This window comes from Somniosus microcephalus, unplaced genomic scaffold (genome assembly GCF_052327205.1).
Source record: "Somniosus microcephalus isolate GS21.2 unplaced genomic scaffold, FLI_Smic_1.0 unresolved_chr9, whole genome shotgun sequence".
In the NCBI taxonomy this organism is placed as follows: Eukaryota; Metazoa; Chordata; class Chondrichthyes; order Squaliformes; family Somniosidae; genus Somniosus; species Somniosus microcephalus.
The window spans coordinates 24,685,862-24,830,040 of NW_028225187.1; the positions used below are offsets into that span (position 1 = coordinate 24,685,862).

Below are 144,179 nucleotides of genomic sequence, written 5' to 3' on the forward strand. Positions count from 1 at the left end.
TGGACAAGGGTGTTTCCGGGGGAGCAGTCCCTGTGGAATGCTGAAAGCAGAGGGCAGGGGAAGATACCTTTGGTGGTGGGATCATGCTGGAGGTGGAGGAAATGGCAGGGGATGTTCAATTGACTGTGGAGTTGTGGGGTGAAAGGTGAGGTCATGAGGAACCCTATTATGGATTCGGGAGGGAGGGGAAGTGGTGAGATCAGAACTGCGGGAGATAGAAAGGACACAGTCCAGGGCCGTGTCAACCACACTGAAGGGGAATCCTTAACTGAGATAAAAGGAAGACATATCAGAAGCACTTGTATAGAAGGTGGCATCGTCAGAGCAGATGTGGCGGAGAAACTGGGAGAATGGAATATAGTCCTTGCAGGAAGCGGTGTGGGAGGAAGTGTCGTCCAGGTAGCTGTGGGAGTCAGTGGGCTTATAGTGGTTGCTGGTCGATAAATTTTCCCCAGAAATGGAGACAGAGAAGTCGAGGAAAGGATGGGAAGAGTCGGAAATGGACCATGTGAAGGTGAGGGAAGGGTAGAAATTGAAAGCTAAGTGAATAAAATTTTCAAGTCCAGGGCGAGAACAGGAAACGGCACCAATGTAATCATCAATGTACCAGAATAATAGGTGAGGGAGGGGGCCTGATTAGGATTGGAACAAAGAATGTTCCATAATCCCACGGAAAGGCAGGCATAGCTCAGACCCATCGGGTTCCCATATGAACAGCTTTAATTTGGAGGAAATGAGTCGAGTCAAAGGAAAAGTTGTTCAATGTGAGAGCAAGTTCACCCAGGCGGAGTAGGGTGGTGATGGATGGGAACTGGTTGGACCTCTGTTCAATGAAGAAACATAGCGCCCTAAGGCAGTCCAGGTGTGGGATGGAGTTGTAGAGGGATTGTACGTAAAGTCTGATTCAAAGTGCTGCTTCAAATGTCGCTTGGCCAAATTGAGGCAATTCGACACCACGGACAGAATTCAAATCGGCTTTTCTCTTGTGTCCTGCTTTTTTTCCCATTTAGGCAGCAGTTTGTGATTCACAGAAAGTGGAAGAGAATAAATCTGCGGCTGCATTGCATTTCCTGCTGCGTGTCCACCCAGTTAAACATTGTTTTTTCTGTGGAGAAAAGAAATCAGCACAATGTACAAAGAAAGAATAGATAAATTCTTGCAGGGCTTGACAGGTCACATGTTGAGAGGCCGTTTCCTTTGGCTGTGGAGTCCAGAAATAGGGATCAAAGATTCAGAACAAGCGGCAAGCCATGTCGGATGGAGAGGAAGAGAAATTTCTTCAAAGTAATGGTTGTGAATCTTTGGAATTCTCTACCGCAGAGGCCTGTGGATGTTCAGTACATTCCTAACCAAGAAGGATTTGGACATTACCAAAAGGAAGGGATATGGGGCTAGGTCGGGAAGTTTCAGTTGAGGTAGAGGATCAGCCATGATCTTATTGAATGGTGGAGCAGGCTCGAGGGCCGCATGACTAAATCCTGCTCCTTATTCTTATGTCCTCATGTACAGATCTTGGATAAAAGAGTACCAGTGGATGTGGTATATTTAGATTTCCAAAATGCATTCGATAAAGTACCACATGAATGGCTAGTACACGAGATTAGGGCTCACAGGGTTGGAGGTTATATATGTAGCATGGATAGAGGATTGGTTGACGGGCAGTAAACAGGGAGTAGTGCTAAACGGATCTTTTTCAGGTAGGCAGGCTGTAACTAGTGGTGTTCCGCAAGAATCAGTGTTGGTGCCTCAGTGATTTACAATCTATATTAATGACCTAGATGAAGGGAATGAGTGTCATGCATCCACGTTTGCTGATGATACAATGCTAGGTGGGACAGTAAGCTGTGAGGAGAACACAAAGAGTCTGCAAAGGGATATAGATAGACTAAGTGAGTGGGCAGTAAGGTGGCAGATGGAGTATAATGTAGGGAAATGTCAGGTTATTCACTTTGGTAAGAAGAATAGAAAAACAGATTTGTTTTAAACCTTGAGAATCTTTCAAATGTTGCTATTCAGAGAGAATTGCATGTCATCGTGCAAGAAACACAGAAAGCTAGCATGCAGGTACAGCAAGCAGTAAAGAAGTCAAATGGTATGTTGGCCTTTATTGCAAGGGGGTTGGAATATAAAAGTAGGGAAGTCTTGCTACAATTGTACAGGGCCTTGTTGAGACCACAACCAGAGTACTGTGCACAGATTTGATTTCCTTATCTAAGGAAGGATATACTTGTCTTGGAGGTGGTGCAAAGAAGGATCACTAGATTGATTCCTGGGATGAGAGGGCTGTCCTATGATGAGAGATTTAGTAGCATGCGCCTATACTCTCTGGAGTTTAGAAGAATGAGAGGTTATCTCTTTGAAATATACAAGATTCTGAAGTGGATTGACAGGGTAGATGCTGCGAGCGTGTTTCCCCTGGCTGGAGTGTCTAGAACTAGGGGCCATCATCTCAGAATAAGGGGTCGGCAATTTAAGACTGAGGTGAGTCAGAATTTCGTCACTCAGCGGGTTGTGAATCTTTGGAATTCTCTGCCGCAAAGGGCTGTGCATGCTGAATCATTGAGTATATTCAAGACTGAGATAGATAGATTTTTGGACTCTAGGGGAATCAAGGGGTATGCAGATCGGGCGGGAAAGTGGAGTTGAGGTCGATGATCAGCCATGATCTTATTGAATGGCGGAGCAGGCTCGAGGGGCCATATGCCCTAATCCTGCTCTTATTTCTTATGTTCTAAGAGTGTGCTGGCAGAAAGGGAATGGATGGCCGCCATACAGAAGCGAAGGACCAGGCAGGTACTGCAGGAGTCCCCTGAGTGCATCTGGCTCAATATTCAGTTCCGGATACTGGTTTGGGCGCTGTTCCTCTGGGATTGCAGCAAGAGCCAAGTCCACGGCACCATGGGTGGCTCCGCTGCCCAGGTTGGGAGGAGGAATAGTTGTAGGGTATTTTATAATTAGGAGAATAGACAGACCTTTCTGCAGCTGCGGACGTGACTCCAGGATGATATGTTGCCTCCCTGCTGCCAGGGTCAAGGATGTCACTGAGCGGCTGCAGTGCATTCTGAGGGGGAAGGTGAAAATCCAGAGATCGTGGTCCCCATCGGTACCAACGACATAGGTAGAAAGAGAAATGACGTCCTGCAGGCAGATTTCAGGGAGCTAGGAGAAAGATTAAAAAGCAGGACCTCAAAGGTAGCAATCTCCGGATTACCCCTGGTGCCACGTGCTAATGACTGCAGAAGCAGGAGGATAGAATATATGAATGCATGGCTGGAGTGATGGCGCATGCAGGTGGGATCTAGAATCCTGAGGCAGTGGGACCATTTCTGGGGGAGGTGGGACCTGTACAAGCCAGACTGGTTGGTTAAGAAGGCACATGGGATACGTGCATTTATTAGCTGAAGCATAGAATAAAAGAGCAGGGAGGTTATGCTTGAATAGAATAAAACACCAGTTCGGCCACAGCTAGAATACTGCATGCAGTTCTGGTCACCACATTAGAGGAAGGATGTGGTTGCACTAGAGAGGGTGCAGAGGAGATTTACGAGGATGTTGCTTGGGCTGGGGAATTTTAGCTATGAGGAAAAATTCGATAGGCTGGGCTTGTGTTTTTTGGAACAGAGGATGCTGAGGGGAGACCTAATTGATGTGTAGTACTTTATGAGGGTCCAAGATAGAGTGGATAGGAAGGACCAAGTTCCCTTAGCAGTAGTGTCAATAACCAGGGGGCATTGATTTAAAGTACTTGTTTGGAAGTTTAGAGGGGATTCGAGGAGAGTTTGTTTTCACCCAGAGGATGGTGGGGGTCTGGAAATCAGTGCCTAAAGGGTAGTGGAGGCAGAGACCCTCATCACATTTAAAAAGTACTTGGATAAACACTTGATGTGCCGTAACCTACAAGGTTACAGACCAAGTGCTGGAAAGTGGGATTAGGCTGGAATAGCTCTTTGTTGGCCGGCATGGAAAAGATCGGCCGAAAGGCCTCCTTCTGTGCTGTAATTTTCTATGATTCTGTGATAATTCTATGCAGCTTTGAATGTGCCTCGGCGCAGGAACTGAAAGGCAGCAGAAAAATTAAGTAAAACTGTATCACTTTGGATGACATCATCGACAGGATTCAAAGTTATGCGGGTAAACCGCAATGGGTTGCTATTGACCATTGACTTAACCACTCGGTCATGACTAGTATGCCGTTCGCTCTGCCTCATGCAGCTTCTCAGTTGCTGCAAAGCTGGTGCCTCCAGGCTGAACACGGTGTCAGCCTTTTGTCCCATTTTTTTATCTTGTAGATTTTCTCTAGTGACAGTGATTGTTTTAAGTCCCTCCCTTTTGCCACTTGATTTTCCACTAACATTGGGAGACTTTTACATCTCTCTTGAAGCCAAATACAAAATATTTGTTGAAAGTCTTTGCAATTTCCTTCTTTCCCATTATTAATTCCCCAGACTCATCCACTGTGGACCAACGTTTCCTTTCGCTACTCTCTTCTTTGTTATACACTTGTAGAAGCTCTTACTGCCTGTTTTTTATATTTCTTGCTCTTTTACTCTCATAATTTATTTTCATCCTCTTTATTTGTTTACAGTCATCCTTTGCAAGTTTCTAAATATTTCCCAATCTTCTGGCCTACCAATAATATCTGCAAAATGTCATGCCTTTTCGTTCAATTTGATACCATCTTTAACTTCCTTAGTTAGCCGTGGATTGTTCATCTTTCTCATCGAGTCTTTCTTTCTCACTGGAATATATCTTTGTCGAGAGTTATGAAATTTCTCCTTAAAGTTCTGCCACTGCTTATCTACCGTTTTACATTTCAATCTATTTTCCCAGTCCACTTTAGCCAAATCTGTCTTCATACCATTATAATTGCCTTTATTTAAGTTTAAGACACTCGTTTCATATCCAAGGTTCTCACCCTCAAACTGAATGTGAAATTCTATCATGTTATGATCACACTTCCCTACAGGATCCTTTACTATGAGATAATTAATTAATTATGTCTCATTACAAACTACCATATATAAAATAGCATGTTCACTGCTTGGTTCCACAACGTATTGTTCTTTAGAAACTGTCCTGAATAAACTCTATAAACTAGTCCTCAAGGCTACCTTTGGCAATTTGATTTGTCTAATCTATATGAAGATTAAAATCGCCCACGATTATTGCAGTTCCTTTCTTACAAGCCCCCATTAATTCCTGACTGATAATCTGTCCTAGAGTGTAACAAATGTTAGGGTGCCTATAGATTATTCCCAGCAGTTACTTATTTCCATTATTATTTCTTAACTCCAGCCAAACTGATTCTACATCTTGATTTCCCGTGCCAAGATCATTTCTCACTATGTACTGATCACATCCTTTACTAACAGAAGAACCCCAACCTTTTCCTTTCTGGCTATCCTTATGAAATGACAAAGATCACAGTATATTCAATTCCCAGCCCTGCTCACCTTACAAGCACGTCTCTGTAATGGCTAGTAGATCATAGAAACAAATAAGATAGGAGCAGGAGTAGGATAAGGGGTAAGCCATTTAGGACAGAGCTGAGGAGGAATGTCTTCACCCAGAGAGTGGTGAAGCTGTGGAATTGTCTACCACAGAAGGCAGTTGAGGCCAATTCATTAAATATATTCAAGAAAGAGTTAGATATATTTGTTAAGGCTAAAGGGATCAAGTGATATGAGGAGAAGGCAGGGACAGGGTGCTGAGTTTGGATGATCCGCCATGAACTCATTGAATGGCGGAGCCACCTCGAGGGGCCGTATGGCCTATTTTAGCTCCTAATTTTATGTTCGTATGTTTGTGATTGCCTACAAATACTGATTTCTTTCAGTTCCTCCCTCTCATTAGACCCTATGTTCCCTGACATCTCTGGGAGATTATATGTGTCCTCCTTTGTGAAGACAGAACCAAAGTATGTATTTTATTGGTCTGCCATCTCTTTGTTCCCCATTATGAATTCCACTGATACTGAATGCAAGGGACCTGCGCTTGAGTTCAACAATCGTTTTCTCTTCACATATCGATAGAAGATTTTACAGTCAGTATTTATGTTCGCTTCAAGCTTACTCTCATACTTCATTTTCCCCCTCTTAATAAATCCCTTTGTCCTCCTTTGTTGAATCCTAAACAGCTCCCAATCCTCAGGTGCACTGCTTTTTCTGGCCACTTTTTGTGTCCTCTCCTTGCATCTTATGATATCGCTAATTTCCCTTGTTAGACACGGTTGAGTCAACATTTTTGTTCTATTTTTTATGCCAAGCATAGATGAACGAATTCTTTAGTTCATCCAAGCGATCTTTAAATGTTTGCCATTGCCTATCCACCATCAACCCTTTGAGTAACATTCCACAATCAATCCTACCGAGCTCGCACCTCATACCATCGTAGTTTCCTTTATTTAAGTTCAGGACCCTAGCCTGTGCGTCTAATACTTCATTCTCTATGTTAATGAAGAATTCTATCACATTATGATCGTTCCGCCCCAAGCGGTCTCGAACAACAAGATTGCTAATTAATCCTTTCTCATTACATAATACCCAGTCTAAGATGGCCTGATCTCCAGTTGGTTCCTCGACATAATGGTCCAGGACACCATCCTGTATACACTCCAGGAATTCCTCCTACACATTATTGTTACTATTTTGGTTAGCCCAATCTATATGTAGATTAAAGTCACCCATGATATCTGCTGTGCCCTTATTGCCCGCATCTTTATTTTCCCGTTCAATGCCATCCCCAACCTCCACATGACTGTTTGGGGGTCTGTATACAGCTCCCACTAACGTTTTCTGTCCCATGGTTTTTCTCAGCTCTACCCATAGAGACTCTACATCATCAGAGCTAATATCCTTCCTTACAATTATGTTAATCTCCTCTTTACCCAGCAATGCTACCCCACCTGCTTTTCATTTTTGCCTGTCTTTCCTGAATATTGAATACCCCTGGATGTTGAGTTCCCAGCCCTGGTCACTCTGGAGCCATGTTTCCGTAATCCAAATCATATCATATCCGTTTACATCTATTTACACATCTAATTAGTCCATCTTATTATGAATGCTCCTCGCATTAAGACACAAAGCCTGCAGGCTTGTTCTTTAACACTCTCAGACCTAACTTATTATTTCTATTTCTGCCGTTAATTCATCTATCTTGTTCTGAATGTTGCGTGCATTCAGATAATGAGCCTTTAGTGTTGTCTTTTTGCTATTTTCCCTACTCTGACCCTGTTTGCTGGTGCACTCTTATGTTTGTACGCTTTGTCCCTTCCTCGCACACTCTGATTCTCATTACCCCTAAGCTACCTTGCATTTTGGCCTTCTCCTTTCTATTTAACTTTTTAAGTTTCCCCTCACCTGAACCAGCCCCCCCCCCACCCCGCCCCGCTATTTAGTTTAAAGCCCTATCTACATCCCAGGTTATTCAATTCACCAGGACACTGGTCCCAGCATGGTTCAAGTGAAGCCCGTTACAATGGAAGAAGCCCCTCTTTCCCCAGTACTGGTGCTTGTTCCCCATGAATCGAAACTCATTTCTCCCACACCAATCCTTGAGCCAGGCGTTCAAATCTCTGATCTGATTGACCCTATGCCAATTTGATCGTGGATGAGGTAGTAATGCAGAGATAATTACCATCGTGGTTTTGCTTTTTAATTAGGATCCAGCTCCTGAAACTCACTTAGCAGATCCTCTTTCTTAGACCTACCTATGCCATTGGTATTTACGTGGGCCATGGCAACTGGATCATTCCTCTCTCACTTCAAGTTCCTCTCCTGCCCCAACGAGATGTCCTTAAAATTGGCAATGGGCAGGCAACGCAGCCTTCTATAGTCACGCTCTCGGCTGCAGAGAACAGTGTCTATCCGCCTAACTTTACTGTTCCCTTCCACTACTTCATTCGTTTTTACTCCCCCAACATGAATATCCCCCTGTACAACCATGCTGTGTTCAGTTTACTCAACCTTGCTGCAGTCCCTGCTCTCGTCCACACAGGCAGCAAGAACGTCGTACCGGTTCGACAAGTGCAAGGGCTGAGACTTCTCCAATGCTATTCACAATATATATTAAAGGTCTAGACAAGGGAACTAGATGTAATATCTCCAAATTTGCAGATGACACAAAACTGGTTGGGCGTGTGTGCTGGTAGGAGGATGCCGAGAAACTCCAGGATGATTAGACAGGTTGGGTGATTTGGCAAAAGCATGGCAGATGCAATATAACGTGGATAAATGCGAGGTTATTCACTTTGGTGGCAAAAACAGGAAGGCAGATTATTATCTGAATGGCAATAGATTGGGAGAGGGGGAAGTGAAACGAGACCTGGGTGTCCTTGTGCGCCAATTACTCAAGGTAAGCATGCAGGTGCAGCAGTTGGTTAAGAAGGCAAGTGGCATGATGGCCTTTGTAGCGAGAGGGTTTGAGTAAAGGAACAAGGATGTCTTGCTGCAGTTGTACAGGGCCTTGGTGAGACCACATCTTGAGTATTGTGTTCAGTTTTCATCGCCTTATCTGAGGAAGGATGTTCTTGCCATGGAAGAAATTCAGCGAAGATTCACCAGGCTGATACGTGTGATGGCAGGAATGATGTAAGAGGACAGATTGGATTGATTGGGCTTGTACTCGCTGGAGTTTAGAAGAATGAGAGGGGATCTCATTGAAGCTTATAAAATTCTGACAGGATGCAGGAAGGATGTTCCCGATGGTCGGGGAGTCCAGAACCAGGGGTCACAGTCTAAGGATAAGGGGTAAGCCATTTAGGACAGAAATGAGGAGGAATTTCTTCACCCAGAGAGTGGTGAACTTGTGGAATTCTCTACCACAGAAGGCAGTAGAGGCCAATTCATTAAATATATTCAAGAAGGAGTTGTATATATTTCTTAAGGCTAAAGGGATCAAGGGTATGGGGAGAAAGCAGGGACAGGGTACTGAATTTGGAAGATCAGCCATGATCGCATTTAATGGCAGAGCAGGCTCGAGGGGCCAAATGGCCTACTCCTGCTGCTATCTTCTATGTTTCTATGTTTCTATGTTTACCTTCTGCATCCCTATACTTGCCTCAATCGTAGTCAGACCCTCCTGTTGTTGACCACGTACCAAATCTGAAAAATTAAAATGAAGGTTGTGACTGCCTCCTGGAACAAAGCTTCCAAGTAACCTTCTCCCTCCCTGAGGTATTGCAGTGTCAGAAGTTCGGACTCCAGCTCATCAATTCACAGCTGAATTTGTTCGAGCTGCAGATACTTACTGCAGACGTGATTGCTGTGGACCTCACTGGGGTCCACCAGCTTCCACTTGCTACAGCTGCAGCACCTCACCTGCCCTGCCAACTCTATTGTATTTTCCTTAAATAATGAAATTGACAATTTTTGAAATACTCATTTGACTATATATATTTTCTAATGCAAGCAATAAACTTGGATGAGATAATGAGGTTACCTGGTAATTCCTGTCAGCAGGGGCTGTCTCAGGGGTTTGGAATTTCTGCTATAATAACAAAAGGCTTTTGCTAATGCCCGGAGGTTAGTGGCACCGATTCCAGTTCTATGGATTACTGCTTCTACAGAGTAGTAAAGTCGGAAATTCATTAACTCATCCAAGGCTATTACTTGGATTAGAAAATATTAATTGTCAATTGAGTATATTAAAATTAGTTATATGCATTAGGTCTTTACTGTAACTTAGCCCACAGTCATAATTAAACCTTTTTGTTTATTTTTGTTATGCATCAAGCAAAACCTTTTACTCCCCCCCCCACCCCCCGGCACCTCACCAAATTCCCTCACTCAGCAAATTTCCGAGTTTATTACTCTGTAGAAGCAATAATCCATAGACCTGGACTCGGTGCTACTTACCTCCGTGCATTATTACACTAGCAGAAATTCAAACCCTCTGATTCAGCCCCTGCTGACAAGAATTACCGGGTAACCAGTTCTTGCTAGATACCGCATTAACTGTGCAACTGGCACTAGCAGGCAGTTTGTTTACCGCTGTGAAATAAAGTACAAGTTAAGGTTGAAGTTAAGTTAAACGCCAAATGTTAAATGCGAAATGTAATGACATTTTAGAAAGAGATCAACACTTAACAACCCCTTCACTCACCAAATTCCCGAGTATAGTACTCTGCAGATGTAGTACTCCGTAGAACTGCAATAAGTGCAACAAAAATAAAGCCTAACACTACTTAAAGATGCACAATGTGTTCCTACACAACCATTACTACAGGTGTGGACCTCAGATTGTCCAGGTTCTGTGCAGTCACCGCTGGCCTGGTGGCAGGTGCGATTGTGCTTTTTCGCATATGTGTTGCCTGCAGCCCGCCCCCATCTCCATTCTCCAACCCCGTGATTGAGAGAGATGTGAAATATATACATTCTGCATATAAAGCAATTCATGTGCGTGTGTGTGTGTGTGTCTTTATGTATTCTTACAATCTATATTAATGATGGGACCGAGTGCAATATATCCAAGTCTGCTGATGATACAAAGCTAGGTGGGGAAGTAAGCTGTGAGGAGAACACAAAGAGCCTCCAAAGGGATATAGAGAGTTTAAGTGAGTGGGCACAAATGTAGTAGATGGACTATAATGTGGAGAAGTGTGAGTTTATCCACTTTGGTAGCAAGAATAGAAGAGCAGATTAATTTGAATGATGATAAATTTTTAAATGTCGGTGTTCAGAGAGATTTAGTTGCCCTCGGTCAGGAAACACAGAAAGTTAGCATGCAGGCACAGCGAGCAATGCAGAAGGCAAATGGCTTGTTGTCCTTTATTGGAAGTGGGTTGGTGAATACCAGTAAGGAAGTCTTACTACAATTGTACAGAGCTTTGGGGAGACCACACCTGGAGTACTGAGCACAGTTTTGGTCTCCTTATCTAAGATAGTGCATACATGCCTTAGAGGGAGTGCAGAGAAGGTTCACTAGACTGATTCCTTGGATGAGGGCTTTTTCTTATGCGAGTGTGAGTAGATTGTGCCTTTACTCTATGGAGTTAGCAAAATGAGAGGTTATCTCATTGAAACATATAAGATTCTGAGAGGGATTAACACGGTAGATGCTGACAGGTTATTTCCCCTGGCTGGAGAGTCGAAAAATAGGAGGAACAGTCTCAGGATAAGGGGTATAACACTGAGATGAGAAGGAATTTCTTCACTGAGAGGATTGTGAATCTTCGGGATTCACTACCCCAAAGGGTAGATGCTGAGTCATTGAATATATTCAAGGCTGAGATCGAGAGATGTTTGGAATCCAGGAGAATCAAGGGATATGGAAAACTGGCGGGAAAGTGGAGTTGAGGTCGATGATCAGTCATGATCTTATTGAATGTCTGAGCAGGCTCGAATGGCTGTGTGGCCGATTTCTGCTACTAGTTGTATATTTGTGATTGTGTGGGACTGTGTGTGCTTATGTTTATTTGTGTGTGTGTGTGTTTTTTTGAGTGAATGCGTTGTATATGTGTATGTTTATATATGTGTGTGTGGCCGTGTTTTGTCCACAGGTTTCGGTCTATGGGTATGCATTTGTGTCTGTGCATGAAGTTATGTGTAGGTGTATCTCTGTGTGTGTGTGCGTGTGTGCATGACGTTATGTGTATCTGTGTGTGTGTATATCTGTGTTTGTGTATCTGTGTGTGTGTGTGTCTGTGCATGACATTATTTGTATCTGTGTTTGTGTATCTGTGTGTGTCTGTGCATGACGTTATGCGTATCTGTATCTGTGTGTGTGTGTGTGTATCTGTGTTTGTGTATCTGTGTGTGTGTGTCTGTGCATGACGTTATGTGTATCTGTGTGTGTGTGTCTCTGTGTTTGTGTATCTGTGTGTGTGCTTGTCTGTGCATGACGTTATTTGCATCTGTGTGTGTATCTGTGTTTGTGTATCTGTGTGTGTGTCTGTGCATGATGTTATGCGTATCTGTATCTGTGTGTTTGTGTGCATCTGTGTTTGTGTATCTGTGTGTGTGTGTGTGTGTGTGTCTGTGCATTACGTTATGTGTGTGTGTGTGTGTGTGTGTGTGTGTGTGTGTGTGTGTGTGTGGTATCTTAAATCATGATGCTTTTGCATTGGCTGACAATCTTCAGCATTCTGAGTCAAGGCAAAATTTGTACCAGTAATGGCATTTCAAAAATAAAGATTTATTAATCCAATACGTTAATCTCATATATTGATCACATCTATTAACCATATTTAAGAAAAACAGAATGAAATCAGTTAAGTGAACTTACAGAAGGAACACAAATTGAATGCAACTGGACAACCTGCCAATTATTGCAAAAGTAATTCTGTTAATTCCGATAGGAAGCCAGGAAAATTAACCATTAATATATTGTAATGAATTAAGCGCATTATATAAAATATGTTAAAACATCATTTGAATACAACTTCATGTTACGTGTTTTGTCTTCTGTTTGATATGAATGATAGAAGAGACTTCCATTCATATAAAAACAGTGAGGTTGCTAATGATAGTCTGAAAACACATTGTACAAAATAACGTCCCTGTTGCTATAAAGACAAATAAACGATGGCTATTCCAAAAGCGAAATCGGAAACTTGCAGTTATCATTGATATACGTTTTTCTCATGGCCGAATTCACTATGAAAAACCTACACCAGGTTAGATGTGAGAGGAGAGCGGAATCCTTTATTATTATGGGGAGTGCTTCCGATTTAGAATGATAACCGTCTAAATAAGGAAACAATATAAAGTATCACATCATATGTTGCATCGTGGTTTCTTTCCGTTCTCAAAACGTGGCCTCTGCGTTGAAGGTAGGATTCATTTCATTTAAGTTGGCGGCAGCTGTTAACAAACTGGCATGTCCTGCGAATTTCAGAACAAAAATTGTTGTATTCCATGAGACAGGTTAGACCATGATGCTTAATTTACCGATCTCTATCATTGATTCATTTCAATGTAAGTTCTGTTAACCAATCATTACACAAGCCAGGTACACAGAAGTCTCATTGGAGTCGAGGTTCAGCTTGGACGGTCGGCCTCCTGCTACACACGCTGCTCAAGATTCAATTCCATTAGTGTCAATGGAATTAAATATCTGTAGCGGGGCATGGAATGAGCAACCATTCCAGTAACTCCCTCTTCCGCTACCACCCGGGACAGATTTCTACCCGGATAAACTTAGAATTCCACTTTTTATAAATTTAGGATTGATCTTTATCTCTCTCCCTTTCTCTTTCTTTCCTCCCTCTTTGTGATGCCGCATATGATTTCTTTGTGTTCTTTATCTGAGGAAGGATATTCTTGCCATGGAAGGAGTTCAGCGAAGTTTCATCAGGCTGATACCTGGGATGGCAGGAATGACGTATGAGGAGAGATTAGATCGATTGGGCTTGTACTCTCTGGAGTTTAGAAGAATGAGAGGGAATCTCATCGAAACTTATAAAATTCTAACAGGACTAGACAGACTAGAAGCTGGAAGGATGTTCCCGATGGTCGGGGAGTCCAGAACCAGTGGTCACAGTCTAAGGATAAGGGGTAGGCCATTTAGGACAGAAATTAGGAGGAATTTCTTCACCCAGAAAGTGGTGAACCTGTGGAATTCTCTACCACAGAAGGCAGTAGAGGCCAATTCATTAAATATATCCAAGAAGGAGTTGGATATATTTCTTAAGGCTGAAGGGGTCAAGGGGTATGGGGAGAAAGCAGGGACAGGGTACTGAATTTGGATGATCAGCCATGATTGCATTGAATGGCAGAGCAGGCTCGAGGGGCCGAATGGCCTACTCCTGCTCCTATCTTCTATGTTTCTATGTTTGGGGCTTACTAGCAAGTTGACTGGAGTCGGCCGGGAGTTTATTATTCCCCATTGTAGAAATACATATAATCATGATTTAACACAATGTGTATATCAAACACATGTGGTTGTGTCATCATAGCAATGAAACACTTGGTCTGTTTAAGTTGAAGATAGTTCAATGATGATAAATTCTTTATTTTACCTTTTCTTTTCTGGTTCCTAATGGCGGTCGCTACAGCGACTGCTCCAACACCACCACCGCAATCAAACAAATATTGCGAACCATCATTTCAATCGTTGATTTGGCTGTGAAATAACAAGCAGCTGCATTAGACAGATAGGTTCGTGACTCAATTTTACCACTAACTCATTTTACATTTATTTACTTTTCGCAATGCTTGAGATCTAACAGGTCTTCGAAGATTGGTTTCGCATTAAACGGCACTTTAAAAAAACTCAACCGCAGCAAATTTGAAGCCCTCGTGTTTAATGGGGATTGGCAGAATGGACTCGCTATTGGCTGAGAGGGAGGAGGTGGAGAGCAGTGGTGAATGGCTGTTTTTCAGAATGCAGGGATGCATAAATCGGTGTTCCCTAGAGTTGATATTAGGACCATTGCTCTTTCTGATATATATTAATGAACTGCACGGTGTATCGGCTGAATAATTGCCAAGTTCGCAAATGACACAAAGCATAGAAATATAGTGAGCAGTGAGGAGCATAGTAGCAGACTTTAGGAGGAAAGAGAAAGAATGGTGAATTGGGCAGAACAATGGTAGATATATTTGATGCAGAGATTTGTGAAGTGATGCATTTTAGCAGGGAAAAAAATGAGGAGCCGCAGAATAGTCTCAATGGAAAACATTTACACAGGGTGCGGGAACAGAGAGAACTGTCCATTCACATATACACATTTTTGATGGTCGCAGGACAAGTTGAGAAGGCTGCGAAAAATGTATCCGGGACACGTTGGTTTCAAAATAGAGGCAAAAATAAGGAAGTTATGGTAAAGCTTTATATATCACTCCTTACGCCTCAGCTAGAGTATTGTGTACTATTATGTTCACCACACTCTAGAAAGAATGTCACGGCCTTGAAGCAGGTACAGAAGAGCTATACCAGAATTAGGGAATTCAGTCATGTGGAGAGACTAGAAAAGCTGGGATTGCTCTCCTTGGAGGAAAGATTAAGAAGAGATTTGTTCAAAATTATGAGGGTTTTTTTATAGAGTACATAGGGAGCAATTGTTTCCACTAGCAGGAGCGTTGTTAAGCAAAAGCTGCAGATTTTAATTTATTTGTAAAAAAAAACAGAGGAAGGGTGAGGAGGTTTTTTTTTAACTCAGCGATTTATGATCTGGACTGCAATGCCTGAAAAAGTGGCATAAGCATCTTCGACAGTAACTTGCATGGCTAACGGGAAGGAGTAGGGGAGTTGGACTATCTGGAGAGCTCTTTCAGAGCGCTAGCACAGGCACCATGGGCCGAATAGCCTCCTTCTGGGCTGCATGATTCAACGAATATTAGCTGTGCTGAATTTTCTTCGATGTGAATATTTTTTGTCAGAAACAACCTGATGGTATTTATATTCCGTAATAGTTTTAGAAGGGCGTACAATGGTTCTTATTTATACACAAACCGCATTAAACTATTTTTGGCATTTACCAGCGCTCAGTTTTTGTGAATTCTTCATGGTCTATCAATATTTCCTCCTCGCAAGACGAAGGGTGAAATCAGAATTCGGGAGATTTACCAAAAGGGGGGAGCGGATCGGCTGACCGTTATACACGCAACTCATTTTACTTTCTATTTGGGATTTATTGGAACTCCTGGCACAGGTGAACAACGGGCGACAGTGAATTAGCCGTTGAATGTGCAACTCTCCCGATTTTAAATTCCATCACCTTCAGTGGAAAGGGAAATCCGGTGTGGTTTTTAATGGGGTTCTATTTCAATACTGCACATTCTGCGCCATCAGCAAACTGTAAGGTTCACCTATTAAATTCAATGGGAACTAAATTCGGGCCGGCTGTATAACAGGTGACGCATCCGCACCTGCCCTCTTTTCACCCTTGCCATTGAATCCCCCGTCTCCCAGTTGAGGCCTTGCTCAAATTGTTTACTGTCCAAGGAGCGCCCTCGTGTACTTCGTGAAATGTGACTATTATTCTTGTTCCGGTTGTTAAAAGGCCAGTGGCCAATGCTCAGTGCCTCATTGCTTGAACCCACTGAGACACTGGGTGAAGCTGCACCCATTTGTGTTGTTCATTGTTTGATAACAATATCTTCCTGGACCTTACTCTTACCTTTTCTATATTGATGGTGGAGTCACATTTGGGAAGTAAGAGCGAATATTAGACGTGCTGGGACAAATTTTCAACATAATTGTTTAGGAGGTAATTTGGTGTCGCATATTGTCTGTACTTGATAGAACCCAGCAATTTACATTCAATTTCGAGCGGTTTTATAAGTGGAAGCCGATGTGATTCCGCAGGTGTTCCAACCCCGCACATGTGGAACTTCACCACCTCGAATCTAGGTCAAGGGTTACATTCGATTAAACTACATTTTACCCACAGATCTCTTGGGTCTAATGCACCTTTCTTTCTTTCCATGTGTTATTTGTCTGTTTGTCAGGATGAACTGATTCATTTATACAGTGTGGCTCCAGAAATCTCACAATGTATTTACTGCCACGAGCCCTGTAGTCAATCATTACCTTTACCCACATGTCACTGTATAAATCGCTCTCACCCTTTACAGTCACCTGCACAAGTTGACTGATAGCTGATGTTAACACTGTTCCATTGACCATTGCTTTATAGCGATAGGAGTAGGCTCCTTCATCATCCTGAGTCACATTGGTGAAGGTGATGGTGACAGAATGATCCTCTGCTGACACAGTCCGGGAGGCAGAGAAATTGGCATCGCCAGCTCTCTGCAAGAAGAATATGATGCTGCGATAGACAGTCCATCTGGTGCAGGTAATAGAGACGTTTCCACCGATTTCAACATTTCCTGAATGTGTAGATATAACTGGTTTAAAAATCTCTGAAAAGAAAACGTATTGAGGGAAGTTGACTAAATTTCATATGCTGGAGGCATTGCCATCAATTCAGTGTAGAGTTGCACGAAGTACAATTGAGCAAGTTGCTGATGATATGATTGAGTCGTTAGAAGTCAATATTTTTTGGGTGAGAAATTGGACTCGGATGGTGGTGAAAACCGGACGGTGTCGGATCGGCCGCCCGCTCTATGTAGCGACTGATATTCAGTTCACTTGACAGCATATTACTCGGTGGCTGAATTGAATATTAGGCGCAGCATATCCCAGGCCACTAATGTGCTACCGTCAGTTTTACAACCACGCTCCCTACCCCCTGCCCCGCCATGACCAATTCCATCACAGTCATTCTTCGCACTTCGTCTTCACGTTTGTCATTAATGTGCTAAATGTTAGATCCATTTCAGTTTCAGCATGTTTTGGAAAATGATGAGGGGAACCAATATCTAGGGAGTTAAGTAACAAATTGTCCCGATAGAAAGTGAAGTTGTTGACATTGATCTGGTCGGAATCGGAACAGGTAATGGGAGCTGAATCTCCATTCATATACTCACCCGGCTGGTGGTACAAAGAAACACTGGTGATCATCTTTTGTCCTGGAACAGGAGATTAAAAATAATAGATTTGAAAGAAGTTATATTCGTATCACAACATAAATCACAGCTTTCTCATTATACATAAAGTCAATGGAGGGAAAAGCAGGCTTGCAAGTATTACAGGCGGCCAATGGACATCACCCAATTTACACCATCGCAGAAATGTAAAACTAGCTCTGTTATCATGGGCCACAATTACAGAGATATGCGCCAGAACTCTCAACTTCCCTAGGGGCGTAAAACGGCGATTTCCAATCATCCTTCCGTCATACCCACTGCCCGCCCCACATTATTTTATTTTCCATTGAAGAAATTGCAAAGCAAAAGCGAGCGGGATATATAACGGGCAGCATTCCCATATTGCCCATGTTATCCAGCTGAAGTTGAGGCAGCCACACACAGGCAGCCAACATCAATAGAGACGCCAACGGCATCATTCAGATGCTTTGCTATTTATTTCGTCTAGCAATTCTTATATCACATTACTGGTTTTTAGCCTGCTGCCTTAGCTCGGGTTAATTCATTATAAATTTCTTTCCTGAAGATGTTGCTGTACTAAATCATATCGGGTGTAACACAAAACATGAGCAATGCAATCGGCCTCCCATTATACGCACCGGGGTGTGGAACAGGCAGACGAAGCGATGCCGCCCACTGTACCATTGCTGCCTAGGAGGAAGTTCTACCCCATAAAGACACAGCAGGAGAACAATTCTAGAGGTCGCTACAATTTAACGTGGTAACTCACTAAAAGCATATTTTTGCGGTGAAATTTGTGTTTTGCGGAAGCAACAAAATGGTGGGAAATAATCGGTCGCCCCTTTTGCACACTGCCCAGTTTCCATTTCCACAGAGGGTTGAGCACACACAATAAGATTTTTACCAGTTATCAGAGCCAAGTTTTACAGGTAGATATTCAGTTCCATTGCGGTCAATCAACGTCAACATCAGGCGGGACCAAAAACGTGCAGCAGATTGGATAGCGCCCATTTGTGCACCAGCCCAAGAGCAATATCTACTTTTCTTCAACTGAAGGTGTTGCTGATCTCTGGAAGCCGTTATACAAAATTGGAATGGCATAAAATATCAGAATGTATAACTCACTTTGGACAGTCACAGCATCGCTGGGAATAGAGTTAATCCGGCGTCCGGGCACTTGTTTCTCATAAAGGCATTTGGAGCATCCGTCACTATTGTTATTTACATTTATTATTGAGTTAGTAAACGATTGTTGTTCCTTGTATATTTCATTGGATGTATTGCCAACCGGCCACCTGAGTAACCACTGAAGCTGACCGAAAGTGTAACCATTGGCAGCATCGCAGATAATGATGAGTTCTTCTCTGACCAGATATACCGGATAACTGGGCCTTGTTGGAGGAGGTGGGGGTTCTGAAACGACAGAATTCATTGCTGATGTTACACTCAGGCTCTGAATGATGAATGGGCAAATTAACATTGCATTAACACATATGATCTGGTGCGCGTTCAGTGTCACAATGTTGCTGCTGTGTTAGAACAAATGTAAATTTCATTACATAAAGGACAGAAAATAACAGGTTTCTGTCAAAGTTTGTTTTATAATAAACGGACCAACACAATTATAATAATATACACCAGTGAATATCACACACTTATTTTACAAACTATCGTTGTATTCCTTGGTATTTAGATGATTAAGATGTGACTTTATTGAACTTTTCAAGATATTATGGGTAACATAGGGTCCTAAATTTAAATAAAGGAAACTACGAAGATCTGAGGCTGGAGTTGGGTAGGATTGATTGGGGAATGTCACTCAAAGGGTTGACGGTGGATAGGCAATGGCAAACATTCAAAGACCGCATGGAAGAACTACAGAATTTGTTCCTCACAGTTTGGCATGAAAATAAAACAAAAAAGGTGACTCAACCGTGGCTAACAAGGGAAATTAGTGATAGCATAAGATCCAAGGAGAGGACATATAAATTGGCCAGAAAAAGCAGTAAACCTGAGGATTGGGAGCAGTTTACGATTCAACAAAGGAGGACAAAGGGATTAATTAAGAAAGGGAAAATAGAATATGAGAGTAAGCTTGCGGTTACATAAAAACTGAATGTAAATGCTTTTATAGATATGTGAAGTGAAAAAGATTGGCGAAGTCCAGCGTAGGTCCCTTGCAGTCAAAATCAGGGGAATTTATAATGGGGAACAAAGAAATGGCAGACCAATTAAATACATATTTTGTTTCTGTCTTCACAAAGGAGGACACAAATAACCTCCCAGAGATGTCGGGGAACATACAGTCTGATGAAAGGGAGGAACTGAAAGAAATCGGTATTTGTTGGGAAATGTTGTTCGGGAAATTGATGGGATTGAAGGCCAATAAATTCCCAGTGCCTGATAATCTACCTCCTTAGGGTACTTAAGGAAGTGGCCCTAGAAATAGTTGATGCTTTGCTGATCATCTTCCAGCATTCGATGGAATCTGGAACAGTACCCATGGATTGGAGGGTAGCTAATTTTACCCCACTATTCAAAAAAGGTGGTAGAGAGAAAACAGGGAATTACAGACCGGTAAGCTTGATATCGGTAGTGGGGAAAATGCGAGAGTCCATTATAAAAGAGGTAATAGCAGAGCACTTGGAAAACAGCGACTGGATCGGACAAAGTCAACATGGATATACAAAAGGTAAATCGTGCTTGACTAATCTACTGGAATTTTTTGAGGATGCAACTGGTAAAATAGATAAGGGAGAACAAGTGGATGTGGTGTATTTGAACTTTCAGAAGGCTTTCGACAAGGTCCCGCATAAGAGATTAGCGTGTAAAGTTAAGGCACATGGGATTGGGGGCAAGGTATTGACATGGATAGAGAACGGGTTGGCAGACAGAAAGCACAGAGTTGGAATAAACGGCTCTTTTTCCGAGTGGAATGCAGTGACTAGTGGGGTAATGCAGGGATTGTTCCTTGGGCACAAAAAATTCACAATATATTTTAATGATCTAGACAAGGGAACTAGATGTAATATCTCCAAATTTGCAGATGACACAAAGCTGGGTGGGCGTGTGTGCTGTGAGGAGGATGCTGAGACTCTCCAGGATGATTTGGACAGGTTGGGTGATTGGGCAAAAGCATGGCAGATGCAATATAACGTGGATAAAAGCGAGGTTATCCACTTTGGTGGCAAAAATAGGAAGGCAGATTATTATCTGAATGTCAATAGATTGGGAGAATGGGAAGTGCAACGAGACCTGGGTGTCCTTGTGCACCAGTCGCTGAAGGTAAGCATGCAGGTGCAGCAGGCAGTTAAGCAGGCAAATGGCATGTTGGCCTTCGTAGCGAGAGGGTTTGTGCACAGGAACAAGGATGTCTTGCTGCAGTTGTACAGAGCCTTAGTGAGACCACATCTTGAGTATTGTGTGCAGTTTTGATCGCCTTATCTGAGGAAGAATGTTTTTGCCATGGAGGGGGTGCAGCGAAGATTCACCAGCCTGATACCTGGGATGGCAGGAATGAAGTATGAGGAGAGTTTGGGTCGATTGGAGTTTAGAAGAATGAGAGAGGATCTCACTGAAACTTATAAAATTCTAACAGGACTAGACAGACTAGATGCAGTAAGGATGTTCCCGATGGCGGGGGTGTCAATAACCAAGGGTCACAGTCTAATGGGTAAGCCATTTAGGACAGAGATGAGGAGGAATTTCTTCACCCAGAGAGTGGTGAACCTGTGGAATTCTTTACCACAGAAGGCAGTGGAGGCCAATTCATTAAAAATATTCAAGAAGGAGTTGGATATATTTCTTAAGGCTAAAGGGATCAAGGGCTATGGAGAGAAGGCAGGGACAGGGTACTGAGATTGAATGATCAGCCATGATCTCATTGAATGGCGGAGCAGGTTCGAGGGTCCGAATGGCCTACTTCTGCTTGCTATCTTGTATGCATCTATGAAAACGCTTATTTCCTTCACTAAAATTGGCGGGCATTTTGAAATGTGTGATCAATCCCAGCTCAGTCAATCGGGGACTGAGTTTCTAGCATTTCATTGGTTGGTCAGAGTTGGGTTTAAACTGCCTGGCTGTCGGTCTGCAGCCAATCAGTGCTCGGGGCGGTCCGTCACTGAGTATAACAAGGCGGGCACACTGCAGATTCCGCATTGACAGTCCCTTTGTTCCAGATTTTGCTGAGATCAGTTGAGAAAATGGCCAGGGCCAATGAGACAGCGCGCAAATCGACCGGACGGAAAGCTCCTCACAAACAGCTGGCGACCAAAGCGGCCCGGAAGGGCGCTCCAGCCACGGGCGGAGTGAAGAAGTCTCATCACTACAGACCCGGCACTGTGGCTCTGAGGGAGATCCGCCACTACCAGAAATCCACCGAGCTGCTGATCCGCAAACTGCCCTTCCAGTGCTTGGTGTGTGAGATCGCTCAGGACTTCAAGACCGACCTGCGCTTCCAGAGCTCGGCCATCATGGCCCTGCAGGAGGCCAGCGAGGCTTACCTGGTGGGAATCTTTGAGGACACCAATCTGTGCGCCATCCACGCTAAGTGAGTCACCATTATGATCAAAGGCATCCAGCTGGCCGGCCGCATCCACAGGGAGCGCACCTGAACTCCCCCTTGCCCGGCTCCAGACTTTAGCACCAAATGCAACAACGGCTCTTTTACGAGCCACCAAATCAGCAAAGGAAAGTGCTGCAATCTGTGCAAAGCAAATTGGTCTGCACACACCGTGCAGGTCTTGTACTGTTACCTTAACTGGGGATTTACAAATTGGGGGCAGTGAATATCTGACGGAACGCTTATGATCTCGGTTGAAATGTGAGTGAGCTGCCCAGTAGACTGAATGAACTCGCACAGTGTGAGTCGGAAACTTTAATTGGCAGTTCTGATTGTGAATTGATACAACTCCACATACCGGGATAGATCCGCGCGAGAGAGAGAACAAGTTGTCTGAATATTGAATCTCACCTTTAAAACCAGCTCTTAATGCGGGACAGGTGGGAACTTTAGTTACTATTTGAAATATTTTAAATTAACCAAAGCTGCAATTCTGGTTCGATCCTGTCTGCTAATTAAAAGGGGAAATGTTTGTATGGTTCAGGATATATATATTTCTCCCTTTGGAATTATTGTCCCAATAACGAACAGTAAGCCCAACAACCGCTCACTCACTTTATACTCGGTTCTTAACATCCGTTCATATTCGGCTCTCCCAACAACGTGTTCATTGAGTGTCGGTCTCACGTTAGGGTTCCGTGTGTTATGTTTTTCTCTGAAGCCAGTCCTTCTCTATATTGATTCACAGATCAGAATATTCGCTCACAGCATGCCCCCTGCACTGTTTGTAGATTTAGATTTCTACATGTTCCACAGTCAGTGTCCTGTTTATAACCGAAAATGGCTAAATAGTAAGCAACTCTTTCACAGATAATGTGGGTGGCTCTGAAAAGAGCCTTTGGGTTATTAGATTGAATCTTGTCCGCTTTACTTGCTCTTGGAGCTGGCAGTGCTGGTTTTCTTGGGCAGCAGCACCGCCTGGATATTAGGCAGCACCCCGCCCTGAGCGATGGTCACCTTTCCCAGCAGCTTGTTGAGCTCCTCGTCATTGCAGATGGCCAGCTGCAGGTGTCTGGGGACGATGGTCTTCTTGTTGTCGCGGACCGCGTTGCCGGCCAGCTCCAGGATTTCAGTGGTCAGATACTCGAGCATAGCAGCCATGTAGACTGGGGCTCTGGCACCCACACGCTCAGCGTAGTTGCCCTTTCGCAGGAGCATGTGATAACGGCCCACAGGGAACTGCAATCCGGCCCGGGATGAGCGAGACTTGGCCCTGGCCCGAGCATTACCGCTGGTTTTTCCTCTTCCATACATTTCCACAATACACTCGTTCAGAGAAAGAATGAAAATCTCCTCCCACATCTGCCCTTCTTATAGCTTCTGGAGGAATGCAGATAGCGTACTTGTGATTGGTCGCTCTATGGTCAACTTCATTGGTGTTTTCTGGTGACCAATCACAGTCTGTTTTTTCCTGCCATTGAAAAGTGTGTGGAAATAACTGCCTCAACAGTCATACCGCCAACCCTTTTTTAATTTCAAAAAGACCGCCAATATTTTCCTAAACCAACGAATTAAGTTAAAAGATTGACTATCAGCCAAAGATTTCTGGACATTTTTTTATTCCTTTTGTCTTATTCCAACTCTCCCTTGCAAATTCTAGGCTGTTACAATTAGGATTAATTTCGGGTTCAAGTTCAAACTGTATCGGGCGGGCATCAGTTTGCATTGATTCTGTAACGGGACACATTCCATCTCAATCTTTGTGAGGTTTCACAGATTATCGATCGATCATTTGCACAGGCGCTGCTGCGGGAGTGAAACCAGAACTGGGAGTCCTGCTGTGAGAAGAGAAGAGGGCCAGAGGGTTCAAACTGCCCCCTTTCTGGTCTCTGTATGAACCCCCATTCTGCGTTGTAACACTGCAGGTATCCCCGGGTTAACAAACGGATTGACTCCCAACTGGCTTTACAAAAACATTGAAAAGGCCTTGAAAGAGAACGAGGTGACTAAAATCCGAATCTCATCCCTAGAACAAGCTTTTAATTCATCCTGTCTGACAGCAAAAGGAAAGAGCGAGCAGGGATCGTGTTTATAATTTACTGGGCAGGAAATTCAACAGTGACTCTCAGGTCGAAACGGATAATGGAACTGCTTATCTGAGAATTCCCAACTAAAGCTGCAGCTGGAAATTCAAAAATTGTTCTCAAAAACATTTGATCAGCAAATAATTATAGTAAACTGAGGAAAAACACAGCCAATTGCGTCGAAAGGAACACGCGTTTGTGTAGCTCTTTCGGAGAGGTTGTGGGAGGCTCTTAAAAGAGCCGTTGTGTTTTGGGTTTGTTCTTTCAGGACAGCATGGAGTTTTACTTGGAGCTGGTGTATTTGGTCACCGCCTTTGTCCCTTCCAACATGGCGTGCTTGGCCAGCTCCCCGGGCAGCAACAGGCACACGGCGGTCTGGATCTCCCAGGAGCTCATGGTGTGCCACTTGTTGTAAAGGGCCAGGCGGGAAGCCTCACCTGCAAAATGCTCGAAAATATCGTTCACAAACGAGTTCATGACGCTCATGGCCTTGGAGGAGATGCCGGTGTCGGGGTGAAACTGCTTCATCACTTTGTAGATATAGATGGGATAACTCTTCTTCCTCGACTTTCTGCGTTTCTTGCCGCTTTACGCTGCCGCTTTCTTCACCATTATCTTGGCACCCTTCTTGGCAGCGGATTTCTTATCATCAACCATCGTCTCGTTCAGGATCAGGAAACAATTGAAGAGAACAATGCTCCGAGCTCGTATTATATAGGCAGCCCCACAATCCATCCGCAGAGCTATGCTAATGAGGGATGGGTGAAGGCAAGGATTGCGATTGGTTTATTGGCAACGTTGTCAATTTACTTTGTTCTCTATCTCTCCGATTGTCTTCTTTACGCATCCAATCAGATTCTGCGTTCACCACAATCTCATAACTGGAATGCCATCACGTATTAAAACCCCTTCCATATTTATACTGTCCTCTAATCCCGTTTCTATTCTGCTCCCTCAAACCTGTTCAACGACGACCGGCGTTAAGTTGAAGATTATTTGTGGTTTTTTCCTCTGCATATATATTTGTGTGTGTAAAGAATCTTAACAGCCAACGCGCAGTAGTGATTGTTGATCTAGATTTCTAAATGTTCGACAGACACGGATATATACGAGTCATCTCAGATCAGGACATTTCCAGGGCATCCACTGTAAAGTTTTAATATAAGACTAACTCTAGGACAATTGCGATCAATTGATCAACAGTAACCAGCCCTTTCAGATACAGTGGGTGGGTCTGAAAAAGCCTTTGGGTTATTCGATTAAATATTGTCCGCTTTACTTGCTCTTGGAGCTGGCAGTGCTGGTTTTCTTGGGCAGTAGAACAGCCTGGATATTAGACAGCACCCCGCCCTGAGCGATGGTCATCTTTCCCAGCGGTTTGTTGAGCTCTTCATCGTTGTGGATGGCCAGCTGCAGGTGTCTGGGGAGGATGCAGGTCTTCTTGTCGCAGGCCGTGATGCCGGCCAGCTCCAGGATTTCAGTGGTCAGATACTCGAGCACAGCAGCCATGTAGACCGTGGCTCTGGCACCCACACGCTCAGCATAGTTGCCCTTTCGCAGGAGCCTGTGAACACGGCCCACAGGGAACTGCAGTCCGGCCCGGGATGAGCGGGACTTGGCCTTGGCCCGAGATTTACTGCCGGATTTTCCTCTTCCAGACATTTCCACAATTCACCCGTTCAGAGAAAGAATGAAAGTCTCCTCCCACATCTGCCCTTCTTATACCTTCTGGAGGAGTGCAGACAGCGTACTTGTGATTGGTCGCTCTGTGGTGAATTTCATTGGTGCTTTCCAGTGACCAATCACAGTTTGTTATTCCCTCCAATGAAAACTGTCCTCAACATTCAGACCGCAAACCAGTTTTTTAATTTCAAAAAGCCCGCCAATATTTTCTAAAACAAGCGAACTAAGTTAATAAATTCTCCATTAGCCAAAGATATTCCGGAAATTTTTGTTCTTCCTTCTGTCTTATTCCATCTCTCCCTTGCAAATTCCAGGCTGTTACAATCAGGATTAATTCCGCGTTCAATTTGAAACTGCAGCAGGCGGGAATCAATTTCCATTGAATTTGAAACAGGAGACATTCCAGCTCAATCTTTGTAAAAGTGAGGTCTCACAGATTATCCATCGATCATTTGCACAGGCACTGCTGCGGGAGTGAAGGTAGATCTGGGAGTCCTTCTGTGAAAAGGTGAGAGGGACAGAGTGATCAAACTGCCCTGTTCTGTTCTCTAAAATAATTCCCATTCTGGGTTGTTACACTGCACAAAGCCTCAATTAATTATCCGATGACTCCCAAATGGCATTAAAAAAATTGGAAAGATCTCTTCAGCGAATAAAGTGACTGAAATCAGTGTCTTGTCCCTTCCTTAAACAAGCTCTTAATTCATTGGCAGGCGGTGTAAATGAACGGGTCTGTGAGCAAAGGGAAAGAGCGACCACGACCGTGTTTTTAGTTCTCACCAGCCAAGCACAGAGGAAACGGCATCCGCTGGGGGAGCGGTGCTCGCAGGGGCCCTTCCCATCGGTTTAAAAAGTGTGGGGGAGGCCGAGGCGAGGGTTGTATTTGAGTGCATGGTCAGACTTCTTTTTATCACACTTATATCAGCCAAAATGTGATTGTTTCACAAATCGCTTTTATCATTCATTAAATGGGCCACATGGAGACGATATTAATTATCATCCAAATTACTGATAAACCGAGTGCGTGACCCAGACTGGAGTGGGTGTTCCTGAACAGGTTTACACATTCCGCCAGTTGATATTTTATTTTCACCCACAGGGTCATGGGGGGTCTGGTACTATTTTGCCTGAAAGGGTGGGAGAGGCAGAAACCCTCATCGCATTTTAAAAAGTTCATGGTCATATCCAAGCAGTGCCGTAAACTGCAAGGCTATGGACCAAGAGCTGTAAAGTGGGATTTGGCTTTATCGACTTTTATGGCTGACACAGACATGATGGGCCAAATGGCCTCCTTCTGTGCCATATATTTCTTTGATACAATAAATCGCAGACAGACAGCTATAGAGTAAATCACACTCATGTACTGTAGGGGTTGCAAAATTCCCCTATTTCCCTGAAGATTGAAAAATATTAGTCCACATCGCGGACGAAGAATTGCTTGACCTGAATTGTCTCAACATCAGGACTTTAAGATAAAAATGGTACACTTTGAGTTTCGAACTGTGCAAATTGCAGAGGGATTTGAAAAGAATGTGGACAACACAGGAGTCGAGGAATTCTGTGGAAAACATTCACATATCTTGAGACAGTACTTTAATAATAAAATCGTTCCCTGGAGTTTGGGCAATCACAAAAGGTTTTAAAATGGCCAGAGAAAGGATGGCCAAAGGACAAAAAAACAGCTGGAGTTGTCTGTGTGAAAAGGTGGGAGGATGCAGTGGCTGTGAGTCAGTCCTGCCAATCAAAGGGAGGTTCCCTCAGAAGCACTTGAAGTTGCTTATTGACATAAGGGATTACAACTACTTGAGACCAACTGTAGGACAATCAATTGTAACTGCTTCTGTTTACACAGCCATTCAAACTACTCAGACACACAATGGAGACACTGAAACCATGGACCAGATCTTGAATGGGAACAGTTTAAGCATTGAATGGGTTTAAACCACCCAGCATTCTGGACAATAGGGCTGTTGCATTCCCTTTTGTTTCAGCCCAGGTAAACTCCGGATGTGGGCGGGAACATTTCGGCCCCGCAGTGCAGACACACTAACCCAGTCCAACCTCTTTGAGTTAGCCAATCACACCTTTTCTCTATATGTGTGTTGGAACTTATTGGGTGCGAATCTTCCAGCCAGGCAAACAGCAGGGGGTAGCAGGGGGCTCACCGAATATATATGATAGCTGCTGAGAAGCTATCGCTCTCTTTTTACTTCCTGGGACCACAGGTGAGCCTCTCTCTCTCTCACTTCGCTGGACCACATGTGAGCAGAGTTTCTGACTCCTCAGAAAAGCAACCTAGTAAGGAGGTAAGGGGTTAAGGGATGGTAATTAAGTGCATATTGCTAAGATTGTTTAATTAACATTGTAGTCACTTACCTCTCGTTTTTATGGTCTGCATTCCCCATTTAAGCAATTTTACTGTAATTACTGTGTTTGTGTGGTATAGTTTACAATTTGATTGTAGTTTCTTTTAGTTAATAAAACTTGATTTTTCTCTCATACAAACCACATGTCCGTTTTTAATATCATTAATTATAAGCCCTGCAGTCAGAACTGGAAGGTGGGGTAGCGATTCCAAACCGCTGTTTTAAAATTGGTTTATTGGAAATTGGTCAGAATGCAGGCAAAGGCTGCAGACCAGGTAAATTACCTTGAACCAGTTAAAGATGCCCCCATTACAAAATGGCGACCGCCGCAGGACTGCAGGCCGTTTTTGATTTGATGAGTGGTTTGGATCTGGAGAAAGTACCAGCTCTTGTTTCTCTCGTTGTCAGTATGTGGGTAGCCCTGCAAATTTTAGTGGCAGTGTGTAGGCTGACCTATCGGGGTACAGGTGGCTGGTTTAGGAAGGATGAGATGAGGGAGCAGAAGGAGGGTAAGGAGGCCAAGAATCGGGAGTCCCAGTTTGAAAAATGCCAGGCATTTATAGAGTGCGTGGTTCAGGAAGTCACTGAGGCCAGGGAAAGTGAGATGAGACTGTGGGAAGAGAATGCCCGCCTCATCTCAGAAGTAAAGGAGCAGGAGGAATGGTTTAGGGAAGTAAAGGCAGCCTATAAGCTGGCCTGCGCCCAAAGGTTTAGTGAAGCAGATCATGGCCCCTGTAGGGCAGAGATAGAAAGCCTTAACATGGCTTTAAAGGTAGCAAGGGGAATGATTTGCGTGATCAGCCCGAAGGCAGGTCAGCTGGCTTTTACTGGCAGCCCAAATCAAATCGCCCCAGAGGCAACACACAGGGTAAGGCTGGCTAGGGAATTAGAGACCCCAAGAATGCAGCCCAAAGCTCCGAGTCTTGAGGAGCTCTGGCAGCAAGGAGGGGTGGTCAATGGGGTGGTAGGAGAACGCCAACAGGTCCCGCTAGGCAGGCAGGGATCAGGGCCAGTGTACCCACTCTGACAATGGAGGTACGGTCCGCCCATGAGGAGTGAGCCTGAGAATAGGAATCCTCAGCCGACAGCAGGTTCAAGTTCACAGGAAAGTACTGTGGCTTGTGTGGGGTGAGGAGCCATTCCTAGGCAGAGTAAGCTGTTTAAGCCAGGGAACAGGGAAGGAGAGTTCTGGGACAACTGTAGAGCAGCTCCAGTAGCAGAAATCCGGGACAAGGGAGGCACAAAGGGGATAGTTTTGGCCCCAGGCCAAAGTCAGGTCCAGGTCCAAAATTCCCCATTTAATGCTACCCGGGTAAGAGAACATGAGTTCGCTTACCAAACAAGTTCAGGTTCACAGCCTGTAAAGACAGGCTCTGTGGCTTGTTCTCAGGGAAAAGTTGTCCAACCCGCAAATTGGGACACTTCCCTACCCCAGTAGGACCCTAGTTTTGCACAAAGTTCAAACTTGGAAAGGTTATGTGGCTTAGAAATGGAGAAACAGCAGCCTGGGATCAGAAATCAGCAGGCTGCTGCCCATCCATTCACAGATCGCTTGGAGACTGCCCGCGCATGTGCAGTCGCTGGTCTGGAGATGGGAATCCCAGACTTCTGAACAGAAGGTTCATGCAGGTGCAGTGGTGCGCCTGAGGGGTGAGTTTTGCCAGGATCAGGTTCACGCAAGCGCGGTTCCACAGCCCGTACCCCCAGCGGATCCTCCTCAGTTTTCCCGCGCAGGCGTGGTCGCGCGCCTGAGGGGAGGGCTTTGCCAAAAGGAGGGCTGCACAGGCACAGCCGCACGGCTGAGGGAAGAGGTTTCTCAACTCCGTGATCGCGCAGTCATAGTTGTGTACCCGGAATCCCCAGCGACTCCTTTCCTCTGCGAGGCCGAGCGCGCAGGCGCAGTCGGCCACTTAAAGATCCCGGCTGCTAAGTTTTTACGCGCAGGCGCGGAAGCCTGCTTGGAAGACCCAACGGTTCTTCCAACCGTTTTTAAAGAGACCGAAAGTGCAGGCGCGGTTGTGTGTGCTAGTGTAGCTGTTCCCCAACTCTTCAAAGAAATTGTTCACGCAGGCGCAGTTGCCTGCGGGACCCCAGCGGCCCCTCTTCTGTTTTTCCACGCAGGCACAATCGCCTGTTTGAAGCCAAAGGCTTCAAAACCTCTGCCGTGGGACAAAGAGGAGGAGGCTTGCGCAGGCACGGTCGTCAGCTTGAATACAAAGGTTCCTCAGCCTCTGCCAGGGAACTCAGGAAAGGAGGTTTGTGAAAGCACAGTTGCCGGTGGGACCAGCGTGTCTCTTTTCCAGGAGGTTTGCTCGGGCGCACTCGCCTCCTTGAATACAGAGTCTTCACAGCCTCTGCCGAGGGACTCACGGGAGGAGCTTCGTGCAGGCGCAGTCGCCTGTTTAAAGGGACCAGCTTCCAAGGCAACCTCTAGAATGGATCCCCTGATGATGTGGGATCCTCGGGGGGGGGGCAGGGATAGCAATTCCTCTTGCAGGGGAGCTGGTAACAGGTTTTGGACATGGGGGAGAAGGTACCCAGCCAGCTACGGCTGCGACCCTGGCTCAGGGTCCGCCAGCCAAAGTTTCCCCCACAGAGACGCCCCTCAGAAGGTCTCAGTGGGCCTGCAAGCCCAAGCAAAGTTGGTCACCAGGGTACATGCCACAAAGAGCAATCTCCCAAACCGGGGAGAAGCCAAAGGGCAGAGTTCCCCAATCAACAGCCATAAGGTGCGAGGGACCAGAGACAGGAGGCAGACCAGCTTCGCTGCAGCCAGCAGCAATCTGCAAAAGTGCCAGAGATTATCCTGGCTGTCCGGAGATGGGCAGCATTTGTATTATAGCTTTGGTGTGAATATAGCGTGCTTTTAAGGTGTGTTTTAAGTTTTGTTGATATAACTAATTTTAAGTTTAAGTTTGAACAGTTTAAGTTTACATGTGTGCCAAATGTTTGTATTTTGGTCCGAGGTCAATGGACTCGGTGATGTCTCCACCTAAGTCAGCAGGTCAGTGAGACCTGGCTGCATGTCCTTTTAAGCTTTGCAAGAGATTGGACCATGAAGCTGCCATGTTCGCCCAGCCCGAGCTGGGAATCGAATGAAGATACGGATACGGAATGTTGGGGATCACCTATCCACTGGACGAATCCAGGAGACCCCGCAGTGATCTTCATGAAGAACCGGATAGGGTCCGGAGGGACATGCCTACTCCTCCTATGGGGAGGAGATGGCCCCAGCTGGGTGTGGCATGGCCCCCAACCCAGCACCATCCTGACTGAAGTTCACTTGCGGGAGACCTCGCAGTTAAGGAGTCATGATGGGGAAGTGCGGGCCCCTTGTCAGATAGGGATGCGTTCCTCGGGGGTGGGTGGTGATGGCCCAGGAAGGATCGTATAGAGGAGGGGGAGACCCAAGAGTCGCGTGGGTGCGGTCGGGGAGGGAGGAACTCACCCTGGGGCCCCCGGGCAAAGAGAGTAAGTGTGGCTGGGAAGGATGAGTGGGTGGCCGGATCTGGGATCCAAGTCTCAGTATGGGGCCAGGGAGAGCCGCCACACAGGCACCGATCATTTTCTGCAGCCAGTCGAAGGAAGACGGGAGGGGGAGGGACTGGGAGTCATGATCCCATACTCCCCAGTCTCGGTCTGTGCCATGGGAATTTTAAACATGAGGGGTACCGCAACTCCACAATAGGACAAGGGAGCGGCTTGGGGCTGGTGGAGCAGGCTGGTCTGTAAATCCATTCTGCCTGTTTTAAAGTTTAAGACAATCAAAGGGTGGTGGGAGGTACATTTACAGCCCAGGTGGGAGGAGCAATACCCACTCGAATTTTGCGACCCATCATTGGCACATGATGGTCAGGGTTTATTTACGCATGTTGTTTCAAATGTTTAATGGTTTTTTTGTTTTTGTTTTATAGTTCCAAGTCGAGCAGAGGCGTTGGACCCTCTCCGTGCTTGGGATCATTTTGATTACATTGCGTAACTAAGATTGCAACATTTTGTAATAAGTTATAATGTAACAAGCGTTTGTAATTCTGGATTACATTGTATAATTTTACAAGCGTGTAGGGGTATGAGACCCCTTATTGTAAACTAATGTATCTGTAGGATGCCTACCGTAATATGGTTTTCTCGAATTTTAGGGAATAGACGGTTCGGAGGATGAGTGGCAGATAGCTGTTAGGTAAATACAGGGGATGATTTTTTGTGAGTGGGTCTGAAAATTTGGCTCACTCCTTCGAGTTGATACTACAAGCAAGTTGGGAGTATCAAAAGGTGGGAATGTAGGGGTTGCAAAATTTCCCCTATTTCCCTGAAGATTGAAAAATATTGGTCCACATCGCGGACGAAGAATTGTGTGACCTGAATTGTCTCAACATCAGGATTTTAAGATTAAAATGTTACCCTTTGAGTTTCAAACTGTGCAAATTGCAGAGGGGTCTGAAAAGAACGTGGACAACACAGGAGTCGAGGAATTCTGTGGAAAATAGTCACACACCTTGAGACAGTACTTCATTAATAAAATCGTTCTCTGGAGCTTGGGCAATCACAAAAGATTTTAAAATGCTCAGAGAAATCATGGCCAAAGGACAAAAATAACAGCTCGAGTTGTCTGTGTGAAAAGGTGGGAGGATGCAGTGGCTGTGATTCAGTACTGCCAATCAAAGGGATGTTCCCTCAGAAGCACTTGAAGTAGCTTCTTGACATAAGGGATTACAACTACTTGAGACCAACCGCAGGACAATCGATTGTAACTGCTTCTGTTTACACAGCCATTCAAACTACTCAGGCACACAATGGAGACACTGAAACATTGGACCGGATCTTGATAAGGAACAGTTTAAGCATTGAATGGGTTTAAATCACCCAGCATTCTAGACAATAGGGCTGTTGCATTCCCTTTTGTTTCAGCCCAGGTAAAGTCCGGATGTGGGCGGGAACATTTTGGCCCCACAGTGGAGACACACTAACCCAGTCCAACCACTTTGAGTTAGCCAATCACAGCTTTTCTCTTGTGTGTGTTGGAACTTTTTGGGCGCGAATCTTCCAGCCAGGCAAACAGCAGGGGGGGCCAGGGGGCTCACCGAGTATATAAGATAGCTGCTGAGAAGCTATCGCTCTCTTTTTACTTCCTGGGACCACAGGTGAGCCTCTCTCTCTCTGTCTCACTTCGCTGGACCACAAGTGAGCAGAGTTTCTGACTCCTCAGAAAAGCAACCTAGTAAGCAGTTAAGGGGTTAAGGGACGGTAATTAAGTGCATATTGCTAAGATTGTTTAATTAACATTGTAGTCACTTACCCCTCGTATTTACCATCTGCAATCCCCATTTAAGCAATTTTACTGTAATTACTGTGTTTGTGTGGTATAGTTTATAATTTGATTGTAGTTTCTTTTAGTTAATAAAACTTGATTTTCCTCTCATCCAAGCCAAGTGTCCGTTTTTAATATCATTAATTATACGTCCTGCAGTCAGAACTGGAAGGTGGGGTAGCGACACGAAACAGCTGTTTTAAAATTGGTTTATTGGAAATTGGTCAGATTGCAGGCAAAGGCTGCACACCAGGTGAATTACCTTAAAACAGTTAAAGATGCCCCCCTTACAAAATGGCGACCACGGCAGGACTGCAGGCCGTTTTTGATTTGCTGAGTGGTTTGGATCTGGAGAAAGTACCATCTCTTGTTTCTCTCGTTGTCAGTATGTGGGTAGCCCTGCAAATTTTAGCAGCAGTGTGTAGGCTGACCTATCGGGGTATAGGTGGCTGGTTTAGGAAGGATGAGATGAGGGAGCAGAAGGAGCTTAAGGAGACCAAGAATCGTGAGCCCCAGTTTAAAAAATGCCAGGCATTTGTAGAGTGCCTGGTGCAGGAAGTCACTGAGGCCAGGGAAAGTGAGATGAGACTGCGGGAAGAGAATGCCCGTCTCATCTCAGAAGTAATGGAGCTGGAGGAATGGTTTAGGGAAGTAAAGGCAGCCTATAAGCTGGCCTGCGCCCAAAGGTTTAGTGAAGCAGATCATGGCCCCTGTAGGGCAGAGATAGAAAGCCTTAGCATGGCTTTAAAGGTAGCAAGGGGAATGATTTGCGTGATCAGCCCGAAGGCTGGTCAGCTGGCTTTTACTGGCAGTCCAAATCAAATCACCCCAGAGGCAACACCCAGGGAATGAATGACTCGGGAATTAGAGACCACAAGAATGCAGCCCAAAGCTCCGAGTCTTGAGGAGCTCTGGCAGCAAGGAGGGTGGTCAATGGGGTGGTAGGAGAAAGCCAGCAGGTCCCGCTAGGCAGGTGGGGACCAGGACCAGTTTACCCCCTCCGACAATGGAGGTATGGTCCTATGTGAGGAGTGAGCCTGAGAATAGGAATCCTCAGCCCACAGTAGGTTCAAGTCCACAGGAAAGTGCTGTGGCTTGTGTTGGGGGAGGAGCCATTCCTAGGCAGAGTAAGCTGTTTAAGCCAGGGAACAGGGAAGGAGAGTTCTGGGACCCCTGTAGAGCAGGTCCAGTAGCAGAAATCCGGGACAGGGGAGGCACAAAGGGGATAGTTTTGGCCCCAGACCAAAGGCAGGTCCAAGTCCAAAATTCCCCATTTAAAGCCACCCGGGTAAGAGAACATGAGTTCGCTTACCAAACAAGTTCAAGTTCACAGCCTGTAAAGACAGGCTCTGTGGCTTGTTCTCAGGGAAAAGTTGTCCAACCCGCAAATTGGGACACTTCCCTACCCCAGTAGGACCCTAGTTTTGCACAAAGTTCAAATTGTGTGCTGCTGGAGTTTTGCTAAGTGGGAGAATAATCATTTAAGTGTATTTTGTGAATTTTAGTGCGTTCAGAAGTCAATTATTTGAAGTAAGTTTAATTTTTTAAGGGTTTTTTAAACTCTTGGGCAGTTTAAACCGGAAGTAGAATCCGGGTATAAAAGGGGAGGGGCTAGTGCGGTGCACGGAGTGCTTTGTGCATTGAGTGCTGCTGGAGTTTTGCTAAGTGGGAGAAAATCCATTTAAGTGTATTTTGTGAATTTTAGTGTGTTAAGAAGTCAATTATTTGAAGTAAGTTTAATTTTTTAAGGGTTTTTTAAACTCTTGGGCAGTTAAACCGGAAGTAGAATCCGGGTATAAAAGGGGAGGGGCTAGTGCGGTGCACGGAGTGCTTTGTGAATTGAGTGCTGCTGGAGTTTTGCTAAGTTGGAGAAAAATCATTTAAGTGTATTTTGTGAATTTTAGTGTGTTAAGAAGTCAATTATTTGAAGTAAGTTTAATTTTTTAAGGGTTTTTTAAACTCTTGGGCAGTTTAAACCGGAGGTAGAATCCGGTTATAAAAGGGGAGGGGCTAGTGCAGTACACGGAGTGCTTTGTGCATTGAGTGCTGCTGGAGTTTTGCTAAGTGGTAGAGTTCGGATAAGTGGGAGGTGAGGGTGTTTTTTTTGCTCTGTTTTGTTCCCCACTCGCAGGCTTAGACAACACTGCGGAGGCAGAGCAGCGAAACGAGTCAACCAAACAGGCCCCACAGACAACATTCAAGGAGGAGGTTGGTGATCAGCTGGTTGGTTGATTTTCTTCCTTCTCTTCTCTTTTATACCTTTAAGTTGGTAAGTCCTATTGAATAGTGGTGTGAAATTATCATATATATCCGGGCAGGGTCTTCATAACAAATAATAAGAAATTTAATTAATTATATGGAATGGAGCAGGTGATGTGTTACTGTTGCGAGATGTGGGAACCTGATGAACCCCATTGAGGTTCACGGTGATTACATCTGCGACAAGTGTTTGCTGCTCGAGGTTCCATGTTATGGAGCTTGAGACCGAGCTTCAGACACTGCGACACATCAGGGAGGGCGAGAAGTTCCTGGACTCTATGTTTCAGGAGATGGTCACACCTATGAAGTTAATTACTGCAGATGTAGTCCGTGGTCACGGACAGGATGGTGTGACTATGAGTGAAGAAGGTACAGGGATCCAGGATGTAGTGTTGAAGGAGACGCAGCCCTTGTCCTTGTCCAGCAGGATCGAGGTACTTACTCCCTGTAAGGGCGGGAGCGGGGACTGCAGGGAGGATGAGCAACCTGGCCACAGCACCGTGGTACAGTGGGCCATTCAAGTGGAGGGAGTAAAAAGAAATGTTGTAGAGGTAGGGGATAGTATCATTAGGGGGATAGATAGGGTTCTCTGCAGTCAAGAGCGGGAGTCCCGAAGGCTGTGTTGCCTGCCCGGTGCCAGGGTTAAGGACATCTCTTCTGGGCTGGAAAGAAACTTGGAGTGGGAGGGGGAGGATCCAGTTGTCGTGGTCCATGTTGGTACAAACGACATAGATAGGACAAGGAAGACGGTTCTGTTAAAGGTGCATGAGCAGCTAGGGGTCAAATTAAAAAACAGAACCTCAAGGGTAATAATCTCTGGGTTATTACCTGAGCCACGAGCGAATTTGGCTGGGATAAATAAAATTAAAGAGTTAAATGCGTGGCTGAAAGACTGGTGTGGGAGAAATGGGTTTTGCTTCTTGGGACACTGGCACCAGTACTGGGACAGGAGGGAGCTGTTCTGTTGGGATGGACTCCACTTGGCCAGTGCTGGGACTAGAGTTCTGGCGAATCATATATCTAGGGCTGTAGAGAGGGCTTTAAACTAATTAGTGGGGGGGAGGTTTCTAGAGAGCAAACAATAGAAATGAAAACAGAGAAGGTCATAGGCTTAGGTAGCAGTGGGGGAATTAAAAAACAGAATGTGTCAGGAGGAGACAGAAGGTATGGAGTAAAAAGTAAAGTACTAAAAAGGGAAAAAACAGGAACTAAGTGTTACAAAGCATACTTGAAAGTTCTTTATCTGAATTCATGTAGCATTCGTAACAAAATGAATGAGTTAACGGCACAAGTAATGACATATGGGTATGATCTTGTGGCCATTACAGAAACATGGCTGCAGGGTGACCATGACTGGGAATTAAACATACCAGGTTATTTAACAATCAGGAAGGACAGGCAGGAAGGGAGAGGAGGTGGGGTGGCTATGTTAATAAAGGAAGGAATCACTATAATACAGAGAAATGATATTGGGTCAAAGGAGGAGGATAGTGAAATAGTTTGGGTGGAGATAAGGAATAATAAGGGGAAAAAAACACTAGTGGGTGTAGTCTATAGGCCTCCGAACAGTTGCAACTCTGTTGGACGGAGTATTAATCAGGAAATATTTGAGGCTTGTAATAAGGGAACAGCTATAATTATGGGGGATTTTAATTATCATATTAACTGGACAAATCAAATTGGGCAGAGCAGCCTTGAGGATGAGTTCATTGAGTGTATTAGGGATGGGTTTCTTGAGCAGTATGTAACTGAACCGACCAGGGGGCAAGCAACATTAGATTTGGTCCTGTGTAATGAGACAGGATTAATTAAAAATGTCCTCGTAAAGGATCCCCTTGGAATGAGTGACCATAACATGGTTGAGTTCCATATTCAATTAGAGCGTGAGAAGGTTGAATCTCAAACAAGCGTGCTGAGCTTGAATAAAGGAGACTATGAAGGTATGAGAGCGGAATTAATTAGAGTGGACTGGGAAAATAGATTAAAGGGTAAGACGGTACATGATCAGTGTTGTACATTTAAGAGTTATTTTACAACTTCCAAAAAATATATATTCCACTGAGGAAAAAAGGGTGTAAAAGAAAAGATAGCCATCCGTGTATAAGTAAAGTAATTAAGGATAGTATCCGACTAAAAACAAGGGCATATAATGTAGCCAAATCTAGTGGGAGGATGGAAGATTGGGAAGTCTTTAAAAGACAGCAAAAATAACTAAAAGATTGATTAAGAAAGGGAAGATAGATTATGTAAGTAAATTAGCAAAAAATATAAAAACAGACAGTAAAAGTTTCTATAGTTATATAAAAAGAAAAAGGGTGGCTAAAGTAAATGTTGGTCCCTTAGAGGATGAGACCGGGAAATTAATGGTGGGAAATATGGAGATGGCAAAAACACTGAACAATTATTTTGTATCTGTCTTTACAGTAGAGGACACTAAGAATATCCCAACACTGGACAAACAGGGGGCTCTAGGGGGGGAGGAACTAAATACGATTAAAATTACTAAGGAAGTGGTACTTGGTAAAATAATGGGACTCAAGGCGCATAAATCCCCTGGACCTGATGGCTTGCATCCTAGGGTCTTGAGGGAAGTGGCGGTAGGGATTGTGGATGCATTGGTAATAATTTTCCAAAACTCACTGGACTCAGCAAAGGTCCTGGCAGATTGGAAAACTGCTAATGTAACACCCTTATTTAAAAAGGGTAGTTGGCAGAAGGATGGAAACTATAGACCTGTTAGCCTAACATCTGTGGTTGGTAAAATGTTAGACTCCATTATTAAGGAGACAGTAACGGGACATTTGGAAAAACATAATTTAATAGGACAAACTCAGCATGGTTTCATGAAGGGGAAGGGACCGGGTGCTAGGGTTTGGATGATCAGCCATGATCCCATTGAATGGCGGAGCAGGCTCGAAGGGCCGAATGGCCTACTCCTGCTCCTATCTTCTATGTTTCTATGTAAGTCATGTTTGACTAATTTGCTTGAGTTTTTTGAGGAAGTAACATACAGGGTGGATAAAGGGGAACCAGTGGACGTAGTGTATTTAGACTTCCAAAAGGCATTTGACAAGCTGCCACACAAAAGATTATTGCTCAAGATAAAAAATCACGGGATTGGGGGTAATATTCTGGCGTGAGTGGAGGATTGGCTCTCTAACAGAAAGCAGAGTGTTGGGATAAATTGTTCGTTCTCAGATTGGCAACCAGTAACTAGTAGTGTTCCGCAGGGGTCAGTGCTGGGTCCCCAACTCTTTACAATCTATATTAACGATTTGGAGGAGGGGACCGAGTGTAACATATCAAAGTTTGCAGATGATACAAAGATGAGACGGAAAGTAGTGAGTGAGGAGGACATAAAAAACCTGCAAAGTGGCATAGAAAGGCTAATTAAGTGGGCAGAGATTTGGCAGATGGAATACAATACTGGAAAGGGTGAGGTTATGCACTTTGGCAGTTAAAATCATAGAGCAAGTTATTATCTTCATGGCAAGAAACTGGAAAGTACTGCAGTACAAAGGTATCTGGGGGTCCTGGTGCACGAAACTCAAAAAGTTAGCATGCAGGTGCAGCAAGTGATTAAGAAGGCCAATGGAATGTTGACTTTTATTGCTAGGGGGATGGAATATAAAAACAGGGAGGTATTGCTGCAGTTTTACAAGGTATTGGTGAGACCACAACTGGAATACTGCATACAGTTTTGGTGTCCATACTTAAGAAAAGACATGCTTGCTCTCGAATCAGTACAAAGAAGGTTCACTCGGTTAATCCCGGGGATGAGGGGGTGGTCATATGAGGAGAGGTTGAGTAGATTGGGACTCTACTCATTGGAGTTCAGAAGAATGAGAGGCGATCTTATTGAAACATAAAAGATTGTGAAGGGGCTTGATCGGGTGGATGCGGTGAGGATGTTCCCAATGATGGGTGAAACTAGAACTAGGGGGCATAATCTAAAAATAAGGGGCTGCTCATTCAAAACTGAGATGAGGATAAACTTCTTCACTCAGAGGGTGGTTGGTTTGTGGAATTTGCTGCCCTAGAAAGCTGTGGAAGCTACATCATTAAATAAATTTAAAACAGAAATAGATAGTTTCCTAGAAGTAAAGGGAATTAAGGGTTATGGGGAGCGGGCAGGCAATTGGATATGAGTTTAGGTTCGGAATGGTCATGGCCCTGTGGGTAGTGGAGTGGGCCCAGGGGCCGTGTAGTCTTGTTCTGCTCCTACTGTGTTCTAATTCTGTGTTAGATTTCAGGAAATTGTTTTATTCCTGTTCCTGGCTGGGGTGGCGATCGCCTTTACAGAAGGTAAGTACTGTAGAAAATATAGGGACAGAGTGATCTCCTGGAAGAATTTCAATCGCCTAGTTGGGTCGAAGAGGAATTTCCCAGATTTTTTTCTCCCAAATTGGCCATTGCGTCTTTATCTGGTTTTTCGCCTCTCCCGGGAGATCACATGGGTTCGGGTGGATGCAGAGTGATAGAAGATTTGAGGTTAAGATCAGATCAGCCATGATCTTAGTGAATGGTGGAGCAGGCTCGAGGGGCCGATTGGCTTACTCCTGCTCCTATTTCTTATGTTCTTATGTTATGTGGCTTAGAAATGGAAAAACAGCAGCCTGGGATCAGAACTCAGCAGGCTGCTGCCCATCCATTCACAGATCGCTTGGAGACTGCCCGCGCATGTGCAGTCTCTGGTCTGGAGACGGGAATCCCCGAATTCTGAACAGAGGTTCGTGCAGGCGCAGTCGTGCACCTGAGGGGAGAGTTTTGCCAGGATCAGGTTCATGCAAGCGCAGTTCCACAGCCCGTAGCCCCAGCGGATCCTCCTCAGTTTTCCTGCGCAGGCGCAGTCGCGCTCCTGTGGGGAGAGCTTTGCCAAAAGGAGGGCAGCGCATGCGCAGCCGCGTGGCTGAGGGAAGAGGTTTCTCAACTCCGGGTTCGCGCAGTCGTAGTCGTGAACCTGGAACCCCCAGCGACTCCTTTCCCCTGTGAGGCCGAGCGCGCAGGCGCAGTCAGCCATTTAAAGATCCCGGCTGCTAAGTTTTTACGCGCAGGCGCAGAAGCCTGCTTGGAAGACCCAGCGTTTCTTCCAACCGTTTTTAAAGAGACCGAACGTGCAGGCGCGGTTGTGTGTGCTAGTGTAGCAGTTCCCCAGCACTTTAAAGAAATTGTTCGCACAGGCGCGGTTGCCTGCGGGACCCCAGCAGCCCCTCTTCTGTTATCCCATGCAGGCACATTCGCCTGTTTGAAGCCACAGGCTTCACAGCCTCTGCCGTGGGACAAAGAGGAGGAGACTTGCACAGGCACGGTCGCCAGCTTGAATACAAAGGTTTCACAGCCTCTGCCGGGGAACTCAGGAAAGGAGGTTTGTGCAAACACAGTTGCCAGTGGGACCAGCATGGCTGTTTTCCAGGAGGTTTGCTCGGGCGCACTCGCCTGCTTGAATACAGACGCTTCACAGCCTCTGCCGAGGGACTCATGGGAGGAGCTTCACGCAGTCGCCTGTTTAAAGGGACCAGCTTCCCAGCCAACCTCTAGAATGGTTCCCCCCATGATGTGGGATCCTGGGGGGCTGCAGGGATAGCAATTCCTCTTGCAGGGGAGCTGGTAACAGGTTTTGGACATGGGTGAGAAGGTTCGCAGCCAGCTACGGCTGCGACCCTGGCTCAGGGTCCGCCAGCCAAAGTTTCCCCCACAGAGACGCCCCTCAGAAGGTCTCAGCGGGCCCGCAAGCCCAAGAAAAGGTGGTCACCAGGGTACCTGCCACAAAGAACAATCTCCCAAGCCGGGGAGAAGCCAAAGGGCAGAGTTCCCCAATCAACAGTCATAAGGTGCGAGGGACCACAGACAGGAGGCAGTCCAGCTTCTCTGCAGCCAGTGTTGAAGTGCCTTTTTTCTTAGCTCTGGGTAATAACTCAAGACACTCTTGGATTCGTCAGACGGACAGGCCTTTTATTTCACTTGCAAGGGGAATCAGCACCTCTACTCAAGGGGTGAGGCTACTATTCCAATGATACAGCGTAACGTTCCATATTAATACAGTGTAACAAACAAGTTTGATTGACATTCCTTTGTTCCTCTATCAGGATACATTTTAGATTAATCATTAGGTCTTATGACATATTGACAGAAGGATCCTGGACACATAAGTCAACCGTTAATCTATAACAGGGCATGAATCGTGTAACTGGAGGTCCTCTTTAATCTTAATCATATATTGGGAGGCTAGGTTTGCTTACGGTCGCAAGTTATCAGGTCACTGGATAAATCAAACGGAACCCATTGTTTCACTTCTACATTCTTATTAGGTGGGCAGACATCTGTTCTTGGCTGTAATCCAGGTTCGTGCAATAGCTCTAGTTACACATCGACTCTTTACCTGTGTCAAGTCTGAAAACTTTTACCAGCAAGCACTTGAAATTAACCCCTTATATCATGTAGATTTCCTCATTCCCCCCTTTTGTCCTTTCTAAGGACAATCTATTTCGCTAAGTTTAAGAAATTCCACATCAAAGGTCTCACCCTTAATATCCTCATATTCAGACATCATTGGTACTGGAGGAGTTGATGTCAATAAGGAAAAAACTTTTGTACACAATAATTTTAAACAACCAATCAATAAACTAATTAGAATTATTATCATCACAATTGCAATTAAGGCTTCCAAAATTTGCTTTCCTAGTGCTCCTCCCCACCCTGAAATCCAATCCCACATGGACCACTGTTCAGGTTGACGTAGTTTCTTTACGGCCTCCTTTATGTGGTTTACCACGTTGGTGATATTTTCTGAGCTATCTGGAATATAGGTGCAACATTCGATTTTTATGATTGCACATGTGCCCCCTTCTTTTGCCAACAAATAGTCCAGAGCCATGCGGTTTTGTAAGGCAACTGTGCGCAAAGCCACCATTTCTGCGTTTACATCACTAAGAGCATCAGTATCATTGGCTATTTGTTCCAACACTGCTGCCATGTTTATAGATTCTCTTGCTAACTTCCCTGTTCCATACCAGGGAAATGCTACAGCAAAGAACCTTTCAGTTTCTGTAATGGCTCATTTTACTCGTGTCCCAGGGAGGCTATCCAAAGATGAAATATGATGTATATAGACCACTACATATCCCAAGTAACATGACCCAGTCCAACTTTGTGGTAACCAAGGGTATGCTCTATGCCCACAGATGAAATAGGTGTTATTATAGGCTTCAAATTTGTTCCATATCTAGTGCAAATAACTCATGTATACAAAGGTATTAACATGATGATAGTTATGATAAAAGAGATTTTTGTTTAAAAGTACACATTCTTTTATGCATGGTTTGCCTTGCAGAGGATCTGGGTAAATCCATATGGCAGTTTCAATTATTGTTGACAAAAAGAACAGTCTTGTTAAAGTCCAAATCCAGTTCATCTTGGCAGTGTATCGTCTTCAACTGATGCCTTCTTACAATGGGACACATGTATCCATGTTGGTCGCTCCTTTACTTTCACAGCGGTGTTTGTGGTCAGGAGTACTAGGAAGGGTCCCTCAAATCTGGGTTGAAGGCTATTCTTTCGCTTGAAGGTTTTTATATAGACGTTATCTCCTGGCTCGAAAGTATGGCACTTTCCTTCAGCGGGATCGACCTGGGCTTCCTTCACCTGTTGATGGAAACTAGAAATGCATTTGGTTAGTGCAATGCAATAACTCAACATATCTTCCTCCATTTTATGAATGTCCATTTGTTTAGCTGTTAAAGGTGCTGAAAAGGGCAATCTTTGTGGTCTTCCCATGACGATCTCGTGAGGCGACAATCCTGTAGTTCTGTTGGTAGCAGACCGCATTGTCATTAAAGCTATGGGTAACAGATCAACCCATTTAAGTCCAGTTTCTTTACACAGTTTTGCAAGCTTGTTTTTCAGCATCCCGTTATATCTTTCCACTAGTTCAGCCGACTGTGGATGATACCTGCAATGGAGGTGCTGGTTAATCTGTAAGGCTTTGCATAGTTCCTTAATCACTGTTCCCGTAAAATGAGACCCATTGTCACTTGACAGTTTTGCTGGTATCCCAAAGCGTGGTACAATGTCCTTCAATAAACATTTAGCAACAGTGGTAGCGTCCTTCTTTCTGCAAGGAAAAGCTTCAATCCATCTTGAAAACATATCAATAATAACTAATACATATTTAAAGCTCATACATACAGGTAGTTCAATAAAATCCATTTGCAAGTGTACAAAAGGACCCATGGGGTTTGGATGGGATGCGGGCTGTACCTTCTTTATTTTTTTCCTGCATTCATGGTCTGACAGATAATATAATTTTCACAAATTTGTTTTGCCAATTTTGAGATTCCTGGTGCATACCAGATCTTGAGGATATAGTCCGCCATCCCCCCTTTGCCCGCATGGGTGAATTTATGAACACATCGGGCAATTGGTGATAGTAATGATTTGGGTGCCACCATGTGGCCGTCATGATGAACCCTTAAGCCGTCAGTGTTTTTAAAACAATGATTAACAACCCATTCCTTTACTTCGTCAGAACTGGCCCTATCTTGATGGGTCAGCACATCATCTAAGGACGGGGGCTGCGGTATCTCTGGCTTTTCGCTAACAGGGAAGGCTGAAACTTGTCGTTCAGTACTTGATATATCTACTGACTTAGCAGCGCTATCTGCAGCAGCGTTTCCAAGTGCAACCTTGTCCAAATGCCCCGTGTGTGCTTGGCACTTAATAATGGCAATCTGCTTAGGTCTCTGGATGGCTAATAAAAGGCTTTGAACCTCGTGCACTTTTTAATTTTGGTTCCTGATGTCGTTAAATAACCGCGAATTTTCCAAATTTGTCATGCTCATGTCCATTAGTGGTCTGGTTATTTCTGAATAGTTCAATATCCATTGTCTACAATAGCCAGTCATTCCTAGAAAATGCTTCATTTCTCTTTTAGTTTTTGGCAACGATGTGTTGCAAATGACCTTTATTCTATCCGGCGTTAACACCCTGTTTTAACAATGATTCCATCACTGGCTCAATTCCTTTTTCTGCTTTCTCTGACAATGGATACTGTGACCTTTTGGGTAATGGTGCAGCTGGATTAATTGTAACTTTATAGGGCTGTGCAGTCTAATAGTTAGGAGGTATTTTAAATTTAAAAACGGCTGATAATCTTGTCCTGTTTTGTCATAGCAGGCCGTGCAGTGCAATTTTGAATGCTATTTCCCTAGTTTCAGGGATTCCTGGTATTGTTTTATGGAGCTTGTAACGAATCCCCATGCTCCTAACAGACTGACAAGTTTGGGACTCAAACTTGGGTCGGCAATTTCCCATGCGTAAAGAACAGGGTGTTTTATTTCTGTTACTGGGTACTCATATGCCTTATCTGCTTGGATTTCTACCGTTACTCCTGATGGGGAGCAAATGATTGTAGCATTCATTTTGCATAGCAAGTCTCTTCCACATAAATTCATAGAGACATCTCCTGATAACAGAAAGGAGTGTTCTTCCTCAAATTCTTCTACTTTTACTGTGAGGGGAGTCGATTGATTCAAGCGTTGTAGTATTCCAGCCAATCCAGCTATCGTGGTCTTTTTCCCATTAATAGGCATTCCTTCAGAATATCCTTTCCCTAACACCGAAAAGGTTGCTCCTGTATCTACTAAAATGACATAGGTCTCCCAGCTATTTGCATTTTAATTTCAGGTTCGCTGCGTGAATTTAAAGAAACAACAGGCATTTGGTGGTCTGTGGCGCTTGGGGCTGCTGGTGTCAGTCAGTAATTCTGATCTCTTTTTCTCCTAAATCCCTGTCCGTTTGTAGGGTAACCTCCTGACTGGTCCACAAAAGGGTTATGGACAGTGAAATTCGGACCTTTATTCTCTAACGGAGGTCCATTATTGGAGGTTTGGTTCTGACGATTTTTCGCAGGGCATTGGTTTGCCCAATGTCCGGGTTGTCCGCAATTGTAAAAATTACCAGATCGTCCATACCCTCTTACTCTACCACGTCTTCCTCTATATTCCCCTCTATTCATCCTTCTATAGTTACCTTGTTATCCTACCATAATAGAGGAGAAAGGTGTTTCTTCGGGGTAATTTTTTTTTTCTTCTGACTCAACAAACATAGAGGCAGTCTTTTTATCTGGCTGTTCTCTATTTCTATCTTGTCCGTTAAACATTCCTCGAGGCAAGTAATTCTTTCTATGTTAAATGAACCATTTGTGGGAAAGGGTCTAGTCTTATTTACAGACCATTTGGACCAATTTGGTAGGTGATCAATAGATGATTGACCAGTTCTTTAACATAAAGGCTGCTGACGTGCCTTTCTCGGGTGGCTTACTGGTGCTAGCACCCATTTTAGCAGCTTAAATGGTTCACTTAAAACAATCTAAACCCCGTGACAATCCGTGATCTGCGTTGTACGCCCCTACAGATCAGATTAATAAACTATACATACGTATCAAAATTACAGTCACATCCAATCTTCTTGGTCTTTACTTCAAATCAGTGTCACAAAATCCTTGACCATTTGTCACTCCGAGTGCCTTTAGAGTTTCGGCGCCTACTTTATGGTCCCGGCCTTCACGTGGGGCATTTGCCCTCTTAATAACTGGCCTGAGGCTAGGCGACTGAAACTCAGCACTTCCCGACTGAATTTAGTCAATTGACTGCAACAAGGTTTTTTTAAATATTTACAACACATTAAGACATATCCTTATGCTTTAAAACTCGAGGGATCTCAACCCTCGTGGAAGGTATTTCTAACTGGGGAAAATACTGAATCCACAATATCTTAGTGGATCATGTAAAAGACACCACTATTTTCTCAACAATACATTCCGCCGCGGGACTCACTTCCCCGGCTTGGGTCTTTTCCAACCCCTTCTGCAGTATTTTTTTCAGCTTAAATGTTTTAGTTAAAACATACAACAATTCCGTAACACTCTATGATCTGCGTGGGACGCCTCTACAGATCAGACATGACTAAACATTAATACATATGACAATAAACAATAAACAATACACTTGATAAACAACAACCAAAGTGTTACTAAATCCCGAACCTATGCAGCCTTACTGGACAAAGTTGATTGCTAATAACAAGTAGTTAAATACTCACTCTCATAAACATTAAACATTGACACTGTGTTTCAGACAATCGCCCACTCTTCTTCCCTCTACCTTACTCCCTTTAGCCAAATTTTTTAGCAAAAAGGGCCTTCAATTTGTCCCAACTAACTTCACCCACTCTCTCTCCTTCTACCCTGCTCCCTTTATGGAACATTGCTAGTTCAATTTCCAGTAAATCGCTAGCTCCATAGTTAATCAAATTCCTGACTTAACCTTCTCTCTCTGGAACCTTTATACAGTCCTTTTCTGCACAATCCTGTTCGCGGGGCATCAGCGCCTCATGGCTGATCCTCTGTTCCGTTTCTGAAAGGGAAGCAGTCACAACGGCAGTTTAACCTCCGAACCTTGTGAGTCAATTACCCGATGGCAGTACTGTCCAATGGATTAAACAGACTATACGCAGCTATGCTTCTGGCAGGAAAAGTCCCAAAAATGTGGCAAAACACCACCTTCGGCCGATGGGATTTTCCTAACTGAGCAATGTACTCGGTGTGATAAAAATGATAACATCCGGGAAGTTATGTCATCACTTCCTGTGAACTATGAACTATGAACTGTGTACATACCTCACTTCCTGTCATATGTCACTTCCTGTTGGACTGGTATAAATACTGGTCTGTTCAGTATTGTATGAGGCTTCTACCAGAGGCATGGTAAAGACCTCTCTTGTGTATATAGTGTGTTTATAAGTTACTTAAAGCTTACTTTAAAGTTACTTGATGGTAAGTCTCCTTTTTCTTACATCAATTTAAGTAACTTAATATTTACACTGACAAATACTAGATCTTCAGACAAACTCGGAAGTTAAGGATCCAGGGAACCACCCATCATGGAGAAAATCCTTAGACCTATTCGTCTGGACTTGGACCCGAATACACCAGCAGCTGGCAGGATATGGAAGCATTGGTATCGTACTTTTGAGAATTTTCTGGATGAATGTAAAGTGGATGCTCCTGCTAAATTGAAGATACTTGTCAATTATGTGACCCCAAAAGTGTTCGAATATGTTGATGACTGGGATAGTTATGAAGAGGTGATTCGGGCACTTAAGAAACTGTATGCGAAGACCCCAAATGAGGTCTATGCTAGACATCTACTGGCCACAGCCCGACAAGGGCCAGGGGAATCAATTGACGAATTCCTGCAAGAACTTCGCAGGCTCAGCGTAGATTGTAACTTTCAGGCAGCCTCAGCTGAGCTGTACCGCCAAGAAATGATTCGTGATGCTTTCATCTGCGGGATTGCCTCTCCATTTATACGCCAGCGTCTACTAGAAAGTAAAACACTTGAGCTACAAAAAGCTTTTGACCTAGCTTGTTCACTGGATTTGGCAAAGAGAAATGCAGACCTCTATCAGCTGCCCAGATCTCGATCTGCTGCTGTAGCTGCAACCAGACAATTCAAGCGGTCTCAGGTGAACCCTATCATGGGGGAATCTAATTCTGATAATTCTGATGAAGAATAGGAGGACGACCCCACTTTAGCAGCCTCTTGGCAATCTCGGAAGGAATGCTTCTTTTGTGGAGATGCTTTTCACCCTAGGAACACCTGCCCTGCTCGCAATGCAATCTGCAGTTATTGCGGGAAAAAAGGACACTTTGCTAAAGTTTGCCTATCAAGGGCCTCTACGAGGGCCAATCCAGCTAAGGCCTACCGAACTGCCCCAATTAGGGCCTATCAAGATGCTCCAGCTAGGACCTATCAAGCTTCCTCTCGAGCTCTCTCCCGAAGAAGCACACCGAGAGTTTTAGCCACTCTCTGTGCAACGACACCAATTACAGCTGCTTGCCCACAGAACCTGTCTCATGCAGCCACAAAAATTTCAATTAAAGGGCATACCTTAGATGCCTTAATTCACTCAGGAAGTACTGATAGTTTCATTAAGGAACAGATTGTTGCGAAATTGAAACTACATGTCTTCCCATCGGACCAGGCAATTGCGATGGCCCAGTCATCACTTAATACCAGAATCTCCGGCTTTTGTGTTGTTGATATGACACTTCATGGTCGTATGTATCCCTCCACCCGACTTTCGGTGCTCAAAGACTTATGTAGTGATCTCCTCTTAGGGCTGGACTTCCAAAAACAGAATAAGAAACTCACCATTGAGTTTGGTGGATCCAAACCCGGACTTACTATTTCTAATATACCATCTAAATTACCATTTTGTGCATTATCAGCAGCTTCACTTAATGAACCCTCATTATTTGCCAGTATTCCGCCTCAATGCCAACCGATAATAACGAAATCGCGGCGCTTTATTCAGGAAGACCAATCTTTTATTGCGGCTGAAATCTCTCGAATTCTAGCAGAGGATATCATTGAACCATGTTCGTCGCCCTGGCGGGCTCAAGTCGTCATTGTCAAGAACCCTCTAAAACCTCACAAATAGCGACTATGCATCGATTATTCGCAAACCATCAATCAATATACCGACTTGGACGCCTACCCATTGCCACGCATTGATGATATGGTTAATAAACTGGCCGAATACAAAGTGTTCTCAACTTAAGATTTAAAAAGTGCCTATCATCAGTTACCCTTGAAGGTCTCAGATAAGCAGTACACAGCCTTTGAGGCTAATGGACGGCTGTACCAATTTCGTCGCCTCCCATTCGGGGTTACTAATGGAGTGGCTGTCTTTCAACGGGCAATGGATGGCCTGGTTAAGCAGGAAAACCTAAGGGACACTTTTCCCTATCTTGATAACATTACCATTGCAGGTCACGATCAACAGGAACACGACTCCAACCTCCAAAAATTTCGGGATGCCCTCCATCGCCGTAATTTGACCCTGAATAAATCCAAATCTGTTGAGTCACAACCGACCATCAACATCCTTGGCTACTGCGTAGGCAATGGTATCATTAAGCCAGACCCAGAAAGACTTCGCCCGCTCCAAGAGCTCCCGTCACCTAAGAATCCGGCTTCTTTACATCGGGCTCTCGGTCTGTTTGCATACTACGCTAAATGGATTCCTCATTTTTCGGACGAAATCCAACCCTTGCTGCATGCTAGATCATTTCCACTGGGAACAGCGGCTGTTGCAGCCTTTAACCTCCTCAAAAAACAGTTGGAGAAAGCGGCTCTTCACTCCATTGATGAGAATCTCCCTTTCGTGGTTGAATGTGATGCCTCGGAGGTGGCGATCTCGGCTACTCTGAATCAGGAAGGTCGTCCTGTAGTATTTATGTCCAGGACCTTACAAGGTGCCGAGCTACATTATCCTCCGGTTGAGAAAGAAGCCACAGCCATCATAGAGGCAGTACGGAAGTGGAACCATTTTCTAGCTCGCCAGCACTTTACATTGATCACGGACCAACGATCAGTCGCCTTCATGCTCGATAATCGAAAATGAACCAAAATTAAGAATAATAAAATACAACTTTGGAGGATGGAACTGGCCTCTTTTGGTTATACCATTCTCTATCGGCCTGGCAAGGAGAATGTGGCCCCGGACACCCTCACACGGGCATTCTGCTCCACTATGTCATCCTCCACTCTCATGGATGTCCACAATGGTTTGTGTCATCCTGGCGTTACGCGCATGCTACATTTCGTACGATCACGGAATCTCCCTTTTTCCACTGGAGATGTAAAGAAAATATGCTCAGAATGCCGGCTTTGTGCGGAATTAAAACCTCAGTTCTTCCGCCCCTCAGATGGTATACTCATACATGCAACCCAACCGATGCAACGACTTAGCATCGATTTTAAGGGCCCAGTGCCCTCTTCAACTCGGAACACATATTTGCTCACCATGATCGACGAATATTCACGTTTTCCATTTGCCTTCCCCTGCTCCAATATGCTGGCGTCCACAGTAATCTGCTGCCTTGAGCAGGTATTTTCTCTCTGTGGCATGCCGGCTTATATTCACTCAGATCGGGATCCATCCTTTATGTCAAGGGAACTCAAGGACTACCTCTCAGAACGGGGAATTGCTACAAGCAAAACAACACCATACCATCCCATCGGAAATGGGCAGGTAGAGAGGTATAGCGGTATCATCTGGAATTCCGTACGTCTCGCTTTAAGATCTCGGGGCCTACCAGACCAGCAATGGGAAACAGTGCTTCCGGATGCATTGCACTCTATACGGTCCCTGCTTTCTACAGCCACAAATACTACACCTCATGAGCGGTTCTTTGGATTCCAGCGTCGCTCATCTCATGGGACATCACTCCCGTCATGGCTAACTACTCCTGGACCTGTATTACTCCGAAGATACGTTCGGACGTCTAAAAATGACCCTCTTGTAGATGAGGTCGAACTAACCGATGCCAACCCCACCTATGCAAACATACGATATTCCGACGGCCGAGAATCTACCGTATCATTACGGGATCTGGCTCCCTGCCCACCAGGACCTAGTGGGACATCGGGTGATGGCATTTCACCAGGAAACTCTTGGGACCTATCGGGTACCCCTCTCCAGGATCCTGATCGGACACCAACTAGCTTGGTGCCGGTAGAACCCCGTGCTCAAGGTTGCGACCTTCCCAGTACCGCGCATGAAAGTACTGATCCGCCACAGACCAGCTCTGCACCTCCCTCTGAACAGAGGCAGTCCGACTTTGAACCTATTGGGGCTCGTACTCGAAGCCATGATCTCCCCGACCCTTCACAGGGCAATCCAGGCCACACAGACTCTGACCAATGGCCAACCGCATGTAAGCGGACCAGCGACCCTCTACGACGGGAATCCAAATGGGTGCGACTCTTCCTTGTTCGGCGGCTGCGGACCAAAAGGTAGACCACAGCCTCCTAATCCTGCAGGAGGGAAGAATGTGATAAAAATGATAACATCCGGGAAGTTATGTCATCACTTCCTGTGAACTATGAACTACGAACTGTGTACATACCTCACTTCCTGTCAAATGTCACTTCCTGTTGGACTGGTATAAATACTGGTCTGTTCAGTATTGTAAGAGGCTTCTACCAGAGGCATGGTAAAGACCTCTCTTGTGTATATAGTGTGTTTATAAGTTACTTAAAGCTTACTTTAAAGTTACTTGATGGTAAGTCTCCTTTTTCTTACATCACTCGGCGTCTGTTAACTCACCAATTGGTACGGCAAGCCATCTCGGTGGAACCTCCAAATTGTTGAAGTGCCTTTTTTCTTAGCTCTGGGTAATGACTCAATACACTCTTGGATTCGTCAGGCAGACAGGCCTTTTATTTCCCTTGCAAGGGGAATCAGCACCTCTACTCAAGGGGTGAGGCAACTATTCCAATGATACAGCATAAGCGTTCCATATTTATACAGCGTAACAAACAAGTTTGATTGACATTCCTTTGTTCCTCTATCAGGATACATTTTAGATTAATCATCAGGTCTTATGACATATTGACAGAAGGATCCTGGACACATAAGTCAACCATTAATCTATAACAGGGGATGAATTGTGTAACCGGAGGTCCTCTTTAATCTTAATCATGTATTGGGATGCTAGGTTTGCTTACGGTCGCAAGTTATCAGGTCACTGGGTAAATCAAACGGAACCCATTGTTTCACTTCTACATTCTTATTAGGTGGGCAGACATCTGTTCTTGGCTGTAATCCAGGTTCGTGCAATAGCTCTAGTTACACATCGACTCTTTACCTGTGTCAAGTCTGAAAACTTTTACCAAGCAAGCACTTGAAATTAACCCCTTATATCATGTAGATTTCCTCACCAGCAGCAATCTGCAACAGTGCCAGAGATTAGCCTGGTTGTCCGGAGATGGGCGGCATTTGTATTATAGCTTTGGTGTGAGTATAGCGTGCTTTTAAGGTGTATTTTAAGTTTTGTTGATATAACTAATTTTAAGTTTAAGTTTAAAGAGTTTAAGTTTACATGTGTGCCAAATGTTTTTATTTTGGCCCGAGGTCAAGGGACCCGACCATGTCTCCACCTAAGGCAGCAGGTCAGTGAGACATGGCTGCATGTCCTTTTAGGTTTTGCAGGAGATTGGACCATGAAGCAGCCATGTTCACCCAGCCCGAGCTGGGCATCGAGTGAAGATACGGATATGGAATGTTGGGGATCACCTCGCCACAGGACGAATCCAGGAGACCCCGCAGTGATCTTCAGGAAAACCCGGATAGTGTCCGGAGGGACTTGCCGACTCCTCCTGCGGGGAGGAGATGGCCCCAGCTGGGTGTGGCACAGCCCCCAACCCAGCACCATCCTGACTGAAGTTCACTTGCGGGAGACCTCGCTGTTGAGGATTCTTGATGGGGAAGCACGGGCGTCTTGTCAGATACGGACGTGTTCCTCGGGGGTGAGTGGTGATGGCCCAGGAAAGATCATATAGAGGAGGGGGAGACCCAAGAATCACGTGGGTGCGGTCGGGGAGGTAGGAACTCACCTGGGGGCCCACGGGCAAAGAGAGTAAGTGTGGTTGGGAAGAATGAGTGGGTGGCCGGATCTGGGATCCAAGTCTCAGTATGGGGCCAGGGAGAGCAGCCACACAGGCACCGATCATTTTCTGCAGCCAGTCGATGGAAGGCGGGAGGGGGAGGGACCGGGAGTCATGATCCCATAGTCCCCAGTCTGGGTCTGTGCCATGGGAATTATAACATGAGGGGTACCCCACCTCCACAAAAGGACAAGGGAATGGCTCGGGGCTGGTGGAGCAGTCTGGTCTGTAAATCCATTCTGCCAGTACATTTACTGGCCAGGTGGGAGGAGCAATACCCACTCGAATTTTGCGACCCATCATTGGCACATGATGGTCAGGGTTTATTTACGCATGTTGTTTCAAATGTTTAATGATTTTTTTGTATTTTGTTTTATAGTTCCAAGTCGAGCAGAGGCGTTGGACCCTCTCCGTGCTTGGGGTCATTTTGATTACATTGTGTAACTAAGATTGCAACATTTTGTAATAAGTTACAATGTAACAAGCATTTGTAATTTTGGATTACATTGTATAATTTTACAAGCACGTAGGGGTATGAGACCCCTTATTGTAAACTAATGCATCTGTAGGATGCCTACCGTACAACGGTTTTTCTCGAATTTTAGGGAATAGACAGTTCGGAGGATCAGTGGCAGATTTCTGTTAGGTAAATACAGGGAATGGTTGTTCTTGAGGGGGTCTTAAAATTTTGCTCACTCCTTCGAGTTGATACTACAAACAAGTTGGGAGTATCAAAAGGGGGGAATGTAGGGGTTGCAAAATTTCCCCTATTTCATTGAAGATTGAAAAATATTGGTCCACATCGCAGACGAAGAATTGTGTGACCTGAATTGTCTCAAAATCACGATTTTAAGATTATAATGTTACCCTTTGAGTTTCAAACTGTGCAAATTGCAGAGGGGTCTGAAAAGAACGTGGACAACACAGGAGTCAAGGCATTATGTGGAAAATATTCACACACCTTGAGACAGTACTTTATTAATAATATCGTTCCCTGGAGTTTGGGAAATCACAAAAGGTTTTAAAATGGCCAGAGAAAGCATGTCCAAAGGACAAAAAAAACAGCTCGAGTTGTCGGTGTGAAAAGGTGGGAGGATTCAGTGGCTGTGAGTCAGACCTGCCAAGCAAGGGGACGCTCCCTCAGAAGCACTTGAAGTTGCTTATTGACATAAGGGATTACAACTGCTTGAGACCAACCGTAGGACAATTGATTGTAACTGCTTCTGTTTACACAGCCATTCAAACTACTCAGACACACAATGAAGACATTGAAACCATGGACCGGATCTTGAATGGGAACAGTTTAAGCATTGAATGGGTTTAAATCACCCAGCATTCTGGACAATAGTGCTGTTGCATTCCCTTTTGTTTCAGCCCAGGTAAACTCCGGATGTGGGCAGGAACATTTATGCCCCACAGTGCAGACACACTAACCCAGTCCAACCACATTCAGTTAGCCAATCACAGCTTTTCTCTTGTGTGTGTTGGAACTTTTTGGCCGCAAATCTTCCAGACAGGCAAACAGCAGGGGGTGCACGGGGCTCACCAGGTATATAAGATAGCTGCTGAGAAGCTACCACTCTCTTTTTACTTCCTGGGACCACAGGTGAGCCTCTCTCTCTCTCTCTCTCACTTCGCTGGACCACATGTGAGCACAGTTTCTGACTCCTCAGCAAAGCAACCTAGTAAGGAGTTAAGGGATGGTAATTAAGGGGATATTGCTAAGATTGTTTAATTAACATTGTAGTCACTTACCCCTCGTTTTTACCATCTGCATTCCCCCATTTCAGCAATTTTACTGTAATTACTGTGTTTGTGTGGTATAGTTTAAAATTTGATTGTAGTTTCTTTTTGTTAATAAAACTTGATTTTTCTCTCATCCAAACCACGTGTCCATTTTTAATATCATTAATTATAAGTCCTGCAGTCAGAACTGCAAGGTGGGGTAGCGATTCGAAACCACTGTTTTAAAATTGGTTTATTGGAAATTGGTCAGATTGCAGGCAAAAGCTGCAGACCAGGTGAATTACCTTAAACCAGTTATAGATGCCCCGCTTACAAAACTAGACCCTAAGAAGTACGCAGTAACTCTGAGTCACAACCCAGCAAGTGACAGATATAGAGTAAAATCAACACGCACATAAATCCCAGACCAGAAACTGACAGGTACTGAAGTGCCGCTACCGACATGACTGCGGCCGGCAGAGACGAAGGGTCGAATAGCCTGCTTTTGTGCCGTAAATGTCAACGATTCTATGAGTAAATGCCATTCTACCCATCATGCATATGCTGATTTAAATCATCTCCAAACCTAAATTTGATGTTGGGATAAAATATAGATCTACAGCGATCACAATGTAAATCCACAATCTATCTCCGCTCCCAGGTCACTCCTCTCTTAGTGAGGTGGTGGGTGGCTCTTAAAAGAGCCTTTGTGTTATGTTTGGTTGAAAGGATCGAGTTGTTCAGCTACCGAATCCATAGAGAGAGTGGCTCTTCCGTTTCAGAGCGTACACCACATCCATGGCAGTGACCGTCTTGCACTTAGCGTGCTCAGTGTAGGTGACCACGTCCCTGATCACATTCTCCAGGAAAACCTTCAGAACCCTGCGGGTCTCCTAGTAAATCGACCCGAGATCTGCTTGACACCGCCACGGCGAGCCAGGCGGCAGATGGCTGGTTTGGTGATGCCCTGGATGTTGCCACGGAGCACTTTACGGTGGCGCTTGGCTCCGCCTTTGCCCAGTCCTTTGCCTCCTTTACCTCATCCAGTCATGATGATTCTTCACTGAAATTGTCGCTGAATGAGATTCCCTCGCCTTAGAACTTTATTTATGCAGCCTGAGCGGACGTGGCTGAGAAAGGCAGACTGTACGTGAGGCGGAAGTAAGGCGGGTTGAAAGAGACAGAGCAGAGAGCACGGGAAGGAAGAGGAGAGATTCAGAGTGACAGAGACAAAGGGCTCTGAGCTACCAGTAACCGCTACAAGTTGACGTTACAATCCTCTGTAAAAATCTTCACAAAAGCTAAATACACATTCAGGGAAATCCTGATAATCAAGGATTTTTCGAAAAGCAATAAACGCAATATATAATTAAAATTCAACAAATGGGGCACACTGCACTTCAAATCGATTACAGAATCGTTACGGCAGAGTAGGAGGCAATTCGACCCATCGAGCCCATGTCGGCTCTCTGCAAGAACACTTCAGCTAGTCCCACACCCCCGCCCTTTCTCAGTAGCCCTGCATTTTTCCCCCTACAGGTATTTATCCAATTCTCTGTTGAACGCTACGATTGATTCTGCCTCCACCTCCCTCTCAGTCAGTTCATTCCAGACCCTGACCACTCGCTTCCCAGAAAAGCAACAGCGGACAATATAATTAAAATTCATTAATGGAGGCACGCTGCATTTGAAACCTATTATAGAATCATTACAGCACATTGGAGGCCAATCGGCCCATCTGAAATCCGAGTCTCATCCCGAAAACAAGCTTTTCATTCTTTGGCAGGCTCTAGAAATAGTCATAGATTCTGAGTGCAAAGGGAAATAGCGACCACGGATGGTGTTTGTAGTTTACTGGACGGGAAATTCAACAGCGATGCTAATGTCGATCTGGTCAGTGGACCTGCTTATCTGAGAATTCAAAAATAAAACTATAGCTGGAAATTGAAACGTTCTCAAACAAACTTGTTAAGGAAATAATTACAGTAAATTGAGTCTAAAGGGAGATGTGTTTGTGTAGCTCTTTCAGAGAGGTTGTGGGTGGCTCTTAAAAGAGCCATTGTGTTTTGGGTTTGTTCTTTCAGAACAGCGTGGAGTTTTACTTGGAGCTGGTGTATTTGGTCACTGCCTTTGTCCCTTCCAACACGGCATGCTTGGCCAGCTCCCCGGGCAGCAGCAGGCGCACGGCGGTCTGGATCTCCCGGGAGCTGATGGTGTGCCGCTTGTTGTAATGGGCCAGGCGGGAAGCCTCACCCGCGATGTGCTCGAAAATATCGTTTACAAACGAGTTCATGATGCTCATGGCCTTGGATGAGATGCCGGTGTCGGGGAGTCCCTGCTTCATCACTTTGTAGATGTAGATGGAGTAACTCTCCTTCCTCGACTTTCTGCGCTTCTTGCCACCCTTCGCTGCCGGTTTAGTGATGCTTTTCTTGGCGCCATTCTTGGCAACTGGTTTCTTTCCCTCAACCATTCTCAAACTCGATTTCAGAAACAAAATGATGTGAATCCGCTCCGGGCAGTCTTAAATAGGCTGCCCCCACAGCCCTATGCTAATGAGGGATGGGTGAAGGCAATGAATGTGATTGGCTGCTGAACAGTGATTTCAATTTCCATTGTTCTGCATCTCACTGATTGGCTTCTTTGTGTATCCAATCAGATTGAGTTTTTGTCACCAGCACGCCCTCTGCAGTCAGAAAAGTCATTGCAAGAGCATCTGTCCATTCACCATTTCCCAGATCATTATCCAGTGACCCAAACACTTCTTCCGGACGTGACAGCAATTTAGATGTACTTCCTTCAACCAGTGCACTATATTCACATCTTGTGGTATGGTCTTCACCATTTTAGTCCAGTATCTGCCAGTCTCTAGGACTGTGAGTGTGTGTATTGGAATAATTCTTTATTATTCAGTCTCTGGTGATTTATGTAAGTTTGGGAATCATTCTCAATCTCAGGCTCTGTTACAGTATGTGAGTGCGGGATCCTTTCGCTTCCTGTCCATCACTGATACCATGTGTCAGGTTGGGATTCCATCTGTCACTGTCAGACTCGGGTACCGTGTGTCAGTATTGAGATTCATTTGAAATCTGTCATTCTCTGGTGGTGTACGTGTGTGTGACATTAATTCTGTGTCAGTCTCTCACTGGGGTGTGCGAGTCTGAGATTCATTCTGTATCTGTCATTCACTGGGATGGTGTGCAAGTCTAAGTCTATGATGTCAGTCTCTGGTACTGAGCGTGAGTGTGAGATTCATTCTGTATCTGTCAGTCTCTGGGACTGCATGTTCGTGTTGGATTAGTGCTGAATCTGTCTGTCTCTCGTACTGTCTTTCACCAAAGGATTCCGCATGAATCTGCTACTTACTCGGTTTATGAAAGTGCGATTCTTACTGCATCTATCCGACTCTGGCACTTAGATTAATTCCATTTCTGCTAGTATCTGGTACTGTATGTGTGTGGGACTGAATCTATCTGTAAATCAATTATACTGCATGTGCTTGTGTAGTCATTCTGTATCTGCCACGCCCTCTGTTGCTCTGTGTTACTGTAAGATTCATTCTCTGTCTGTCAGCCTCTGTTCTGTAATTGCGAGTTAGTGTAATTATATATCTGACAATCTCTGGTGCTGTATATGAGAGGGACATTCATTCTGTACCAATCAATCTTTAATGTGGGGTTAATTTGGTCGGTATCATTTTCTTATGCTGTGAGCGAGTGTGTATTAATTCTGGGACTGTCACCGTCTGATACTCTGTGTCTGTCAGGGTTGGGGAGCCACGGGGCCGTATAGATACGGGGCCGTGCCCTCCGGGCAAAGTAAGTTCTGGACCCAAGTGCAGAAACCAGGCTAAAGGCAGGTATACAATCTTAAGGAACAGTACTTTATTCATGACTTAACTAGATTCACACATAACTTGGTTCATACAAGAACACAAACAGCATACGTAAGAACTCGAGACAGGAAACCACATAACACATAGAACTCGAGAGGAGAACACTAAACATAGAACTCGAGAAAAGTTACAAAACGGCTAGTCAAGAATAGGAACTCAGGACAGCTTCCATGAGGCATCATACTTGTCCATTATGAGCTGGGATAAGCTTACCACAAGCGCAACCAGCTTGCCGAGACGTGACTCGCGACAAGCTATCACGAGGGGCTGCCGCAGGGGTAACAGGCTTTTCAAGAGCTCAAGACAAGCGCCAGCATGGCAACACACCGGTCCAAACAAGCACCTTATCAAGACTAAGAACAACAAGATCACAAGTTAGTTACATCTTAAATACAGAACTCGAGAATACATCTTAAATACAAAGCTCAAGAGAACTATGGCAACCAACTAGTTAAAGTCAGGAGCCACAGAGCAAGGGCTAGTCCCCCCGGTTACCCGGCTAGGACTGAGCAAAGAGTGAAACAACCATAGAACTTATATACCAAGAAAACCAGGTGCAACCCATGAACAGCTAACAGGCCGTTAAGCATTAACACAGGAAGCTAGGAACAATTAACAAAGTGCTGGAAAACAAACAAGTGAAGGTGCCATCTAGAGGTTACAGAAGGAACTCACTGGCACCCTCACAGGAGTTCATTCTGGAACTTGCTCTCTTAGGAGCAGGTTGTGCTGCTGCTGCTGCTGCTGCTGTGGGGAGAGTGTGTGGTCGCCTTGGCCTGGGAGTGGAAGGGAAGGAGTGACCCCAGGCCACCACTACCAGCAACCTACCAACTTCAACCAACATCATCTACAAAGGTGCCTGGAGAGGGAGGAGTAGAGGACAGAGGAGGAGGCTAGCATTACACCTGGAGAGGCCTTTCCATCACTGCCTCCCAATTTGGCCTCCAGCCCAGGAGAGGGAGAGAGGGGAGAGGAATACCACTCAGCTCCAACTTGGAAGGAGGGGAGGAGCTGCATCTTCAACATCTGCAGGTGGGTGTCTTTTGTGTATTCCCCTAAAGACTTTGCATTCTAGGCGGTGGGAGGAAAGAAGTAGGGCCGGAAAGCCTGGCCTGGGTTGGCTGGAGCCTGCCCAGGTGAAGCTTGTTCCTTTACATTGAGAAGTCCTGGTGTGGGGCTGAGCCTGGGCTTTCTCCAGCCTACCCAGGTGAAGACATCTTCTCCCCCTGCCCGAAGACCATCTGCTAAGACTTTTGTTTATCCATCGGGGAGTGCACCCTGCCGACACCCGCCCACCGAATACCACCTTGAGTGAGGACCCTGCCTTTCCGGCCCCCCTCCTTCCCACCCCCCCTTTCTCTCTCTCTTTGTCCTCTCTTTGCCTCCCTAAAAGGCACCTCCATTTTACTAATTGCCAATTGAGCAGAGGGAAGGAAGGCCCCTCTCCCAATTAATTCCATCAGGGGAGAGGTGGGCCAGCTACTTTACACTCCCTCTGCTCAAGGGAAGACTTTTATTACCAAGGCTATTAAACACCTTCAGGCCTGTGACTTTGGGGTGTGTGTAGCTCTTTAAAGATCCACCCCATTATGGCGTCCACATCTGCGGCGGTGACGGGGCCGGCAAGAACTTATGCGGCGGTGGCGACCAAAGCCACGGCTACTCCCGCTTCCGCTGCTGCCCCGTCGCACTTCCGCCTGATAACAAAGAAGCTTGGGGTGAAGAGCTACACCCACCCCAACATGACCATCGAGGCGTCCGTGAAGGCCATGGCTGGGGTTGTCGGCCCTCCAGCAATACTCGCCACCTCGAAAATGTATGGGAAGGCTGTGTTTTTCCTGGAGTCGGAGCGGGCGGTGGCCCTGGCCATCACCAAGGGGCTCACCATGGGCGGGACCTTCCTGCCGGTGGACCCTCTTGAGGCCACCGCGCAGAGGGTCGTGTTATCAAACGTCCCGCCCTACATCTCCAGTGAGCTCCTCCTCCCGCACTTGCACCAACTTGGGGAGGTGAGGTCGGGGATCGAGCCAATCCCGCTCGGATTCCGGGAAGCCATCCTTCGCCATGTGTTCTCCTTCCGGCGCCTGGCCTTTGTTCAGCTGGCGCGGGAGGGGGAGACTGACGGGGCTTTTTCGGTCCTCCATGAGGGGACCCTTCACCGCGTCTTCTGGATGATGGACGGCGTGCGGTGCCACGCCTGCAAGGAGGTGGGGCATGTACGTAAAAATTGCCCCGCCTCCAATGCCGCCAGGACGTCTGGCGTGGCCGAGGCTGGCACCGCCGCCGCTCCTCCCCCCGGAACTGGCCGTGCCCCCCCCAAACAAATACTACCGGGGTGCGGTCGTCGTCGGAGGTCGATGCCATCCAGGCCTCCGGCGAGGGGGAGGAAGTGTGTCCGGTCGGGAGGAAGGCACGGGGGAAAAATAAACACCGTAGGGCGGGTCCCCCCTAGAGGGCGTGCCCCATGATATAGAGCCCCTGACGCCCGAGGGCATTGCCGTGATGATCGCGGGGGGCGACAGTGGGGGGGACCTCGTGCCCCAGCATTGGCCGCGACCGCTGAGGCGGGACTGTTAGGACCTGCGGCCGGGCTTGGGCCGAGGGACCCGACGAAACTGCTCCACCGGAGGAAGCAGGGGAGGCCCCTGCAGAAATGGAGGTCTCCCCCTATCCCTCCACTTTAAAAAGAAGGCGCGACCCCCAGGATGAGGAGGAGGACCAGGAGGAGGAAGGTCCCTCTGGTCAGGGGGAGTCGTCGCCCGCCGCGGGTACTGCGCCCCACCCCACCGCTGTCACCATCGTAAGCGATCGGCGGGGGTCGCCTGTCCCTGGGGAGGCTGAGGCAGAGGTGTCTGCCCAGCTCATGCCTCCCGCGGCTGAGATCGATCCCCTATCGGTGGCGTTACCCCTCGACGAGTCGGCGGCTTGGAGTCTGGGTCGGGCGAGCTCGCGGGAGATGAGCTTGCCCAGAGCGGCCCGGACTTTTCCCAGGTGCTGCTCGACCTCGTCGAGGATTTTACCAGAAATACCCCTTCTGCTGGGTCGGAGGCCGGTGGCGTGGTAGAGAAAGGCCCTCTGTCTGTGTCTCTGGCGCCGGACGACTTGGAGGAGATCGGATTTACATATTCTCCGTTCTCTCCGTTCTCTCCGGTCGTTCCGGCGCCTGGGGCGGAGGGGGTGTCCGAACGACCGCCGTCTTCTGGCCCGGCGCCCCTGCAGGAGCCCAGGGAGGAATCCTCCGCCACCGATCCTGGGGGTGGGATCCGGGCGGAGGCGGGGCCGGCCGTTGCGGCCGAACCGTTCGCTGCGCTCTGCATGACGGACGGGTCGGCCGCCGGTGGCGACCCCCCGGAGGAGGACGGGGACTCGGTGGTGGGGGCGGAGGATGACTGGGATTCCATCGCCGATGAGGCGGTGGATGACCTCCCGTCCCTCGCCGGGACCCCCCTCATTCCCATCGAGGAACTCCGGGACTTTGTGGCCACGTGCCAGGGTCATCGCAGGACCCGGCTGGCCCTCGACAGATGGCCGGGGCTGGCGCTGCACGTCGGGTCGGCCCGCTTCGCCTTCAAGACCTTGGGCGCGGACGCGTGCGTGAGCCCGCCCGAGCTGCGTCACTTCCGGTCGTTCCACACTGGGCTGCTAAGGGAGTGGCGGTTGACTAGCGGCCGGTCTCCCTTCCCCCGTTAGATATAAGTAGAGGTTGATCTATGCTTCTGAAATAGCCAGTCTCAACATCAACGGCAGCAGGGAAGCTAGCCGCAGATGTAATAACTTTTCGGTCCTTCGGGACGGGAAGTATGCGGTGTGCTTCCTGCAAGAAACCCACACCGTTCCGGGAGACGAGGCCATGTGGCTCCTGGAGTGGCAAGGAGGGGTCAGCATGAGTCACCTCTCCAGTGTTTTCAGTGGGGTGGCTATCTTGCTGGCCCCGCATTTTCAGCCGGAGATCTTGGGGGTCAAGGAGCTCGTGCCGGGCCGCTTGCTCCAGGTCACTGTTCGCCTGGGGGGCATGCTGCTCCATGTAGTGAACGTGTACGCCCCTGGGGCCGGTGCGCAGCAAGCGCGCTTCTTTGAAGAAGTGTCCACTCTTCTGGGCTCCATCGACGCGGGCGAGTGCGTCATCCTCGGGGGGGATTTTAATTGTACCCTCGAGGCGAGGGACCACACGGGCACCCTGCCATGCCCGGCGGCGATGAAGAAGTTGAGGGACCTGGTTGGGTCCCTCGACTTGGTGGACGTCTGGCAAAATCTCCATCCCGACTCCAGCGCCTTCACTAACATGAGGTCTGGGGGAGGAGCGTCCAGGATCGACCGCCTCTACATTTCCCGGGCATACGTCTCCTGCATTCCGGCGGCTTCCATGCGGCTGGTGCCGTGCACGGACCACCACCTGGTGTGGGTGGAGCTCGTTCTGCTGCGCGCACGGGGGGGGTCCGTGTATTGGCACTTTAACAACCTGCTGCTGGAGGACGCACAGTTCCGGGATGTGTTTAGTCGGTTCTGGGCCGGCTGGAGAAGGAAGCGGGGGGGCTTCCCCTCCTTGAGGCTATGGTGGGATGTGGGCAAGGCTCACATCCGTCTCTTCTGTCAGGAGTCCGCGAAGGGGTCGACCAAGAGGCGGGAGGCCCGGGTCGGGTAGTTGGAGAAGGAGGTGCACGACCTGGAGTCCCGTCTCGGTCAAGTCTTCGAGGACCCGGCCCTGCGGATGGTGTACAAAGAAAAGAAGGGCGCGCTAAAGGATCTGCAGCTCGTCGGGTACCGAGGCGCGTACGTGAGGTCGCGGATCCAGTTCCTGCGGGACCTGGACCGCGGCTCCCCCTTCTTCTACTCGCTGGAAAAAAGACGGGGGTTCCGTAAGCAGCTCTTGGAGCTGCTGGCCGATGACGTATCTCTGGTCTTGGATCCGGAGGGAATCTGCGCGGAGACCCGCGCCTATTACGGGGCTCTGTTCTCTCCGGATCCGTCCAGCGAGGATGCGCGCTGAGTTATGTGGGAGGACCTGCCGAAGGTCGGCCTGGAGGACGCCGAAAAATTGGACGCCCCTCTCAGTTTGGAGGAGCTGACCGGCGCCCTCCGCCAGCTCTCTAGGGGAAAGCCCCCGGGGCTGGACGGGCTGACCGTCGAGTTCCACAGGGCATTCTGGGACATCTTGGGGGGCGACTACGCGCGGGTCCTGGGGGAATGTCTGGCGACCGGGGAGATGCCCCTCTCTTGGCGCAGGGCGGTTATTGTCCTGCTGCCTAAGAGGGATGATCTCCGCCTCCTTAAAAACTGGCGCCCAGTCTCCCTCCTCAGCACGGACTATAAAATCTTTGCCAGGTCTATGTCTGCTCGCCTAGGCGCCGTGCTGGCCCACATGGTCCACCCCGACCAGTCCTACATGGTCCCGGGCCGGACCATCCATGATAACATCCATCTGGTCCGGGACCTGGTCCACCATTCCCAGAGGGCTGGTCTGTCGGTCGCCTTCCTTTCCCTGGATCAGGAGAAGGCGTTCGACAGGGTGGATCACGAGTATCTTTTCGGGATTCTGCGCGCATTCGGGTTCAGGACTCATTTTGTCGCCCGGATCCGACTTCTGTACGCTGCCGTGGAGTGTCTGATTAAAGTTAACGGGTCCTTGATGGCGCCCCTTCGCTTCGGGAGGGGGGTGCATCAGGGATGCCCCATGTCCGGCCAGTTATATGCCGTTTGCGTAGAGCCTTTCCTGCGCCTCTTGCGGAAGAGGTTGACGGGACTGGCTCTGCAAGGGCCGGGCGTGGAGGTGGTCCTCTCGGCTTACGCCGATGACGTACTCCTCACGGTCATGGATCCCGCTGACTTGCGGAGTATGCGACAATGCCAGCAGATTTACTCGGACGCATCCTCCGCCAAGATCAACTGGGAGAAATGTTCTGGACTCCTGGTGGGTCAGTGGCGGGTGGACTCCCTGCCGGAGGAGTTCAGGCCTTCGCCTGGAGCACCACGCACCTCCTCTACTTGGGAGTCTACCTCAGCCCTGCCGAGGACGCCTGGCCGGCGAATTGGCAAGAGTTGGAGGCCAAAGTCACCACTCGCTTAGGACGCTGGACAGGATTGCTCCGAGTGTTGTCCTACAGGGGCCGAGCGATGATCATAAACCAACTGGTGGCCGCCATGTTGTGGTACCGGTTCGTCACTTTGATCCCCCCCCCATGCGTTTGTCGCCAAGATACAGAAGAAGCTCGTCGACTTCTTCTGGGACAAAAGGAAGCACTGGGTCTCTGCCGCGGTTCTGAGTCTCCCGCTTAGGGAGGGCGCTCAGGCGTTGGTGTGCCTCCGCACCCAGGCTGCGACTTTCCGTCTTCAGACGCTGCCGAGATACCTGTACGTCGAGAATCCTCCGAGATGGTGTGCGCTGGCGGCGTATTTTTTCCGCCAGCTGCACGGCCTCAATTACGACATGCAGCTCCTGTTTTTGGAAGTGGGCGGCAGGCGTGCCAGCCTGCGGGTGCTGCCTGTCTTCTACCAGGAACTGCTATGGGTTTGGAACAACGTCGCCTCCAGGCGGAGCTCTCCCCCGTCAGGAATGGCGGCTGTCCTCCGGGAGCCGCTGTTCAGGAATCCGCACCTCCACGTCCGCGAGTTCGGGTGGCTGGCGGAACGTAGGGCTGTGCGTGGTAGGGTGACTCGAGTCGGGGACCTACTCGATGGCGGAGGAGCGGGCTGGATGGCACCGGAGGAGTTGGCGCGGCGCATGTCTTGGGACAACGTCCGGCTCGCGGTCGATGCCATCGAGGCGGTTAAAGCGACGCTGCACCCCGGCGCCACGAGGTGTATCGAGGTGGCTCAAGCGCATGGGGCGATCCCGCCCGAGCTTTCCCCCGTTCGGATGGAATTCCTTATTGGCGCCCTGCCCCGAAACTCCCCTCGGGGTTCGGCACCTCACAACTTGAGCCGTCTCGAGGAGATGCCCTCCGTGCCTTTTCATTCCGCACGGAGGGGTTTCCTGTACGGGCTGCTCCTGCACACCTTCCACTTTGTCATCTTCGCCTGCCGTCCGGACACGCCGTTTTGCCTTCTGGCAGAGGCGGAGGTCCCCAATGGAGGGCTCTCTATGCGGGAGTCCTCCCTTGTTCTATTGGGGACTTGGCCTGGAGGGTGTTGCATGGAGCAGTCCCGTGCAATATATTGTTAAATAGCTTCACGGACACCCAGACCGCCTGTTTGTTCTGTGGTCTGGAGGAGTCCGTGTTCCACGTCTATGTTCAATGTGTGAGGTTGCAGCCCCTCTTCCATTATTTGAAGGGGCTGCTCCTCGATTTTTGGTTGCACTTCAGTCCCACGCTCTTGATCTACGGTCACCCGGTGCAGAGGGGAGCGGGCAGGTTGGAGGACCTCCTCGTGGGTCTGCTCCTGGGCCTGGCAAAAAAAGCCATTAATTGGTCCAGGCAGCGGGCGCTCGAGGGGGTCATCCAGCGAGATTGGCTTCCTCGCTTCCGCGGCCATGTTCGCGCCCGGGTGGCCCTGGAGATGGAGCACGCAGTGTCCGCCGGCATGCTCGAGCGCTTCCGTGAATGGTGGGCGCCGCGGGGACTGGAGTGCAGAATTGATTTAAACGACCGAATTTTTATTTGATTTGTTAAGTTTTATTTAAAGATTTATTAGAGTTTTTGTTACAGTTTATTTGTCTAATTTATTTTGGTCTTACAGAAAGAGGGAAGCTAGGAACAATTAACAAAGGGCTGGAAAACAAACAAGTGAAGGTGCCATCTAGAGGTTCCAGAAGGAACTGACTGGCACCCTCACAGTGTCAGTGTGAGATTCGTTCTCTCTCTCTGCCAATCTGATATACTGTATGTGAGATTGAGATTTATTCTATATCTGTCAGTTTGGGATTTATTCTGTACTTGTCAGTCTCTGATACTCTCTGTGAGAGTTAGATGAATTCTGTCTCTGTCACTATCTGGTACAGTATGTGAATGTGAGATTCATGCTATGTATCTGTCAGTCTCCGATACCATATGTGAGCATGAGATTCTATAGCTGTCAGTCTCTGATAATCTGTGTCAGTTTGGGATTGTTTCTGTGTTAGTCAGTGTCTGATACTCTATGTGACAGTGAGATATATTCTGTATCTCTCAGTCTATGGTAATATGTTTGAGAGTGAGATTCATTCTGTATCAGTCTGTATCTATAATACTCTGTATCAGAGTGGGGACATATTGTCTCTATCATTATCTGTTACTGTATATGCTTGTGGGATTCATTCTGCACCTGTCTGACTCTTATACTCTGTTAGTGTGAGATTCATTATGCATCTGTCAGTCTCTAATACTGTATATGAGTCTGAGATGTAGTCAATATCAGTCAGATCTGGCACGGCATAAGAATTTGGGAATTATTCTTTAACTGCCTGTCTCTGATACCCTATGTTAGAGAGAGATTAGTTTTCTGTCTCTTAATCTTTGGTATTGTATGTGATTGTTATATGCAATCTTTATCTCATAGACTTTGATACACTTTTTCAGTGTTTGATTAATTCTGGATTTGTCAGTTTCTGGTTCAGTATGTGACAATCGGGTGTATTCTGTATCTGTCAATCTCAGGTAATGAGTGAGAATGAGAATCATTTGTTACTTCAATCTCTGATACTGTGTGTCGGTGTGTGATTGATTCTGTATCATCAATGTCTTGTGCTGTAGGTGACAGTGATGTAGGTTTTGTATCTGTCAGTGCCTGATAAAATGTGTTAGAGTGAGATTAATTCTGTATCAGTCAGTCTTTAATAGTCTGTGTCAGTGTGGAATTCATTTAATCTCTATTATTTTCTGATACTCTATGTGAGTGTGAGATTCATTCTGTGTCGATCAGGCCCTGTCACTAAGTTAGTGTGTAATTAATTCGATCTCTGTCACTCTCTAATATTTTGTGTCAGTGTGAGATTCATTCTCTGTCAGTCTCTGGTACTCTATGTGAGTTTGAGATTAATTCCATGTCTGTCAGTTTCTTGTACAGTATGTTAGATTTGTATTTATTATGCACCTGTGAGTCTGATATTGTATGTGAGATATAGATTAATTCTGGAACTGTCAATCTCTTGCTAAAATTTGAGATTTAGATTAAATCTGCATCTGTCAGTCTGGGTAGTGTGTGTGATTGAGAATCAATCTGTATGTCAGTCTCTGAAAATCAGTGTCGGTGTGTGATTGATTATGTATTCTCAGTGTCTGGTACTGTAAGTGTAAATTAGGTAGATTTTCATATCTGTCAGTCCCTGATACTATGTGAGAGAGTGAGATTCATTGAGTATCAGTCAGTCTGTTCTGCTCTCTGTCAGGGTGAGATTCCTTTTGTCTCAATCATTTACTAAGTTAGTGTTACCGTTTTTGATTCTGTATGTGAGATTTAGATTAATTCAGTATCTGTCAGTCTCTGGGGTTGTATGAACGTGTGAGATTATTTCTGTCCCTGTCTGTCTCTGATTCCCTGAGTTACTGTGAAATTCATTCTCTCTTTGTCAGTTTTTGATTCTGTATGCGAGAGTTAGATTAACTCAGTATCTGTCAGTCTCTGGTGTTGTATGAAAGTGTGGGATTCATTCTGTATATTTCAGTATCAGATACAGTGTGTGAGAGTTAAATTAATTCTGTACCTGTCAGTCTCTGGTACTGTGTGATAGTGTGGGAGTCATTCTGTGTGAGTCATTCTCTGATACTGCATGTATGAATGAGATTTATGCTATACATGCCAGTCTCTTGTGCTCTATCTTGGAATTAGATTACTTATGTGTCTGTCAGTCTTTGGTACATTGTGCAGGAGTGAGAGTAATTCTGTGTATCAGTCTCTGAAACTCTTGTCATTGTGTGATTGATTCTGTATTTCTCAACGTCTAGTACTTTATATGACAGTGAGATAAATTATCTGTCTGTCTCTGGACATTGTGCGGGAGTGAGAATCATTCTGTATATCAGTCTCTGAAACTCTTGTCATTGCGTGATTGATTCTGTACTTCTCAATGTCTAGTACTTTATATGACAGTGAGATAAATTCTCTGTCAGTCTCTGGAGTTTGTGTGAGAGTGAGATTCATTCTGTACCAGTCAGTCTTTAATAATCAGTGTCAGTGTGGGATGCATTGTGTCTCTATCATTTTCTGGTATTGCATGTGTGTGGGCGACTCAATCTGTGTCTGTCACATTCCGATACTCTGTGTCAGTTTGTGACTCAACCTGCACCTGTCAGTCTCTGGATGGTGAATTTGGGGTTTGCTCTGTACCTGTCAGTCTCTGATGAGAAGGTGTGGGTTTTACACTGTAACTGTCAGCTTCTGATATGTGAATTTTAGGTTTTACTCTACCAGTCAGTCTCTGGTTTGTGAATGTTGGTTCTATTCTGTACCCATCGATCTCTTGTATGCTATATGGTTTATTCAGTACCAGTCAGTTTCTGATAGATTAGTACGATAGCAAAATACTGCAGATGCTGCAAATCCGAAATAACAACAAGAATGCTGGAAAAACGCAGCAGGCCAGGCAACATCCGTGGAGAGAAAATGGAGTCAACGTTTCGAGTCAAACTCTTTGTCAAGACTGGAAAGGCACAGGAAATCAAATAGATTAAAAGGCCAGGCTGGGAGAGAACAAAAGAGAAATGAAGAGACATTAAGTGGTATTAAAAACAAGACAAGATGGTGATAGGACTAGTGGAGACAAAAGACAGCTCTCGATTAGGTGTGAAATGCACTGGCAGAATGAGAGACAGCTGCCATGTGGGAGAGAGAAAAAGGGGGGAGGGAAAAGGGCCAAAACAAAGGTGTGGATAAAAAATAAGTACAAATGTAATTAGTTATGATCTGATTTTGTTGAACTTGATATTGAGCCCAGAAGGCTGTAAAGTGCCTAATCAGAAGATGAGGTGCTGTTCTTCGAGTTTACGCTGAGCATGCGTGGAACAATGCATGAGGCCGAGGACAGTGAGGTCTGAGTGGGAATGGAGCGGTGAATTAAAGTGACATGTGACTGGAAGCTCGGGGTCACCTTACGGACTGAACGGAGGTGTTCCACAAAGCGCTCACCCAATCTGCATTTGGTCTTCCCAGTGAAGAGGAGACCACATCATGAGCAGCGAATACAGTATACTAGTTTGCAAGAAGTACAGGTAATCCACTGTTTCACCTGGAAGGGGTGTTTGGGGCCCTGGACAGTGGGAAGGGGGGAGGTAAAAGGGCAGGTGTTGCATCTCCTGTGCTTGCACAGGAAGTGCTGGGTGAAGGAGAAGGGGTACTGGCTGAACGACAACTGTCCGACACCTCCTCCTACCTCCACCTGGACCATGACCCCACTACTGAACATCAAACGACCATTTCCAAGACTGTCACTGACCTCATCTCCTCTGGAGAGCTTCCCCCTGCGGCCACAAAACTCATAGTTCCCCAACCCCGCACAGCCCGTTTCTACCTCCTTCCCAAGATCCACAAACAGGACTGCACTGGTAGAATCATCATTTGAGCCTGTTATTGCCCCATGGAACATATCTCTTCCTATCTCAACTATATCTTTTCTCCCCTTGTCCAGTCTCTCCCCATCTACTTCTGCAACTCTTCGGACCCCCACCGACACTTTAACAGTTTCCAGTTTCCTGGCCCCAACTGCTTCCTTTTCACCATGGATGTACAATCCCTCTACACCTCCATCCCCCACCAGGATGTCCCGAGGGCGCTCCGCTTCTTCCTTTAACAGAGGACCAACGAGTCCCCATCCACCACTACCCTCCTCCACCTGGCTGAAATTGTTCTCACAATGAACAACTTCTCCTTTGACTCCACTCATTTCCTCCAAATGAAAGGTGTTGCTCTGGGTACCCGCATGGGTCCTAGCTATGAAGGTATCAGTGCCGTTTCCTGCTCTCGCCCTGAACTAGACAATTTCATTCACTTTGCCTCCAATTTCCACCCTTCCCTCACCTTCACATTAATTAAGAAGGGGAAAATAGAATGAGAGTAAGCTTGCAGGGTACATAAAAACTGACTGTAAAAGCTTTTATAGATATGTGAAGAGACAAAGATTGGTGAAGTCAAGCGTAGGTCCCTTGCAGTCAGAATCAGGGGAATTTATAATGGGGAACAAAGAAATGGCAGACCAATTAAATACGTATTTTGGTTCTATCTTCACAAAGGAGGACACAAATAACCTCCCAGAGATGTTGGGGAACATAGGGTCTGATGAAAGGGAGGAACTGAGATAAATCAGTATTTGTAGGGAAATGGTGTTAGGGAAATTGATGGTATTGAAGGCCAATAAATCCCCAGGGCCTGATAATCTACATCCTAGGGTGCCTAAGGAAGTGCCCCTAGAAATAATAGATGCATTGCTGATCATCTTCCAACATTCGATGGAACCTGGAACAGTACCCATGGATTGGAGGGTAGCTAAAGTTACCCCACTATTCAAAAAGCGTGCTGGAGAGAAAATAGGGAATTACAGACTGGTAAGCCTGACATCAGTAGTGGGGAAAATGCTAGTAGAGTCCATTATAAAAGATATAATAGCAGAGCACTTGGAAAACAGTGACAGGATCGGACAAAGTCAACATGGATTTACAAAAGGTAAATCATGCTTGACGAATCTACTGGATATTTGGAGGATGTAACTGGTAAAATAGATTAGGGAGAACCAGAGGATGTGGTGTATTTGCCCTTTCAGAAGGCTTTCGATAAGGTCCCGCATAAGAGATTAGCGGGTAAAGTTAAGGCACATGGGATTGGGGGTAAAGTATTGACTTGGAGAGGGAACTGGTTGGCAGTCAGAAAGCAAAGAGTTGGTATAAACCGGTCTTTTTCTGAGTGGCAGGCAGTGACTAGTGGGCTACTACAGGGATCGGTCCTTGGGCCCAGCTATTCATAATATATATTAATGATCTAAACGAGGGAACTAGATGTAATATCTCCGAATTTGTAGACGACACGAAGCTGGGTGGGCATGTGTGCGGTGAGGAGGATGCTGAGAAACTCCAGGATGATTTGGACAGGTTGGGTGATTGGGCAGAAGCATGGCAGATGCAATATAACGTGGATAAATTTGAATTATTCACTTTGGTGGCAAAAACAGGAAGGCAATAGATTGGGATAAGGGGAAGTGCAAAGAGACCTGGGTGTCCTTGTGCACCAGTCACTTAAGGTAAGCATGCAGGTGCAGCAGGTGGTTAAGAAGGCAAATGGAATGTTGGCCTTCGTAGTGAGAGAGTTTGAGTACAGGAACAAGGATGTCTTGCTGCAGTTGTACAGGGCCTTGGTGAGACCACATCTTGAGTATTGTGTGCAGTTTTGGTCGCCTTATCTGAGAAAGGATGTTCTTGCCTGGAAGGAGTTCTGTGAAGATTCACCAGACTGATACCTGGGATGGCAGGAATGATGTATGAGGAGAGATTGCATTGATTGGGCTTGTGCTCGCTGGAGTTTAGAAGAATGAGAGTGGATCTCATTGAAACGTATAAAATTCTGACAGGACTGGACAGACTAGAAGCAGGAAGGATATTCCCGATGGTTGGGGAGTCCAGAACCAGGGGTCACAGCCAAAGGATAAGGGGTAGGCCATTTACGACAGAAATTGTAATGATCAATAACATATCATTCTAGAGTGGTACACTAGATGGAGCCGTAGAGCTGTACATTGCTGTATGTTTAGTTGTATATGTTTAAGTCTACACTACCCACGATGCACTAGGCTACCCACAAGGCAATAGTCAAGATGGATGCTGCACCAAGAGAACATGTACTGAATAAAATGTCTAGCAAAAGCTAGCTGTTCATAATGCAAACGTCTAGTTATTAATGAACATAACATGGTACCAGGATTGGTGAAAATCTGCTGAACATTGCGAAAAGCGACATGGAATATTTGAGGCCACCAGAGGGTTTGAAACTCACGGGAAATGTCGACTGCAATTGGCGGAATTTCAAACAACAATTCGAACTCTACATTGCTGCCATCGGGTTCGGTACGAAGCCAGATGCAAGAAAGATAGAGTTGCTGCTCACGGTTGCAGGCCCACAAGCGATAGAGGTATTTAATACATTTGTATTTGATCCAGAGGAGAACAGAGAAAAACTAGACGATGTGCTAAAGAAGTTTGATACACGTTGTTCTCCCAAAACGAACGAAACCTATGAGAGGCATGTGTTCCATTCAAGGACACAGCAGCCAAATGAGACTTTTGATAGGTTTGTGACCGATCTGAAACTGAAAGCACAGACATGAAATTTCTCCGAGCTGAAAGCATCCATGATTCGTGACCAGATCGTGTTTGGTATTCATGATAACAAAGTCAGGCAGCGTTTGTTGAGCGAAACCAAAATAACATTGGATAATGCTGTGAAAATATGACAAGCCAGTGAGCTAGATCAAAAGCATGCGAAGGCTTTCAGTGAAATCAATAATGCTGCGATTGTAATGATTGACTGTGCTGCTGGCGGTGCTGTGTCCTACAAGGGGAAGAATCATGGGCAGAACAGAAATGAAAAGCAGTCGGAGGAAGGAATTTTTAATTGTAAACACTGTGGTTACAAGCACCAGTTAACACAATGCCCAGCGTTTGGAAAAATGTGCACAAAATGTCATGGAAAGAATCACTTTGCCAAACAATGCTTTTCAAAAGTAACAACGAAGAAAGGGTAACAAGTCAATATGATCGAGGACACTGATTTAAGTGAGACATTTTTTGTACAAATGGTGTCATGTGACAATATCAAAAAGGATACAGAAAATGTGCAGCCCTCAGCAATGGACAATGCTGAACATAAAATTAATGCAGTACAAGAGGTCAAATGGATGATCCCACTGCAGGTAAATGGAGCATTAGTTACATTGAAACTAGACACTGGGGCAAAAGCAAACTTAATCAGTATGAGTGACATTAAAAATATGAAAGAAAAGCCCAAAATACAGAGAAAATCAGTACTGCAGAAGAACTATAGTGGACAGAAAATAGATAGCTTATGTGTATGCAGAATTAAAGTGACAGTCAAAGACAAAGTGCATCAAATCATGTTTTCTGTTGTGGCTGAAGGACTTGATTAACTACTGGGTGAGAAAGCTTGTGAGGACTTAGAACTGGTCAAGAGAGTATACCGTATAAACTGTGCCATAAACAGACCAGATGACTCAGTGGATTCTGTGGTAAGTAATTTCCAGGATGTGTTCAAAGGATTTGGAGTTCTACCATTCACATCCAAGATCCAGCTGAAGGAGGATGCTCAGCCAGTGGTACATGCTCCACGAAGAGTTCCAGCACCCCTGCATGACCGGCTCAAGAAAGAACTGGACAGAATGACCACACTAGGAGTCATCAGGAAAGTCGAAGATCCAACAGACTGGGTTAACTCCATGGTATGTGTAAAGAAAAAGAACAATGATCTAAGAATACGCATGGATCCAAAGGGCTTAAATGCAAACATAAAACGTGAACACTACCAGATTCCCAAGCGAGAAGAAATCACCAGTGAAATTTCAGGTACCAGATACTTCACAAAGCTCGATGCCTCACAAGGATTTTGGCAACTAAAACTGGATGAAGAGAGCACCAAATACTGTACCTTCAACACACCATTTGGCAGGTATTTGGCAGCTCAGCATTCAACACTATCGTCCCCAACAAGATGGCCACCAAACTCCAAACTCTTGGCCTGAACACTTCCCTCTGCAACTGGACTCTGGACTTGCTAACAAACCGAACCCAGTCTGTCAAATTAGGGAACCACACCTCCCCCCCCCGAACCTGAACACGGGGGCCCATCAAGGATGTGTGCTGAGCCCCCTCCCCTACTCCCTCTTCACCCACGACTGTGTGGCTGTTCATGGTTCCAACACCATCATCAAGTTTGCGGATGATACCACGGTAGTAGGCCAGATCACCAACAACGATGAGTCAGCCTACAGGGAGGAGGTCCAGCATCTCGTGAAGTGGTGTGCCGATAACAACCTGGCCCTTAACATCAAGAAAACCAAAGAAATCATTGTGGACTTCAGGAAGTCTAAAGACGGAAGTCACACCCCCATCCACATCAATGGGGCTGTGGTGGAAAGGGTGGACAGCTTTAAGTTCTTCGGAGTCCACATCACGGAAGACCTCTCCTGGTCCCTCAATACCTCCTCTCTGGTGAAGAAGGCCCAGCAGCGCCTATATTTCCTAGGGAGGCTGAGGAGATGTAACCTGTCACCCATGATCCTCTCTAACTTTTACCGCTGCACAATAGAGAGCATCCTGACAAACTGTATCACAGTATGGTATGGCAGCTGTAGCTACTATGAACGGAAAGCCCTGCAGCGGGTAGTCAAAACTGCCCAATGCATTACCGGCACCCGGCTACCGACCATAGAGCATATATACCAGACACGCTGTTTACGGAGGTCACGGTCCATCATCAAAGACCCTACCCACACCAGCCACAGTCTGTTCGCCCTCCTGCCATCTGGGAGACGCTACAGATGCATTCGCACCCGTACGACCCGATTTAGGAACAGCTTCTTTCCCAGGGCTGTCATCCTACTGAACTCCACAAATAAACACTAAAGCCTGCCCATCTGCCAATGCAGTTTATTATGGTTATGTTTATGTTAATGTATTACAAGCCAAATGTATGTTGAATGTTTAAATGTCTTAATCTAAATGTACACTCTCGGGAGCCGCAGGCCTACATTTTGTTGTACTGCACTTGTGCACTAACAATGACAATAAAAGTTGAGTTTAGTTGAGTTGAGTATTGTTTCCTCAGAATGCCTTTCTGGATAATATCTGCATCTGAAATCTTTCATAGAGCGATGGAACACATAATTGAAGGTCTGGAAGGAGTTCGGGTCTATGTTGATGACATCATCATCTGGGGCTCCACACTGAAAGAACACAATGAGAGAATGACTAAAGTGCTACTGAGCATACGCCGGAATGGACTGAAGCTCAACAAAGCCAAGTGTCAGTTTGGCATCCAGGAAGTCACTTTCGTAGGAGATAATCTATCTGGTAAAGGAATAGAGCCAAATATGGAAAAAGTAAACGCCATACTCAACGTGCCCTTACCCACTGATAAAAAAGGAGTGCTATGCATCAAGGGGATGGTAAACTTCATTGGAAAGTTCATTCCTAACTTGTCAGCCAAGACAGCGTGTCTGCGAGACCTGCTACTTAAAACAACTGAGTTCGCATGGACAGAAAGACATGGACAAGAGTGGATGAATCTCAAAACAGTGCTGACAATCACACCTGTACTCACTTTCTTTCACCCAACAAAGAGAATCAAAGTGTCAATGGATGCATCAAAAAATGGCCTACGCACGGTCTTGCTACAAGCAGAGGGTGAAGATTGGAAGCCTGTTGCATATGCCTCCAGGTCTATGACTGATTCTGAGTGCCGATACGCCCAGATTGAAAAGGAATGTCTAGGCTTGGTAGTTGGACTATAAAAGTTACATGGCTACATGTATGAACTTTCCACCTTCACAGTTGAGACAGACCACTGCCCATGAGTTGCCATCATAAAAAAGAACCTGAATGAGATTTCTCCAAGGATTCAACGACTCATGATGAAGCTGCAAAGATATGACTTTGAACTGATCTAAACAGCAGGCAAATACATAGTGTTAGCAGATATACTATCCCCAGCACCCACAATGTGTCATGTGAGCTCTACTGAAGAAGACGTGGATGTTCATGTGAGTATGGTCACTGCTGTGCTGCCCGTGTCAGACACAAAATCAAAGCAAATAGCAGAAGAAACAGTAAAAGATACAATGTTACAAACAGTAATAGAGAACATTCATCATGATTGGCCAAAAGGTTCCTGTCCAAAGTAGCATCATATCAGGTCAGAATTGAGTGTCGCAAGTGGACTATTACTAAAACAAAACAGAATAGTCATTCCACAGGCTCTACGTCAAGACATGCTCAAAAGAATTCATGAGGGACACCTCGGAATTGAAAAATGCAAAAGGAGGGCAAGAGACACTGTTTATTGGCCTGACATAAATAAGGACATTGAGAACATGATAGGCAGATGTGAGAGATGTCAGAAACACCAAAACAAACAAACAAAAGAACCAATGATAGTAGCTGACTTACCAACAGCACCTTGGCAAAAGGTTGGTATGGACCTTTTTCATTTAAATGGTGAAGAATATCTAATACTGATTGACTACTATTCTAACTATACTGAGATGGCGCTGCTCTCAAGCACATCAGCAAGAAGTGTCATAATGCATGTGAAATCCATCTTCGCCAGACATGGAATTCCCAGGATTGCCATTAGCGGCAATGGTCCGTGCTTCAACTGTAAGGAGTGGCAACAGTTTGCAACAGAATATGACTTTCAGCACATCACATCCAGTCCTTTGTATACTCAGTCGAATGGTAAGGCAGAGAAAGCTGGTCAAGTTCTCAAGCAGCTAGTGAAGAAAGCGACAGAAAGCAAGTCTGATCCTGCTGAGCTACCGAGCCTCACCTTTAGACTCTGGTTCTTCACCTGCTGAACTACTAATGGGTCGCAAGTTGAGTACCACGCTACCCTGCTGTGCAAAAGAAAAGCAAAGTAAGGAACTGAGACAGAGACTTCAACTGCTAAAGCTGAAACAGAAATCACACTATGACAAGTCATCCAAAACTCTGAAACGATTGACAAGAGATGATGTTGTCAGGATTGAGGATCCAGATGCATGGAACCGGAAAGCTACAGTTATTGAGGAAGTAAGACCAAGGTCATACACTGTTAGAACTGAGGAAGGACAGATTCTCAGGAGGAACCGCCGTTCCCTCTTAAAAACACAAGAAACTATCCAACAGCAAATCGATGACAATGCCGCAACTGAATCTTGTCATTCACCACCAGAACAATCTCATGAAAACACATCAGACTTACCTGTGTTAAGAAGATCCACACGTGAAGTAAAATAGCCTGATAGACTTAATCTTTGAAAGCTTTGAAAATGTGTTGACTGTTGTGAAAATGTTTACGTTTATAGAGCACTAACAAAGTGTTACTGATATCATCTTTATCGTTTTTCTTGAAAGTTGATTGATATTGATTTTGTTTAACGTCAAAGAAAGGCGGATGTAATGATCAATAACATATCATTCTAGAGTGGTACACTAGATGGAGCCGTAGAGCTGTGTATTGCTGTATGTTTAGTTGTATGTGTTTAAGACTACACTACCCACAATGCACTAGGCTACCCACAAGGCAATAGTCAAGATGGATGCTGTACCTAGAGAACATGTACTGAATAAAATGTCTAGCAGAAGCTAGCTGTTCATAATGCAAACGTTTAGTTATTAATGAACATAACAGAAATGAGGAGGAATTTCTTCACCCAGAGACTGGTGAACCTGTGGAATTCTCTACCACAGAAGGCAGTAGAGGCCAATACATTAAATATATTCAAGAAGGAGCTGGATAAATTTCTCAAGGCTAAAGGGATCAAGGGATATGGGGAGAAGGCAGGGACCGGGTACTGAATTTGGATGATCAGCGATGATCGCATTGAATGGTGGAGCAGGCTCGAGAGGCCGAATGGCCTACTCCTGCTCCTACCTTCTATGTTTCTATGTATGTTTGTCCATCTCTGACTCTTCCCTTCCCATCCTCGACTTCTCCGTATCCATCTCTGGGGATAGGTTATTGACCAACATTCACTACAAGCCCACTGACTCCCACAGCTACCTGGACTACACTTCCTCCCACCCTGCCTCCTGTACGGACTCTATTTTATTCTCACAGTTTCTCTGTCTCTGCCGCATCTGCTCCGACGATGCCATCTTCCTCACCAGTGTTTCCGACATGTCTTCCTTTTTCCTCAACCGAGGATTCCGCTCTAACGTGGTTGACACGGCCCTCGACCATGTCTGTTCTATCTCACGCACTTCTGCCCTCACCCCTGCCCCTCCCTCCCAGAACCACAATATGGTTCCCCTCGTCCTCACCTTTCACAACACCAGCCTACACATTCAGCGGATTATCCTCTGCCATTCCCGCCACCTCCAAAGTGATCCCACCACCAAACGCATCTTCCCCTCCCCTCCCCTTTCAGCATTCCGTAGACAATGCTCCCTCTGAGACACCCTAGTCCACTCCTCTATCACCCCCAGCACCCCTTCTCCTTCGCCCGGCACATTCCCATGCAATCGCAGGAGATGTAGCACCTGCCCTATTCCTCCACCCTTCCCACTGTCCAGGGCCCCAAACACCCCTTCCAGGTGAAACAGCGATTTACTAGTACTTCCTGCAATCTAGTATACTGCATTCGCTGCTCAAAATGCAGTTTCCTCTACATTGGGGAGGCCAAGCGCTGATTGTGTGACCGCTTTGCGGAACACCTCCATTCAGTCCGTAAGGCTGACCCTGAGCTTCTGGTCGCCTGTCATTTTAATTCACCGCCCCATTCCCACTCGTACCTCACCATCCTCGGCCTCCTGCATTGTTCCACGGAAGGTCACCGTAAACTCGAGGAACAGCACCTCATCTTGTGATTAGACACTTTACAGCCTTCCGGACTCAATATCGAGTTCAACAATTTCAGATCATATCCTCGGCCCCTATTATATTTAAACTTATATTTTTTATCCACTCCTTTGTTTTGGCCTTCCCCCCATCCTTTTTTTCTCCCTCCCACATGGCAGCTGTCTCCCATTCTGCCAGTGCATTTCAAACCTAATATAGAGCCGTCTTTTGTCTCCTCTAGTCCTATCACCTTCTCTTCTCGTTTTGAATACCTCTTAATGCCTCGTCTTCACTTTTGTTCTCTCCCAGCCTCGCCTCTTAATCTATTTCATTTCCTGTGCTTCTTTAGTCTTGAAAAAGGTTTCAGCCGCAACATGGACTATTTTCTCTCCACGGATGTTGCCTGGCCTGCTGAGTTTTTCCAGCATTTTCTGATGCTTCCATTGCTGAATGCATAGTCAGTTTGCCGTGATTAGAGAGGGGTCAAAATGGAGCAGCAACTTTGAAATTGCCAGATATTGCGTCAAATCAGCATTGCACAAACATTGAGGTCGCGATCTGCCTCATCTAAATATCTGGAGCGAGCGCAGGCAGCGGCAGCACTACCGACCTTCCCAAAATGGTGGCATTCGCAGGATGCAGAAGCGTGGCGGCCGCCATTTCTTTAGCATAAGCCAGCCTTAACGCCTGGCTCTAGACCTCCAGATTTGACTGCCACAGAGGTCAATATTTTCCTCATTTGGCATGGAAGGAATTCTCGTGAGGGATTTGCCTCAGACAGGTTCTGGTTTGAGAATACCGCTTCAGTTGGGGGCAGGGGGTGGCAGAGAATTAATATATAGTTGGGGCAGGGTTGGGGAGACTGCTTTGGCCTCAGTGGGGTGAGAGGATTTTTGTCTCAGCACTGACACTGTCAGCTGTGGGGAAGGTGCTGTAAACTTTCATACACCTTTGCTTTCAGTGGGGTGTATTGCAACTGTTTCCTCTATGGTGGTGTTCGGTCGGTTTCAGTCAGATCGAGGCATGTTTGTATTCTCGTTTCCTGATTGTGATGAGTCATGATTGCGTAGGTCCGTGGCTGCTGTCAGCCCTGCAATAAACACACCCAGTAATCCATTCTTCATTTGTAAACATTTCCATGTGTTGACAAGCTAGTTGAACAAAAGAGGAATCACAGCAAAGACTAACTGTATCTTCACTCGCTGTCTACTCACCAGTAGGACTCACTGATTCGCAACTAGGAATGGGAACCCTGGATAATTTATAGAAAATAAATTCCAATAAGTCCTGAACTTTTATTTTATTAAATAAAGAACTTGATAACGACAGTAGTCACTTACCGCCAATGAATACCCACTGAGTGCAGCTGCTTCTTCATTTGATACTATTCATTCATAGGGTCCAAAGTGAACGCCTTTGGGAATAACCTGCCCTTCATTCCATACACCAAGACCAGCTTTTCGAATTTTTGAAGTCATAGAAACATAGAAACATAGAAGATAGGAGCAGGAGTAGGCCATTCGGCCCTTTGAGCCTGCTCCGCCATTCAATGAGGTCATGGCTGATCATTGAAATTCAGTACCCGGTCCCTGCCTTCTCCCCATATCCCTTGATCCCTTTAGCCTTAAGAAATATCTCCAACTCTTTCTTGAATATATTTAATGAACTGGCCTCCACCACCCTCTGTGGCAGAGAATTCCAAAGGTTCACCACTCTCTGGGTGAAGAAATTCCTCCTCATTTCAGTCCTAAATGTTCTACCCCTTATCCATAGACTATGACCCCTGGTTCTGGACTCCCCGACCATCGTGAACATCCTTCCAGCATCTAGTCTGTCCAGGCCTGACAGAATTTTATAAGTTTCAATGAGATCCCCTCTCAATATTCTAATCTCCAGTCAGTATAAGCCCAATCGACACAATCTCTCCTCATACGTCATTCCTGCCATCCCAGGTATCAGCCTGGTGAATCTTCGCTGCACTCTCTCCATGGCAAGAACATCCTTCCTCAGATAAGGTGACCAAAACTGCACACAATACTCAAGGTGCGGTCTCACCAAGGCCCTGTACAATTGCAGCAAGACATCCTTGTTCCTGTACTCGAACCCTCTTGCTACGAAGGCCAACATACCATTTGCCTTCTTAACCGCCTGCTGCACCTGCATACTTACCTTCAGCAACGGGTGCACAAGAACACCCAGGTCTCTTTGCACTTCCCCTTCTCCCAAACTATTGCCATTCAAATAATAACGTGCCTTCCTGTTTAACTCTTCCAGAGACCCTCTGGAAGAGTTAAACGTGCTCTGTGTGGCTGACTAAATTCGACCACCGTGTCCTTTATGAACACTGGAGGACCATGCACAGGGATTCGGCAATAAAAAATGCCTGGCAGTCTTCACAAACTAACACATAAAATAAAAATTAAAGATGGACCAGGATCTCAGTTCATTATTCAGTGTTCATGAAGATGAAGGGGGCTCATACTGAGAAAGGTAGATTACCTATCATAGCTTTGATCTTCCTCATTGTTTGATTGCAATTCAGTCTGCACTCACAATTATGCTATTTCTGGAAACTATCAGCTGGTGAAAACACATGGGGCATCTTCCCTCTATGAAAATTGCACCCAGTGCCCGTTTAATCTTTCCCCACTCTGTTGTATACAAGGGGTTGTTCTGGGCAACATGTTCGGTTCTTTAATCCAAGAAGGCAGTACTGACAACAATTACCAACAACAATGTAAAAACTGGCAACAGTCTCTCCAAGCCGTGCCACACCTGATAAGATTAGGAGAGGGCGGGAAGGGAATTTTGCACATGGAGACTGAATTTAAAACAATGGCGAAGATCATACATATAATAAACAATTGGACTTTGCTTCCTATAGGTGAAAGCTTCCCCATTCTTTGAATGAAATTCAACAGGCATATTCAGTTTGAAAAGTCACTCTAAACCATCAGGCAAATCACTCTGGCGGACAGTGCCACTTCTCAAATTTGCCCTTCCAGTTATGCCATCATATTCTCCCCACACCCCTTCCATGCTGATTCCCAACTTAATTCTGGCTGCATCGGCAGTTCTTTGGAGATGGTCATTGCTTGCATTTCATAAGTTTGAATGTTAGCTGCCGCTTGTCAGCCCAAGCCTGGATGCTGCATTGCTCCACCGATCCCTGGCCTAGCGAGGCCCCTGTGTTATCAGACCAAAAGGTCCAATAAATGATTCCTGCCCTGAGGAAATCGATAGTTAACTGTGCACATACACAGGTAATCATCGTCACAAAGTTCCTTTTCTTCAGTGTAAACTTTTCTCCCTCTATTTCTCAAACTGCATCTTCTGCTTTCAGTCTCTTTGGTTGTTTCTTCATTTGCTGACCCCATGATCTTTCCAGTACAGACAACAGTGGAATAAATAAAAAAGATCATGAACAAAAATTGAACCAGTTAATTGTAATATTCTTGCATGTAAGGTTTGTTTCTGTTTGAACAGGAGATGCTGAGGACATTTACATAATAATGCAAGACATTGTGTTAATCTGATTTGAATGACTACGGTAGTGGGCATGTTATCAACATAGAGCATCTCTTGCTCATTAAAACACCCTCAATTATTCAAACTAAAAATACTTTACTGAAATCCTTTATTCCAGGACAAATACCTTTGTTGAATTCACTACGAGCTTCACTTTCACAAACCAAGGTACTTGTTTCTCAGTTGATCATTTGAACTGAAACTGTCTCTTCCAAAGATGAGGCAGTGTCCACAGTGGAGACACTGAAAACTTCAACTTTATCCTCTTCTGAATGTGACGCCATCTGTGATGGGGCTTTTTGGTTCTGAAATGCAGAATGTGATGGTAAAGCTGTACCTCACCGCTCCTGAATTAAAGAATAGCTGCCTCAAGACAGCCTGTATTACTAAAGCGATTATGTACAAGTCAAAGTATTTGTCTATTTTTCTTCACCAATAGTTATTTTAGATTTTTTATCTAAACAAAGCTACCCAACTACATGTTGGATAAAAGCAGTTGCTCGCAAGTGTAGTATCGAGCCAAACATATCAGAAAGTTTCCATGTTTGATAAGGTTTCCTGTGTTGAGTTCGCTGATCTCAACAAGTGTGGTAAACTTAATACAATTAACCTCAACACACTTTTCCAAGGGAGGGAATAACATTAGCCAGGATTTCCACTAATTGCTGTTATGTTCATAAATAAATAGACATTTTCATTATGACCAGCTAGCTTGAGCTAGTCACTTTATTCAGCCATGTGGACTTCTATACAGCATTCAACTTGACTACTACCTTGTGGTAGCCTAGTGCATCATGGGTAGCCCACACTTAAACATACAGCTCCACCTAGTGTACCATTCTAGAATGACATGTTACTGATCATTACATCCCCCTTTCTTTGAGGTTAAACAAAATCAATATCAATCAATATCAATCAATCATAACGACATAAACTTCTTCACAACAGTCAACACATTTTCAATATAGTTTTCTTTGTACTCAAAGATTAAGTCTATCAGGTTTTTTTACTTTACGTGTGGATATTCTCAGCACAGGTAAGTCTCGTGTGTTTGCATGAGAGCCTGTATGTGTGTTTGTCTTAGATTGTTCTGGTGCTGAGTGACAAGATTGAGTTGCGGCATTGTCATCGATTTGCTCTTGGATTGTTTCTTGTGTTTTCAGGAGGGAACGGCAGTTCCTCCTGAGAATCTGTCCTTCCACAGTTCTAACAGTGTATGACCTTGGTCCTACTTCCTCAAGAACTGTAGCTTTCCTGTTCCATGCATCTGGATCCTCAATTCTGACAACATCATCCCTTGTCAATGGTTTCAGAGTTTTGGATGACTTGTCATAGTGTGATTTCTGTTTCAGCTTTAACAGTTGAAGCCTCTGTTTCAGTTCAGCAGGGTAGCGTAGTGCGCAACTTGTGACCCATTAGGAGTTCAGCAGGTGAAGAACCAGAATGTAAAGGGGAGGCTCGGTAGCTCAGCAGGGCAAGATAAGGATCAGACTTGCTTTCTGTTGCTTTCTTCAATAGCTGTTTGAGAACATGAGCACCTTTCTCTGCCTTACCATTCGACTGAGCCTCCAGAGGTCTGGATGTGATGTGCTGAAAGTCATAATGTGCTGCAAAATGTTGCCACTCCTTACAGTTGAAGCAGGGATCATTGTCGCTAACGGCAATCCTGGGAATCCCATGTCTGGCGAAGATGGATTTAACATGCATTATGACACTGCTTGCTGATGTGCTTGAGAGGGGCGCCATCTCAGGATAGTTAGAATAGTAGTCAATCACAAATAGATATTCTTTACAATTCAAATGAAAAAGGTCCATACCAACCTTTTGCCATGGTGCTGTTGGTAAGTCACCTACTATCATTGGTTCCTTTGCTTGTTTGTTTTGGTGTTTCTGACATGTTTCACATTTGCCTATCATGTTCTCAATGTCCTTACTTATGCCAGGCCAATAACAGTGTCTCTTGCTCTCCTTTTGCATTTTCCAATTCCGAGGTGTCCCTCATGAATCCTTTTGAGCATGTCTCGACGTAGAGCCTGTGGAATGACTATTCTGTTCTGTTTTAGTAATAGTCCACTTGCGACACTCAACTCTGACCTGATGTGATTGTACTTTGGACAGGAACCTTTTGGCCAACCATGATGAATGTTCTCTTTCACCGTTTGTAGCACTGTATCTTTTACTGTTTCTTCTGCTATTTGCTTTGATTTTGTGTCTGACACAGGCAGCGCAGCAGTGACCATACTCACATGAACATCCACGTCTTCCTCAGTAGAGCTCACATGACTCATTGTGGGTGCTCGGGATAGTATATCTGCTAACACTATGTGGTTGCCTGCTGTGTAGATCAGTTCAAAGTCATATCTTTACAGCTTCATCATGAGTCGTTGAATCCTTGGAGAAATCTCATTCAGGTTTTTTTTTATGATGGTAACCAATGGGCAGTGGTCTGTCTCAACTGTGAAGGTGGGAAGTCCATATATGTAGCCATGGGACGTTTCTAGTCCAATTACCAAGCCTAGACATTCCTTTTCAATCTGGGTGTATCGACACTCAGAATCAGTCATAGACCTGGAGGCATAGGCAACAGGCTTCCAATCTTCACCCTCTGCTTGTAGCAAGACCACGCCTAGGCCATCTTTTGATGCATCCGTTGACACTTTGATTTTCTTTGTTGGGTCAAAGAAAGTACAGTTGTGGTTGTCAGCACTGTTTTGAGGTTCATCCACTCTTGTTCATGTCTTTCAGTCTTTCTGAACATGCAAACTCATTTGTTTTATGTAGCAGGTCTCGCAGACAGGCTGTCTTGGCTGACAAGTTAGGAATTAAATTTCCAATGAAGTTTATCATCCCCATGATGCATAGCACTCCTTTTTTGTCAGTGTTTCGGGGCATGTTGAGTATGGCATTTACTTTTTCCATATCTGGCTCTATTACTTTACCTGATAGATTTTCTCCTAGGAAAGTGAGTACTGAACACCAAACTGACACTTGGCTTTGTTGAGCTTCAGTCCATTCCGGCGTATGCTCTGTAGCACTTTAATCAGTCTCTCATTGTGTTCTTTCAGTGTGGAGCCCCAGTTGATGATGTCTTCAACATAGAGCTGAACTCCTTCCAGACCTTCAATTATGTGTTCCATTGCTCTATGAAAGATTTCAGATGCAGATATTATCCCGAAAGGCATTCTGAGGAAACAATACCTGCCAAATGGTCTGTTGAAGGTACAGTATTTGGTGCTCTCTTCATCCAGTTTTAGTTGCCAAAATCCTTGTGAGGCATCGAGTTTTGTGAAGTATCTGGCACCTGACATTTCACTGGTGATTTCTTCTCGCTTGTGAATCTGGTAGTGTTCACGTTTTATGTTTGCATTTAAGTTCGTTGGATCCATGCATACTCTTAGATCATTGTTGTTTTTCTTTACACATACCATGGAGTTAACCCAGTCTGTTGGCTCTTCGACTTTCCTGATGACTCCAAGTGTGGTCATTCTTTCCAGTTCTTTCTTGAGCCGGTCACGCAGGGGTGCTGGAACTCTCCGTGGAGCATGTACCGCTGGCTGTGCATCCTCCTTCAGCTGGATCTTGTAAGTGAATTGTAGAACTCCAAAACCTTTGAACACATCCTGGAAATTATTTACTGCAGAATCCATTGAGTCATCTGGTCTGCTTATGGCACAGTTTAAGCGGTATACTCTCTTGACAAGTTCTAAGTCCTCACATGCTTTGTCACCCATTAGTGAATCAAGTCCTTCAGCCACAAGAGAAAACATGAGATGATGCACTTTGCCTTTGACTGTCACTTTAAGTCTGCATGCACCTAAGCTATCTATTTTCTGTCCGTTATAGTTCTTCAGTAGTACTGATTTTTCTGTATTTTGGGCTTTTCTTTCATATTTTTAATGTCAGTCATACTGATTAAGTTTGCTTTTGCCCCAGTGTCTAGTTTCAATGTAACTAATGCTCCATTTGCCTGCAGTGGCACTATCCATTTGTCCTCTTTTACTGCATTAACTTTATGTTCAGCATTGTCCATTCCTGAGGGCTGCACATTTTCTGTATCATTTTCGATATTGTCACATTACAGCATTCCTACAAAAAATGTCTCACTTAAATCAGTGTCCTCAATCACATTGACTTGTTGCCCTTTCTTTGTTTTTACTTTTGAAAAGCATTGTTTAGCAAAGTGATTCTTTCCATTACATTTTGTGCACATTTTCCCAAACAATGGGCATTGTCTTGACTGGTGTTTATAACCACAGCGTTTACAATTAAAAATGCCATCCTCCGATTGCTTTGCATTTCTGTTCTGCACACACTTGTTCCCCTTGTAGGACACAGCACCGACAGCAGCACTGTCATTCACTACCGTTGCATTATTATTAATTTCACTGAAAGTCTTTGCGTGCTGTTGAGCTAGCTCACTGGCATGGCATATTTTCACAGCATCCTCCAATGTTAGTTCGGTTTCTCTCAACAAACGCCCCTGACTTTTTTATAATGAATACCAAACAGAATCTGGTCATGAATCATGGATGATTTCAGTTCAGAGAAATTACATGTCTGTGCTTTCAGTTTCAGATCGGTCACAAAGCTATCAAAAGTCTCATTTTATGCTGTGTCCGTGAATGGAACACGTACTTTTCATAGGTCTCTTTCTTTTTGAAAGAACAATGTGTATCAAACATCTTTAGCACATCCTCCATTTTTTCTCTGTCCTCCTCTTCATCAAATACAAATGTATTAAATACCTCTATCACCTGCGGGCCTGCAACCGTGAGCAGTAACGCTATTTTCCTTGTGTCTGGCTTAGTACCGAACCCGATGGCAGCAATGTAGAGTTCGAATTGCTGTTTAAAAGTCCGCTAATTGCAGTCGACATTCCCCGTGAGTTTCAAACCCTCCGGCGGCTTCAAATTCTCCATGTCGTGTTTCACAATATTCAGCAGATATTACCACTTCTGGTACCATGTTATGTTCATAAATAAATAGACATTTTCATTATGAACAGCTAGCTTGAGCTCGTCACTTTATTCAGCCATGTGGTCTTCTATACCACATCCATCTTGACTACTGCCTTGTGGGTAGCCTAGTGCATCGTGGGTAGCCCGCTCTTAAACATACAGCTCCACCTAGTGTACCCTTCTCTAATGACATGTTACTGATCATTACATTTGCAATCTAATCATCATTTCTGGAAAAGTTTGTGTCTGTGTGTATGTGAAAACAGGATTAACCTTCTCCAACAATTGAGAACCTAACACATGAAGAACAGCCATTTAGCAAATATCAACAGGGCTTCCCATTAATTCAGCACAGAATAATGAAACATGTGTACTCATGAAAAAGTGCCTTCAGGGAAATGGGAGTGGAGGAGAATTGACATGTAGTTTTACTACTTCACCTTTGGACTTCCCACGCCACACACAAACCATTATAGAGATGTAATACTTGACAGTGCCTAAAAACTAACATTGAATTCCAGCTGATTTACAAAAGCAACTGGAAACAATGCTCTTCATTCTGTGGAACATGGAATTATCTTTCCTAACTTTAGCACATCCACTCCACCAGCTATGCTTGTGAAGGCTGTACACAAGAATTCAGAATACATAAACAGAACGTGAGATAAGTTATTGATTGTATGAATAAGTACCTATCAGCAACGATACTAGCTTTCTCTGTGCTGTCCTTGCTATCCTGAAGGAATTGAATTACAGTTCAATAGGTGCTCATTGTCCTCCTGTGCCTTGTCCAAGTGTCTGGATAGCAAGTATTGGCAGGCAACTCAAGATTCAGGAGGCTCCAGAGCACAGCTTTCTCATGATCTCCTCTAAAATTACACACACATACACTTCCAGCAGAGCACAAAACACAGCCAGCCAGGGCAGGGCTATTTTTTTTCTGGGAACACTGAAGCCCAGTGGAGTTGCCCCACTGCCAAATCTTAGCACAGAGCATGAATCAAAGTCGAAATTGCTTTGGCTTATCATACAACACATAACGAAAATTACGAGAAGCAGATGCAATTTTCTTTAAAGTATCTGCCCTGCTTGTCACCAAAATTAAGTCGAATCTTTCTGCAGCCGTACATCACTGGAAATGTTGCCCCTCAACTCTAATTCCCAACATGGGAATTGCAATTCTTGACTACAACGACAGGAAGAGGAACCTTGAGATGTTAGTACAGCAGCAGTGACCAAGGGGCTTTGTCTTCATGAACCAGCTAGGTCCATATTATGGGGTACATGGGCAACATATAAAATTGATGTCCATTATTTTGCAGTTATTTCAAGCTACTGATAGTCACAGATTTTGCAATGCTGGCGGAGGATTTATCGACCAACAGCGCTAAGTGACCGTTCCAAATCTCCAGGCCATGAATTTCAAGGACAAGTAACCAAGTATGAAATATAAATACAAATAGAACCACGTTGCCAGGCACCATGGATTGTAAATTGGGCACTCATGCAGCAGAATGAAAAAGAAAAATTGTTTGCTATAAATCTGAGATAAAGAAAGAAAATGCTGGAAGTGTGCAGCAGGTCAACTCGTGTCTGAAGGAGAAAGACTGATTGATGTTTGGGTGGGAACTTGTATCGATATAGCCTTCAGATGCTGACAGGCCTGCCGTGATTATCTAGCAGATTGTTTCCATCTTCACATATTAGTCTGATAAGAATTTCTGTTCACTTTGAATTACCTTTCTGGTATTCTCTTTCTTAGTCTTCTTGGTACCTTCATTCTTAAAGTGAGGCTTAAAGAATCTCAACTCTTAAAAAAAGAAAGACATAAGTGTGATTGAGATAATCTCAGATTTCAGTTGATTTATGTTAACAGCATGACGATTCTAAAAATGTCCAGTTTTTTCAGGCCCAGAAAAGAATCAACATTTTATGCAGATAAAAAGTAGAAAAGAAAACTTACACAAGTATAAGGGACAATGTGATCAATTTACTTATCTCTCAAGCACTCCAAAACTTGAAAGTAACTAGCTCCTGACAAAAAAATCTGTATTAGCTGCTGGTAAAACTGGTTATAATCAGGGTGTTAAAAAAGCACATTTAATACTTTAACAAAGAAAACACATTCAATTTACATGGTGGGTTTTTTACAAGAAGTTTAGGCGTCCACTCCTCATCCGATTCATAAGAAATAGGAGCAGGAGTAGGCCATACGGCCCCTTGGGCCTGCTGCACCATTCAATAGGACCATGGCTGATCTGAATCTAGACTCACGTCCACTTCCCTGCCCTCTCCACATAACCCCTAATTCCCTTATCTGCTAGGACAATGTCTATCTCCATTTTAAATGTATTTAATGTTGCAGCTTCCACAGCTCTCTGGGGTAGGAAATTCCATAGATATACTACCCTCTGAGTGAAGACGTTTCTCCTCATCTCAGTTTTGAAAGGGCAGCCCCTTATTCTAAGATTATGCCTGTTGTGTATGTACCTTTAAGAGAGAACTGATTTTATACTGTAGTACAGGCAGTGGCCACACCTGTATATATAGCCATAGCAGGCTTCTGTACTTTCAGTTTTAAGCTTACCCTCTGTCAGTAAATACCTGTTATTATTGTTCTCCTGCAGTCCGTGCATTATTGATACTCGGACACTACACTGGCGACAAGAAGGTTCGAACTCACCTGCAGTACTGCTTCACCTCACGGGGGTCTTTCCCTGGAAAGAAGCTTCTTGGAGGTCGAAGTCAGAGCAATGGGTGTCGACCGCGGGCAACCGCTCAGGGATCCATCGGAGTTCGGAGAATTGCAGGGGAGGCTGTGGAGAGCTGGGTTTGGCTCCCCAGTCGAGGTGTTCCAGCAAGTCATGCTGGTAGCAGATAGTGCACTGACCCTTCTGGACTGCGGCGGGCTCGAGCTCGATCAAGCATCTCTGCAAAGGGGCCGTGCAGCGTCGTCGGGAGGAAAAGAGAGAGAGAGAGGGTGGAGTGCACAGGGCGCAGTCGGTGCTCAAGAACCGGGCAGCGTAGAGCAAATAAAACGAGGGGAAGGAAAAGTGATATGCACCGAAAATGTAGGTCACCGCCATTACCCTGTAGAATGCTAGGTGCAGTGTGGCAACAAGGGGAAGAAGGAAAAGCGTGGGAGGCGCAATTTTATTCCATTGGGTAATGACGAAAAGCGCGGGAGGCGCCATTTTAATCCATTGGGGAAGAAGAAAAAGCACGGGAGGCGCCATTTTAAACCACCCAAGATGCCGAAGAGTGGCATTATCACTGCTTTCGACAATGAGGTAGAAGACTGGACCACGTATGTGGAAAGAATTGAAATGTACTGCAAGGCAAATGAGGTGGCCAATGGAAAGAAGGCGTCGGTATTATTAAATTTGATGGGCACGAGAATGTACGGCCTATTGCGGAATTTAATTACCCCAGCTTAACCAACGGAGAAAAGTTTTGAAGAGATTGTTAATATCTTACAGGAACACCTAAACACTACACCGCTGCTGATAGCAGGAAGATTCAAGTTCCATAGAAGAAACCAGCACAATGATGAGAGCAATGCTGACTATCTTATGGAACTACGCAAGTTATCGAAGCACAGCCAGTTCGGAGCAGGACTGGCAGACACCTTAAGGGATAAGTTTGTCTGCGGGCTCCAGAGTGAAGGAACCCAGAAACGACTACTTTCGGAGAAGGACCTGACGCTTGAACAGGCTTTCAGCGTGGCAGTATCCTACGAAGCAGGAGCACAGGGTGCTGCAGAAATACAACAGAAACCACAAGAATACAACGCTAACGAAATGGCTTATGGAGCAGAGAAGTGCTATCGCTGCGGCAGAACAACCCATGATCAGAAGGACTGCTGGTTTAAGGACAAAGTATGCGGGCATGTGGGAAAATGGGACACATAGCAAGAGTCTGCAGGTCGGGAAAGAAAACCAACACTAAAAGAACTACTGAGGAAAAGTACAAGAAAGTAAAAAAAATGACAGACAGTAGTTCAGATGATCAGGAGAGTGATAATGACTCCGGGAGCAGGAGACTAAGTTGTCCAAAGTTACACAACATGATCGCAAAGGAGGATCACCGAACCACTTGGGTCACCCTCATGATGGCAGGGTCCCAAGTAAAGATGGAATTGGACACAGGATCAGCCCTAACTGTCATGAATTGACGAGAATATGAGCGTCTATTCTCACACATACCCTTGAAGGACACGTCCATTGTATTGAAGACATACACGGGGCAAAAAGTCTACCCCAGAGTAAAAATAAGGGTGCCAGTTAAATACAACGGCAAGGAAACACAGAAACTGTATCTATATATACTACAAGATGGAGGACAACCATTATTGGGACGTGAATGGATCCGAAAAATACAATTGGATTGGCATTCCTTTCAGGCACTAACTGTGGCTGACAAAAAGGATGACAACGTCACACTTGGACGACTGTCAAAAATTCTAACTGACGCAAAAGAGTTGCTCCAACAAGGACTTGGGACTCTAAAAGGAGTAACGGCAATGATAAAAAGCGAAGATAATGCAAACCCAAAAATTTTTAAGGCCAGACCGGTACCGTACGCGATCCACCCAGCCGTTGAAGCAGAGCTGGAGAGTCTGGAGCGTTCGGGTGTGCTTTCCAAGGTGGACTGGAGCGAGTGGGCCACACCCATCGTTCCTGTAATGAAGAAATCATTGAGCAGCACGCCTGGGGAGCCGAAGAAGATTCGCATCTGTGGGGACTTCAAGGTAACTATGAACCCAATCCTGCACACAGTACAATATCCACTGCCATGGATAGAAGACATTCTCGCCTCACTATCTGGAGGGGAACGCTTTACGAAGATTGATCTGGCCCAAGCGTATCTACAAATGGAGGTGGAAGAAGCATCTAGGAAATACCTAACGATAAACACTCACAAAGGTCTTTACCAGTGCAACCGACTGGTATTCGGGGTAGCATCAGCCCCGGCTATTTGGCAGAGGGCGATGGAACAAGTCCTGCAAGGGATCCCGGGGACCCAGTGTTATTTGGACGACATCCTGGTTACGGGCGAAAATGACAGTGAACACCTTGCCAACCTGGAGCAGGTGCTCAGTCGATTACAAATATATGGGCTACTAGCCAACCACCCCAAATGCGAGTTCTTCAGGAGACAAATCTCGTATTGTGGCCAAATGATTGATGAGGAAGGGTTGCATAAGTCCCCAGACAAGATTGAGGCAGTAGTCAAGGCTCCAGCAACGGAAAATGTGTCGCAACTGAGGTCGTTCCTCGGGTTGGTGAACTACTACCATAAGTTCTTGCCGAATTTATCTACAATTCTGCACCCACTGAATGCCCTGCTGCAAACTGGAGTAACATGGAAATGGAGTGATGAGTGAAAGCGTGCCTTTCAGAAATGTAAATGCCTAATCACTTCAAAAGAAGTATTGGCCCACTACAATCCAACACTACCAATTCGGTTGACATGTGATGCCTCTCCCTACAGCATTGGAGCGGTGCTGTCACACAAATTCCTTGATGGTTCAGAGATGCCAATTGCCTTTGCGTCACGCTCGTTAACTTCAGCCGAGCGTAACTACGCCCAGATTGACAGGGAGGCCCTCAGCCTGGTGTGGGGGGTGAAGAAGTTCAATCACTATCTGCACGGGCAGAAATTCACCCTACTGACTGATCATCAGCCCCTGGTCTCCATTTTTAACCCAAAGAAGGGCGTTCCGGTGATGACGGTGCAACGGCTGCAAAGATGGTCACTTTTTCTAGGGGCACATCAGTACGACATAGAGTACAAAGGTACGAAACAGCATGGAAAGGCTGATGGGCTGCCGTGCCTACCGTTGCCAATGGTGGAGGAAGCACCTGCAGTGGACCCTGTTGAGATATTCCATTCGACCATAGTCGAATGTCTACCTGTTACAAACTCAAGTATAGAGAAGGCAACCCGAAATGACCCGACACTCTCTCAGGTCTATGATTTGACGGTGAAGGGATGGCCAGCACATGGAGACTCACTGTTGCCAGCAATCTCGCCAAGGAGAGAACAGCTGTCAGTGTGCCAATGGACCTTGATGTGTGGATCCAGAGTGGTAATTCCACCAAAGTTGAGAGATAGAGTGCTCAATGAGCTTCATGAGGGTCATCTGGGAGGGGTAAAAATTAAAAGCCTAGCCAGGGCGTTTGTGTGGTGGCCGGGAATCGATAAAGAAATCGAGGATATGATCAAGAGATGCACAGGATGCCAGAAGGGCCAAAACGCTCCACCACAGGCCCCACTACACCCATGGGAGTGGCCCTCATCTCCATGGCAACGGGTACACATTGATTTTGCTGGTCCATTTATGGGCTCAATGTTTTTAATCGCCGTGGATGCCCATTTGAAATGGCCAGAGGTCATCAAAATGTCCTCCACCACCACGGAGATGACTATTGCAGTCCTACGGACCATCTTCGCCAGGAATGGCTTGCCAGAACAGATTTGCTCCGACAATGGACCACAGTTTATGTCCGAGGATTTCCGGATGTTCCTGAGGAATAATGGGGTGAAATATAACACATCTGCCCTATATCATCCAGCCACAAATGGATTGGCTGACAGGTTTGTTCAGACCTTTAAAAAGGCAATAAAGGCGATGTATAACGACGACATACCACAACACACGGTGGATAATTTCTTGTTTGCATACCGGAATGCGACACATGCAGTCACCAACCAAGCTCCAGCCATAATGTTCTTCATCCGAAGGCTAAGATGTCGCCTGGATTTTCTCAAACCAAACATAAGACCTGGGCGGGACTGAGACCGATATGTTTGTTAGTGCTATTGGGGAGGGTTAAACTAAAATAGCGGGTTGGGAAACTGTGCAGGGAGACAGAGGAAAGGGAAGTAAGGATAGTAACAAAAGACAGGAAGGAGAGAAGCAGAAGTGGAAGGCAGAGAAATCAAGGGTGTAAATCAAACAGGGCTACGTTAAATAATAATGTTAAAAGCAAGCACTGAGTGCGAGTCAGCAGAGAGTGCTGTGAGTTTGGGTGAGTGTGTGATTTCTTTAATTGTTATTTCTCTTTAAATCATTCTTGATAAGATTACTTAAGCAGTTTAAGTAAAGGGGAAAAGTTAAATATTTGGGATTCTTTTGGTGTAAGAAGAGTAAAACAAGGTTACACTGCAGTAGGAGTAAATTGGCAAAGCAGTCAGTGGAATCCAGTTTTCTAACCAATCAGCAGGGGTGACTCATTTGGCTGTAAACAAACAAACAGTATATAAAGACCAGGCTAGTGCGGGCAAGCACTGAGTGCGAGTCAGCAGCGAGTGCTGTGAGTTTGGGTAAGTGTGTGCGTTAGGGTAAGTGGGGTGTTAGGTGCTCTTTCCAAAATTTAACTCTGTGGGTTGTAGTTAATAAGGCCTTTCTGGTGCAGAGTGACTGTTGGTAAACCATTTAACTGGTGTAATTAGAGGGATTGATTTAAATTAAATCCAATTAAATAAAGGGGATAGTAGCATCTATAATCGGGCAGAGGGTGTCCATACCTAACAATAAAACATTTAATTAATTACATAGAATGGAGCAGGTGATGTGTTACTGTTGCGAAATGTGGGAGCCGGTGAACCCCATTGAGGCTCACAGTGATTACGTCTGTGACAAGTGTCTGCTGCTACAGGAACTCCAGCTCCGTGTTGATGAGCTGGAATCTGAGCTTCAGACACTGCGACACATCAGGGAGGGGGAGAAGTACCTGGACTCTGTGTATCAGGAGGTGATCACACATATGAAGTTAATTAATTCAGATGTAGCTCATGGCCAGGGACAGGACGGTGTGACTAAAAGTGAGGCAGGTACGGGGATCCAGGAGGTAGAGCTGGAGGAGCCACAGCCCTTGCTCTTGTCCAGCAGGTTCGAGGTTCTTACTCCCTGTGGGGACGGGAGCAGGGACTGCAGGGAGGTTGAGCAACCTGGCCACAGCACCGTGGAACGGGGGGCCATTCAAGAGGGGGAATAACTAGAAATGTTGCAGTGGTAGGGGATAGTATTATTAGGGGGATAGATAGAGTTCTCTGCAGCCGAGAGCGATAGTCCTGAAGGCTGTGTTGCCTACCCGGTGCCAGGGTTAAGGACATCTCCTCTGGGCTGGAAAGAAACTTGCAGTGGGAGGGGGTGGATCCAGTCGTTGTGGTCCATGTTGGTACAAACGACGTAGATAGGACTAGGAAGCCAGTTCTGTAAAAGGAGTATGAACAGCTAGGGGTCAAGTTAAAAAACAGAACCTCAAGGGTAATAATCTCTGGATTATTACCTGAGCCACGAGCGAATTTGGCGAGGACAAATAAAATAAGAGAGTTAAATGCGTGGCTCAAAGACTGGTGTGGGAGAAATGGGTTTTGCTTCCTGGGACACTGGCACCAGTACTGGGGCAGGAGGGAGCTGTTCCATTGGGACGGGCTTAACTGGGCCAGTGCTGGGACTAGAGTCCTGCCGGATCATATAACTAGTGCTGAAGAGAGGGCTTTAAACTGACTCGTGAGGGGGAGGTTCCTAGAGAGCAAATAATAAAAATGACAACAGAGAAGGTCATAGACTTAGGTAGCATTGGGGAAATTAAAAACCAGAGCATGTCAGGAAGGGGCAGAAGGTATGGAGTAAAAGTTAAAGTAATATAAAGGGCAAAAGCAGGAACTAAGTGTCACAAAACATATTTGAAAGTTCTCTATCTGAATGCACGTAGCATTTGTAAAAAACTAGATGAGTTAATGGCACAAATAACTACATATGGGTATGATCTTGTGGCAATTACAGAAACATGGCTGCAGGGTGACAATGCCTGGGAATTAAACAGACCAGGTTATTTAACGATCAGGAAGGACAGGCAGGAAGGAAGGGGAGGTGGGGTGCCTATGTTAATAAAGGAAGGAATCACTGTAATACAGAGAAATGATATTGGGTCAAAAATCAGGATAATGAAACAGTTTGGGTGGAGGTAAGGAATAATAAGGGGAAAAAAATACGAGTGGGCGTAATCTATAGGCCTCCGAACTGTTGCAACTATGTTGGATGGAGTATCAATCAGGAAATAGTTGAGGCTTGTAGTAAGGGAACATCTATAATTATGGGGGTCTTTAACTATCATATTAATTGGACAAATCAAATTAGGCAGGGCTGCCTTGAGGATGAGTTGATTGAGTGCATTAGGGATGGGTTTCTTGAGCACTATGTAGCTGAGCCTACCAGGGGGCAAGCAACCTTAGATCTGGTCCTGTGTAATGGGACAGGATTAATTAAAAATGTCCTAGTAAAGGATGCCCTTGGAATGAGTGAACATAACATGGTTGAATTCCATATTCAATTAGAATGTGAGAAGTTTGGATCTCAAACAAGCGTGCTAAGCTTGAATAAAGGAGAATATGAAGGTATGAGAGCGGAATTGAGTCGAGTGGATTGGGAAAATAGATTAAAGAGTAAGACGATACATGATCAGTGGTGTACATTTAAGGAGTTATTTTACAACTTACAAAAAATATATATTCCACTGAGAAGAAGAGGGTGTAAAAGAAAAGACAGCCATCCGTGGCTAAGTAAAGAAATTAAGGATAGTATTCAACTAAAAACAAGGGCATATATGGTAGCCAAATCTAGTGGGAGGATAGAGGGTTGGGAAAACTTTAAAAGACAGCAAAAAATAACAAAAAGATTGATTAAGAAAGGGAAGATAGATTATGTAAGTAAATTATCAAAAAATATAAAAACAGATAGTAAGAGTTTTTATAGGTATATAAAATGAAAAAGGTTGGCTAAAGTAAATGCTGGTCCCTTAGAGGATGAGACCGGGAAATTAATGGTGGGAAATATGGAGATGGCAAAAACACTGAATGAATATTTTCTATCAGTCTTTACAGTAGAAGACACTAAGAATATCACAACACTGGACAAACAGGGGGCTATGGGGGGGAGGAGCTAAACACGATCAAAATCACTAAGGAAGTGGTACTCGGTAAGATAATGGGACTCAAGGCGGATAATTCACCTGGACCTGATGGCTTACCTCCTATGGTCTTGAGGGAAGTGGTGGTAGGGATTGTGGATGCATTGGTAATAATTTTCCAAAAGTCCCTGGACTCAGCAAAGGTGCCGGCAGACTGGAAAACTGCTAATGTAACACCCTTATTTAAAAAGGGCAGTAGACAGAAGGCTGGAAACTATAGACCAGTTAGCCTAACATCTGTGGTAGGTAAAATTTTGGAGACCATTATTAAGGATACAGTAAAAGGACATTTGGATAATCATCATTTAATAGGACAAAGTCAGCATGGTATATGAAGGGGAAGTCATGTTTGACAAATTTGCTGGAGTTCTTTGAGGACGTAACATATAGGGTGGATAAAGGGGAACGAGTGAACGTAGTGTATTTAGACTTCCAAAAGGCATTTGACAAGGTGCCACACAAAAGATTATTGCTTAAGATAATAAATCACGGGATTGGGGGTAATATTCTGGCATGGATAGAGGATTGGCTATCTAACAGAAGGCAGAGAGTTGGGTTAAATGGTTCATTCTCAGAATGGCAATCAGTAACATAGGTGTTCCGCAGGGGTCAGTGCTGGGTCCCCAACTCTTTACAATCTATATTAACGATTTGGAGGAGGGGACCGAGTGTAACATATCAAAGTTTGCAGATGATACTAAGACGGGAGGGAAAGTAGTGAGTGAGGAGGACATAAAAAACCTGCAAGGGGACATAAACAGGCTAAGTAAGTGGGCAGAGATTTGGCAGATGGAATACAATACTGGAAAGTGTGAGGTTATGCGCTTTGGCAGGAAAAATCGTAGAGCAAGTTATTATCTTAATGGCAAGAAACTTGAAAGTACTGAAGTACAAAGGGATCTGGGGGTCCTGGTGCACGAAACTCAAAAGGTTAGTATGCAGGTGCAGCAAGTGATTAAGAAGGCCAATGGAATGTTGGCTTTCATTGCTAGGGGGATAGAATATAAAAATAGCGAGGTATTGCTTCAGTTGTACAAGGTATTGTTGAGACCGCACCTCGAATACTGCATACAGTTTTGGTGTCCATACTTAAGAAAAGACATACTTGCTCTCGAGTCAGTACAAAGAAGGTTCACTCGGTTAATCCCGGGGATGAGGGGATGGACATATAAGGAGGGGTTGAGTAGATTGGGACTCTACTCATTGGAGTTCAGAAGAATGAGAGGCAATCTTATTGAAACATATAAGATTGTGAAGGGGTTGGATCGGTTGAATGCGGGGAGGGTGTTCCCGATGATGGGTGAAACTAGAACTAGGGGGCATAGTCTTAGAATAAGGGGCTGCTCTTTCAAAACTGAGATGAGGAGGAACTACTTCACTCAGAGGGTGGTAGGTACATGGAATATGCTGCCACAAAAAGCTGTAGAAGCTCCATCATTACCTAAATTTAAAACAGAAATAGACAGTTTCCTAGAAGTAAAGGGAATTAAGGGTTACGGGGAGCGGGCAGGAATTTGGGCATGAGAATAGGTTTGGATCAGACATGGCCCTGTGTGTAGCAGAGCGGGCCCACGGGCTGTGTAGCCTGATCCTGCTCCTATTTCGAGTGTCTAATTCTGTTAGATTCAGGAGATGGTTCTGTGATAGTAGATTGGCGGTTAGGATCAGATCAGCCATGATCTTATTAAATGGCGGAGCAGGCTCGAGGGGGCGATTGGCCTACTCCTGCTCCAATTTCTTATGTTCTTACGTTCTTACTAAGAATGTAAAAAAATCAAGCTAGAAGGATTTGTGTCTTAATACAAGGAGCATTCTTAATAAGGTTGATGAATTAGCTGCACAAATAGGTATAAACGGATATGATGTAATTGGGAATAGGGAGACATGGCTCCAGGGTGCCCAAGGCTGGGAGTTCAACATCCAGTGGTATTCAATATTCAGGAAGGACAGGCAAAAAGGAAAATGAGGTGGGTTAGAATTGTTGGTTAAAGAGGAGATTAACACAATAGTAAGGAAGGATATTAGCTCTGAATAATGTGGAATATGTATGGGTAGGGTTGAGAAATACCAAGGGGCAGAAAACGTTTGTGAGTGTTGTATACAGACACCAAACATTAATGCTAAGGTTGGGAATCACAGTAATGAGAAATTAGAGATGCGTGCAATAAGGTCACAGCAGTTATCATGGGTGACTTTAATCTCCATGTAGATTGGGCTAACCGAATTAGTAACAATACTGTGGATGAGGAATTCCTAGAGTGTATACGGGATGGTTTCCTGGACCAATATGTCGAGGAACCAACTGGAGATCAGGCCATCTTAGACTGGGTATTATGTAATGGGAAAGGATTAATTAGCAAACTTTTTGGGTGAGATCCCTTAGGGAGGAGCGATCATAATATGATAGAATTCGTCATTAAGATGGAGAGTGAAGTAGTTGACACAGAGACTATGTTCCTGAATTTAAATAAAGGAGACTATGATGGTATGAGGCGCGAGTAGGCTAGTATGGATTGGGGAGCGTTACTTAAAGGGTTGACGGTGGATAGGCAATGGCAAACATTTAAAGATCGCATGGATGAATTACAGAATTTGTTCCTCCCTGTTTGGCACAAAAATAAAAGAAAACAGTGATTTAACCGTGGTTAACAAGGGAAATTAGAGATAGCATAAGATCCAAGGAGTGGACATAAAAATTGGCCAGAAAAAGCAGCAACCCTGAGGATTTGGAGCAGTTTAGGATTCAGCAAAGAAGGACAAAGGGATTAATTAAGAGGGGGAAAATAGAGTATGATTGTAAGCTTGCAGGGAACATAAAACTGACTGTAAAAACTTCTATATATATATCTGAAGAGAAAAAGATTGGTGAAGTCAAGCGTAGGTCCCTTGCAATCCGTATCAGGGGATTTTATAATGTGGAACAAAGAAATGGCAGACCAATTAAATACATACTTTGGTTATGTCTACACAAAGGAGGACACAAATAACCTCCCAGGGATGTTGTGGAACATTGGGTTTAAGGAGAGGGAGGAATTGAATAAAATCAGTATTTGTAGGGAAATGGTGTTATGGAAATTGACGGGATTAAAGGCTGATAAATCCCCACGGCCTGATAATCTACATCCTAGTGTACTTAAGGAAGTGGCCCGAGAAATAGTAGATGCATTGCAGGTCAAATTAAAACATTCTATAGATTATGGAACAGTTCCCATGGATTGGAGGGTAACTAATGTCATCCCACTATTTAAAAAAGGTGGCAGAGAGGATTAAGGGAATTATAGACTGGTAAGCCTGACATCGGTAGTGGGGAAAATGCTAGAGTCCATTATAAAAGATGTAATAGCAGAGCACTTGGAACACAGTGACAGGATCAGACAAATTCAACATGGATTTACAAAAGGTAAATCATGCTTGAATAATCTTCTGGAATTTTTTGAGGATGTAGCTGGTAGGCTAGATATGGGAGAACCAGTGGATGTGGTGTATTTGGACTTTCAGAAGGCTTTCGATAAGGTCCCGCATAAGAGATTAATGTGCAATGTTAAAGCACATGGGATTGGGGATAAGGTACTGACTTGCACAGAGAACTGGTCGGCAGACAGGAAGCAAAGAGTTGAAATAAATGGGTCTTTTTCCGAGTTGCAGGCAGAGACTAGTGGGTTACTGCAGGGATCAGTGCTAGATCCCAAGCTATTCACAATATATATTAATGATCTAGACGAGGGAACTAGATGTAATATCTCCAAGTTTGCAGACAACACAAAGCTGGTGGGAGTGTGTGCTGTGAGGAGGATGCAGAGGCTATCCAGTATGATTTGGACAGTGTGGGTGATTGGGCAGATGCATGGCAGATGCAGTATAATGTGGATATGTGCGAGGTTATCCACTTTGGTGGCAAAAACAGGAAGACAGATTATTATTTGAACGGTAATAGATTGAGAAAAGGGGTAGTGCAAAGAGACCTGGGTGTCCTTGTGCACCAGTCACTGAAGGTAAGCATGCAGGTGCAGCAGGCAGTTAAGAAGGCAAAGGGTATGTTGGGCTTCATAGCAAGAGGATTTGAGTACAGGAGAAAGGATGTCTTGCTGCAGTTGTACAGGGCCTTGGTCAGATCAGCTTGAGTATTGTGTGCAGTTTTCGTCACCTTATCTGAGGAAGGATGATCTTGCCATGGAGGGAGTGCAGCGAAGATTCAACAGAATGATACCTGGGATGGCAGGAATGAAGTATGAAGAGAGATTGGGTCGATTGGGCTTATACTCGCTGCAGTTTAGAAGAATGAGAGGGGATCTCATTGAAAGTTATATAATTCTATCAGGACCAGACAGACTGGATGCAGGAAGGATGTTCCCGATGGCGGGGGAGTCCAGACCCAGGGGTCACAGTCTAAAGATAAGGGGTAAGCCATTTAGGACAGAGATGAGGAGGAATATCTTCACCCAGAGCGTGGTGATCTTGTGGAATTCTCTACCACAGAAGGCACTAGAGGACAGTACATTAGATTTATTCAAGAAGGAGTTGGTTATATTTCTTAAGGCTAAAGGGATCAAGGGATATATGGAGAAAGCAGGGACAGGGTACTGAATTTGGATGATCAGCCATGATCTCTTTAAATGGCAGGGCAGTCTCGAAAGGCCGAATGGCCTACTCCTTCTCCTTTCTTCTATGTTTTTATATTTATTTTGAGTGGTGCTTCTCCACCCTTAAGGTTGAGACTCTCCATGTAAACATTTACAACGCTGAGCTCCGTAGGGAACTTCGTATTATTATTTTTAATTCAAGTTATTACTAATCCAAGGCTTTAGTATGTACAGTGAAATGCTCCATAAGGACATGTGATGTGTTGAACAACCAATTAAATTTATAATATCCTAATTCTCAATAACCTGCTAATAATCACCAAGCAGATTGTCCTTTTATATTTTTACTGAACTCATCAGTCCTCACCCATCTCCGATAGTGAGCCTCGTTCTCAGTTTGCAGAAACCACAAAACCTTATTACTAACTCTTCCTGATCCCAGGAACATCCTCAATTTTGACAGACCGGGAAATCTCCCTCTCCCTCTCGCTCTCTCAAATATCATACATTGTGGCTGCACTTTCAGTGATCCCAGACCCCAGAATTCGCCCAGTGCTCGCAAGGACTTCTGCAACCAATGCTCCAAGAATTCCCTTGCATGCTCTACTACACGGGAACACCTTCAAAGTACTTCGACACCCATACATCTGGATATAGTTCTAGTCTTCTATCCTCCATCTCACCTCCGAGATCTCAGGGCCATCTCCAATAATGAATAATCAGTGTTCCTTGAAATACTTGGCTTAGCACTGCTGTTCTTAAAGCTAAAGATACTACGGGAATTGAATGGCAACATATACAGATTTTAGCTGTATATCTTACAATATACCATATTTATCGCACTGCCATAAATTTATAATTGGTGACGAGATTGTCATGGCATCCAAACCAGTGATTGAAATTATTGTTTTTAGCCGTGTTTGAAGATACTTTTCTGCCTCACTAATGATGTGCTTGTTCATTTCAGCCGACCCTCCTCCATTCCCATCTTTCTCAGCTGCCCATACCTCAACGCATATTTTTGCTGAAACACTCACCCATTCCTTTGTTACCTTGGTTATGCTGAACCGATTTCAAGGGCTGGTTAGCCCACAACTGGAGTATTGTATCCAGTTCTGGTCACCACAGTTTAGGAAGGATGTGAAAGCTCTTGAGATGGTGCCGAGGTGATTTACCAGAATGGTTCCGGGGATGGGGGACATTAGCAACAAGGACAGGTTGGAGAAGCTGGATTTGTTTTCATTAGAGCAAAGGAGGTTGAGGGGTGATTGATAGAGGTGTACAAGCTTATGACGTGTTGGATAGGCTCGCTGATGAAAGGCTGATCCCACTAGTTGATGGTACAAGGACTAAGTGATAGAGATTGAAGGCCTGGGCAAGAGATGCAGGGTGGACGTGAGGGAAAACTTTTTTACGCAGCGAGTGGTGATGAACTGGAATTTGTTGCCGACGGAAGTGATGGAAGCTGACACACTCAATGTTTTCAAGGGGAGGCTGGATAGGCACTTGAGGGAAATAAACTTGCAGGGCTACGGGGATAGAGCGGGGGAATGGGACTGACTGGATTGCTCTGCAGAGAGCCGGCACGGACTCGATGAGCCGAATAGCCTCCTTATGTCTCTATGACTATGACTCTATTGCTCTATGGTTGACCATTCCTATGCCTCTTCTCTTCCAACCTACATAAATTGCGCTCAGCCAATACTCGGCTGCCCGTATCATTAATCGCACCAAGGCCCTTTCACCTATCAACCCTTGTGATTGTTGACCTACATTGGCTCCAGGTTAATCTTAAAATTCTGATCCTTGTTTTCATAACCATCTCTGCCCACGCCCCTCCTGATCTCTGTAACCTCTTCAGAAATCTACAACCGTCCGAGATCTCGCTGCTCCTCCAATTCTGGCCTCTTTTGCAACCCTGATTTTAAATGCTCCACCATTGGCGGCCGTGCCTTTAGCTGCCTAAGCCCTGTTCTCTTGAATTACCTCCGTATACCTCTCTACTCTTTCACACGCTCCTTAGAACCTGTCTCTTTGATCATGCTTTTGATTATCTGTCCTAAAATCCTCTTTCGTGGTTCGGTGTCAAATATTGATTGATAATCGCTCCTGTGGAGCACCTTGGGACATCATACTACTTTAGAGGGTCTGTACAAATACAGGTTGTTGATGTTGTTGACGCTTGTTGATCCAGCATATATCTTAAGAGAATCAGTTATTCCTGACAGTTTCAATTTTCTCGTCACTTAGTTCTTCGGTTTAAGATAGGGGCGGGGTTTAGGGCCCGACCTAAAACACTAATTCCTTATTTATACTATTAGGATTTAAATAGAACGCCGTATGAACTTGAGCTGTTCAGAAGCTGGATCGATACAGCATCCAGAAATGTTGTGATAAGATTTACAATGGGAACATAGGAGCAGGAAAAGGCCATTGAGCCCCTGGAGCCTGTTCCCCCATTCATTGAGATCATAGCTGATCTGCGACCTAACTTATACCCCCATTTCCCTTAATACAATTGGGTAACAAAAATATAATATCTCGAATATAAAATTAGCAATTGATCCAACATCAATTGCCGTTTGCGGAAGAGAGTTCCAAATTTCTACCACTCTGTGTGTACACGTGTTTCCTAATTAAATTCCTGAAATGTCTGGCTCTAATTTCTAGGCTATGCCCCCTAGTCCTAGACTTCCAAACCAGTGAAATAGTTTAATTATATAGAAACATAGAAGATAGGAGCAGGAGTAGGCCATTCGGCCTCTCGAGCACGCTCCGCCATTCAATGAGATCATGGCTGATCATCCTAATTCAGTACCCATTCCCTGCCTTCTCCCCATACCCCTTGATCCCTTTAGCCTTAAGAAATATATCCAACTACTTCTTGAATATATTTAATGCATTGGCCTCGACTGGCTTCTGTGGTAGAGAATTCCACAGGTTCACCACTCACTGGGTGAAGAAATTCCTCCTCATTTCTGTCCTAAATTGCCAACCTCATATCCTTAGACTGTGACCCCTGGTTCTGGACTCCCCGACCATCGGGACCATCCTTCCTGCATCAAGTCTGTCCAGTCCTGTCAGAATTTTATAAGTTTCAATGAGATCCCCTCTTACTCTTCTAAACTCCAGCGAGTACAAGCCCAATCGACCAAATCTCTCCTCATTCGTCATTCCTGCCATCCCAGGTATCAGCCTGGCGAATCTTCGCTGAACTCCTTCCATGGGAAGAACATTCTTCCTCAGATAAGGCGAAGAAAACAGCACACAATACACAAGATGTGGTCTCAACAAGGCCCTGTAAAACTGCAGCAAGACATCCTTGTTCCTGCACTCAAACCCTCTCGCTAGAAAGGCCAACATACCATTTGCCTTCTTAACCACCTGCTGCACCTGCATGCTTACCTTCAGCGACTGGTGCACAAGGACACCCAGGTCTCGTTGCACTTCCCCTTCTCCCAATCTATTGCCATTCAGATAATAATCTGCCTTCCTGCTTTTGCCACCAAAGTGGATAACCTCGCATTTATCCACGTTATATTGCATCTGCCATGCTTTTGCCCAATCACCCAACCTGTCCAAATCATCCTGGATTTTCTCGGCATCCTCCTCACAGCACACACGCTCACCCAACTTTGTGTCGTCTGCAAATTTGGAGATATTACATCTAGTTCCCTTGTCCAGATCATTAATATATATTGTGAATAGATGTGGCCCAAGGACCGATCCCTGCGGTTCCCCACTAGTCACTGCTTGCCACTCGGAAAAAGACCCGTTTATTCCAACTCTTTACTTTCTGTCTGCCAAGCTGTTCTCTATCCAAGTCAATACCTTGCCCCCCATCCCATGTGCCTTAACTTTACACGCTAATCTCTTACACGGGAACTTATCAAAGCCTTCTGAAAGCTCAAATACACCACATCCACTGGTTCTCCCTTATCTATTTTACGAGTTACATCCTCAAAAATTTCCAGTAGATTAATCAAGCACAATTTACCTTTTGTAAATCCATGTTGAATTTGTCCGATCTTGTCACTGTTTTCCAAGTGCTCTGCTATTACATCTTTTATAATGGACTCTAGCATTTTCCCCACTACCGATGTCAGGCTTACCGGTCTGTAATTCCCCATTTTCTCTCTACCACCTTTTTTGAATAGTGGGGTAACATTATCTACCCTCCAATCCATGGGTGCTGTTCCAGATTCCATCGAATGCTGGAAGATGATCAGCAAAGCATCAAATATTTCTAGGGCCACTTCCTTAAGTACACTAGGATGTAGATTATCAGGCACTGGGGATTTATCGGCCTTCAATCCCATCAATTTCCTTAACAACATTTCCCTACAAATACTGATTTCTTTCAGTTCCTCCCTTTCATCAGACCCTATGTTCACCGACATCTCTGGGAGGTTATTTGTGTCCTCCTTTGTGAAGACCGAACCAAAATATGTATTTAATTGGTCTGCCATTTCTTTGTTCCCCATTATAAATTCCCCTGATTCTGACTGTAAGGGACCTACGCTTGACTTCACCAATCTTTTTCTCTTCACATATCTATAAAACATTTTACAGTCAGTTTTTATGTTCCCTGGAATGCTTTCTCTCATATTCTATTTTTCCTTTCTTAATTAATCCCTTTTTGCTCCTTCGTTGAATCCTAAACTGCTCCCAATCCTCAGGTTTACTGCTTTTTCTGACCAATTTGTATGTCCTCTCCTTGGATATTATGCTATCCCTAATTTCCCTTGTTTGCCACGGTTGAGCCACCTTTTTTGTTTTATTTTAACGCCAAACTGTGATGAACAAATTCTGTAGTTCATCCATGCGGTCTTTGAATGTTTGCCATTGCCTATCCACCGTCAACCCTTTGTGTGACATTCCCCAATCAATCCTACCCAACTCATGCCTCAGACCATCGTAGTTTCCTTTATTTAAATTTAGGACCCTATTTTACCCATAATATCTTGATAACTTCAATAAAATCACATCTTAATCTTCTAAGTACCACGGAATACAACGATAGTTTGTACAATAAGTGCGTGATATTCACTGGTGTATTATTATAATTGTGTTGCTCCGTTAATTATAGATCAAACTTTGCCAGGAACCTGTTATTTTCTGTCCTTTATATAATGAAGTTCTAACACAGCAGCAACATTTTGACCCTGAACGCACACCAGATCATATGTGTTAATGCAATGTTAATTGGCTTATTCATCATTCAGAGCCTGAGTGTAACATCAGCAATGATTTCTATCGTTTCAGTCCCCCATCTCCTCCAACAAGGCCCAGTTATCCGGTATATCTGGTCAGAGAAGAACTCATCATTATCTGCGATGCTGCCAATGGTTACACTTTCGGTCAGCTTCAGTGGTTACTCAGGTGGCCGGTTGGCAATACAACCAATGAAATATACAAGGAACAACAATCGTTTACTAACTCAATAATAAATGTAAATAACAATAGTGACGGATGCTACAAATGCCTTTATGAGAAACAAGTGTCCGGACGCCGGATTAACTCTATTCCCAGTGATGCTGTGACTGTCCAAAGTGAGTTATACTTTCTGATATTTTATGCCATTCCAATTTTGTATAACGGCTTCCAGAGATCAGCAAAACCTTCAGTTGAAGAAACGTAGATATTGCTCTTGGGCTGCTGCACAAATGGGCGCTATCCAGTCTGCTGCACGTTTTTGGTCCCGCCTGATGTTGACATCGATTGACTGCAATGGAACTGAATATCTACCTATAAAACTTGGCTCTGATAACTGGTAAAAATCTCATTGTGTGTGCTCAACCCTCTGTGGAAACGGAAACTGGGCAGCGTGTAAAAGGGGCGACTGATTAATTCCCACCATTTTGTGCTTCCGCACAACACAAATTTTACCGCAAAAATATGCTTTTACCGAGTTACCACGTTAAATTGTAGCGACCTCTAGAATTGTTCTTCTGCTGCGTCTTTATGGGGTAGAACTTCCTCCTGGGCAGCAACGGTATAATGGGCGGCATCGCTTCTTCTGCCTGTTCCACACCCCGGTGCGTATAATGGGAGGCCGATTGCATTGCTCATGTTTTGTGTTACACCCGATATGATTTAATACTGCAACATCTTCAGGAAATAAATTTATAATGAATTAACCTGAGCTAAGGCAGCAGGCTAAAAACCAATAATGTAATATAAGAATTGCAAGACGAAATTAATAGCAAAGCATCTGAATGATGCCGTTGGCGTCTCTATTGATGTTGGCTGCCTGTGTGTGGCTGCCTCAACTTCAGCTGGATAATATGGGCAATATGGGAATGCTGCCCATTATATATCATGCTCGCTTTTGCTTTGCATTGTTTTCAATGGAAAATAAAATAATGTGGGGCGGGCAGTGGGTATGATGGAAGGATGATCGGAAATCGCCGTTTTACGCCCCTAGGGAAGTTGAGAGTTCTGGCGCATATCTCTGTAATTGTGGCCCATGATAACCGATCTTGTTTTACATTTTTGCGATGGTGTAAATTGGGTGATTTCCATTGGCCGCCTGTAATACTTGCAAGCCTGCTTTTCTCTCCATTGAATTTATTTATAAGGACCAGTCAATTCATTATCATCCGTTTTATACCATCTAGCAAAATTAATTGACATTCAGAGTCTCGCGCCTTAGAGATTTATGTTGCGACACGAATATAAATTCTTTCAAATCTATTATTTTTAAACTTCTGTTCCAGGACAAAAGATGATCGCCAGTATTTCTTTATACCACGAGCCGGGTGTGTATATGAAAGTAGAGTCAGCTCCCATTACCTGTTCCGATTCCGACCAGAACAATGTTAACAACTTCACTTTCAATCAGGACAATTTGTTACTGAGCTCCCTAGATATTGGTTCCCCTCATGATTTTGCCTCGATCATTATCAGCAACCTTTCCGATATACGCACAAGGTTTCACAGCTGCAAGTACGGGATGAGAGTGTTCGGAAGGCAATTATTATCACACCTCAGTAACTCTGTGTTGATAACTGTAGAAGGTAACTCTTCCTCCTTTTGCTTTACTTAACACAATCTCAATTCCTACACCTAGAAGGAATTTATGATTTCCTCACTCATGCAACAAACAATACATCCCCCATCCTTAGGCAAAACATACTCTTTCTGAACTGGTAAGAGATGCGGCTGTTACACAGCTGAATTTCGTCTTTGGCAGAAGTGACAAACGGGCGGAATCTTATTGGCAGCGTGTAATTTGCCCCGCCGGATATTCAGTCCAATTAACATGAATGGGACTTAACCCACCGGTGAATCACCTGGCGGTAGAAAATCTGTGGAGTTACTGGTCGATCATATCCAGTGTCTTTCACTTCTATTCGTGACAATTGTTGTGATTGGTATAGCATTAGACTAACTGACTCCTGCTCTAGTGAATTATCCTGCTAAACCTTTTGCCTTGCCACATCTCAGCTCACCTTCAACAATTTTGGCACATGCCATGTAAATCTACTCATAACTGGTATTATGTGGCTGTCTCTCCGTATCTGTAGAGCTTCCCCTGTGGAAGCCCCAGTACTTTAAATGGGCTATTTCAGAGTGTGTTCCTGTTCTGCAAGACACAGCAGTAAGAATAGTGACAACCATCTGGTTAAACATTAGTTATATTGGGATAGATATTCTACCTACCGCTTTGGCAGAACCCCAATGTTCCCATTAAAGAAACCAATGGAAATGTAACTGGAGACGGTTCTACAACCAGCTGCCAATGCTTACCAACAATTAATACACTTAGCCAGCAAAATAAACAACAAGCCCATTATCCAGGAATGAATCTGCTACCTATGAGGATCCGAACCACGCTGAAACTGAAATGGATCAAAATTTAGCACATTAAAGACAAACGTGAAGTTGAAGTGTGAAGAATGATTGTGGTGGAATTGGTCATGGCGGGGCAGGGGGTAGGGAGTGCGCTTGTAAAACTGACGGTAGCACATTAGTGACCTGGTATATGCTGTGCCCGATATTCAATTCATTCGCCGAGTAATATGCTGTCAATTGAACTTAATATCAGTCGCTACATAGAGCGGGCGGCCGATCCGACACCATCCGGTTTTCGCCACCGTCCGAGTCCAATTTCTCTATTGACTTCAAACGACTCAATCATATCATCAGCAACTTGCCCAATTGTACTTAGCGCAACTCTACACTGAATTGATGGCAATGGCTTCAACATAGGAAATTTAGTCAAATTCACTCAATACGTTTTCTTTTCAGAGATTTTTAAACCAGTTATATCAATACATCCAGGAAAAGTTGAAATCGGTGGAAACGTCTCTATTACCTGCACCAGATCGACTGTTTATCGCAGCATCATATTCTTCTTTCAGAGAGCTGGCAATACCAATTGCTCTGCCTCCCTGACTGTGTCAGCAGAGGATAATTCTGTCACCTGCACATTCACCTTCACAAATCTGACTCAGGATGATGAAGGAGTCTACTCCTATTGCTATAAAGCAATGGTTAATGGAACAGTGATAACATCAGCTATCAGTCAACTTGTGCAGGTGACTGTAAAGGGTGAGTGCTATTTATACAGTGACATGTGGGTAAAGGTAAAGAATGAATACAGGGCTCGTGGCAATATATACATTTTTCGATTTCTGCAGCCACACTGTATAAATTAATCAATTCATCCTGACAAACAGACAAATAACACATGGAATGAAAGAAAGCTGCATTAGACTCAAGAGATCTGTGGGTAAAATGTAGTTTAACCGAATATAACCCTTGACCTAGATTCGAGGTGGTGAATTTCCACCTGTGCGGGGATGGAACATGTGCGGAATCGCATCTGCTTCCAGTTATAAAACGGCTCGAAATTGAATGTAAATTGCTGGGTTCTATCAAGTACAGACAATATGCGACACCGAATTACCTCCTAAAGAATTATGTTGAAAATTTGTCCCAGCACGTCAAATATTCGCTCTTACTTCCCAAATGTGATCCCACCATTGATATAGAAAAGGTAAGAGTAAGGTCCAGGAAGATGTTGTTATCATACATTGAACAACAAAAATGGGTGCTGCTTTACCCAGTGGCTCAGTGGGTCCAAGAAATGAGGCACTGAGCATTGGCCACTGACCTTTGAACAACCGGAACAAGAATAATAGACACATTTCACGAAGTACACGAGGGTGCTCTTTGGACAGTAAACAATTTGAGCAAAGCCTCAACTGGGAGACGGGGGATTCAACGGCAAGGGTGAAATGAGGGCAGGTGCGGATACATCACCTGTTATACACCCGGCCCGAATTTAGTTCCCATTGAATTTAATAGGTGATCCTTACAGTTGGCTGATGGCGCAGAATGTGCAGTATTGAAATAGACACTCATTATAAACCACACCGGATTTCCCTTTCCACTGAAGGTGATGGAATTTAAAAGCGGGAGAGTTGCACATTCAACGGCTAATTCAATGTCGCCCGTTGTTCACCTGCACCTGGAGTTCAAATTAATCCCAAATAGAAAGAAAATGAACTGCGTGTATAACGGTCAGCCGATCCGCTCCCCACTTATGGTAAATCTCCCGAATTCGGATTTCACCCTTCACCTTGCGAGGAGGAAATATTGATAGACCGTGAAGAATTCGCAAAAATTGAGTGCTGGTAAAAGCCAAAAATAGTTTAATGCGGTTTGTGTATTAATAAGAACCATTGTACGCCCTTTTACAACTCTTACGGAATATAAAAACCATCAGGTTGTTTCTGACAAAAAATATTCACATCGAAGAAGATTCTGCACAGCTAATATTCATAGAATCATGCAGCCCAGAAGGAGGCTATTCGGCCCATTGTGCCTGTGCTAGCGCTCTGAAAGAGCTCTCCAAATAGTTCAACTCCCCTACTCCTTCCCCTTAGCCCTGCAAGTTACTGTCGAAGATGCTTACAACACTTTTTCAGGCATTGCATTCCAGATCATAAATCGCTGAGTTAAAAAAAAAACTCCAAACCCTTCCTCTGTTTTTTTGACAAATAAATTAAAATCTGTGGCCTTTGCTTAACAACGCTCCTGCTAGTGGAAACAATTGCTCCCTATGTACTCTATAAAAAAACCCTCATAATTTTGAATACATCTCTACTTAATCTTTCCTCCAAGGAGAGCAATCCCAGCTTTTCTAGTCTCTCCACATGACTGAATACCCTAATTCTGGTATATCTCTTCTGTACCTGCTCCAAGGCCGTGACATTCTTTCTAGAGTGTGGTGAACATAATAGTACACAAGACTCCAGCTGAGACGTAAGCAGTGATTTATAAAGCTTTACCATAACTTCCTTGTTTTTGCCTCTATTTTGAAACCAACGTGTCCTGGATACATTTTTCGCAGCCTTCTCAACTTGTCCTGCGACCATCAAAAATGTGTATATGTGAATGGACAGTTCTCTCTGTTCCCGCACCCTGTGTAAATGTTTTCCATTGAGTCTATTCTGCAGCTCCTCATTTTTTTCCCTGCCAAAATGCATCACTTCACAAATCTCTGCATCAAATATATCTACCATTGTTCTGCCCAATTCACCATTCTTTCTCTTTCCTCCTAAAGTCTGCTACTATGCTCCTCACTGCTCACTATATTTCTATGCTTTGTATCATTTGTGAACTTGGCAATTATTCCGCCGATACACCGTGCTGTTCATTAATATATATCAGAAAGAGCAATGGTCCTAATATCAACTCCAGGGGACACCGATTTGTACATCCCTGCATTCTGAAAAACAGCCGTTCACCACTGCTCTCCACCTCCTCCCTCTCAGCCAATAGCGAGTCCATGCTGCCAATCCCCTTTAAACTCGAGGGCTTCAACTTTGCTGCGGTTGAGTTTATTTTAAGTGCCGTTTACAGCACAACCAAACTTCGACGACATGTTAGATCTCAAGCATTGCGAAAAGTAACCAAGTGTAAAATGAATTAGTGGTGAAATTCAGACACGAACCTGTCTGTCTAATACAACTGCTTGTTATTTCACAGCCAAATCAACAATTGAAATGATGGTTCGCAATGATTGTGTGATTGCGGTGGGGGTGTTGGAGCAGTCGCTGTAGCGATCGCCATAAGGAACCAGAAAAGAAAAGGTAAAATACAGAATTTATCATCATTTAACTATCTTCAACTTAAACAGACCAAGTGTATCATTGCTATCATGATACAACCACATGTGTTTGATACACAAATTGAGTTAAATCATGAACATATTTATTTCTACAATGGGGAATAATAAATTCCCGGCAGACTCCAGTCAACTTGCTAGTAAGCCCCAAACATAGAAACATAGAAGATAGGAGCAGGAGTAGGCCATTCGGCCCCTCGAGCCTGCTCCGCCATTCAATGCGATCATGGCTGATCATCCAAATTTATTACCCTGTCCCTGCTTTCTCCCCATACCCCTTGATACCTTTAGCCTTAAGAAATATATCCAACTCTTTCTTGAAATATTTAATGAATTGGCCTCTACTGCCTTCTGTGGTAGAAAATTCCACAGTTTCACCACTCTCTGGGTGAAGAAAGTCCTCATCATTTCTGTCCTAAATGGCCTACCCCTTATCCTTAGAATGTGTCCCCTGGTTCTAGACTCTCCAACCATCGGGAACATCCATCCAGCTTCTAGTCTGTCTAGTCCTGTTAGAATTTTATGAGTTTCGATGAGATCCTCTCTCATTCTTCTGAGCTCCAGCGAGTACAAGCTCAGTCGATCCAATTTCTCCTCATATATCATTCCTGCCACCCCAGGTACCAGCCTGGTGAATCTGCACTGAACTCCTTCCATGGCAAGAACATCCTTCCTCAGATAAGGAATACAAAAAAGCATGTGCGGCATCACAAAGAGGGAGGAAACAAAGAGAAAGGGAGAGAGATAAAGATGAATCCTAAATTTATAAAAAAGTGGAATTCTAAGTTTATCGGGGTAGAAATCTGTCCCTGGCGGTAGCGGAAAAGGGAATTAGTGGATTGGTCGCTCATTCCACGCTCCGCCTGATTTTGAGTTCCATTGACACTAATGGAATTGAATATTGAGCAGCGCGTGTAGCAGGAGGCCGACCGTCCAATCTGAACCACGACTCCAATGAAACTTCTGTATACTTGGCTTGTGTAATGATTGGTTAACAGAACTTACATTGAAATGAATCAATGATAGAGATCGGTAAATTGAGCATCATGATCTAACCTGTCTCATGGAATACAACACTTTTTGTTCTGAAATTCGCAGGACATGCCAGTTTGGTAAAAGCTGCCGCCAACTTAAATGAAATGAATCCTACCTTCAATGCACAGGCCACGTTTTGAGAACATAAAGACACCACGATGCAACATACGATGTGATACTTTATACTGTTTTCTTATTTAGACGGTTATCATTCTAAATCGGTAGCACTCCCCATAATAATAAAGGATTCCGCTCCCCTCTCACATCTAACCTGGTGTAGGTTTTTCATAATGAATTCGGCCCAGAGACAAACGCATATCAATGATAACTGCAAGTTTCCGATTTCGCTTTTGGAATAGCCATCGTTTATTTGTCTTTATAGCAACAGGCACGTTATTTTGTACAATGCGTTTTCACACTTTCATTAGCAACCTCACTGTTTTTAAATGAAGTCTCTTCTATCAACAATATCAAACAGAAGACAAAACACGTAACATGAAGTTTTATTCAAATAATGTTTTAACATGTTTTATATAATGCGCTTAACTCATTACAAAATATTAATGGTTATTTTTACTGGCTTCCTAATGGAATCAACAAAATTACTTTTGCGATAATTGGCAGGTTGTCCAGTTGCATTCAATTTGTGTTCCTTCTGTAATTTCATTTAACTGATTTCATTCTGTTTTTGTTAAATGTGGTTAATAGATGTGATCAATATATGAGATTAATATATTGGATTAATACATTTTAATTTTTGAAATCCCATTACTGGTACAAATTTCGTCAGTACTCAGAATGCAGAAGATTGTCAGCCAATTCAAAAGCATCATGATTTAAGATACCACACACACACACACACACACACACACACACACACACACACATACACACACAGATACACACACACATAACGACATGCACAGGCACACACACACACACAAAGATACACAAACACAGATACACACACACAGATACACAAACACAGATACACACACACACAGATACAGATACGAATAACGTCATGCACACACACACACAGATACACAAACACAGACACACACACACAGAGATACACATAACGTCATGCACACACACACACAGATACACAAACACAGATACACACACACAGAGGTACACATAACGTCATGCACACACACACAGATACACAAACACAGACACACACACGCAGAAATACACATAACGTCATGCACACACACACAGATACACAAACACAGATACACACACACACAGATATACATAACGTCATGCACAGACACACAGACACAGATACACACACACACAGAGATACACATAATGTCATGCAAACACACACACACACAGATACATAAACACAGATACACACACACGCAGATACACATAAAGTCATGCACACACACACACAGATACACAAACACAGATACATACACACACAGATACACATAACGTCATGCACACACGCACACACACACAGAGATACACTTACACATAACGTCATGCACAGACACAAATGCATATCCATAGACCGAATCGTGCGCACAAAACACGGCCACAAACACATATATAAACATATACACATATACAACGCATTCACACACAGAAACACACACACACACAAATAAACATAAGCACACACACTCCCACACAATCACAAATATACCAATATGCAATTAGTAGCAGAAATCGGCCACACAGCCATTCGAGCCTGCTCAGACATTCAATAACATCATGACTGATCATCGTCTGCAACTCCACTTTCCCGCCCGATTTCCATATCCCTTGATTCTCCTGGAGTCCAAACATCTATCGATCTCAGCCTTGAATATACTCAATGAATCAGCATCCATAGCCCTTTGGGGTAGAGAATTCCCAAGATTCACAATCCTCTCAGTGAAGAAATTCCTTCTCATCTCAGTGTTATACCCCTTATCCTGAGACTGTTCCTCCTATTTTTCGACTCTCCAGCATCTACCCTGTTAATCCCTCTCAGAATCTTACATATTTCAATGAGATCACCTCTCATTTTTCTAACTCCATAGAGTAAAGCCACAATCTACTCAAACTCGCATAGGAAAAAGCCCCCATCCAAGGAATCATTCTAGTGAACCTTCTTTGCATTCCCTCCAATATATGTATGCACTTTCTTAGATAAAGAGACCAAAGCTGTGCTCTGTACTCCAGGTGTGCTCTCAGCAAAGCTCTGTACTATTGTAGTAAGATTTCCATACTCGTATTCTCCAACCCACTTGCAATAAAGGACAACAAGCCCTTTGCCTTCTGCATTGCTTGCTGTGCCTGCATGCTAACTTTCTGTGTTTCCTGACCAAGGGCAACTAAATCTCTCTGAACACCAACATTTAAAAATTGATCATCAATCAAAATAATCTGCTCTTCTATTCTTGCTACCAAAGTGAATAACCTCACACTTCTCCACATTATAGTCCATCTACTACATTAGTGCCCACTCACTTAACCTCTTTATATCCCTTTGATGGCTCTTTGTGTTCTCCTCACAGCTTACTTCCCCACCTAGCTTTGTATCATCAGCAAACTTGGATATATTGCACTCGGTCCCATCATTAATATAGATTGTAAGTATACATAAAGACACACACACACACATGAATTGCTTTATATGCAGAATGTATATATTTCGCATCTCTCACAACTACGGGGTTGGGGAATGGAGTCGGGGGGCGGGCTGCAGGCAACTCATATGTGAAAAAGTACAATCGCATCTGCCACCAAGCCAGCGGTGACTGCATAGAATCCGTTCAATCTGAGGTCCACACCTGTGGTAATGGTTGTGTAGGAATACATTGTGCAGCTTTAAGTAGAGTTAGGCACTATTTTTGTTGCACTTATTACAGTTCTACGGAGTACTACATCTGCAGAGTACTATACTCGGGAATTTGGTGAGTGAAGGGATTGTTAAGGGTTGATCTCTTTCAAAAATGTCATTACGTTTTGCATTTAACATTTGGCGTTTAACTTAACTTTAACCTTATCTTGTAGTTTATTTCACAGTGGTCAAAAAACTGCCTGCTATTTCCAGTAGCAGATTGGAAAACTGCTAATGTAACACCTTTATTTAAGAAGGGAAGTAGAGAAAAAGCTAGAAAATATAGACCAGTTAGCCTAACATCTGTGGTTGGCAAAATATTGGAGTCCATTATTAAGGAAACAGTAACAGAGCATTTGGATAAAAATAATTTAATAGGACAGAGTCAGCATGGTTTTATGAAGGGGAAGTCATGTTTGACAAATTTGCTCGAATTCTTTGAGGATCTGTGTGCAGAGCCAAATGATGTAGGCGGGGTTTTCAATGATTTTTTTGCATCTGTGTTCACTTTGGAGAGAGACGATGCAGACATAGGAATCGGGCAAGGTGACTGTGACATACTTGAACATATTAGCATCGAGAGGGAGGAGGTGCTAGCGGTTTTAGCAGGCCAAAAAGTGGATAAATCCCCAGGCCCGGACGAGATGTATCCCAGGCTGCTGTGGGAGGCAAAGGAAGAGATTGCAGTGGCTCTGACACAAATTTTCAGAACCTCTCTGGCCACAGGGGATGTACCTGAGGACTGGAGAACAGCTAATGTAGTACCATTATACAAGAAGGGTAGCAGGGATAAACCAGCGAATTACAGGCCAGTGAGCCTAACATCTGTGGTAGGGAAATTAGTGGAAAAAATTCTGAGGGACAAAATTAGTCTCCACTTGGAGAGGCAAGGATTAATCGGGAATAGTCAGCATGGCTTTGTCAAGGGTCAATCATGTCTGACAAATCTGATTGAATTTTTCGAGGGGGTGACTAGGGGGGTGGATGAGGGAAATGCTGTGGATGTGGTTTACATGGACTTCAGTAAAGCTTTTGACAAAGTCCCGCATAGGAGACTGGTCAAGAAGGTAAGAGCCCATGCGATCCAGGATGCCTCGGCGCGTTGGATCCTAAACTGGCTGAGTGGCAGGAGGCAGAGGGTGATGGTCGAAGGTTGCTTTTGTGACTGGAAGCCTGTGTCCAGTGGGGTACCTCAGGGATCGGTGCTGGGTCCCTTGTTGTTTGTGATCTACATAAATGATTTGGATGAGAATGTAAAAGGTATGATCAGTAAGTTCGCAGATGACACGAAAATTGGTGGGGTGGTAATTTGCTAGGAGGAAAGCCTCAGGCTACAGGACGATATAAACAGGTTGGTCAGATGGGCAGAAAAGTGGCAAATGGAATTTAACCCTGAAAAGTGCGAGGTGATGCATTTTGGACGGACAAATAAGGCAAGGGAATACACAATGAGTGGCAGGACCCTAGGAAGTACAGAGGGTCAGAGGGACCTTGGTGTACATGCACATAGATCCCTGAAGGCAGCGGAACAGGTAGATAAGGTGGTTAAAAAGGCATATGGGATACTTGCCTTCATTAGCCGAGGCATAGAATATAAGAGCAGGGAGGTTATGATGGAGCTGTACAAAACGCTGGTGAAGCCACAGCTGGAGTACTGTGTGCAGTTCTGGTCGCCTCACTATAGGAAGGATGTGATTGCTTTGGAGAGGGAGCAGAGAAGATTCACCAGGATGTTACCTGGGATGGAGCGCCTCAGCTATGAAGAAAGACTAAACAGGCTGGGGTTGTTTTCCTGGAGCAAAGAAGGCTGAGGGGGGACCTGATTGAGGTGTACAAAATGATGAGGGGCATAGAAAGGGTAGATAAAGGGGAGCTTTTCCCCTTAGTAGTGGGGTCAATAACAAGGGGTCATAGATTCAGGGTAAGGGGCAGGAGATTTAGAGGAGATTTGAGGAGGAACTTTTTCACCCAGAGGGTGGTTGGAATCTGGAACTCACTGCCTGAAAGTATGGTAGAGGCAGGAACCCTCACAACATTCAAGAAGCATTTGGATGAGCACTTGAAATGCCATTGCATACAAGGCTATGGACCAAATGCTGGAAAATGGGATTAGACTGGACAGGGTTGGATGGGCGGCACAGACACGATGGGCCGAAGGGCCTCTTTCAGTGCTGTAAAACTCTATGACTATGACTCTATGATGTAACATACAGGGTGGATAAAGGGGAACCAGTGGATGTAGTGTATTTGGAATTCCAAAAGGCATTTGACATGGTTCCACAAAAAAGATTACTGATCAAGATAAGAAATCACGGGATTGGGAGTAATATACTGGCATGGGTGGAAGATTGGCTATCTAACAGAAAACAAAGAGTGGGGATAAATGGTTCATTCTCGGGCTGGCAATCAGTAACTAGTGGTGTTCCGCAGGGGTCAGTGCTGGGACGCCAACTCTTTACAATCTATATTAACGATTTGGAGGAAGGGACCGAGGGCAACATATTCAAGTTTCCCGACAATACAAAGATGGGAGGGAAAGCAATGAGTGAGGATGACATAAAAAACCTGCAAAAGGACATAGACAGGCTAAGTGAGTGGGCAGAGATTTGGCAGATACAATATAATGTTGGAAATTGTGAGGTTATGCACTTTGGCAGAAAAAATCAAAGAGCAAGATATTATCTAAATGGAGAGAAACTGCAAAGTGCTACAGTACAAAGGGATCTGGGGGTCCTGGTGCATGAAACACAAAAAGTTGGTATGCAGGTGATCAGGAAGGCCAATGGAATCTTGGCTTTTATTGCAAGGGGGATGGAGTATATAAACAGGGAAGTCTTGCTGCAGTTATGCAGGGTATTGGTGAGGCCACACCTGGAATATTAGGTGCAGTTTTGGTTTCCATATTTAAGAAAAGATCACAGAATCCTCACAGTGCAGATAGAGGCCATTTCGGCCCATCGAGCCTGCACCGACACATATCCCACCCGATCCCCGTAACCCCTACACCAACACATATCACACCCTATCCCCATGTATTTAATCCCCCTAACACTTAGGGTCATTTTATCATAGCCAATCAACCTAACCCGCACATCTTTGGACTGTGGGAGGAAACCAGAGCACCCGGAGGAAACCCACGCAAACACGGGGAGAATGTGCAAACTCCACACAAACAGTCACCCGAGGCCGGATTCGAACCCGGGTCCCTGGCGCTGTGAGGCTACAGTGCTAACCACTATGCCACCGTGCTGATATAGTTGCTATCGAGGCGGTTCAGAGAAGGTTCACTCGGTTGATTCCGGAAGTGAGGGGGTTGACATATGAGGAAAGTTTGAGTAGGGTGGGACTCTACTCATTGGAGTTCAGAAGAATGAGAGGCAATCTTATCGAAACATATAAGATTGTGAGGGGGCTTGATCGGGTGGATGCGGGGAGGATGTTTCCACTGATGGGTGAGACTAGAACTAGGGGGCATAATCTAAGAATAAGGGTTTGCCCTTTCAAAACTGAGATGAGGAGAAACTTCTTCACTCAGAGGGAAGTAAATCTATGGAATTTGCTACCCCAGAGAGCTGTGGAAGCTGTGACATTAAATAAATTTAAAACAGAGATAGACAGTTTCCTAGCAGATAAGGGAGTTAGGGGTCATGGGGAGAGGGCAGGGAAGTGGACGAGAGTCTAGATTCGGACCAGCCATGAACCTATTGAATGGTGGAGCAGGCCCGAGGGGCCGTATGTCCTACTCCTGCTCCTGCTCCTACTTCTTATGTTCTTATGTTCTTATGCACAGTTAATGCGGTATCTAGCTAGAACTGGTTACCTGGTAATTCCTGTCAGCAGGGGCTGACTCAGGTTTGGAATTGATGCTGGTGTAATAATGCATGGAGGTAAGTAGCACCGAGTCCATGTCTATGGATTACTGCTTCTACAGAGTAACAAAATCGGAAATTTGCTGAGTGAGGGAATTCTGTGAGGTGGGGTTAAAAGGTTCTGCTTGATGCATAACAAAAATAAACAACAAGGTTAAATTATGACTGTGGGCTAAGTTACAGTAAAGACCTAATGCATATAACTAATTTTAATATACTCAATTGACTATTACTATTTTCTAATCCAAGTAATAGCCTTGGATGAGTTAATGAATTTCCGACTTTACTACTCTGTAGAAGCAGTAATCCATTGAACTGGACCCGGTGCTACTTACCTCCGGGCATTAGCAAAAGCCTTTTGTTATTATACCAGCAGAAATTCCAAACCCCGAATTCAGCCCCTGCTGACAGGAATTACCAGGTAACCTCATTATCTCATCCAAGTTTATTGCTTCCATTAGAAAATATTAATATTCAACTGAGTATTTCAAAAATTTTCAATTTTATTTTTAAGGAAAATACAATAGAGTTGGCAGGGCAGGTGAGGTGCTGCAGCTGCAGCAAGTGGAAGCTGGTGGACCCCAGTGAGATCCACAGCAATCACGTCTGCAGTAAGTATCTGCAGCTCGAACAAATTCAGCTCTGAATTGATGAGCTGGAGTCCGAGCTTTCGACACTGCAATACCTCAGGGAGGGAGAAGGTTACTTGGAAGCTTTGTTCCAGGAGGCAGTCACAAACTTCATGTTAAATATTTCAGATTTGGTACGTGGTCAACGACAAGAGGGTCTGACTACGATTCAGGCAAGTATAGCGATGCAGAAGCTAAACATAGAAACATAGAAATATAGAAGATAGGAGCAGGAGTAGGCCATTTGGCCCCTCGAGCCTGCTCTGCCATTCAATGCGATCATAGCTGATCATCCAAATTCAGTGCCCTGTCCCTGCTTTCTCATCATACCCCTTGATCCCTCTAGCCTTAAGAAATATATACAACTCCTTCTGGAATATATTTAATGAATTGGCCTCTACTGCCTTCTGTGGTAGAGAATTCCACAGGTTCACCAATCTCTGGGTGAAGAAATTCCTCCTCATTTCTGTCCTAAATGGCCTACCCCTTATCCTTACACTGTGACCCCTGGTTCTGGACTCCCCGACCATCGGGAACATCCTTCCTGCTTCTAGTCTGTCTAGTCCTGTCAGAATTTTGTAAGTTTCAATGAGATCCCCTCTCATTCTTCTAAACTCCAGCGAGTACAAGCCCAATCGAGCCAATCTCTCCTCATACATCATTCCTGCCATCCCAGGTATCAGCCTGGTGAATCTTCGCTGAATTTCTTCCATGCCAAGGAACATCCTTCCTCAGATAAGGCGATGAAAACTGGACACAATACTCAAGATGTGGTCTCACCAAGGCCCTGTACAACTGCAGCAAGACACCCTTGTTCCTTTACTCAAACCCTGTCGCTACAAAGGCCAACATGCCATTTGCCTTCTTAACCACCTGCTGCACCTGCATGCTTACCTTCAGCAACTGGCGCACAAGGACACCCAGGTCTCGTTTCACTTCCCCCTCTCCCAATCTATTGCCATTCAGAAAGTAATCTGCCTTCCTGTTTTTGCCACCAAAGTGAATAACCATGCATTTATCCACGTTATATTGCATGCTTTTGCCAAATCACACAACCTGTCCAAATCATCCTGGAGTTTCTCGGCATCCTCCTCCCAGCACACACGCCCAACCAGTTTTGTGTCATCTGCAAATTTGGAGATGTTACATCTAGTTCCCTTGTCTAGATCATTTATATATATTGTGAATAGCATTGGAGGAGTCTCAGCCCTTGCACTTGTCGAACCGGTACGACATTCTTGCTGCCTGTGTGGACGAGAGCAGGGACTGCAGCAAGGTTGAGTAAACTGAACACAGCACGGTTGTACAGGGGGATATTCATGTTGGGGGAGTAAAAACGAATGAAGTAGTGGAAGGGGACAGTATAGTTAGGGGGATAGACACTGTTCTCTGCAGCCGAGAGCGTGACTATAGAAGGCTGTGTTGCCTGCCTGTTGCCAATTTTAAGGACATCTCGTTGGGGCAGGAGAGGAATTTGAAGTGCGAGGGGAATGATCCAGTTGCCGTGGCCCACGTAGGTACCAATGACATAGGTTGGTCTAAGAAAGAGGTTCTGCTAAATGAGTTTCAGGAGCTGACTCCTAATTAAAAAGCAACTCCACAATGATAATTATCTCTGGATTACTACCTGACCCACGATCAAATTGGCATAGGGTTAATCTGATCAGAGATTTGAATGCCTGGCTCAGGAATTGGTGTGGGAGAAATGAGTTTCGATTCATGGGGAACAAGCACCAGTACTGGGGAAAGAGGGGCTTCTTCCATTGTAACGGGCTTCACTTGAACCATGCTGGGACCAGTGTCCTGGCGAATTGAATAACCTGGGATGTAGATGGGGCTTTAAACTAAATAGCGGGGCGGGGTGGCAGGGGGGGTGGTTCAGGTGAGGGGAAACTTAAAAAGTTAAATCGAAAGGAGAAGGCCAAAATGCAAGGTAGCTTAGGGGTAATGAGACTCAGAGTGTGCGAAGAAGGGGCAAAGCGTACAAACATAAGAGCGCACCAGCAAACAGGGTCAGAGTAGGGAAACTAGCAAAAAGACAACACTAAAGGCTCGTTATCTGAATGCACGCAACATTCAGAACAAGATAGATGAATTAACGGCAGAAATAGAAATAAAAAGTTAGGTCTGAGAGTGTTAAAAAACAAGCCTGTAGGCTTTGTGTCTTAATGCGAGGAGCATTCATAATAAGGTGGATGAATTAGATGTGCAAATAGAAGTAAACGGATATTATATGATTGGGATTATGGAAACATGGCTCCAGAGTGACCAGGGCTGGGAACTCAGCATCCAGGGGTATTCAATATTCAGGAAAGACAGGCAAAAAGGAAAAGCAGGTGGGGTAGCATTGCTGGGTAAAGAGGAGATTAACAAAATTGTAAGGAAGGATATTAGCTCTGATGATGTAGAATCTCTATGGGTAGAGCTGAGAAAAACCATGGGACAGAAAACGTTAGTGGGAGCTTTATACAGACCTCCAAACAGTCATGTGGAGGTTGGGGATGGCATTAAACGGGAAAATAAAGATGCGTGCAATAAGGGCACAGCAGATATCATGGGTGACTTTAATCTACATGTAGATTGGGCTAACCAAGATAGTAACAATAATGTGTAGGAGGAATTCCTGGAGTGTATACAGGATGGTTTCCTGGACCAATATGTCGAGGAACCAACTCGAGATCAGGCCATCTTAGACTGGGTATTATGTAATGAGAAAGGATTAATTAGCAATCTTGTTGTTCGAGACCACTTGTGGCGGAGCGAACATAATGTGATAGAATTCTTCATTAACATGCAGAGTGAAATATTAGACTCACAGGCTAGGGTACTGAACTTAAATAAAGGAAATTATGATGGTATGAGGTGCGAGCTGGGTAGGATTGATTGTGGAATGTTACTCAAAGGGTTGACGGTGGATAGGCAATGGCAAACATTTAAAGATCGCTTGGATGAACTATAGAATTTGTTCATCTCTGCTTGGCATAAAGAATAGAACAAAAATGTTGACTCAACCGTGGCTAACAAGGAAAATTAGGCATATCATAAGATGCAAGGAGAGGACACATAAATTGGCCAGAAAAAGCAGTGCACCTGAGGATTGGGAGCTGTTTAGGTTTAGGATTCAACAAAGGAGGACAAAGGGATTTATTAAGAGGGGGAAAATAAAGTATGAGAGTAAGCTTGTGTCGAACATAAAAACTGACTGTAAAAGGTTTTATAGATATGTGAAGAGAAAACGATTGTTGAACTCAAGCGCAGGTCCCTTGCAGTCAGAATGAGATGAATTTATAATGGGAACAAAGAGATGGCAGACCAATAAAATACATACGTTGGTTCTGTCTTCACAAAGGAGGACACAAATAACCTCCCAGAGATGTCGGGGAACATAGGGTCTAATGAGAGGGAGGAACTGAAATAAATCAGTATTTGTAGGGAATCACAAACATACGAACATACAATTAGGAGCAAAAATAGGCCATACGGCCCCTCGAGGCTGCTCCGCCATTCAATGAGGTCATGGCTGATCATCCAAACTCAGTACCCTGTCCCTGCCTTCTCCCCATATCCCTTGATCCCTTTAGCCTTAAGAAGTATATCTAACTCCTTCTTGAATATATTTAATGAATTGGCCTCAACTGCCTTCTGTGGTAGAGAATTCCACACCTTCACCACTCTCTGGGTGAAGAAAATCATCCTCAGCTCTGTCCTAAATGGCTTACCCCTTATCCTACTCCTGCTCCTATCTTATATGTTTCTATGATATGCTAGCCATTACAGAGACGTGGTTGTAAGTTGAACAAGGCTGGAAATTGAATATTCCGTGATATTTGTCATTTCATAAGGATAGCCAGAAAGGAAAAGGATGGGGTTGTTCTTTTAATAAAGGATGTGATCAGTACAGTAGTGAGAAATTATCTTGGCACGGGAAATCAAGATGTAGAATCAGTTTGGCCGGAGATAAGAAATAATAAGGGAATTATGTCACTGGTGGGAATAATCTATATGCACCCTAACATTTGTTACACTCTAGGACAGATTATCAGTCAGAAATTAATGGGGACTTGCAAGAAAGGAACTGCAATATTCGTGGGCGATATCTTCATATAGGTTAGACAAATCAAATTGCCAAAGGTAGCCTTGAGGACGAGTTTATAGAGTTTGGTCAGGACAGTTTCTAAAGAACAATACGTTGTGGAACCAAGCAGTGAACAGGCTATTTTAGATCTGGTACTTTGTAATGAGACATAATTAATTAATTACCTCACAGTAAAGGATCCTGTAGGGAAGAGTGATCATAACATGATAGAATTGCCCATTCAGTTTGAGGGTGAGAAACTTGGATGCGAAACTAGTCTCTTAATCTTAAATAAAGGCAATTACAAGGGTATGAAGACAGAGTTGGCTAAAGTGGACTGGGAAAATAGATTGGAATGTAAAATGGTAAATAAGCAGTGGCAGAACTTTAAGTAGATATTTCATAACTCTGAACAAAGATATATTCCAGCGAGAAAGAAAGACTCGACGAGAAGGATGAACAATCCATGGCTAACTAAGGAAGTTAAATGTGGTATCAAATTGAACGATAAGGCATGAAATTTTGCAGATATTATTGGTAGGCCAGAAGATTGGGAAATATTTAGAATCTTGCAAAGGATGATTGAAAACAAATAAAGAGGATGAAAATAAATTATGAGAGTAAAAAATCAAGAAATATATAAAACAGGCAGTAAGAGCTTCTACAAGTGTATAAAAAAGAAGAGAGTAGCTAAAGGAAACGTTGGTCCATAGTGGATGATTCTGGGGAATTAATAATGCGAAAGAAGGAAATTGCAAAGTCTTTCAACAAAAATTTTGTATCTGGCTTCAAGAGAGATGTAAAAGCCCCCCAATGTTAGTGGAAAATCAAGTGGCAAAAGGGAGGGACTTAAAACAATCACTGTCACTAGAGAAAATGTACAAGATAAACTAATGGGACAAAAGGCTGAAACTGCGTTCAGACTGGAGGCACCGGCTTTGCAGCAAATGAGAAGCTGCATGAGGCAGAGCGAACGGCAGAGTAGTCGTGACCAAGTGGTTAAGTCGATTGTCAATCGAAACCTTTTGGGGTTTCCCCGCGTAACCTTGAATCCTGTCGATGATGTCATCCAAAGTGATACAGTTTTACTTAATTTTCCTGCTGCCTTTCAGTTCCTGCGCAGAGGCACATTCAAAGCTACATAGAATTATCACAGAATCATAGAAATTTACAGCACAGAAGGAGGCCTTTCGGCCGATCTTTTCCATGCTGGACAACAAAGAGCTATTCCAGCCTAATCCCGCTTTCCAGCACTTGGTCTGTAGCCTTGTAGGTTACAGCACTTCAAGTGAATATCCAAGTACTTTTTAAATGTGATGAGGGTCTCTGCCTCCACTACCCTTTCAGGCACTGAGTTCCAGACCCCAGCATCCTCTGGGTGAAAACAAACTCTCCTCGAATCCCCTCTAAACTTCTAAACAAGTACTTTAAATCAATGCCCCCTGGTTATTGAGTCTACTGCTAAGGGAAATTGGTCCTTCCTGTCCACTCTATCTTGGAGCCTCATAAATTAATACACCTCAATTAGGTCTCCCCTCAGCCTCCTCTGTTCCAAAGAAAGTAACCCCAGCCTATCAAATTTTTTCTCATAGCTAAAATTCCCCAGCCCAAGCAACATCCTCGTAAATCTCCTCTGCACTCCTTCTAGTGCAACCACATCCTTCCTCTAATGTGGTGACCAGAACTGCATGCAATATTCTACCTGTGGCCTAACTGGTGTTTTATTCTATCCAAGCATAAACTCCCTGCTCTTTTATTCTAGGCTTCAGCTAATAAATGCACGTATCCCATGTGCCTTCTTAACCAACCAGTCTGGCCTGTACAGGTCCAACCTCCCCCAGAAACGGTCCCAGTGCCTCGGGATTCTAGATCCCTCCTGCATGCGCCATCACTCCAGCCATGCATTCATCTGCTCTATCCTCCTGCTTCTGCAGTCATTAGCACTTGGCACCAGGGGTAATCTGGAGATTACTGCCTTTGAGGTCCTGCTTTTCAATCTTTCTCCTAGCTCCCTGAAATCTGCCTGCAGGACCTCATTTCTCTTTCTACCTATGTCGTTGGTACCGATGGGGACCATGATCTCTGGAATTTCACCTTTCCCCTCAGAATGCATTGCTGCCGCTCAGTGACATCCTTGACCCTGGCAGCAGGGAGGCAACATATCATCCTGGAGTCGCGTCTGCAGCTGCAGAAAGGCCTGTCTATTCTCCTAACTATCAAAAACCCTACAACTATTGCTCTTACGCTCTTCCTCCTCCCAACCTGGGCAGTGGAGCCACCCATGGTGCCACGAACTTGGCTCTTGCTGTATTCCCAGAGGAACCATCGCCCAAACCAATACACAGAACTGAATATTGAGCGAAATGCAGTCAGGGGACTCCTGCACTACCTGCCTGGTCCTTCGCTTCTGTATGGCGGCCATCCATTCCCTTTCTGCCAGCACACTCTTAGAACATAAGAAATAAGAGCAGGATTAGGGCATATGGCCCCACGAGCCTGCTCGGCCATTCAATAAGATCATGGCTGATCATCGACCTCAACTCCACTTTCCCGCCCGATCTGCATACCCCTTGATTCCCCTAGAGTCCAAAAATCTATCTATCTCAGTCTTGAATATACTCAATGATTCAGCATGCACAGCCCTTTGGGGCAGAGAATCCCAAAGATTCACAACCCTCTGAGTGACGAAATTCTGACTCATCTCAGTCTTAAATTGCCTGCCCCTTATTCTGAGTTGATGCCCCCTAGTTCTAGACACTCCAGCCAGGGGAAACACGCTCACAGCATCTACCCTGTCAATCCCCTTCAGAATCTTGTATATTTCAATGAGATCACCACTCATTCTTCTAAACTCCAGAGAGTATAGATGCATGCTACTCAATCTCTCATCATAGGACAGCCCTCTCTTCCCAGGAATCAATCTCGTGATCCTTCGTTGCACCACCTCCAAGACAAGTATATCCTTCATTAGATAAGGAAATCAAATCTGTGCACAGTACTCTGGTTGTGGTCTCAACAAGGCCCTGTACAATTGTAGCAAGACTTCCCTACTCTTATACTCCAACCCCCTTGCAATGAAGGCCAACATACCATTTGAATACTTTACTGCTTGCTGTACCTGCATGCTAGCTTTCTGTGCTTCTTGCACGATGACACGCAACTCTCTCTGAATAGCAACAATTGAAAGATTCTCAACGTTAAAAAAAATCGGTTTTTCTATTCTTCCTACCAAAGGGAATAACCTCACAGTTCCCTACATTATACTCCATCTGCCACCTTACTGCCCACTCACTTAGTCTATCTATATTCCTTTGCAGACTCTTTGTGTTCTCCTCACAGCTTACTGTCCCACCTAGCATTGTATCATCAGCAAACTTGGATGCATGACACTCATTCCCTTCATCTAGGTCATTAATATAGATTGTAAATCACTGAGGCACCAACACTGATCCTTGCGGAACCCCACTAGTTACAGCCTGCCAACCTGAAAAAATCCGTTTAGCACTACTCTCTGTTTTCTGCCCGTCAACCAATCCTCTATCCATGCTACTATATAACCTCCAACCCTGTGAGCCCTAATCTTGTGTACTAACAATTTATGTGGTACTTTATCGAATGCCTTTTGGAAATCTAAATATACTACATCCACTGGTACTTTTTTATCCAAGATCTGTACATGAGAACATAAGAAATAGGAGCAGGATTTTGTCATGCGGCCCTCGAGCCTGCTCCACCATTCAATAAGATCATGGCCGATCCTCTACCTCAACTGAAACTTCCCGACCTAGCCCCATATCCCTTCCTTTAGGTAATGTCCAAATCCTTCTTGGTTAGGAATGTACTGAACATCCACAGGCCACTGCGGTAGAGAATTCCAAAGATTCACAACCATTCCTTTGAAGAAATTTCTCTTCCTCTCAATCCGACATGGCTGGCCGCTTATTCTGAATCTTTGATCCCTAGTTCTGGACTCCACAGCCAAAGGAAACGGCCTCTCAACATGTGACCTGTCAAGCCCTGCAAGAATTTATCTATTCTTTCTTTGTACATTGTGCTGATTTCTTTTCTCCACAGAAAAACAATGTTTAACTGGGTGGACACGCAGCAGGAAATGCAATGCAGCCGCAGATTTATTCTCTTCCACTTTCTGGAATCGCAAACTGCTGCCTAAATGGGATAAAAAGCAGGACACAGGAGAAAAACCGATTTGAATTCTGTCTGTGGTGTCGAATTGCCTCAATTTGGCCAAGTGACATTTGCAGCACCACTTTGAATCAGACTTTATGTACAATCCCTCTACAACTCCATCCCACACCTGGACTGTCTTAGGGCGCTATGTTTCTTCATTGAACAGAGGTCCAACCAGTCCCCATCTATCACCACCCTAGTCCGCCTGGGTGAACTTGTTCTCACATTGAACAACTTTTCCTTTGACTCGACTCACTTCCTCCAAATTAAAGCTGTTCATATGAGAACCCGAAGGATCCTAGCTATGCCTGCCTTTCCATGGGATTGTGGAACATTCTTTGTTCCAATCCTTCTCAGTTCCCCTCCTTCACCTATTATTCTGGTACATTGATGATTGCATTGGTGCCGTTTCCTGTTCTCGCACTGGACTTGAAAATTTTATTCACTTAGCTTTCAATTTCCACCCTTCCCTCACCTTCACATGATCCATTTCCGACTCTTCCCATCCTTTCCTCGACTTCTCTGTCTCCATTTCTGGGGAAAATTTATCGACAAACAACCACTATAAGCCGACTGACTCCCACAGCTACCTGGTTGAAACTTCCTCGCACACCGCTTCCTGTAAGGACTCTATTCCATTCTCCCAGTTCCTCCACCGCATCTGCTCTGGCGATGCCACCTTCTATACAAGTGCTTCTGATATGTCTTCCTTTTATCTCAGATAAGGATTCCCCTCTAGTGTGGTTGACACGGCCCTGGACCATGTCCGTTCAATCTCCCGCACTTCTGATCTCACCAATTCCCCTCCCTCCCAAATCCATAATAGGGTTCCTCATGACCTTACCTTTCACCCCACAACTCCACAGTCAATGGATCATCCCCTGCCATTTCCACCACCTCCAGCATGTTCCCACCACCAAAGGCATCTTCCCCTCCCCTCTGCTTTCAGCATTCCATAGGGGCTGCTCCCTCTGAAACACCCTTGTCCATTCCTCAACCACCCACAAAATCCCCTCCCCTCTGCACGGGACCTTCTCATGCAAGCAGGAGATGCAACGCCTGCCCTTTTATCTCATTAATTCCCACCGTCTATGGCCCCAAACACCCCTTCCAGGTGAAACGGCAATTTACTTGTACTTCTTGCAGTTTAGTATACTGTACTCGCTGCTCACGATGTGGGCTCGTCTACATGGGTAGATCAAACGCAGATTGAGTGACCACTTTGCGGAACATCTCCGTGCAGTCCATAAGGGTAAACCGGCGCTCCAGTCGCTTTACACTTTAATTCTCCACTCCACTCCCATTCTGACCATCTTACACTGTTTTAAAAAAACTCAATGCAAGCTCGAGGAACCGCACCTGGTCTTTCGATAAGGCACTTTAAAGCCTTCCGGAGTCAACATTAAGTTGAACAATTCCAGACAATAACCCCTGCCCCTATTTCTGATGATTCTGCCATCCCAATTTGCAGCATTCAACCACTCCTGGCTTCCACCCTATCACAGACCTTTCCTTTTGTTCTTTCCTAGCCTCCTGTTTTCTCTGCCTCTGCACCTGCTTAAAAACTGCTACATCTCTAACTTTATTCAGTTCTGGCAAAGTGTCACAGAAATGAAAAGTTAATTCTGTTTCTCACTCCACGAATGTGGCCTGAGTGCTTCCAACATTTTCAGTTGTTATTCCTTCATTAGTTTATTGAAATGATTGTCTCTCTGATAATATTGAAACTAATTAAAGAAATATCTGTGATCAATTTGTGGGACCAATTGAGTAAAGTGAAAATTATTTTTTCTGCCACTACGAAATCCAGCCTTTTGAAATCACTGATTGTAATGTCAGAAACGCAGCAGCCAATTTTTGTAAATAAGCTCCTACAAACAGCAATGTGATAATGACCAGATAATATATTTTTAGTTGTCTTAATTGTGGGATAAATATTGGCCAGTGCACAGGGAATAAGTCCCCTGCTCTTCTTTGCTATATTGTCCTGGGAGATTTTACATCCACCTGGCAGCAGACGGGTCCTTGGTTTAACGTCTCCTCCGAAAGACAGCCGCTCCGACAGTGTCCTTACAGTGCAGTGCTGGGGTTTGAGCAAGTCTGTGTCCTTACATTACAGTGCTGGTTGTTGTAAAGGTCTATGTCCTTACAGTGCAGTACCAGCAGCTTTTCACAAGTACGTGTACATACAGTGCAGGTGCCGTTATTATAAAAGACTGTTTTCTTAAAGAAAACTGTGCTGCGGCCATACAGGTCTCTGTCCTTAGATTGAAGTGCTGGGTGTTGTTTGAGGTAATATAAGAATTGGGAGCAGGATGTAGGCCATACAGCCCTTCGAGCCTGTTGCACCATTCAATAAGATCATGGCTAATCATGGAACTCAACTCTACTTTTCCGCCTGATCTCCACAGACCTTTATTCCTCGAAATTGCAAAAATCAATCTATCTCAGCCTTGAATATATTCAACGACTCAGCATTCACAGTCCTTTGAGGTAGAGAATTCCAAAGATTCACAACCTTCTGAGTGAAGAAATTCATCCTCATTCAGACTTAAATGGCTGTCACTTCTTCTAATTCATTAATATAGATTGTAAATATCTGAGGCTCCAGCAATGATCCTTGCAACACCCCACTAGTTACAGCCTGCCAACCTGAAAATGCCCCGTTTATCCCTATCTGTTTCTGTCCGTTAGCCAATGCCATAACCATGCTACTATATTACCCCCAACCTCACGAGCCCATATCACACGTGGAATGTGGTCGAATCTTAAGTCCCCTCAGAATTGGCTTAGCAAGCCACACAGTTGTTCCAAACCGCTACGACAGACTTTAAGAAGAATAAAACTGAATGGACAACTCTGCATCGAACAAGGCATTGGATTCGGACACGACAAAGTTACACCCAGTCCAGTCGACCCTGAAAATTGCTGCTTACTAAAACCTGGGGAATCTGCCCAAAATTGGTAGAATTGTCCCACAGACTAGACAAGCAATAGCCTGACATAGTCATACTCTCAGCATCATAGCATTCAGCAAACATCCCAGAATCCTCCATCACCATCCCTGGATATGTACTGTCTTACCGGCAGGACCGACACACCAGTGGTTGCTGCATAGTCGGGAGGGAATGGAACTCTAAGTCCTCAAAATTGACACCGGACACCATGAAGTCACATGGCTAAAGGTCAAACATGGGCAAGGAAACCTCCTGCTGATTGTCACCTATCGCCCTCCCTCAGCTGATGAATCTGTATTCCTTCATGTTTAACACAACTTCGAAGTAGGACTGAGGTTGCAACGGTACAAAATATACTCTGGGTGGGGGACTTCAATGTCCATCACCAAGAGTGACTCGCCAGCACCAGTACTAACCAAGCTATCAGAGTCCTGAAGGATATAAAAGTCAGGAAAGGCTCGCCGCATGTGATGATACAATGAACACGAGGAGAAAAGAAAACAACTTGACCTCGTCCACGCCAATCCACCTGTCACAGCTGCATCTGTCCATGACAGTACTGTGGAGAAATGACCGCCACACAGTCCTTGTGGAGACCACAACCAGTTTTCACATTGAGGGCACACTTTTCCGTGTTGTGTGGCACTACCATCGCGCTAAATGGGGTAGATTCAGAACAAATCTTGCCATTATAACTGGGTATCCATTAGGGGCTGTGGGCCATCAGCAGCAGCAGATTTGTAATCTGTACAACTTGTAACCTCATGGGTTGGCCCGGCATATCCCTCACTCTACTAGTACTATCAAGCCAGCGGACTACCTCTTGTTCAATGAGAAGCGTGGAAGAGCATGCCATGAACTTCACCAGGCCTAGATATAAAGAGCTGCCAATCTGGTGAAGCTACAAGTCTGGAATCCATGCATGAGAAACAATGGAAGCATCGTGATATAGACAGAGCTAACCGATCCCATAAACAATCGATCAGATCAAAGCTCTGCAGTCCTGCCACATCCAGCCTTGAATGCTGGCTAGGGATGGGAAATAAATGCTGGCGTTTCCAGCGACGCCCTTATCCCATGAACAAATAAAGAATAAATCAGCCTAGTCGATTGGTTTCGAGATTAAAAAGTCCAATTTCCTCCACTCTTTCCTCATAAACCAGAGCTTTGGCTTTGGGGAGCAGACTCCTGGCCGTTCCCTGCTCTGCGCCCCGCACTTAATGTCTCCCCTGTATTTCGGTGAATAAAGGTGAACAGATTTCTTAAACATTGGATGGAGCCGAGCCGCACACAGTTGCACGGTGATTTCCCTGACTTGTACTCTGTTGTTTGGGTTTGTAGATGAATATTTTATTGATATTTTTGATTGCTGTATTGCCTTTGTTGGATTGTTCACTGTCCAATCTACTTAAATTCCCAGGGCACTTTATACCTTATCCTCAGCTCCAAGAACACTTTTCATTTAATGCATAGAATTATATTTCCTCTAATTGTGTGTAGTATTTTACACGGGCCCGCATTAAATTACACCGACCATTATTGTTCTCACTTGAATATTTTGCCTAAAATGTCGTGTTGTTTCTGAGCTGTGTTCTCCACCTAGAGCACCCTCTCTGATTAGAAAATATCTAAAATTTGATCAATTGACATTGAGTTTCCTAGACTTTCTTAAAGAGGGAAATTAGCAACAATACTTTCCCCAACACCGATCCCCGCAAAGCCCACACAGGTCTCCACCGCCCTGCCGTGCCCTAACTCCTGTAACATTTAAGTATTGTTTTCTAACTTTCAAAGTCTTTGTCATCCAGTTCCAAAGTGTGACGTGTCACATTGAAACGTTTATTCCCATAGCAGTATTAACCTGGGAGTAAAGCGGCTGACGCAAACTGTTTGTTCAAATGACTGTAACTAATATCAGAGGCCCGGGGACAGAACTGTGCGCTGGAGATTTCCCTGCTGTATAAATGAGGGCTGCTTTCAATGTCTCACTTCGCAGTTTTCACCGGGGCTGGTGTATCCATCACAATAGGAATAGTCGCTTCTCACATTAAATGGAAGCCCGGATACTTCAACAGATAAGAGCCATTTACTTCCCTATTCTCGCAGCTGTTGGTGTTCCTGGTAAGAGGCTATTAAAATATACGAATCGTATAAACTCTGTTAACTACATGGCTTCTCGTGCTGCGTGTCTGACAAAGCAGCTGCTTTTTTGAGTTCCTCCCTTGCAGTTATGTAAGCTGTAGTGTCAGTTTAACCTCAATGTTCCTGTTTAATTAATGCGGTGTCTTCTTTCACGCTCTAGTTTCTAGTGACGTCACCGTGCTTTTTCTGAACTGATTGTCTTACAATCTGGGCTCCGGATTAAAGGAATCCATCAAATGAGAAATGGTGTCGCCGGACATGAAGTTTGTAAAATGGCAATTATTACATAGAGCTGATTAATGTCTTGTTTGAAGCATTCTCCAAAATTCACATTGAAATAATTAACAATGTAATTGAATGAGTTTCCTGGGTGTTACAGTATTGCAAGGAACGAACGTCCTACTAATCACTTACTTTCTATTACAGCGATATTTATTTTGAACTGTGCACAGTGAGCACATCAGCAATGTTGGCCAAACGACAAAGTTGTAAAGTTAATGGAATTGCGATGTCTTATTTACTGATGTTTGGAAGCAAGATTCAATCATGTCTGCATCTTGACCACTTCTTGATCTCATGATTCATCTCAGTCCAATGTTGTCCTACATTCCTGTTGTTGTGTTCTGTTGTAAATCATTTTTCTAACTATAAAGAAAATGCATTTGAAAGTGGAGCTGTTTGATGTTATGTATTGTCACGTTCCTGTGTATCATTAGGAAACATAAGTTACCGCATTAATTACAGATGAGAATCGGCTCTGGGTGGGCTCCTATATCTCTCCAGTTAGAACGTGGTGCATCATATTATTCAGCACAACTCAATCATTTAACATTAAGCTTAATGCTTGTTGTAATGGCTCTACCTGAATTTACAGGTTCTCCCAGTAAGCTTCGTTTCAATATGTATATTTGTTGGCCTGGCTTTGTTGCCAGCGCTCTGGCATTTATTTCAGGAAGTTGAGTGTTCTAGTCCCTCTCTGGTACTTAAAACTAAAGCAAAACGAAAATGTCATTCAGGAGGTGCTGAATGTCAGAGGTTTGTAGAAATACCAATCCTTCAATGGTTACATCATAGTGGGGTCATTGCAGCAAGAAGCGCAGGGGAACCGAAACGTGTGTCTGCTGAAAATAATATTTTAATAATATCCTGTAAGTGAATAGGAGTCCAGAAAGAAGTTATATTTGGATAGATCAGTGGAAAATGCAGAACAAAATAATTTGAGTATGTCAATATTTGATTCGGTAGATAATTGTGAGGAAAATTCTTTGGCTATTTCAGTTTTTAATTCTATACATAATTGAGAGGTGAATTCTTTGTAGATTCTAGTGTTTAATTCGATGTATAATTGTGTGGATTATTCTTTGGATATTTCAGTGTTCAATTCGATGGATAATAGAGATGATAGTTCCTTGCATATTTCAGTGTTTAATTATATAGATTATTGAGTGGATAATTCTTTGGATATTACCGTCTTTAATCCTAGAGATAATTGAGAGGATAATTCTTTGGATACTTCAGTGTTTAATTCCATAGATAGTTGAGATAATAATTATTTGCATTGTTCAGTGTTTAATTCTTTAGATAATAATATGGATAATTCTTTGGACATTTCAGTGTTTTTTAATCTGCAGATAATTGTGAGGATAATTCTTTGGATATTTCAGTGTGTAATCGATGGATAATTGAGCGGATAATTCTTTGTAGATTTCAGTGTTAAATTCGATGTAAAGTTGTTTGTATTATTCTTTGTATATTTCAGTGTTTAATTATATAGATATTGTGATGCATTTTCTGGATATTTCACTGTTTAATTCGATGCAGAATTGAGAGTATAATTCATTGTACATTTCAGTGTTTATTTCTGCAGAGAATTGTGTTTAATTATATTGATAATTGAGTGGATAATTATTTGGATATTCATTGTTTAATTCGATGGAAACTTGTGTTGGTAATTCTTTGGATATTTCAGTGTTTTATTATATAGATATTTTGAGGATAATTCTTTGAAACATTCAGTGTTTCATTCTATAGATAAGTGTTTGGATAATTCTTTGGATATTTCAGTGTTTAATTCTATAGATAATTGAGATAATAATTCTTTGTATAGTTCAGTGTTTAATTCTTTAGCTAATTATATTGATACCTCTTTGGATATTGCAAAGTTTAATTCAATGAATAATTAAGAGGATAATTCTATGAATATTTCAGTGTTTAATTCGATGATTAATTGCATAGATAATAGTGTGGTTAATTCTTTTGATATTTCAGTGTTTAATACTATAGATACATTGTGAGGATAATTCTTTGGATGTTTCAGTGTTTAATTCAATGGACAATTGAGTACATAATTAATTGTATATTTCAGTGTCTATTTCTATAGATATTGTGAGGATAATTCTTCAGATAATTCAGTGTTTTATTATATAGATAATTGAGAGGATAATTCCTCAGATATTTCAGTGTTTAATTCTATACATAATTCAGAGGATAATTCTTTGTAGATTTCAGCATTAAATTCGATGAATAACTGGGTCCCTTTTGATAGAATCTGTATTAAGCGGTTGCTGTTCCGTGTTGTTCGTCGGTTGTGCGTTAGTCATCTTGAGTGAAATCACAGAACAGAAATCACAGAAACCCCACAGTGCAGATAGAGGCCATTTCGGCCCATCGAGCCTGCACTGACACATATCCCACCCGATCCCTGTAACCCCTACACCAACACCAACACATATCCCACCCTATCCCCGTAACCTCACGTATTTAATCCCCCTAACACGAAGGGTCAATTTATCATAGCCAATCAACCTAACCCGCACATCTTTGGACTGTGGGAGGAAACCGGAGCACCCGGAGGAAACCCACGCAAACACGGGGAGAATGTGCAAACTCCACACAGACAGTCGCCCGAGGCCGGATTTGAACCCGGGTCCCTGGCGCTGTGAGGCAACAGTGCTAACCACTATGCCACCGTGCTTCAGGTTCAGGCGTGCGTTGCTACCGTGAAAATCATTCACGGATACGGGTTCACCAATTGTACCTTTGGAATTGATGAGCTCCAATACCAATGTTGTAGGGTCACCAATGTAGCGTTGGAATTAATGAACTCCCGTACTCGCGTCGTAGGGTTACCAATGTAGTGGTTCGTGTAAATCACCACTATATAACAGAGTTTAACTTCAACGAACTATAAATAAGTTGTTTATTTACCAGAACAGGATAATACAGCAGGTAAGGTAGCAGGTAAGATGGCTGACTGCAGGAGCACCATATTGTAGATCACAGGATAATTACAGCAGGTAAGGGAGCAGGTAAGGTGGCTAACTGCAGGAACACCATGTTGTAGGTCTTATGGTAGGTAACAGGTAAGATGGCTGACTGCAGGAGCACCATGTTGTAAACCTTGTCCCAGCGGGGACTCCACAAGGACTGCGTTCCCAGTCCCATGGGGAGCGTGTGGGGAGCCTCATGACCTCCAAACACTCAGCTCTATATTCCCAACGTCACGTGACCACGTCATGACGTCAGCACGTTAACCTGCGCTTAGGCGGTCACGTGACCTGCGCCGTTGTCAGTGCATCTCCCGGTTACGGAGGCTGGCCTTTAAGGCCGAGGTTACTAGGTTGGGCTGTGCCAATACTTGCCGCGGGAGCGGAGAATCCCTTCGCTCCCGCTTGCCGGCTGATGCAGCCGAAGTCTCGATAGGCCGGGCTATGCAAGCGGCCGTCTTGGAAGCCCGAATCGGGCCGGCGCCCAGTGCGCATGCGTCGTGTGACGTCAGCGCGTTATGGCTGCGGCCGACGCGCATGCGTCACGTGATGCAATACGTCAACGCGTTAGGTCGCCTCTTAAAGGGGCAACGGCCCAACAGGTAAATTAAAGAGGCAACAGCCCTAACTGGTAAGTTATACAATTAAGTAAATTAAGTACATACAGTTAGGTAAGTTATACATACATAAATAAGTTAAGTTAAAGGGAATTATGTATATATCTCAATGTAAAAGACAACCGTTGGGACCGCCACACGTGGATTATTCTTTGGATATTTCACTGTTTAATTCGATGGAAAATTGAGAGGATAATTCTTCAGATATTTCAGTGTTTAATTAGATAGTTAATTGCAGATGATCCTTTGGATACTTCAGTCTTTAATTTGGTGCATAATTGAGAGTATAATTCCTTGTACATTTCAGTGTTTATATCTGTAGATAATTGTGTTTAATTATATAGATAATTGAGTGGATAATTATTTGGATATTCAGTGTATAATTCGATGGAAAATTGTGTTGGTAATTCTTTGGATATTTCAATGTCTACTGTTATAGATATTGTAAGGATAATTCTTTGGATATTGCAGTGTTTAATTCGATGGGCAATTGAGTAGATAATTATTTGTATATTTCAGTGTCTAATTCTATAGATATTGTGAGGATAATTCTTTGGATATTTCAATGTTTAATTCTATAGATAATTGAGAGGATAATTCTTCAGATACTTCAGTGTTTAATTCTATAGATAATTGAGAGTATAATTCTTCAGATATTTCAGTGCTTAATTCTATAGATAATTGAGAGGATAATTCTTCAGATATTTCAGTGTTTAATTCTATAGATAATTGAGAGGTTAATTCTTCAGATATTTCAGTGTTTAATTCTATACAGAACTGAGAGGATAATTCTTCAGATATTTCAGTGTTTAATCTACAGATAATTGAGAGGATGATTCTTCAGATATTTCAGTGTTTAATTGTATAGATAATTGAAAGGATAATTCTTCAGATATTTCAGTGTTTAATTCTACAGATAATTGAAAGGATAATTCTTCAGATATTTCAGTGTTTAATGCTATAGATAATTGAGAGGATAATTCTTCAGATATTTCAGTGTTTAATTCTATACAGAATTGAGAGGATTATTCTTCAGATATTTCAGTGTTTAATGCTATAGATAATTGAGAGGATAATTCTTCAGATACTTCAGTGTTTAATTCTATAGATAATTGAGAGGATAATTCTTCGGATATTTCAGTTTTTAATTGTATAGATAATTGAGAGGATAATTCTTCAGATATTTCAGTGTTTAATTCTATAGATAATTGAGAGGATAATTCTTCAGATAATTCAGTGTTTAATTCTATACAGAATTGAGAGGATTATTCTTCAGATATTTCAGTATTTAATTCTATACAGAACTGAGAGGATAATTCTACAGATATTTCAGTGTTTAATCTACAGATAATTGAGAGGATAATTCTTCAGATATTTCAGTGTTTAATTGTATAGATAATTGAGAGGATAATTCTTCAGATATTTCAGTGTTTAATTCTATAGATAATTGAGAGGATAATTCTTCAGATATTTCAGTGTTTAATGCTATAGATAATTGAGAGGATAATTCTTCAGATATTTCAGTGTTTAATTCTATACAGAATTGAGAGGATTATTCTTCAGATATTTCAGTGTTTAATGCTATAGATAATTGAGAGGATAATTCTTCAGATATTTCAGTTTTTAATTGTATAGATAATTGAGAGGATAATTCTTCAGATATTTCAGTTTTTAATTGTATAGATAATTGAGAGGATAATTCTTCAGATATTTCAGTGTTTAATTCTATAGATAATTGAGAGGATAATTCATCAGATATTTCAGTATTTCATTGTATAGATAATTGAGAGGATAATTCTTCAGATATTTCAGTGTTTAATTCTATAGTAAATTGAGAGGATAATTCTTCAGATATTTCAGTGTTTAATGCTATAGATAATTGAGAGGATAATTCTTCAGATATTTCAGTGTTTAATGCTATAGATAATTGAGAGGAAAATTCCTCAGATATTTCAGTGTTTAATTCTATACAGAATTGAGAGGATCATTCTTTGTAGATTTCAGCATTAAATTCGATGAATAATTGCGTGGATTATTCTTTGGATATTGCACTGTTTAATTCGATGTAAAATTGAGAGGATAATTCTTTGGATATTTCAGTGTTTAATTATATATTTAATTACATAGATAATCCTTTGGATACTTCAGTGTTTAATTAGGTGCATAATTGAACGTATAATTCCTTGTATATTTCAGTGTTTAGTTCTGCAGATAATTGTGTTTAATTATATAGATAATTGAGTGGATAATTATTTGGATATTCGGTGTTTAATTCGATGGAAAATTGTGTTGGTAATTCTTTGGATATTTCAATGTCTACTTTTATAGATATTGTAAGTATAATTCTTTGGATATTTCAGTGTTCCATTATATAGATAATTGTGTGGATATTTTTTGGGACATTTCATTGTTTAATTCGATGGATAATTGAGAGGATAATTATTTGTAAATTTCAAAGTTTAATTCGATGGATAATTGAGAGGATAATTCACTGTATATTTCAAAGTTTAATTCGATGGATAATTGAGAGGATAATTCTTTGTATATTTCAGTGTTTAATTTGATTGATAATTGAGAGGATAATTCAACAGATAATTGAGAGGATAATTCTTTGGATATTTCAGTGTTTAATTTTGAATGGCAATAGATTGGGAGAAGGGGAAGTGCAAAGAGACCTGGGTGTCCTTGTGCACCAGTTGCTGAAGGTAAGCATGCAGGTGCAGCAAGCGGTTAAGAAGGCAAATGGTATGTTGGCCTTCGTAGCAAGAGGTTTCGAGTACAGGAACAAGGATGTCTTGCTACAGTTCTACAGGGCCTTGGTGAGACCGCACCTTGAGTATTGTGTGCAGTTTTGGTCACCTTACCTGAGGAAGGACGTTCTTGCCATGGAGGGAGTGCAGCAAAGATTCACCAGGCTGATACCTGGGATGGCAGGAATGATGTATGAGGAGAGATTGTGTCGATTGGGCTTATACTCACTGGAGTTTAGAAGATTGAGAGGGGATCTCATCGAAACCTATAAAATTCTGTCAGGTCTGGACAGACTAGATGCAGGAAGGATGTTTCTGATGGCCGGGGAGTCCAGAACCAGGGGTCATAGACTAAGTATAAGGGGTAAGCCATTTTGGACTGAAATGAGGAGGAATTTCTTCACCCAGAGAGTGGTGAACCTGTGGAATTCTCTGCCACAGAGGGCGGTGGAGGCTAGTTCATTAAATGTATCCAAGAAAGAGTTGGATATATTTCTTGAGGCTAAAGGGATCAAGGGATATGTGGAAAAGGCAGGAACAGGGTACTGAATTTGGATGATCAGCCATGATCACATTGAATGGCGGAGCAGGCTCAAAGGGCCGAATGGCCTACTCCTGCTCCTATCTTCTATGTTTCTATCTTTCTATGATTGATAATTGAGAGGATAATTATTTGGATATTTCAGTATTTCATTTGATTGATAATTGAGCAGATAATTCATTGGATATTTCAGTAGTTCTTTAACTAGATAATTGAGTGCACAACTGAGTTCGGAATTCTGTTGAAATTCGTTGAATAATTCAATAAATAATTATTTTGATAATTCTGTTGATAATTGTTTAGATAATTCTTTGGATATTTTAATATTTAACTCGTAGATAACAGTGTCGATGTTTTAGAGGACAATTCTTCGATTGTTTCAGTTTTTTGAGTTTTGATAATTATTGTATAATTTATGGGTTAAATATATATATAATCCATGTGAATGAATTTCTCGAAATTGCAGATCCAGTGAAAGTTCTGTCCATGTATCTGTTGTTCGTTATCATAATATTGACTTTCATATTTCAAATTAATCTGTGTTAAATTAAACTCATGTCTTCATTCGGTCTGGTGCTGGGGTCTTGGGGGAGTGAGGGAATTCTGCTTTGAATTTTCGAGTGTTTTATCCACAGTTTGTAACATTGCTAAGTAAAGTCTCTGTGGTCAACAGCAGCAACATAATTGATATCAGACAGACAGCCGTGGGGAGCCTACACCCAAACCATCTTCAGTTCCTGCCCACATGTGAATGTAAAAGCTTATTCCGCATCTATGTATGAAAATACGCCTATCCTCGTATCCGGTGCTTGCGCTTTCTGACCAATATCTGCTGCTGTCTTCCCTCCAGAGGGCGCTGTTCATCAGCTCTGGCGGCTTCCTATCACGGATTGGGTCCACCTCTAACGATATCACAATGATTCAGCACTTTCAACAACTCATTACTTCTTTTTCACTTCTTTATCATACACTAAGCTTGATTTTGAAACGGAAGAAACAGGTGTTCGAATTGGACCTTCATCCTGCAAAGTCCCCATTGCAACTTTAACACCTCCAATCGCCATTTCTCCTTCGTGAGGCGCAGTACCCAAGGAACCGTCACCAGGCCAAGCCCCCATTGATATTTCACCCTGCCCAAACCCCACTGCACCTTCCCGCTGCTCAAACCCAACTGCAACTGCTCCCTGCCCAAAACCGACTGCATCTTCAACCTGCCCAAATTCCACTGCACCTTCACCCTGCCCAAACTCCACTGCACATTCCCCCTGCCCAAACCCCACTGCACCTTCCCACTGCCCAAACCCCACTGCACATTCACCCTGCACAAACCCCACTGCTCCTTCCCTCTGCCCAAACCCCACTGCACATTCCCCCTGCCCAAACACCACTGCACCTTCCCCCTGCACAAACCCCACTGCACCTTCCCCCTGCCCATACACATATGCACCTTCCCCTTGCTCAAACCCCATTGCACCTTCTCCCTGCCCAAAACCCACTGCACCTTCACCCTGCCCAAACCCCACTGCACCTTCACTCTGCCCAAACCCCACTGCACCATCCCCCTGCCCAAACCTCAATGCACCTTCCCACTGCCCAAACAACACTGCACCTTCCCCCTGCCCAAACCCCACTGCACCTTCCCACTGCCCAAACCCCACTGCACCTTCACCCTGCCCAAACCCCACGACACCTTCTCCCTGCTCAAACCCCAATGCACCTTCACCCTGCTCAAACCCCACTGCACCTTCTCCCTGCTCAAACCCCGTTGCACCTTCCCCCTGCCCAAACTGCACTGCAACCTCCCCATGCCCAAACCCCACTGCACCTTCCCCCTGCTCAAACCCCACTGCACT

At 44.4% G+C, this 144,179-nt stretch overlaps 1 protein-coding gene and 3 pseudogenes across 1 annotated transcript; 2 read left to right on the top strand and 2 right to left on the bottom strand.

The window, feature by feature from the left end:
- The first annotated feature begins 21,595 nt into the window (after positions 1-21,595).
- On the top strand, positions 21,596-22,180 carry LOC147084938 (histone H3-like; annotated as a pseudogene).
- A 701-nt stretch (positions 22,181-22,881) lies between these two features.
- Positions 22,882-23,268, bottom strand: LOC147084939 (histone H2A type 2-C-like). The gene has a single exon (XM_085979288.1). It carries the CDS (start codon positions 23,266-23,268, stop codon positions 22,882-22,884), a length of 387 nt encoding a protein of 128 aa, XP_085835414.1.
- Positions 23,269-24,320: 1,052 nt separating this feature from the next.
- LOC147084940 (histone H2B-like) lies at positions 24,321-24,695 on the bottom strand (annotated as a pseudogene).
- A 37,975-nt stretch (positions 24,696-62,670) lies between these two features.
- LOC147084941 (uncharacterized) lies at positions 62,671-114,590 on the top strand (annotated as a pseudogene).
- Positions 114,591-144,179: the final 29,589 nt, after the last annotated feature.

Excerpts from the sequence above, each read along its gene's own strand:
- LOC147084939 (XM_085979288.1), bottom strand. The coding sequence starts at position 23,268 with ATGTATGGAAGAGGAAAAACCAGCGGTAATGCTCGGGCCAGGGCCAAG.